The following is a 144,179-nucleotide window of genomic DNA, read 5'->3' on the forward strand; positions in this document are numbered from 1 at the left end:
GGACTTCACCACCGGATACTGTGGGCCATAGACAAACAGTTTTTAGTAAAACCGACCTGTGCCCTGGTGGTCTAGTGGGGTCCCTGTACTACCACAGTGTCCACGCCAGCACGCGGCCCGCCTCGCGATTTCCAGCGGGTCCTGCCTGGGGGACCCACTTACCTCCTCCCGAAGTGCGATCCTGGAGAGCTGCGGTGGTGTGTGTATGCCTGACTGAAGAAAAGCGGAGCCTCCGCTGTAAGTACCCGGCAACCAGGGCGCGGGAGTATACAGCACCGCTGGGAGAGGTGATGGAGCTGCAGCAGGAGATGTCTGACTGACATCTAACACTAACAGTGTCTCTGCTGCAGCCCTTGAAGTCTTAAAAATTCACTTAAAAAAGCTCTTCTGAGGGCTGCTGGAGCAGCCCTGCCCGTTGTCTGCCTGCACTGCATGGCACCAACTACAAAGCTGAGCTCCTGTGCACGGAGGCAGGGCTATGCATTCTGGGAACAGTCAAAGCTTTTAGCCTGTTGGTGCCTCGGATCAAAATCCTACTTTTACACCCCAATGTTATTCCCTGTGGAACCCCAGTGTACCCCGCAGCAGAAACACATTTATTCCTACATACACAACGTGACAACTCTGAATCAGGCACATTATCTGTTTCTTACATTTCGGTGATTCACTCATTTCTCCTCCATCATAATTACTGCAGGGCTTACTACTCACACAGTACACAAAGGGAGCTAGTATAATCACCATTGCTACATCCAGCCCCCAAGCATCTGATGTCACAAGCAATTATAGCTCCCGCACAGTATATATGTACGACGGCTTTCCTGAAAAATTTGAGAGTACTAAAACATAATGGGCGGTATCCTATTAGCAGCAGTACTTTACAGCTGCTAATAATAGGATCGACCTTGGTGATCCTATTATCCCCGATGCCAGAATTTATCAGGGAGTATGCTTCAGAGTGCCTCAGTCACCCGAATCATAATCCGCGATAAATGGCCACCAAAGCCACGATAACACATTGGATCAGGGACTTATCCCAGATCCCATGTGTTTTTGTGCGATCGCAGGTCTAATTTCGGCCGATCAAAACATCATCTAATTGAATACCGTGATAATGACCATTGGTCATACATAACGATATACGGCCATTTTGATCGCCCATAGTAACAAAATAGAAACACCCATAGAAGGAGAATATAACCTGTGGAGAGCACAGCAAGCCACTGTGCCCGCAAGGGGGTTTCTAGCGCTCGACCCGCTGCCGGCATACTGGTGGTCGGGATCATGACAGCTGGGATCCTGGCCGCTGGTAAAAAGTATGTATGTATTCCATTGTAAGCTTGCGAGCAGGGCCATCCTACCTCTATGACTGTTTATTACCCAGTTTGTCTTATCAGTGTGTCCAATTGTAAAGAACAATGGAATTTGCTGAGATATATAAATAAACTGTTACTAAATAAATATATAAATAAATAGTATGGGTAATAAAAGGAGATTTATGGTAGACTTACCACTGTTAAATCTCTTTCTGCGAGGTACATTGGTTCCACAGGGAAAATCCGGGGTGTAGAGATAGATCTTGATCCAGGCACCAACAGGCTAAAGCTTTAGACTGTCCCAGGATGCATTGGAGCCTCCTCTATAACCCCACCTCCAGGCACTGTGAGCTCAGTTTCGTTAACCAGTCCAATGCAGGAGTAGCTAAAAGCGTAGGCAGATGTTAGTCACATAGAACCACAGGAGAAGGGACTAGCAGCTAATGCCATACAAACCCATAGAAGCTAGGTGCGTCAGGATGGGCGCCCTGTGGAACCAATATACCTCGCAGAAAGATTTAACAATTGTAAGTCTACCATAAATCTCCTTTTCTGCAGCTGGGTACATTGGTCTCCACAGGGAAACATTGGGAATGTCCTAAAGCAGTTCCTCATGGGAGGGGATGCACCGTAGCGGGTATGAGAACCCGGCATCCAAAGGAAGGATCCCGGGAGGTGGAAGCATCGAAGGCATAGAACCTAATGAACGTGTTCACTGAGGACCACGTAACTGCCTTGCACAATTGTTCAGCGGACACGCCTCTGCGGGCCAACCATGAAGGTCCAACAGATCGAGTAGAATGGGCTTTAATAGCAGCAGGAGCTGGAAGACCAGCCTGCGCATAGGCTTGTGCAATCACCATTCTAATCCATCTGGCCAAGGTTTGCTTATTTGCAGGCCAGCCACGTTTGTGAAAACCAAAAGTACAAAAAGGGTATCTGACCTCCCGATAGAGGCAGTCCTCTCCACATATATACGGAGAGCCCGTACCAAAGACCGCTCTTTGGAGGACAAACCAGAGGAGATTAAAGCCGGAACCACAATCTCTTGGTTAAGGTGAAAAGATGACACCACCTTAGGTAAATAACCCGGGTGAGTTCTAAGAACTGCCCAGTCACGGTGAAATATCAGGAAGGGTGGACGACAGGACAAAGCACCTAGATCTGACACCCTCCTAGCAGAGGCGATAGCCAGTAGGAACAGGACCTTGACTCAAATAGAGACTCTTATAGGGCATTCAGGACAACAGACAATCCCATGGAGCCACAAGACGGACATAGGGAGGCAGAATCCATAACACACCCTGAGTGAAAGTATGAACGTCAGGAATAGATGCAATTTTTCTCTGAAACCACAGCAACATGGCAGAGATATGAACCTTGAGGGAGGCCAGACGAAGGCCTAAATCCAGGCCTTGTTGTAGAAAAGCCAGAAGTCTGGAAGTACTGAATTTGCATGCATCATAATTCTTAGCAGCACACCAGGTGAAGTAAAAATTCCAGACCCTGTCATAAATCCACGCAGATGCCGGTTTGCGGGCCTTCAGCATAGTTTGGATAACCGCCTCAGAGAATCCTTTGGCCCTCAGGAGTGAAGCTTCAAGAGCCACGCTGTCAAAGCTAGTCTGGCCAGGTCCGGGTAGACACAAGGGCCCTGAACCAATGCAGTCTTGGCCAAGCTGCAGCGATTAGAAGTAGTATTCCTCCTCCTCGTTTGAACTTCCGCAGTACCCTGGGCAGCAGCGACACTGGAGGGAACACATATGGCAGCCGAAAGATCCATGGAATTGCCAGTGCATCCACTAACGCTGCTTGAGGATCCCTGGTTCTTGATCTGAAGACCGGAACTTTGCTATTATGCCGAGACGCCAACAGGTCAACATCTGGTAGGCCCCACTTGTCCACTAGGAGTTGAAAGACTTCCTGATGAAGACTCCACTCTCCAGCGTGCACATCCTGACGACTGAGGAAATCCGCTTCCCAGTTGAGGACTCCCAGAATGAACACTGGCGATATTGCTGGCAGATAGCGTTCCGCCCAACGAAGGATTTTTGACACTTCCATCATTGCCATGCGGCTTCGAGTGCCACCTTGATGGTTTATGTACGCCACCGTGGAGTGGTTGTCTGACCGTACTTGAACAGGCCTGTTCTGTATCAGTGGCAGGGCGAGAGATAAAGCATTGAACACTGCCCGCAATTCCAGAATGTTTATCGGAAGGAGTGATTCCTCCATGGTCCACCGACCTTGGAAAGAGTGTTGCTCCAACATCGCGCCCCAACCCCTCAGACTAGCGTCCGTAATCAGTAGGACCCAGTTGGGGATCCAGAAGGGACGGCCCCAGCTCAACTGCTGGTCCTGTAGCAACCATGTCAGCGACAGACGAACCTCCGGAGTCCAGGAGATCATGCGAGACCTGATCCAATGAGGTAGGCCATCCCACTTGGTAAGGATTAACCTCTGCAGAGGGCGGAAATGAAATTGAGCGTACTCTACCATGTCGAACGTCGACACTATGAGGCCTAGTACTTGCATTGCAGAGTGTATCTACACTGTTGGGCGAGCGAGGAAGTATCTGATCCTGTACTGAAGCTTGTAGGAAGTTTACAGTCAGTTGTAGATGACTGAGGAGGACATCGTGGGAGTTCGCCAGAATCAGCAATCATCCAGATACGGCAGGATCCTGACCCCCTGGCGACGGAGATGAGACGTCATCACGGCCATAATCTTGGTGAAGATCCGAGGGGCCGTGGCCAGTACAAATGGCAGAGCTTGGAATTGATAGTGAAGGTCGCCAATAGCAAACCGCAGATATTGCTGATGGGATATGGCAGTAGGTATATGCAGGTAAGCATCTTGTATATCCAGGGATACCATATAGTCTCCGGGTTCCATGGCCAGAACAATTGAGCACAGTGTTTCCATACAGAACTTGGATACTCTCACAAACTTGTTCAGTGATTTGAGGTGGAGTATAGGCTGGAAAGACCCATTGTGTTTTGGGACTAGAAACAGGGTCAAGTAGTATTGTCTGCCCCTCTGGGAGAGAGGTACCGGCACTACCACTCCTGTATCCAGGAGGAAGCGCACAACCAGTTGTAGAGCTTGCACCTTCAATGGATCCGAAGGGATAACAGTTGTGCAGAACTGGCGAGGGGGACATCTCTTGAAAGAGACTGCGTACCCGTGAGAGACAACTTCTCGCACCCATGCATCTGAAGTGGTCTTCAACCAGACCTGGGTGAATCGCAGAAGTCTGCCTCCCACCCTGGGGTTCCCCAGGGGGAGGCCCGCCCCATCATGCAGCAGGCTTGTCGTGTTTAGAAGCAGGCTGACAGGTGGCCCAGGATTGTTTTGCCTTGGATTTGGTGGTTTTGGGAGCACAAGATTGTCTTGGGAATGTCTGACCATTGCTTTCCCTTGAGGCCAAAAGGAGCGAAAAGTGGTACCATTTGCCTTCTGTGCAGAATGATTAGTATTCGGGAGAAAAGCAGTCTTAGCAGCTGCTAAGTCAGTCACAATCTTACCGAGATCTTCCCCAAATAGGATGTCTCCCTTAAAAGGGAGTACCTCCAAGGGTCTTTTTGGAGTCCAGGTCCACCTTCCACGACCTCAACCACAGAATACGGGTGAGCCAGGATGGACGTAGTCGATGCCTTGGCCGCTAACACACCTGCCTCGGAGGATGCCTCCTGAATGTAATAGGTGGCGGTGGTCATGTGAGACAGGTACTGTCTGACAATGTCAGATATATCCTGAGGCAGCTCTTCCTCTAATGCCTGAACCCATGCTTCAATTCCTTTTGCAGCCCAAGAGGCTGCTATAGTGGGTCTATGTACAGCACCTGTAAGGGAGTAAATAGACTGCAGGCATCCCTCCACACGCATCTGTCGCTTCCTTCAATGAGGTGACAGTGGTGACAGGCATAGTAGATGACACCACGAGACGGGTGACATGGGAATTCACCGGCGGTGAATTTTCCCACTTTCTACACAACAAGCTACCATCTTTTTAGATAGGGAGAATTTCTTTCCTGGCAAAGACTAGGGTTCTTGACATACGTCTACTAAATGGTCAGAATGCGGTAATAATGTTTAGTGGAATCATCATCAGTGATCTGTAGGATCTGCTTAACAGCAACCACTAAATCAGGGACGTCAACCTGAATAGTAGATTCCTCGTCAGAAGCAGCTGTATCAGTGTCTGACGGGTCAGAATCTTCAGAGAAATTAGTGGATTGTGAGGAGGTATCCCGCTTAGATGACCCCTTGACACGAGAGTGGGTTGCGGTAGGTTTATGTCTAACCAAAGATTGATTCAGTTGCTGCAACTGGGTACAAATTATCCGCCCAAGGCGGATAAACCATAGAGACAATATGTGGCTGCAATGGCACAGGAGGTCCCATACGCGCAAAGCGTATCACAAGCGTATTGAGCATAGTTGAGAATGCCACCCAAGGTGGCACCCGATTGGTTATAGGAGCTGCGGACTGACTAGGAGATGTATGGCATACAGTACACAGACCTTCATACAAAGCTTCCCCCCTCAGGAAAATCCCTGGAGCATGCGCTGCATGACACAGGAGCATCCGTGGATTTCCCGCCCTTCGTGTTAGACATTTTAGTGAATGTAACCGCAAAGCGTATGAGTACGATACAGCCAGACAGAGTACAAAACCAGCGAATAAATCCCCTAGTATGCGACAGCGTACACAGTACACAACACCAGCGTCTAAATCCGGTACTCTGCGACTGCGTACACAGTACACAACACCAGCGAATAAATCCGGTATTATGTGACCGAGTACACACCTGACGGTAAATACTGTGAAGCACTACATATACACGACCCTGACGCACCTAGTCCCTTAGGGTACAGAATACAGTGATAACTAAAGCTGGGATACACTGAAAGTGAAATACACACAGCCGATACATGCACACACAGTCACAGTGACAATGCAGATAATAATTTAATTTGTTAGAAATGTCCCCACCATAGGGCGATTTAATCCCGACTTTTGTAGGAAATGGGTCGGGATCCTTAACAAATGCAGCCTTGACCTGATGCTGCTAGTGGTGGAGGAAGCAGGCAGGGAGTTAGGGACCACCCGTGAGAAGATCACCACCATTGAGACCCTACACAAGCATGTGCTGCAAAGTGATATAAACCAGGACTGGATACAGAAATTGCAGAACCAAGTTGACAAATACAAGGGTGATTTGATTAAATTCAAGCGCAACAAATTAACAATTGTCAAAGAGGATTACGACACCAACAGGGTCTATAGATGGCTTATGGGCGACAATGCGGCTACTTCTAAACCATATAACCATCGGAGCAAACATAGCTGGCGGAAAAGGAGAGAAGCCCAACAAAATGTGGCAGGTACATCTAACAGTGATAGTGATTTCGGGTTGATCGACTCTGAGGGACCTAGTCATCAACTAGCGACCCCTTTAGGGGCTACAGCGGCCACACCGGCAGAGAAAGGAAGAAGAGGTCGACCACCCGCAGGGGTGGCCAAAGCTCGAGGAACCAGAGGAGCCTCAACAAGCAAAAAACCCTAGTGTACAATCTATCCCATAGAGTCCTCTCAGATGTGGAACAATCCGTGTTAGAGAAAGGACTTTCATTTGGCCCCACCAGCCCTTTCAATGATTTTGTTTGGAACATTGAGTTACACCAGTTCTCTCGTAAATTGAGACGCCAAGAATTTTTTCAATCTAAGGCTATAGACGCTCTCCCAGCTCTATCACTGGATTGCAAGCACCAGAAATTTCTGAATCAACGCTCCCACTCCTCCTTCGACCCCACATCCACGAATGCTTCTATAAAATCTCTCTAGATTGGTGGGAGATTCCGTCACAAAGTACAATGCGGCCCCAGATTCACCTAAAGCGCATTGCAACCTCTCACGGGCAGAATGGACCGCGCTTAAACAATTGGGGGAATACAGGGACATTGTGATCCGTCCGGCGGATAAAGGGGGCGGAGTGGTGGTGCTTGATCTGGACTATTACATCATGGAAATTAATAGTCAACTTAATAACACGGACACATATGAGGAACTACAACAGGATCCAACCCTTCAATACCAGAAGGACCTACTCTCCATTTTAGATCGTGCAAAACTGGAAGGCACCTTAACACCGAAGCTATATAAAGCATTGAAACAGGAGCATCCTCTGGTACCTATCCTGTTTACTGTCCCCAAAGTCCATAAGAATCTTCTTGCACCTCCAGGTAGGCCCATAATAGCAGCACGTGACTCACTTTTCCAGCCGGTGTCTATATTCCTGGACAGCATTTTGCAGCCATTGATTCTTAAACATACGAATTTCATTAAAGATACCACATGCTTTATCAATCGCCTGATGGAAATTAAACAAATTCCAGCTGACACCTTGATCTGTGTCGTAGATGTAGTCAGCCTATACACAAGTATCCACCATGAGGCTGGTTTGGCAGCTATGGAGGAATTTTTAAGGAATGAGAAAATGGAGACGCTTGATCTTTCACTTTTTATGACTCTTTTACGTCTCACGCTTGAAAAGAATTACTTCCTCTTCAATGGTAAATTTTACCGACAGAGAACTGGGTGTGCGATGGGACGCAATGTCTCCCCTTCATTCGCCAACATTTTTATGTTTCAGGAGGAGTTTGAAGCGTTCTTTAGAGATGAATCCGTAGCTGCCCACATCCTCCTGTTCACACGGTTTATAGATGATTTGTTCATCTTGTGGACAGGAGGAGTGGATCGGTTTAATTCACTTATGTTGTCCATCAACTCCAGAGCCTCCAGCATCAAATATACATTTCAGACAAGCACAAGCACTTTGAATTACCTGGATGTCCAAGTAACGATTACCAATGGGGCACTACACACCAGCCTTTACTGCAAGCCCACGGACAGAAATACCCTCCTCAAAGCCAGCAGCCACCATCCAAGAGCCCTTAAAAAGGGCCTCCCACGGTCTCAAATGATTAGAGTGTCCTGTATCATTAGTGACCGCAGCACTTTAGAACAAGAACTGGACAATATGGTATCTAAATTTATGGAGAGAGGGTATGACAGGCGACTCCTCCTTAAGCACAAGGAGGAAGTGATGAAGATCCCCAGGGAGCAGCTTCTAACTTCCAAGCTTAAACAACAAGACTCCGTCATTCCATTTTCACAAGATACAATACCTCTAGTCCAGTGGTGCAAAGGGCAACTAGAGCCTTATGGCCCATAGTGGCCACCGATAAGTCGCTTCCCTCTCTGAATGGAAAAAGGCCCATGATGTGTTATCAAAGAGGTAGGAATCTTAAGGACACAATAGTCCATTCCGATGTCACGGGCTTTCAAGCCGAATTGGACCGACAAAATCGTCCTGAGTCAATATTTCTGGAGAAGAAGCCAGGTTGCTATAAATGCATTAAATGCACTACATGTGAGCATATGATCACAGGTTCAAGTTTCAAGCACCCCCATCGTGACAAAATCTACAGCATCAAACATGTTCTTACATGCACTACCACCCACATCATTTATATTATTAAATGTCCGTGTAACCTCCACTATGTGGGGAAGTCCATCAGAACGTGCCGAGAGAGGATGGCCCTCCATCGTTCAGCCATCAAACAAGCACTGCAGGGCAAGGCGTCTGAACAGCCGGTGGCCAGACACTTCGCATCTGCCGGCCATACTATGAAAGACTTAAAACATCTTATTATCGACCATGTCCCCAGACACATTAGAGGTGGGGATAGGGATGGTAAACTATTACGGCTGGAAGCCAGATGGATTTTTGAACTTGGAACCACTAGCCCTCATGGTCTCAATGAGAAATTGAGTCTGAATATTTTTAAATAGTGGCCCCTGTCTTCCTACTCTCCCTGTTTTGCCTATTTCAGCACTCCATCCCTGTTTTCTTTTCTAGGGGATGCCCCCTTAATCATTGCTGACACCCCAGTCAGAACCCCTATTCAATTTTCCTTAGGGGAACCATGTAGAAGTTTTACTTCATAAATTATTAATTGATCTGCACAGATATGTGGGGCCGTAGCGCTCCCATGCAGTTTAAGACACAGCTAGGGGGATTGTTTTAGTGTTCCTTAGTAACCTACAGTATTCGCTCCTTAATACATCAATTGTAACATAACACTTCTGCCTGATGTGTCAGTAGTGCCTGTATCCTCTTTTCTCTGTCTATTATGGTAGTAGGGTACTATATCTCAACAACACTTTTCTTTTCCTATGCAGCGCCGTTCCCGGACCGCAAGGCGTCTACGGTTACCACGGTAACCAGACGCGATACTGATGACGTCATCCAAAAGGGACCGGAAGTGAAGCAGCAGCCAGCACGGCCGGAACGGCGTCTGCACACTGAGCGGGATTCTAGTGTATTTAACGTATGTAATTGTCTTTACACACACTTTGTTCACTTTGACAAAGGGGTAATGTGATCCCGAAATGTTAGTCTTCTTTTGTGGAATACAATTTATCTGCACTTTAAGTCTCCGAGTGCCGCCTCTTTCTTGCTGTGTGTGGATTGCCCTTGGAGGGCACCGGAGCCTATTTATAGAAGAAAGTGGGAGTGCCGGTCCGTGTGGACTATACTAATTTATATATATATATATATATAATATATATATATATATATATATATATATATATATATATATATATATATATAACACAATGCGCGATCCAACCAAGACCGTATGTATATATCAGAATACTCGTACAATATATTCTCGTACTGGTACACTTGTTCTTAACTAATGCTTTCTTAATAACGACATGTAGAATACTTAAGTGTCTGTAAAATCACGGCACTGATGTGCAGTCCCGGAGACCAGTCGCAGCTATTCATAGAAGATGGCGCCCAGCATCTCAGTCAGGGAGTGAGGGAGAATGTGAGGCAGCTCCAGTGCGGAAACACCAGCAGTAGATGGCGCCCGGAGCTGGGGGAGGGCCTACAGGTCAAGCGCCTTCTCTATGCTGGTCCTCACCACCTGGTACTATGGAGTCTTAATAAAGAGGATATTGATATAGCTGACCTGTACTCTTCTGCCCTGGTGGATATAGTAGGGTCCCTGCTCTGTTACAGTGTCCACGCCAGCGCGCAGTCTGTCTCCTTAGACTGCGACCGGAACGCGTTTTAATGGCGGGTCCAGACCCTCTTACCTCCTCCCTTCAGTAGCAGCCACGCGAACCAGGAGAGTGTCTGCGACCATGTGCCTAAGCCAGAGCATCTCTGCCGCAAGTACCCGGGAACAGAGCCAGCGGGAGTATGCGACGGAGCCGCAGCACAGAATGTCACCCTGACATGTAAGTGCTGCGGCCCTTGAAGTCTTCTAAAAGCTTTTTCACGGCTGCCCAGTGCAGCCCCCGTTAAGTGATCTGCTTCTGCAGGCGCCAACTCGAAATGGTGCCAGGAGGAGGCCCCAATGCATCCTGGTACAGTCTAAAGCTTTAGCCTGTTGGTGCCCGGATCAAGATCCATCACTACACCCCGATGTTTCTCTGTGGAAACCAATGTACCCCGCTGCAGAAATGGGGATCTCTCCATGTTCAAAGGACTATCCTTTTACTTCATATGGCCTGCATATGAAAATGTACAGCAGGAAATTATAAATTTGGCTATAAGGTGAGTTCAGTGCTGGAGATACGCCATTGATTTTTTTCATCACTGTGTTCTTCAGGCATCAGGAGACCTTTGAATCTGAACGGGGACAGACTGCTAAGTAAAATGGATTTAATCTCTGGTGAGATGAGTATTCTACTAAGTGGCAGTGGCTCAACAAGATGAAACTCCATGGCTGTTTCATCTTCGAATTACTAAATTTCACATGCTATAACGGGGCAAATGTATCCAGTAGTGATTACCACTATTTTGCCTCAAAAAAGGGTTTTACTGTTTCTCCAAAGTGTATTAAAAAGCAGTCCATGGAAAAAGCCATCCGCGCTTTTGACTTCTCTTAAACCTCTAAAACTTTTAATTGTTTTTCTATTTACTTATAGCACCATGGAAGGCACTATGGTTACTTACATGTCCCACCGTTGCCTCCTGAATTCTTTGTGCAAACACTGTTTTCTTGCATTAAGAACTTGCATTTTTTTAAGATTCATGTCACCACCCAAGGGCCATTACAAATTGGGTCATCCTAGTTCTCACACTGATGGAACAGAGATTGCCAGAGGAGTTATTAGAATATCAGGCAAGTGACTTGCTGTTCAAACTATTGGTGTACTAAGACATCTTGCATTGCTGCGATAAGTGTAGATGCAGGATATCTGTTAAAGTAGAGATAAGTAACATATTAAAACATCTCCGCTATTTACTCAGGAAAACAGGTGCACGGTGGCAAGCATGAGAGTAAGAATAAGAAATACTGCCCAAAACTGGACTCATCTTCACAATAATACAGTGCATGCAGTGTTTTTTTTATCCAATTCAGAACACAAGCCAAAATACCACTTACATTTCCTTGGAAATATTTGGGGCAGATGAGAAGGAAGAAAATAAAGACAGCGCTGGTTTTATGTCTTCAGAAATTTTAATTGCAAAACATTTGACTAACCTCTCCCAAGTATAATGCACAGTACACACACACATATCAATGTATTCAACCTGCAAGAATGTAAAACTATATACAAAGGCATACTGCTATGTACAATGTAATTCACTTATCCAGCACAGAGGAAAGCCACCCAATATTCTCCAACTGATCAATGCACTGGATGTGGTAATGAAGATCCAGACTGGCATGACCTGTCCCATAAAAGCCATGTTTGTAGATATTTATTGACCTAACAGTTGTGCGAGTAGAAGAATGTTTTCAACCAACTAACCCTAATCAAGCAATGCAAGAAACCTTTCTTTTGAAACAGAACAGATGAATAGGAAACAGATCTGTGAAGTGTAATCACATAACGGGTGCCATATTATAACTATCCCCTACACATAGTGAAGGCAACCATTTTGAGGGAAACAAAACATTCACAAGACTGCAACCTTCACTAGGAATCAATGACCTCCCCTAAGTACCTCATGTGCACACAGTGGGAAAAGCTATATATACTCATTCACTCTCCAAAAACAGTCTATAAATTCACTAGAAACCAGTGATATCACTGAGGCACTGAATCTTAGCAGCTCCACTACTCTTTATACATAAATAGGCTGCATTCTCATACATTTTGTCCCAACCCACAAAGTGGCCACCTCTATTGTCTGTGTAGAGAACAGGGGCATCTTATGTAATTACATCACTTTGATGGCAGAACAGTCCTTGTTATTAACCTGAACATGTGACAAAATGAGGCAGACTGAGTAAAACAGAAAACCATCCACACTCACTACAACCTGAATCAGTGTTCATCAAAGAGGTTTGCAGGTTCAATCTGTGGATGGCTGCAATTCATAGTGAAGTATTGGCCACAAAAACAATGGGCAATGTCTGCCCAACACTGAAGGAGAGCAAAAAAAAAAAAAAAAAAAAAAGAAGAAGAGTCCCTCCCCGGCAAAAAAAAAAAAAAAAAAAACCCACACATAACAAAAACGATAAAACAAAGTAAATAAATCTGAATACGTAGACCAGTGTGTTCTAGAGCTGGCAGGAATATTAAACAAATTCCCACGTCAGCTAAGCATTTGTCACAATAATTTCTACCACGAAAGTATGGCTTTGGCTAAATCCGTTTCTATTCTGAGAACCTGTCGCTTCCCGGTTGGTAATAACACCTGCATCCAGCACAATAGGGCAAATCACTTGAAAGGGTGTGCCTATGTTTCATACATGATGCAATATTTAACTCCTTCAGGGATGAACTGGCAGGTCATGATGGTAGATGCATGGTATACTGTATGTTTGATTACAGTCTTTCTGAACTTTGCTTGATGTCTAGATTCAGTTACAAACATCACTGTCCTTTCAGTTTTATACTGCCAGAGAAGGTGGGTTTGTTTGTGGCATATTCAATAACAGTTACATGGCACTGTCGCATATACATACATACATACATACATACATACATACATACATACATACAGCCAGCAGGATTACAGAATATCTAGCCATTTATGGAACGGGAAAATAAGGATAATTTGAAGAGGGTTCTAACCAGCTAAAATGAAACATGCCTAGAATGATGAGGAGGGTTAGTTATAAAAGTAGAATCAACAAAAAAAAAAAATAAGTACTAAGTATTTCTATATGTTCTTCCATCTGTAGACACCTGCACTGACATTTTATAGCATAAACAAATCCTCATGAAAGTGCAGCCTAGTCATGCAGAAAAGGCAGCCCTTTTGTGAGGTAACAATAACTGAATGCAGCCTATACTCAATGGAAACCACGTGAGCTGAACTAATAATCGACTGCAGACAATCAATTGACTCAACGCCAGTGACATTACAGAAGCACACAATTTTATGCGCTAAACCAATATCCAAATACTGCTTAATCAATTGCCTTCACAAACAAAATGGTTGACTAGCCTCCCACAAACTGTCTTGCTAACCTGTGTTTAGCCAGAATATGCACCATTTTTCCTAACTTGTCACTGGAACACAGAAACAACATTGGGGATATTTCTGCATAACATTAGCTCAACCATAAATATAATTTTGGGACTGCTTTAAAATAAATTAAGTCAATAATTGTGGTGTAGAGTAAACCACAGAAAATATTACCAATACATAATTGTTTGCAATACAATTATTATTATTATTACTAATAATTATGAATCATCCTGTTCAAAAGACACCTGTTGTAGAAATGGGGATTAATAAATATATATTTAGCAGATTACAATAATATCTATTTCGTGGATTAAATATTTACTTGAGTGTAGTCATTTTTGGTAAATTACCCTACTTCTGTGGTACAATGCATAGACTACTTTTCTCCCTATTTCCCCTCTGATTGGTGGGACCTGCATCCAAAGCATTGACTGTAGTCCAGGTCAGAGAACGGTCCATGAGGATAACAGACCCAATAAACTTTATTATAACCTTTCAGCTTTGCTTCTTGGTTGGGCTCTTGTTCCTGTAAAGGGAGAGCCCTAAAGGAAATTGTCTAAGGGAACGAAGTGTCCAAAATGCGTGCTGGTAGAAAATGCTGCAGTCACAGACTGATAATGAATGAGGTCACACACATTCTGGGACAGTCTTTGTTACTTGGGCTCTTCTACTGTCCCTTTGCTGAGGTCAGCCATCTTGGGGTATTTGACCTTTTTCTGGTCTAGCTCATTCTGCGCCCACAGGAGCAGTTTCAGGAGCTTTGCCAGTTTGGGTGTTGACTCGCGGTTCTCATAGTCTAAGACTGCTTGGTTGACTTCACTCCAAACCTGTAATCACATAAATCATTCAATTAAGGCATTTGTATAGTGACTGTGGAACCAACCTTTGTTACATACAATCAGCGATCAGACAACATTGGACGTATGCCCAGTTGTTAACAGAAGTACAAGATGAAGCTGTAGTCTATACATTACCATGTGTCACAGTTTGCAAGATAACAAGGAAAGAAGAGTGACCTTGTACTCACCTAAACAGGATAGCAGGCACTCATAAGGAAACTATCAACACAAGGCTGTTTGTAGGATGTGCTGCACTCTGCTTAATTTTTTCACCTTTCTAAAGGTGACCATCACCTCTCCTCTAGGCAGCATAACCATAGGTATTCGCAAGTCACAAGTACAGGGATTTGTAGTGAGTTGGGCTGCATGCTAATAAACGGTAAGGTTAGGGCCACACATAGCGCCAAGCAGGACCCGCTTGGCAAGGAGGTGGGTTCTGTCTTTACATGGATCCTGTTCTGCTGGATGGCGCAGAACAGGATCCAGCCACTGCCACACAGGATTTCAATAGACCACAGCCGCACTGTGTGAAAACATACATTAAATAAGAATTTACTTACCGATAATTCTATTTCTCGGAGTCCGTAGTGGATGCTGGGGTTCCTGAAAGGACCATGGGGAATAGCGGCTCCGCAGGAGACAGGGCACAAAAGTAAAGCTTTTACAGGTCAGGTGGTGTGTACTGGCTCCTCCCCCCATGACCCTCCTCCAGACTCCAGTTAGGTACTGTGCCCGGACGAGCGTACACAATAAGGGAGGATTTTGAATCCCGGGTAAGACTCATACCAGCCACACCAATCACACCGTACAACTTGTGATCTAAACCCAGTTAACAGTATGATAACAGAGGAGCCTCTGAAAGATGGCTTCCTAAACAATAACCCGAATTAGTTAACAATAACTATGTACAAGTATTGCAGATAATCCGCACTTGGGATGGGCGCCCAGCATCCACTACGGACTCCGAGAAATAGAATTATCGGTAAGTAAATTCTTATTTTCTCTATCGTCCTAAGTGGATGCTGGGGTTCCTGAAAGGACCATGGGGATTATACCAAAGCTCCCAAACGGGCGGGAGAGTGCGGATGACTCTGCAGCACCGAATGAGAGAACTCCAGGTCCTCCTTTGCCAGGGTATCAAATTTGTAAAAATTTACAAACGTGTTCTCCCCTGACCACGTAGCTGCTCGGCAGAGTAGTAATGCCGAGACCCCTCGGGCAGCCGCCCAAGATGAGCCCACCTTCCTTGCGGAATGGGCCTTAACAGATTTAGGCTGTGGCAGGCCTGCCACAGAATGTACAAGTTGAATTTTGTTACAAATCCAACGAGCAATCGACTGCTTAGAAGCAGGTGCACCCAACTTGTTGGGTGCATACAGTATAAACAGCGAGTCAGATTTTCTGACTCCAGCCGTCCTTTAAATGTATATTTTTAAGGCTCTGACAACGTCCAACAACTTGGAGTCCTTCAAGTCGTCTGTAGCCGCAGGCACTACAATAGGCTGGTTCAGGTGAAACGCTGATACCACCTTAGGGAGAAAATGCGGACGCGTCCGCAGCTCTGCCCTATGTCGAATGGAAAATTAAATAAGGGTTTTTATAAAACAAAGCCGCCAGTTCAGATACTCTCCCGGCCGAAGCCAGGGCCAGTAACATAGTCACTTTCCATGTGAGATATTTCAAATCCACCTTCTTTAGTGGTTCAAACCAATTTGATTTGAGGAAATCTAAAACTACATTTAGATCCCACGGTGCCACCTTAGGCACCACAGGAGGCTGTATATGCAGTACTCCTGTGATAAAAATCTGGACCTCAGGGACTGAGGCCAATTCTTTTTGGAAGAATATTGATAGGGCCGAAATTTGAACCTTAATAGATCCCAATTTGAGACCCATAGACAATCCTGATTGCAGGAAATGTAGGAAAACGACCCAGTTGAAATTCCTCCATCGGAGCACTCCGCTGCTCGCACCACGCAACATATTTTCGCCAAATACGGCGATAAAGCTTCGCGGTGACTTCCTTCCTTACCTTGATCAAGGTAGGAATGACTTCTTCTGGAATGCCTTTTCCTTTTAGGATCTGGCATTCAAACGCCATGCCGTCAAACGCAGCCGCGGTAAGTCTTGAAAAAGACAAGTACCCTGCTGAAGCAGGTCCCTTCTCAGAAGTAGAGGCCACGGATCGTCCGTGACCATCTCTTGAAGTTCCGGGTACCAAGTCCTTCTTGGCCAATCCGGAGCCACTAGTCTTACTCCACTTTGCCGTATAATCCTCAATACCTTTGGTATGAGAGGCAGAGGAGGAAACACATATACCGACTGGTACACCCAAGGTGTTACCAGCGCGTCCACAGCTATTGCCTGCGGATCTCTTGACCTGGCGCAATACCTGTCCAGTGTTTTGTTGAGGCGAGACGCCATCATGTCCACCATTGGTTTTACCCAACGGTTTAATAGCATGTGGAAAACTTCTGGATGAAGTCTCCACTCTCCCGGGTGAAGGTCGTGTCTGCTGAGGAAGTCTGCTTCCCAGTTTTCCACGCCCGGGATGAATACTGCTGACAGTGCTATCACGTGATTCTCCGCCCAGCGAAGGATCCTGGCAGCTTCTGCCATTGCCCTCCTGCTTCTTGTGCCGCCCTGTCTGTTTACATGGGCGACTGCCGTGATGTTGTCCGACTGGATCAACACCGGTCTTCCTTGAAGCAGAGGTTCCGCCTGGCTTAGAGCATTGTAGATTGCTCTTAGTTCCAGAATGCTTATGTGAAGAGACTTTTTCAGGCTCGACCACACTCCCTGGAAATTTCTTCCCTGTGTGACTGCTCCCCAGCCTCTCTGGCTGGCACCCGTGGTCACCAGGATCCAATCCTGCATGCCGAATCTGCGGCCCTCCAATAGATGAGCCTCCTGCAACCACCACAGAAAAGATACCCTTGTCCTCGGCGACAGGGTTATCCGCAGGTGCATCTGAAGATGCGACCCTGACCATTTGTCCAACAGATCCCTTTGCATGGAATCTGCCGAAAGGGATTGCTTCGTAAGAAGCTACCATTTTTTCCCAGGACTCTTGTGCATTGATGTACAGACACCTTTCCTGGTTTTAGGAGGTTCCTGACCAGGTCAGATAACTCCTTGGCTTTTTCTTCGGGAAGAAAAACCTTTTCTGAACTGTGTCCAGAATCATCCCCAGGAACAGCAGACGAGTTGTCGGCATTAATTGGGATTTTGGAATATTCAGAATCCATCCGTGCTGCTTTAGCACCTCTTGAGATAGTGCTAAACCCATCTCTAGCTGTTCTCTGGACCTTGCCCTTATTAGGAGATCGTCCAAGTATGGGATAATTAATACGCCTTTTCTTCGAAGAAGAAATATTATCTCGGCCATTACCTTTGTAAAGACCCGAGGTGCCGTGGACAAACCAAACGGCAGCGTCTGAAACTGATAGTGACAGTTTTGTACAACGAACCTGAGGTACCCCTGGTGTGAGGGGTAATTGGAACGTGGAGATACGCATCCTTGATGTCCAAGGATACCATAAAGTCCCCTTCTTCCAGGTTCGCTTATCACTGCTCTGAGTGACTCCATCTTGAACTTGAACTTCTTTATGTACAGGTTCAAGGACTTCAGATTTAGAATAGGCCTTACCGAGCCATCCGGCTTCGGTACCACAAAAAGAGTGGAATAATACCCCTTCCCTTGTTGTAGAAGAGATACCTTGACTATCACCTGCTGAGAATACAGCTTGTGAATGGCTTCCAAAACCGTCTCCCTTTCTGAGGGGGACGTTGGTAAAGCAGACTTCAGGAAACGGCGAGGTGGCTCTGTCTCTAATTTCAACCTGTACCCCTGAGATATTATCTGCAGGATCCAGGGATTTACCTGCGAGTGAGCCCACTGCGCGCTGTAATTCTTGAGACGACCGCCTACCGCCCCCGAGTCCGCTTGCGAAGCCCCAGCGTCATGCTGAGGCTTTTGTAGAAGCCGGGGAGGGCTTCTGTTCCTGGGAAGGAGCTGCCTGTTGCTGTCTCTTCCCTCGTCCTCTGCCTCGTGGCAGATATGAATAGCCCTTTGCTCTCTTATTTTTAAAGGAACGAAAAGGCTGCGGTTGAAAGGTCGGTGCCTTTTTCTGTTGGGGAGTGACTTGAGGTAGAAAGGTGGATTTCCCGGCCGTAGCCGTGGCCACCAAATCCGATAGACCGACCCCAAATAACTCCTCTACGCATCGCCTGTCCACTGTCGTGTCCATAAAGCTCTTCTGGCCGAAATGGACATAGCACTTACCCGTGATGCCAGTGTGCAGATATCTCTCTGTGCATCACGCATATAAAGAAATGCATCCTTTATTTGTTCTAACGACAGTAAAATATTGTCCCTGTCCAGGGTATCAATATTTTCGATCAGGGACTCTGACCAAACTACCCCAGCACTGCACATCCAGGCAGTCGCAATAGCTGGTCGTAGTATAACACCTGCATGTGTGTATATACCTTTTTGGATATTTTCCATCCTCCTATCTGATGGATCTTTAAGTGCGGCCGTCTCAGGAGAGGGTAACGCCACTTGTTTTGATAAGCGTGTTAGCGCTTTGTCCACCCTAGGAGGTGTTTCCCAGCGCTCCCTAACCTCTGGCGGGAAAGGGTATAAAGCCAATAACTTCTTTGAAATTAGCAGTTTTTTATCGGGGCACCCCACGCTTCATCACACACGTCATTTAATTCTTCTGATTCGGTAAAAACTACTGGTAGTTTTTTCACACCCCACATAATACCCTGTTTAGTGGTACCTGTAGTATCAGCTAAATGTAACATCTCCTTTATTGCCAAAATCATATAACGTGTGGCCCTTTTGGAAAATACGGTTGATTCGTCACCTTCACTACCGGAATCAGTGCCTGTGTCTGGGTCTGTGTCGACCGACTGAGGCAAGGGGCGTTTTACAGCCCCTGACGGTGTTTGAGGCGCCTGGACAGGCACTAAGTGAGTGTCCGGCCGCCTCATGTCGGCAAACGACTGCTTAAGCGAGTTGACGCTATCCCGTAATTCCACAAATAAGGCATCCATTCTGGTGTCGACCCCCTAGAAGGTGACATCCTCATATTTGGCAATTGCTCCGCCTCCACACCAATAACGTCCTCATACATGTCGACACACACGTACCGACACACAGCAGACACACAGGGAATGCTCTATACGAAGACAGGACCCACTAGCCCTTTGGGGAGACAGAGGGAGAGTCTGCCAGCACACACCAAAAAGCGCTATATATGACAGGGATAGCCTTATGATTAAGTGCTCCCTTATAGCTGCTTTTATATTAATATATTGCCATTTATTTTGCCCCCCCTCTCTGTTATACCCTGTTTCTGTAGTGCAGTGCAGGGGAGAGACCTGGGAGCCTTCCTGACCAGCGGAGCTGTGACAGAAAATGGCGCCGTGTGCTGAGGAGATAGGCCCCGCCCCTTTTCCGGCGGGCTCGTCTCCCGCTATTTAGTACATTTAGGCAGGGGTAAATATCTCCATATAGCCTCTGGGGCTATATGTGAGGTATTTTTAGCCTTTTTAAAGGTTTACATTTGCCTCCCAGGGCGCCCCCCCCCAGCGCCCTGCACCCTCAGTGACTGCCGTGTGAAGTGTGCTGAGAGGAAAATGGCGCACAGCTGCAGTGCTGTGCGCTACCTTAAGAAGACTGCAGGAGTCTTCAGCCGCCGATTCTGGACCTCTTCTTGCTTCAGCATCTGTGAGGGGGCCGGCGGCGTGGCTCCGGTGACCATCCAGGCTGTACCTGTGATCGTCCCTCTGGAGCTTCATGTCCAGTAGCCAAGAAGCCAATCCATCCTGCACGCAGGTGAGTTCACTTCTTCTCCCCTCTGTCCCTCGTTGCAGTGATCCTGTTGCCAGCAGGAATCACTGTAAAATAAAAAACCTAAGCTAAACTCTCTAAGCAGCTCTTTATGAGAGCCACCTAGAATTGCACCCTTCTCGGCCGGGCACAAAAATCTAACTGGAGTCTGGAGGAGGGTCATGGGGGGAGGAGCCAGTACACACCACCTGACCTGTAAAAGCTTTACTTTTGTGCCCTGTCTCCTGCGGAGCCGCTATTCCCCATGGTCCTTTCAGGAACCCCAGCATCCACTTAGGACGATAGAGAAAAATGTATGTGTTCACACTGAAATCCTGCCGTCCTGTTATCTGGCCCAATTGCAGCACGTTGCGGTCGGATCCGGCGACAGCGGGTCTGCCGCACGTGTGGGCGCCCATGTGCAGTCTCCTTGCGGCCAAGCAGCTCCAGCTGAACGGGTCCTGCTTAGCTGCTATGTGTGGCCCTACCCTAATGCAACCAAGAAAATATCTGCCTGCACTGCATGTTTATGGAGGTACACTAAAAGTACCCCCCCAAAGATAAAAAAAAACCACTCCACCTTGATGTAAGGATGTTTCTTTCTTATATTTCACATGCTAGAGAAACCTATCTACCACGCAGTGTGAAATCACACTTTGCGCCAGATATAACGACAGCCGAGTTCGGCGGCCGTGCGGGATGCCGGCCGAACTCAGATGTTTTTTTAAAGGGGCAATCACTTTCAAGGAATGGTTCTGCCTTGTAAGTGATTGTTGCTTTAAAAAAACTTCTGAGTTCAGCCGACATCCCGCATGGTGGCCGAACTCGGGCGTCATTATATCCGGCCCATGATGTTAAAATATTTACAATGTACTGTCTACACCAAATCTCTTGCACTGCCTGGAACTGGTTGAGGAAACTTACCTTTTGCCGTTGCATCATGTTAAGCAAGTCCCCAAATGGGGATTCCTCTGGGTTGTCAAAGGCCAGTAGTGCCAATGTCCGCTCCATCTCTGTTAGGCACTCCCTACTTTCCTCCCCCTGCTCAGCCAGCTGGGTCTGCGCAAACTCCAGAGCAGCTTCTGTCTCCCGCTGTCTGATCAGCTCTATGAGATGTTGTTGCTGAATAAACAAAGAAAATGTGTCACTACATACAACTCCTTTCCTAATACCTAGAATACTTTGTGACAATCACTTTACAATGGAAAGCTTTTAGCCATTTTAACATTATCTTGTTACACCCCATTACATCTACATACACTACCTGTCACAACCCCAATTTTGACAGGTTTTTAAAAATGAAATTTATGCAGTTCAGTGTCTCAACGAACAATGAAATTAAAGCATAGGACAAACAAACAGATGAGATAAACAAAAGGATTCTAGGATTTCTTTTTAACAAAATTGTATCTACATTTTTGACTCCTTAAAGTAGACACACTTGTGGCATGCTTTTTTCAATGGAAATCAAATATCGTTTGGGAAGTTCTACCCAACACCACTGTACAAGTTCCCACAAATGTGCTGCACTTGTTACTTTGTTCACCCTTCTGTCCAGTTAATCACAAACCAGCTTGATTGAGACTATGCTGACCATTCCATCGTTTTCAATGTGTGTTATCGAGGCTTCATTCCCCTCCTCAAGACCACAACAAAAGTACATTCAAACATGAAATCAAACTTGCCCCACATTTGTATTCCCCCACACAATGAGCAGTCCAAACATCTCCAGACCACCGGATGCACTCCTCGGTAGCGCAGCCACCGTGTCCCAAGAGACAGACAGCTTGCATTGCACAAATACTGACAAGCAGTGCTGAGCCACCCATGGAAAGTGCCTACAAGTCATGGCTTTACAAAGAACAAATACACTCATGTATTTTTATGTGCAGTTCTCTCTTTTGTACAGCCGGGACTAATAGACACTATTCCTGGGTGATTCAGCACTGCCTATCAATTTCTTTCAAGAGCATAGGCCAGGTAAAATGTGTCATTAGGCCCTGTCCTCTTGCAGCATAATGCCACGATTAACGGGTGCATTACACCAAGATGGGTGGAGCTCCGTTTGTTGTCAGCCCAGGGTGAGGGGGTGGTAGAAGAGTGTTTCTAGGTACTCCCCCTGGCGTGCGCCAATGCTTTTAGTTCAGTGTGCTACTCTATGCGAGTCGTAAACCTGGGATCCAGCAAAAGAGCCTCAGACCACCACACTTCCTCCTCAGTTGGTGTCACATGGGTTAATTTACTTCCTGGCATGTTAAAGTCTGAAATGTACAAATGATTTTAATAGCAAAACATGGAGTATCTTGCTGATAAAAGCATTGCCCTTTTACATTTTTTGACTTCTACAGGCCAGGAAGTGCTGCTTAATAACTAAACTCCACACTGTGGAACCATCCATTTGCCCACTCGACAGAATACAAATCTCCTGTGTGATTAATCAAAGATTCATCGGTCCATAAGGCATTCTTCCAGTCTTCAGTAGTCTAATGGCAGTTCTTCATGGTCCAGGAAAGTCTCTTCAATAACTCTGAATTTTACATTTTTCTGTTTTAGCCAACAAGCTTTTTTTTCCTCTCTCTTTATAACATCAGCAATTTAGTGCTTACCTTTGTATCATTTCTGGTTATTCACTGGATTATGATTGCTTAAATTTCAATAAATAATGAAAAACAGAAGTGTTCCAAAACTTTTCCCTAGTAGTGCCTGTTATAAACTTTCTACAGTTACAAACACTACCAGCAGAAGTAATGTGTAAAAATGTACTGCATATACATTTAAGTTGGTATTCTGTAAAATGTACCACGTTTATAAACAAAGTGGTATTAAAGTTTATCACTTTCCAGATGTCATTTACAGACCTAGGGGCTGATTTTAAGTCAGATGGATCTCTGTGCACGAACGCAAAGGACGAGTTTTTGCACACCGTGCATATACAAAATGTATATGTTTTTGCATGTGTCCAGCCTATTCAGAGTTGGACAAAAATTGACCGGATCAGTCTTTCTTGGTGTTTCAGGGTGGGAACAGAATGACCAAAATGTGACTGCATGGAACTGCCCTGAATTGCGAGTGCGTCCTGGGCATGTGCTCTAAAGCTCCGTGCAGCGGCTGGCGTAAAAACAGTGGGCGGCACAGCTTCCTGCTTGCAGATGCAAAGATTCTCAAATTAGCTGAACGGAATTTCGCCTTACCATAATGTAATAAATCTGCCTTCTGTAGCTGCCCACATATACAGCCACTTTGCGCCTGACTCTGAATCAGTCCACTAGTTTAGAAGCTCTAATCTGTAATATGATGATCCAACAATCATGTGGTACTAGTTTATAAATTATATAGATTTTAAAGAAAATAAATGAACTGACAGAAAATTAAATATACGTTATGGTAAGAACTTACCGTTGATAACGGTATTTCTCCTAAGTCCACAGGATAACAATGGGATATGATGGAGCGACAACGGATTTGCACCAGTCAAAGCTTTCTGGCCTCCCAGCATGCAACGGGCCCGTCCATATATCCCCGCCCCCTGGCAAATCAGTTGTATTCCAAAGCTCAAGGCAGGAGCATTATGTACAACCCTAATCAGGCGAGAAGAACACACATACACACCCTTCCGTACAAGGAGGAAGAGGCTAGTGAGTAAAAAAGGATACTCAAATCAGGTGAGTCAGGGTGGGATCCCTGTGGACCTAGGAGAAATACTGTTATCAACGGTAAGTTCTTACCGTAACGTATATTTTTCCGGCAGGGTCCACAGGTTATCAACAGGATAACAAAGGGATTTCCCAAAGCAGTTTAGTGGTGGGGACGCTCCTGATGCTCCGGAGAATCCTTCACCCGAATTCAGCAGCGTGAGAGGAAAAGGTATCCATGGCATAATGTCTTAATGAATGTGTAAACGGAAGACCATATGGCTGACTTACATATCTGTTCTGTTTTAGCACCACATTGTGCTGCACATGACGGATCTACCTTACGAGTAGAGTGAACAGAGACATTAGCCGGAAACACGGAGATCAGCTTGAAAATATGCTTCGTCATTCGAAGTCATCTTGCCAGTGTCTGCCTACCAGCAGGTCATCCTCTCTTATGAAATCCATAGAGAATGAAAAGATAATATGCTATTCTGATGACACTGGTGCCATCCATGTAGATCCTTAATGCACGGATCACGTCCAGCGATGCATCTCCCGCAGAAAAGGTCCAGACCCTAAAAGGTCGGGACAATATTTCCTTTGTTAAGGTGGAACTTAGTCATCACCTTAGAAAGATACCCAGAACTACTTTATCTGGATAAACAATCAGAAATGGGGAACAATATGACAATCCCTAAGTGTGATATTCTTCTAGCTGACGACTTAGTCAGTAGAAAAGACACTTTAGTTGTCAACCATTTATAATCCATATTTTTAAGTGGTTCAAATGGGGCAACTTGAAGGACTTTCAAGACTAAACAAGTCCCACGTAGGAAAAACATCAAAAAGTTTAATGCGCAGCATACCCTGGAAAAAAGGTACGCACATCCTGTAAGTTGGTCATTTACTTTTGGAACTCTACAGTCGATGCCGACCCTTGCTTCTCTCAAGGAAGCCATCTCCTGTCTGAAAAAATGCTAAGACCCTGGAAACTCTGAATTTTTTTTTTTTTTTTAAGGGTCCCATTCACCTATAGCACCTGGTGTTTGCAGATGTTCCCCATCCAAGTACTCACCAGGCCCAACACTGCATAGCTTCCCAAATCTGGTGAGATTGGGCATATCCAGTGTGGTGTGGCTGTAGATTTTCTTTCACTGCACCAATGGATATGGGCTTGCCATATTTGGTGAAAAATGCGAGCTAAGGAAGGTTTCCTTGCTCTGAAACTGTTTGAAAGTATCCTCCTGACCTGAGGATAGAGGTTTCAATGGCCACGCTGTCAAAGACAGTCGATCCACATGTCTGTGATAACCAGGACCCTGCATTAATAGGTCTGGACGTTGAGGGAGCAGGAGTAGAACATCCATTGCCATTCTCTGCTGGTCTTCCTGTTTAAACTTTCTCACCACCCTGGGTAATTAGAGGAAAACCCATCCGCCAGATGAAGACTGTCCCGTACCTGTATATGGCCCGAGGTTTCAACCTTTATTGGTAGACAGCACTTTGGGAACACAACCTCCCTGACACTAATCCTAGTGTCAGAATCTCCAGTCTGATATTAAAAGGATTTTACGTTGTCCCGCTGGGATGTCTGTAGCCACCAGGCTAATGACCTTCTTACTTTTATCTTAAGTACCATAGTCGGTCTTTATTATCTGATGCAATCCATTAATACTTACCACACCTTGTATTCCCAGCTGGTCTCTCCAGGTACCAACCAGGCACACACTGCTGATCTTCCATGATCCAATGAAGTCTGGGCATATCCAGTGTGGTGCGGTTGTAGATTCTACTATGTAAGAATCAGACGCAGCAGAGACCTAGAGTGGAATTGTGCATACTCCCTCCTGTCGATGCAGATACCCTCAAACCCATTCCCGCATTGCTGCGTGAATGGATACCGTTTTACTGTGTGCCGATTCTTGAATCTTATAGTGAATCCTGTATTTATTGTTGAGAGGTAAAAAATTACTCTACTCTGGGGACTGTGGCTAACCCAAAGGGTAAAGCCTAAACTGAAAAATGCTTTTCTGGAGTATAGCAGAATCTTGGATAATAGTGATGGACAATGGTATAGGAACCTGTAGGTAAGCCTCCTGTATCTCCAGGGATCCATAAAAACCCCTGGCTCCATGCCACACATAAGGAACGTATGATTCCATTTTTCCAAATGTATTTGCTCAGCATTTTTCGGATTGAGCATGAGTCAAAATGACTACTTTGGCTTTCGACTAAACCAGGTTGAAGTAAAACCTTGTCCTTATTTGCCAGAGGAACTAGAATGTCTATTCCTGACCGAAGCAAATTTCTGACCTGCTTCTTGCAAAGCCAGGCCTTCGACTATAGCCGAGATATGTTTTCGCCTTCAAGACAGCCTAACTAGAGATACCATGCCAGGTCTGTGTGACCTGAGGAAGTCGGCCTCCAACCTGGGGTCTCCCAGGCAGAGCCCACACCCAGAGCTGATGGTTTAATTTTTCTACAGCACCTAGTATTCCCCGACAGCCATCCGAGTACTAACCAGACCCACACTGCAGATCTTCTGGTAGTTCAATGGTTTCCTAGTCTCAAATCACACTGATGTGGGATTCAACATATGACAGGCTTCTATTGATAGTGTAATACCAACACGTGAACTGTATGTGGAAGGAACCTGACTTTCTTGGAGTCTGCTTCTGACTCCAGAATATCTGTCAATTCTTACCAAAAAGGAATATTTTCAGAACAAGACAATGATTCCACCTACAGCACCTAGTATTAGTCAGATGTTTCTCAGCAGGCCCCACACTGCATAGCTTCCAAGATCTGGTGAGATTGGGCATATTCAGTGTGGTGTGGCTGTAGATCTTCCACTTACCCAGCTAAACTGCTCTATAAGCAGGTACAGTTAGGTCTGATGCCCTGGAGTAAATATTTTGCCAATATCCAATGCTTCCAGGAACATTGCAGTTTTTTATATGAGCCATATGAGATTGTTGCTCTACTGAAAAATCTCCTTCCATTGCACCAGCCCAGGCAACCACTGCCTTTGCCATTTAAGCCGAAGCCAAGGCTTGGCCTCATGACTGCCCTAGAAAGGAAAATTAAAAGCAAAGCTATTGTAGATTCTCCTTATCTACTTTAGGAACCATCTCCCCTTTTTTTAAACAATCCCCAGCTGGAAGCAGATCATAGGAATTCCATTTCTTAGGAATTCAAACTTTTTATTGGGCGTAACCCAAACCTCTTCCATGATTTCCGTCAGCTGATCTTGGAACTGAAGTATTGGGATGTTTAAACACAGGTGCCTTGGTTTTTAACACAGGCTTTGCTGTATCCTCTAAGGATAAGATGGCTTCATTGCTTTCAATTATCTCAGCTATATTCAAGAGCTGAGACCTACCTCTTTTTCATATGATGAAGTAGAATATTTGGGCTTTCATCTTCTGATGACTCTAAACAATGTGTAGTCTGCAAGGGTGAAGGTTTACTTACCACTGGTTCTGAGAAGCTGCTGCTGTATGTGAGGGCTTGTAACCCGATTCCTGGTACAGGATTTTGGGGGATTATCCATCTAACTTACTGGATAAAGCTTGTGTAGATATAGCCCAAGGTGGATACTGGATAAAGCTTGTGTAGATATAGCCCAAGGTGGATACACTTGTACCTGCATCCGCCTTGCCTGCTGAGCTAAAACATTATGCATACAAGCCATCCCGAACCAGATCGTAAGAGGATAATACAGCTTCAAAACATGGTATGAGTGTCCTCACCACTGCCGCTTAATTACATGATAAATAATCAGCACTTCCACAGTGTACTACTTTTTCTTTAAAATGATATCCATTTGATCCTACTCATGCACCAGCATTGAGGATCTGCAAAACAAACTGACAAACATGTAGCAAAGTTAGCATCATACTAGCAGTCAGTCACGTTATACATTAGTATATTAAGCAATATGAGCACATCGTCAACTACAATATTATTTTAAGTATGTAGGAGAATACATTTACTGAATCATGTTTAACATATCTAACATATTCAGACGCAATGCGACAGAAACAGTAATGGTATACAGACTCATCTGCAATAGGCACTTAGCTAACTATTCATACTCAAAACAGTAGAGATTTAGTGCTGTATAGCCCATACTCAGTAGAGTGGGATACAGGGAGACTCACCTTGTTTCCAGGATCGTTCAATACGCTAGCGAACGCTGAGTGGATACAGACGCTACCAGTGTACACTGCCGCTCCATGAACCTATAGTGAACTCAGACGCACCGGTCACGCAGCCGCCTATGCTGTGACCAGGTCCCCTCGTGGTAGCAAATAGTGAAAACAGACGCCCCGGTCACACAGCTGTCTACGCGTCTGAGATGGAAGCGAGGAAACAGTTAATGGCGGGAGACTCGGCGGAAACTGGTCACGAACCGGGGGAAGGGGCGACCAGGAGAGCGTCTGACTTCCAACTGCTGACATCAACCCTAGGGATCGTGGCCTCATGCTATTCCTGGTGCCTATGATCCCTTAGGCCTAGCGCTGGAGCACCCGTGGTGGCGGCGCGTCAGCTACTGTTTGGTAGTCTCCTCCCAAAACAGTGCGGCTGTGTCCGTATTCCATGCATGCTATGCGGAACCGATACCTTACCTTCTCCTCGTGCTCCAGCCACAGCCTGGTAACGTCTGATGGACCTGCTAGTATATCAGACACAGACGCCCACCGAAACAGCACTGTACTCGTGGGTAAGTGTTGTCGCGACCCGGCGGAGAGTTGTTGGAGAGACTCTTTCCAATATGCGTAGAAGACGCTGTTTAGAAAGATCACTCAAAAAACAGTAAGACTATAAAAATAAAATAAGAAAGCTTGGGGTTGCTAACAAACCAGCAGCCCTCTGACCATGGTCCGGCTCCTGCAGCACCAAACAAAAATAAGATTTTACACTTACCGGTAAATCTATTTCTCGTAGTCCGTAGAGGATGCTGGGACTCCGTAAGGACCATGGGGAATAGACGGGCTCCGCAGGAGGCATGGGCACTTTAAGAAAGACTTTGGACTCTGGGTGTGCACTGGCTCCTCCCTCTATGCCCCTCCTCCAGACCCCAGTTAGAGAAACTGTGCCCAGAGGAGATGAACAGTACGAAGAAAGGATTTTTGGGAATCCCAGGGCAAGATTCATACCAGCCACACCGTATAACTTGTGATAACTACCCAGTTAATAGTATGAACAAACAACATAGTCTCGGTCTAAACCGATGAAACTATAACATAACCCTTATGTAAGCAAAAACTATATACAAGTCTTGCAGAAGAAGTCCGCACTTGGGACAGGCGCCCAGCATCCTCTACGGACTACGAGAAATAGATATACTGGTAAGTGTAAAATCTTATTTTCTCTTACGTCCTAGAGGATGCTGGGACTCCGTAAGGACCATGGGGATTATACCAAAGCTCCCAAACGGGCGGGAGAGTGCGGATGACTCTGCAGCACCGATTGAGCAAACAGGAGGTCCTCCCCAGCCAGGGTATCAAATTTATAGAACTTTGCAAAGGTGTTTGACCCCGACCAAGTAGCTGCTCGGCACAACTGTAATGCCGAGACCCCTCGGGCAGCCGCCCAAGACGAGCCCACCTTCTTAGTGGAATGGGCCTTAACCGATTTAGGCAATGGCAATCCTGCCATAGAATGCACCTGCTAAATCGTGTTACAGATCTAGCGAGCAATAGTCTGCTTTGAAGCAGGCGCGCCAACTTTGTTGGCTGCATACAGAACAAACAGCGCTTCAGTTTTCCTAACCCTCGCTGTTCTGGTCACATAAATCTTCAAAGCCCTGACCACATCAAGGGACTCGGAATCCTCCAAGTCCCGTGTAGCCACAGGCACGACAATAGGTTGATTCATATGAAAAGAAGAGACCACTTTAGGCAGAAATTGAGGACGAGTCCTCAATTCTGCCCTATCCACGTGGAAAACCAGATTGGGGCTTTTATGTGACAAAGCCACTAATTCCGAAACACACCTCGCAGAAGCCAAGGCCAACAACATGACCACTTTCCAAGTGAGATATTTCAACTCCACTGTTGTGAGTGGTTCAAACCAAGGTGACTTGAGGAAACTTAATACCACATTAAGATCCCACGGCGCCACCGGAGGTACAAAAGGAGGCTGAATATGCAGCAGCCCCTTCACGAATGTCTGTACTTCAGGAAGAGAAGCCAATTCCTTTTGAAAGAAAATGGATAAGGCCGAAATTTGGACCTTTATGGACCCTAATTTTAGGCCCAAAGTCACTTCTGTTTGCAGGAAGTGAAGCAGACGATCCAAATGGAACTCCTCCGTAGGAGCAGTCCTGGCCTCACACCAAGAAACATATTTTCGCTATATACGGTGATAATGTTTCAATGTCACGTCCTTCCTAGCCTTGATCAGGGTAGGAATGACCTCCTCGGGAATACCTTTTTTCGCTAGGATCCGGCGTTACACCGCCATGCCGTCAAACGCAGCCGCGGTAAGTCTTGGATCAGACAGGGCCCCTGCTGCAGCAGGTCCTGTCTTAGAGGAAGAGGCCACGGATCTTCTGTGAGCAACTCTTGCAGATCCAGATACCAAGTCCTTCGTGGCCAATCTGGAACAATGAGGATTGTTCTTACTCTTCTTAGTCTTATTATTCTCAACACCTTAGAGGTAGAGGAGGGAACACATAGACCGATCTGAACACCCAAGGTGTCACTAGAGCTTCCACCGCTACCGCCTGAGGGTCCCTTGACCTGGCGCAATACCGCTTTAGCTTTTTGTTGTGACGGGACGCCATCATGTCTATCTGAGGCAGTCCCCACCGACCCACGATCTGTGCGAAGACTTCTTGATGAAGTCCCCACTCTCCCGGATGCAGGTCGTGCCTGCTGAGGAAGTCCGCTTCCCAGTTGTCCACCCCCGGGATGAATACAGCGGATAGGGCGCTTACATGGCCTTCCGCCCAGCGAAGAATCCTGGTCGCTTCTGCCATGGCCGCTCTGCTCCTTGTGCCGCCTTGGCGGTTTACATGAGCCACTGCTGTGACATTGTCTGACTGAATCAGAACCGGTTTGTCCCGAAGCAATGCCTCCGCCTGGCGTAGGGCGTTGTATATGGCCCTCAACTCCAGGACGTTGATGTGGAGACAAGTCTCTAGATTCGACCAGAGACCTTGGAAATTTCTTCCCAGTGTGACTGCTCCCCAACCTCGGAGGCTTGCGTCCGTGGTCACCAGGATCCAGTCCTGAATTCCGAACCTGCGGCCTTCTAGGAGGTGAGCACTGTGCAGCCACCACAGGAGAGATACCCTGGCTCTGGGAGACAGGGTGATCCTCTGATGCATTTGTAAATGGGACCCGGACCATTTGTCCAGTAGATCCCATTGAAAGGTCCTCGCATGGAACCTTCCGAAGGGGATGGCCTCGTACGATGCCACCATCTTCCCCAGGACACGCGTGCAGTGATGCACTGAAACCTTTTTTAGCTTTAATAGGTTCCTGACCAGGGCTATGAGCTCCTGAGCCTTTTCCATCGGAAGAAAAACCTTTTTCTGGTCTGTGTCTAGAATCAGCCCCAAAAGGTTAGGCGCGTTGTAGGGACTAGCTGGGACTTCGGTATATTGAGAATCCAGCCGTGCCCCTGCAACATCCTCACCGACAGCGACACGCTGTCCAGCAACTTCTCCCGAGATCTCGCCTTTATGAGGAGATCGTCCAAGTATGGGATAATTGTGACACCCTGCTTGCGCAGGAGCACCATAATTTCCGCCATTACCTTGGTGAAAATTCTCGGGGCTGTGGAAAGCCCAAACGGCAGCGTCTGAAATTGGTAATGACAGTCCTGTACTGCAAATCTCAGGAACGCCTGTTGAGGAGGGAAAATCGGAACATGAAGGTATGCATCCTTTATGTCCAGGGACACCATCCAATCCCCCCCTTCCAGGCTGGCGATGACCGCTCTGAGCGATTCCATCTTGAACTTGAACTTTTTCAAGTACAAGTTCAGGGATTTTAGATTCAAAATGGGCCTGACCGAACCATCCGGTTTCGGGACCACAAACAGGGTTGAGTAATACCCCTTTCCTTGCTGGAGAAAAGGAACTTTGACTATCACCTGTTGAAGATACAATTTTTGAATTGCAGTCAACACTAACTCCCTCTCTGACGGGGAAGCTGGCAGAGCCGATTTGAAAAACCGGCGAGGAGGCACGTCTTCGAATTCCAGCCTGTATCCCTGAGAAACAATCTCTATAGCCCAGGGATCCACCTGTGAGTGAACCCAGACCTGGCTGAAAAATCGAAGACGTCCCCCCGGGAAGCCCCAGCGTCATGCGGTGGACTTTGCAGATGTAGGGGAGGACTTCTGCTCCTGGGAACTAGCTGCATGCAGCTTTTTTCCCTTGCCTTTTCCTCTGGCAAGGAAGGACGATCCCCGTACCATCTTGCTTTTATTGGAACGAAAGGACTGCATTTGATAATGAGGTGCCTTTTTAGTATGCTGCGGGGGAACATAAGGTAAGAAATTCGATTTACCGGCCGTAGCAGTAGAGACAAGGTCCGAGAGGCCTTCTCCAAACAACTCCTCCCCCTTGTAAGGCAACGACTCCATATGCCGCTTTGAGTCGGCATCCCCCGTCCACTGTCTGGTCCACAGGAGTCGCCTAGCAGAAATAGACATAGCATTTATTCTGGATCTTAGTAAACAAATGTCTCTTTGAGCATCCCTCATATATAAAGCAGCATCTTTGATATGCTCTAGGGTCATTAGAATGGTATCCTTATCCAGGGTGTCAAGTTCCGTAGATAAGGAATCTGTCCATGCTGCGACAGCACTACACACCCAGGCCGATGCCATAGCCGGTCTAACGATAGTACCGGAATGTGTGTAAATGTGCTTCATGGTAACCTCCTGCTTACGATCAGCAGGATCCTTGAGGGAAGCTGTATCCTGAGAAGGCAGTGCCACCTTCTTGGATAAGCGTGTCAGCGCCTTGTCTACCTTCGGCGAAGATTACCATCGTATCCTGTCCTTTTGTGGAAAGGGATACGCCATAAGAATCCTTTTGGGAACTTGTAGTCTCCTATCTGGAGATTCCCAAGCCTTTTCGCACAAGTCACTTAGTTCAAATGAGGACGGAAAAGTGACCTCAGGCTTTTTCCCTTTATACATGTGTACCCTCGTGTCAGGGACAGGGGGTTCCTCAGTGATATGCAAAACCTCTTTAATGGCAATAATCATGTAACGAATACCTTTCGCCACCTTTGGCTGTAATTTTGCATCCTCAGTCGACACTAGAGTCAGTATCTGTGTCGGTATCTGTGTCAGTGATCTGGGATATGGTGCGTTTTTGAGATCCCGAAGGTCCTGGTGCCACAGGGACAGGCATGGTCTGACTACCTGACTGATCCCTAGCTTCAGCCTTGTCTAATCGTTTATGCAGTAAATTTACATTTGCATTCAAGACATTCCACATATCCACCCAGTCCGGTGTCTGCGTTGCCGACGGCGACCTGACCATCATGCACTCCCCTCCTCCTTAGGTGAGCTTCCTCGTCAAACATGTCGACACACACGTACCGACACACTCCACACACACAGGGAATCTCTTTTCTGAAGACAGGTTCCCCCTGAGGCCCCTTGGAGAGACAGAGAGAGAGTATGCCAGCACACACCCCAGCGCTATATAACCCTGGAGAAAAACACAGATTGTTTACCCAGTAGCGCTGCTTAATGTATAAACGCCAATAATGTGCCCCCCACTCTACATTAAAACCCCCTTTCACCGTGTGTCAAGCAGGGGAGAGTCCGGGGAGCTTCCTCTCAGCGGTGCTGTGGAGAGAAAATAAGAATATACTTACCGATAATTCTATTTCTCGTAGTCCGTAGTGGATGCTGGGAACTCCGTAAGGACCATGGGGAATAGCGGCTCCGCAGGAGACAGGGCACATCTAAAGAAAGCTTTAGGATCACCTGGTGTGCACTGGCTCCTCCCCCTATGACCCTCCTCCAAGCCTCAGTTAGGATACTGTGCCCGGACGAGCGTACACAATAAGGAAGGATTTTGAATCCCGGGTAAGACTCATACCAGCCACACCAATCACACTGTACAACTTGTGATCTGAACCCAGTTAACAGCATGATAATAGAGAAGCCTCTCGAAAAGATGGCTCACTACAACAATAACCCGAATTTTTTGGTAACAATAATTATGTACCAGTATTGCAGACAATCCGCACTTGGGATGGGCGCCCAGCATCCACTACGGACTACGAGAAATAGAATTATCGGTAAGTAAATTATTATTTTCTCTGACGTCCTAGTGGATGCTGGGAACTCCGTAAGGACCATGGGGATTATACCAAAGCTCCCAAACGGGCGGGAGAGTGCGGATGACTCTGCAGCCCCCAATGAGAGAACTCCCGGTCCTCCTCAGCCAGGGTAACAAATTTGTAGAATTTTACAAACGTATTTGCTCCTGACCAAGTAACTGCTCGGCAAAGTTGTAAAGCCGAGACCCCTCGGGCAGCTGCCCAAGATGAGCCCACCTTCCTTGTGGAGTGGGCATTTACAGATTTTTGGCTGTGGCAGGCCTGCCACAGAATGTGCAAGCTGAATTGTACTACAAATCCAACGAGCAATAGTCTGCTTAAAAGCAGGAGCACCCAGCTAGTTGGGTGCATAGAGGATAAACAGCGAGTCAGATTTCCTGACTCCAGCCGTCCTGGAAACATATATTTTCCGGGTCCTGACAACGTCTAGCAACTTGGAGTCCTCCAAGTCCCTAGTAGCCGCAGGCACCACAATAGGTTTGGTTCAGGTGAACGCTGAAACCACCCTAGGGAGAAACTGAGGACGAGTCCTCAATTCCGCCCTGTCCGAATGGAAAATCAGATAAGGGCTTTTACAGGATAAAGCCACCAATTCTGACACGCGCCTGGCCCAGGCCAGAGCCAACAGCATGACCACTTTTTCTGTGAGATATTTTAACTCCACAGATTTAAGTGTGTCAAACCAATGTGACTTTTGGAACCCAAAAACCACCTGGAGATCCCAAAAGTGCCACTAAAGGCACAAAAGGAGGCTGTATATGCAGTACCCCTTTAACAAATGTCTGAACTTCAGGGACTGAAGCTAGTTCTTTTTTGGAAGAAAATTGACAGAGCCGAAATTTGAACCTTAATGGACCCCAATTTCAGGCCCATAGATACTCCTGTTTGCAGGAAATGTAGGAATCGACCCAGTTGAATTTCCTCCGTCGAGCCTTACTGGCCTCGCACCACGCAACATATTTTCGCCAAATGCAGTGATAATGTTTTGCGGTTACAATTCCTTCTTGGCCAATCCGGAGCCACTAATATAGTGCTTACTCCTCTCCATCTTATCAATCTCAGTACCTTGGGTATGAGAGGCAGAGGAGGGAACCCATACACTGATTGGTACACCCACGGTGTTACCAGAGCATCTACAGCTATTGCCTGAGGGTCCCTTGACGTGGCGCAATACCTGTCGAGTTTTTCCCAACGGTTTATAATCATGTGGAAGACTTCTGGGTGAAGTCCTTACTCTCCCGGGTGGAGGTCGTGCTGAGGAAAACTGCTTCCCAGTTGTCCACTCCCGGAATGAAAACTGCTGACAGTGCTATCACATGGTTTTTCGCCCCGCGAAGAATCCTTGCAGCTTCTGCCATTGCCCTCCTGCTTCTTGTGGCACCCTGTCTGTTTACGTGGGTGACTGCCGTAATGTTGTCCGACTGGATCAACACCGGCTGACCTTGAAGCAGAGGTCTTGCTAAGCTTAGAGCATTGTAAATGGCCCTTAGCTTCAGGACATTTATGTGAAGTGATGTCTCCAGGCTTGACCATAAGCCCTGGATATTCCTTCCCTGTGTGACTGCTCCCCAGCCTCGCAGGCTGGCATCCGTGGCCACCAGGACCCAGTCCCGCATGCCGAATCTGCGGCCCTCTAGAAGATGAGCACTCTGCAACCACCACAGGAGGGATACCCTTGTCCCTGGTGACAGGGTTATCCGCTGAAGCATCTGAAGATGCGACCCGGACCATTTGTCCAGTAGGTTCCACTGGAAAGTCTTGCGTGGAATCTGCCGAATGGGATTGCTTCGTAGGAAGCCACCATTTTTACCCAGAACCCTTGTGCATTGATGCACTGAGACTTGGTTCGGTTTTAGGAGGTTCCTGACTAGCTCGGATAACTCCCTGGCTTTCTCCTCCGGGAGAAACACCTTCTTTCTGGACTGTGTCCAGGATCATCCCTAGGAACAGAAGACAAGTCGTCGGAACCAGCTGCGATTTTGGAATATTGAGAATCCAATCGTGCTGCCGCAACACTACCTGAGGTAGTGCTACACCGATCTCCAACTGTTCCCTGGATCTCACCCTTATCAGGGAATCGTCCAAGTAAAGGATAACTAAAATTCCCTTCCTTCGAAGGAATATCATCATTACGGTCATTACTTCAGTAAAGACCCGGGGTGCCGTGGACCATCCCTACGGCAGCGTCTGAACTGATAGTGACAGTTCTGTACCATAACCTGAGATACCCTTGGTGAGAAGGGTAAATTTTGACATGAAGGTAAGCATCCTTGATGTCCCGAGACATCATGTAGTCCCCTTCTTCCAGGTTTGCAATCACTGCTCTGAGTGACTCAATTTTGAATTTGAACCTCTGTATGTAAGTGTTCAAAGATTTTAGATTTTAGATTTTAAAATCGGTCTCACCGAGCCGTCTGGCTTCGGTACCACAATAGTGTGGAATAATACCCCGTTCCCTGTTGCAGGAGGGGTACCTTAATTATCACCTGCTGGGAATACAGCTTGTGAATGGCTTCCAAAACTGCCTCCCTGTCAGCGGGAGACGTCGGTAAAACAGACTTTTGGAAACGGCGAGGGGAATACGTCTCGAATTCCAATTTGTACCCCTGAAATATTACCTGAAGGATCCAGGGGTCTACTTGCGAGTGAGCCCACTGCGCACTGAAATTCATTGAGAACGGGCCCCCACCGTGCCTGAACTTGTAAAGCCCTAGCGTCATACTGAGAGCTTGGCAGAGGCGGAAAAGGGTTTCTGTTCCTGGGAACTGGCTGATCTCTGCAGCCATTTTCCTCTCCCTCTGTCACGAGCAGAAAAGAGGAACCCTTTTGTCCGCTTGCCAACCAGGACTGCGCCTGATAATACGGCGTCTTATTTTGAGAGGCGACCTGGGGTACATTCTTTTTTTTTAAGGCAATACTTCCAAATGCCGTTTGGAATCCGCATCACCTGACCACTTTACTGGTATAATTGGACAACGCACTTATACTTGATGCCAGTCGGCAAATATTCCGCTGTGCATCATGCATATATAGAAATGCATCTTTTAATTGCTCTATAGGCAATAATATACTGTCCTTATCTAGGATATCAAATTTCCAGTCAGGGAATCCGACCACGCCAACCCAGCACTGCACATCCAGGCTGAGGCGATTGCTGGTCGCAGTATAACACCAGTATGTGTGTAAATACATTTTAGGACACCCTCCTGCTTTCTATCAGCAGGATCCCTAAGGGCGGCCATCTCCAGAGAGGGTAGAGCCCTTGTTCTTACAAGCGTGTGAGCGCCTTATCCCCCCTAGGGGGTGTTTCCCAACGCACCCTAACCTCTGGCGGGAAAAGGTATACTGCCAATAACTTTTTAGAAATTATCAATTGTTATCGGGGGGAAACCCACGCATCATCACACACCTCATTTTATTTCTCAGATTCAGGAAAACTACAGGAAGTTTTTCCTCACCAAACATAATACCCCTTTTTTTGGTGGTATTTATATTATCAGAAGCGTGTAAACTTTTTCCATTGCCTCAATCATGCAATGTGTGGCCCTATTGGAAATCACGGTTGTCTCTTCACCGTCGACACAGGAGTCAGTATCCGTGTCGGCGTCTGTATCTGAGGTAACGGGCGCTTTAGAGCCCCTGTATGAGACGTCTGGACATGCACAAGCTGAGTAGCCGGCTGTCTCATGTCAACCACTGTCTTTATACAAAGCGGACACTGTCACGCAATTTCAACAGTACATCCACTCAGGTGTCGACCCCCCAGGGGGTGACAACACTATTACAGACACTCTACTCCGTCTCCTCATCATTTTTCTCCTCATACATGTCGACACAAACGTACCGACACACAGCACACACACAGGGAATGCTCTGATAGAGGACAGGACCCCACTAGCCCTTTGGGGAGACAGAGGGAGAGTTTGCCAGCACACACCAGAGCGCTATATATATATACAGGGATAACCTTATATAAGTGTTTTTCCCTTTATAGCTGCTGTATTGTTTATACTGCGCCTAATTTGTGCCCCCCTCTCTTTTTTAACCCCTTTCTGTAGTGTAGTGACTGCAGGGGAGAGCCAGGGAGCTTCCCTCCAACTGAGCTGTGAGGGAAAATGGCGCCAGTGTGCTGAGGAGATAAGGACGCCGAGAAAGGGGCGGAGCCTATCATCCGTTTTCTTGTATGTTTTGGCAGGGGTTAAATGCATCCATATAGCCCAGGAGTTATATGTGATGCATTTATTTTAGCCATAAAAGGTTTTCTATCGATTTATTGCGTCTCAGGGCGCTGCCCCCCCAGCGCCCTGCACCCTCAGTGACCGGAGTGTGAAGTGTGCTGAGAGCAATGGCGCACAGCTGCGGTGCTGTGCGCCTACCTTTATCTGAAGACAGGAAAGTCTTCTGCCGCCGATTTTTCCGGACCTCTTCGCTCTTCTGGCTCTGTAAGGGGGCCGGCGGCGCGGCTCCGGTGACCCATCCAGGCTGAACCTGTGATCGTCCCTCTGGAGCTAATGTCCAGTAGCCTAAGAAGCCCAATCCACTCTGCACGCAGGTGAGTTCGCTTCTTCTCCCCTTAGTCCCTCGATGCAGTGAGCCTGTTGCCAGCAGGTCTCACTGAAAATAATAAACCTAAACTAAAACTTTCACAAAGAGCTCAGGAGAGCCCCTAGTGTGCACCCTTCTCGTCGGGCACAGAAAATCTAACTGAGGCTTGGAAGAGGGTCATAGGGGGAGGAGCCAGTGCACACCAGGTGATCCTAAAGCTTTCTTTAGATGTGCCCTGTCTCCTGCGGAGCCGCTATTCCCCATGGTCCTTACGGAGTTCCCAGCATCCACTAGGACGTCAGAGAAAATGGCGCTGGTGAGTGCTGAGGGAGAAGCCCCACCCCCTCGGCGGCGGGCTTCTGTCCCGCTCAAACTTACTAAAAAATGGCGGGGGCTCTTTTATATACATGTACAGTGCCCACCTGTACATGTATATAGACTTTTGCCATAGGAGAGGTGTTTTATTGCTGCCCAGGGCGCCCCCCCTGCGCCGTGCACCCTTACAGTGACCGGAGTGTGTGAGGTGTATGGGAGCAATGACGCACAGCTGCGGTGCTGTGCGTTACCTCAGTGAAGCACCTAAGGCTTCTGCCGCCTGAGACGTCTTCTGTCTTCGTTTCTTCTGGCTCTGTGAGGAAAACGGCGGCGCAGCTCTGGGGTGAACGCCCAGGACGAACCTGTGTTCACTCCCTCTGGAGCGAATGGTGTCCAGTAGCCGAGGAAGCAGAGCCTATCATTTAAGTAGGTATGCTCCTCTCTCCTTAGTCCCTCGATGCAGGGAGCCTGTTGCCAGCAGTGCTCCCTGAAAAAGAGAAAAAATCCTAACAAAAATGCTTTCTAAGCAGGAAACTCAGGAGAGCTCCCTGCAGTGCACCCATTCTCCTCTGGGCACAGTCTAAAACTGGGGTCTGGAGGAGGGGCATAGAGGGAGGAGCCAGTGCACACTCAGTGTCCAAAGTCTTTCTTAAAGTGCCCATGCCTCCTGCGGAGCCCGTCTATTCCCCATGGTCCTTACGGAGTCCCAGCATCCTCTAGGACGTTAGAGAAAAACTGATTTGCCTGAGCCAGGGGGCGGGGATATATGGACGGGCCCGTTGCATGCTGGGAGGCTGGAAAGCTTTGACTGACTGGTGCAAATTAGGGAGGCCCCGGGATTGCAGTAGGGATCAGTGTAGGGAGCAGGAAGAGTATATGCGGAGGGCAGCAAGGGAGGATGGATGTAGGGAGCTAAGAAGGGTGGGTGTAGGGAGCATGTAAGGAGAAAGAAGGGAGGGTGGGTGTAGGGAGCATGTAAGGAACAGGAAGGGAAGGTGCCAGTGGGTGTAGCGAGCAGGGAGTATGTCTGGAGCAGAGAGGGAGGATATCTGGAGCAGTGAGGGAGTGTGGGTGTAGGTAGCGATATCACTTACTAATTAGGCGGGCCGCAGCCACGGACACACACATACACTGACCGCATTTCAAATGTAGCGCTGGCCGCCAGCCAGTCAGAACTGGCACTCCGGCAGCCAATCAGGAGACGCGGCTGCTGCCGCTACACTGATTCGCTGCCGGTCTGCCAGCTCTGACTGGCAGGCGGCCGGCGCTACATTCGAAATGCCGCCAGCGCGGTCAGTGTGTGTGTCCACAGCTGCTGTAACTACCTCGCTGACAGCTGGACAGCGCTGTGCTATAGTGCTCAGCGCTGTCCGACAAAACTGTGCATGCGCACTCTAATCCCGTGAATCCCGGGATTGGAGGCTCCAATCCTGGGATTCAAATCCCGGCATTTTTGGGCCCAAATCCCGGGATCCCACCGATCCCGATCCTGGGATTGGCCTCCCTAGTGCAAATCTGCTTTCGCTCCATCATATCCCATTTTTATCCTGTGGATAACCTGTGGACCCTGCTGGAGAAAAGCTTGTTTCCTCAAGTATAGTGGTTGTTATTACAACAAAGATTAGATCTGACATAAAATCAAATAAAGATCAAAGTGTAGTCATAGGCCTGACCTGCAGGTGGAAATAAAGGTAGCGGTGAGTGTCCAGCAACTCTGGGTGGAGGGAGTTTATCAGGGCAATGGCCTCCTGAATCTGTCCTTTAAGAATCATCTCCCGAATCTTTATCCTTTCATCTAGGCTCTCCAAGTCTACACTGGGCTCGATGCCAGATTCCATCCGAAACTTCTCAGCAGCCTCCTTGAATCCCTCTGAGGTGAGAGGGGAGAGATGAAAGAAAGCCCTACATTTAAAAATCTAAAACGAAAAATCTGAATCTAAAGGCCCATACAATCTAGAAGACTTGAAAGATGAACAATGTAGAAGATGAGCAATTTCCCTTGAACTCCCTGACAAACGATATTGAGTGTACACACTGAGCTTTTTACAAACAATCTGAACGACGAACGATCTGCTCTGCTGGGATTGAGGGGGTTGAGCTGCCTGCATAGAAGACTGATGACCTCTTTACTGAGGTGAAGCAGGAAGCAATAGCACAGAGATGTATGATCATCTCGGATGCTGAAGTGGGAGGAGTGATAACTACCCCCTCTGGCAATCCCTGCGCTGATGTGCTGTGTCTCACCCCCTGCTGGCTCACTGGACATGCGTATTATCTCGATATTATCTCAAGATCTCACATGCAGCCCAGAGTCGGCGGTGCTGCAGCAAGGGATAGTGCTGTCTCTGGCTGTGGTGTTTGAGCAACGACACCTGCCTGGCACATAGTCGTACTATCTTTTAGATAGCAGCGCCGATAACGACAGGGGTGCTATCACTGAGCATGCACCACCGCTGTAATACACGAGAAGCGGTATCAGTGCACATAACATGCGCTGATACCACTTCTCCCCTATATTGACGGTTCTTACATTTACCTTTTAGTGTGGAAAAGAAAACGAACTGTAATGGAAAATTGTCACAGCATACTTCTCACTTCAGGTTAGTACATAATTGGCATTGGATAGCAGTATAGTATTTGATCAGTCTAGCTGTAACATCCATTTGACTTTGAACAGCATACATGAGAGACCACTGGCCAATCAATCTGCACAATGACTTTTGTAATCCAGTTACCCGGATTTGTCACTAAACGAGATCTGTATAATTTCACTGGCCACAAATATGGCACTCAAATATATGGATATCTAAAGGGGAATATTCAATTAGGCGCAGGGTTTACAGCGCAGGGAAAAGCTCTGTTTCATGAGCGAAGCTATTCAATTATTTAGCAATTCTCCGCACATTAAGTCCCAAGGGTGCATTTTAACGCAAACTTGCATGCAGCTCTTGAGGCTGCGAGGAAAAGTGAACCCTCATGGCTTACACGCGGGTGATATAGGACCTGAGTGAATAAGTCTGAGAAATCAATTAGCTGTTAATTAGATATGCCAGTAAGGGTTGAATGTATAAAAATAAGAATTTACTCACCGGTAATTCTATTTCTCGTAGTCCGTAGTGGATGCTGGGGACTCCGTAAGGACCATGGGGAATAGACGGGCTCCGCAGGAGACTGGGCACTCTAAAGAAAGATTCAGTACTATCTGGTGTGCACTGGCTCCTCCCTCTATGCCCCTCCTCCAGACCTCAGTTAAGGAAACTGTGCCCGGAAGAGCTGACATTACAAGGAAAGGATTTTGGAATCCAGGGTAAGACTCATACCAGCCACACCAATCACACTGTACAACTTGTGATAAACTTACCCAGTTAACAGTATGAACAACAACTGAGCATCACTCAACCGATACTACATAACCATAACCCTTTGTTAAGCAATAACTATATACACGTATTGCAGAAAGTCCGCACTTGGGACGGGCGCCCAGCATCCACTACGGACTACGAGAAATAGAATTACCGGTGAGTAAATTCTTATTTTCTCTAACGTCCTAGTGGATGCTGGGGACTCCGTAAGGACCATGGGGATTATACCAAAGCTCCCAAACGGGCGGGAGAGTGCGGATGACTCTGCAGCACCGAATGGGCAAACACAAGGTCCTCCTCAGCCAGGGTATCAAACCTGTAAAATTTTGCAAAAGTGTTTGAACCCGACCAAGTAGCAGCTCGGCAAAGCTGTAATGCCGAGACCACTCGGGCAGCCGCCCAAGAAGAGCCAACTTTCCTTGTGGAATGGGCCTTCACTGATTTCGGCTGCGGCAATCCCGCCGCAGAATGAGTCTGCTGAATCGTGTTACAGATCCAGCGAGCAATAGTTTGCTTTGAAGCAGGAGCACCCAGCTTGTTGGATGCATACAGGATAAACAGCGAGTCAGTCTTCCTGACTCCAGCCGTTCTGGTTACATAAATCTTCAAAGCCCGACCTACGTCAGCAACTTGGAGTCCTCCAAGTCACGAGTAGCCGCAGGCACCACAATAGGTTGGTTCAAATGAAAAGAGGACACCACCTTTGGCAGAAACTGCGGACGAGTCCGCAATTCTGCCCTGTCCATATGGAAAACCAGATAGGGGCTTTTACATGACAAAGCCGCCAATTCTGACACACGCCTAGCAGAAGCTAAAGCCAACAGCATGACCACTTTCCACGTGAAATACTTTAGTTCCACGGTCTTAAGTGGCTCAAACCAGTGGGATTTCAGGAAATCCAACACCACGTTAAGATCCCAAGGTGCCACTGGTGGCACAAAAGTGGGCTGAATATGCAGCACTCCCTTAACAAACGTCTGAACCTCAGGCAGTGAAGCAAGTTCTTTTTGAAAGAAGATGGATAGGGCCGAAATCTGGACCTTTATGGACCCTAATTTTAGGCCCATAGTCACACCTGACTGTAGGAAGTGCAGGAATCGACCCAGCTGGAATTCCTCTGTAGGGGCCTTCCTGGCCTCACACCAAGCAACATATTTTCGCCATATACGGTGATAATGCTTTGCTGTCACGTCCTTCCTAGCCTTTATCAGCGTAGGAATAACTTCATCCGGAATGTCCTTTTCTGCTAGGATTCGGCGTTCAACCGCCATGCCGTCAAACGCAGCCGCGGTAAGTCTTGGAACAGACAGGGTCCCTGTTGCAACAGGTCCTGTCTGAGAGGCAGAGGCCATGGTTCCTCTGTGAGCATTTCTTGCAGTTCCGGGTACCAAGTCCTTCTTGGCCAGTCCGGAACAATGAGTATGGTTTTCACTCTTCTTTTCCTTACGATTCTCAGTACCTTGGGTATGAGAGGAAGAGGAGGAAACACATAGACCGACTGGAACACCCACGGTGTTACCAGTGCGTCCACAGCTATCGCCTGAGGGTCCCTTGACCTGGCGCAATACCTTTTTAGCTTTTTGTTGAGGCGGGACGCCATCATGTCCACCTGTGGCAGTTCCCACCGACTTGCAATCTGCGTGAAGACTTCTTGATGAAGTCCCCACTCTCCCGGGTGGAGGTTGTGCCTGCTGAGGAAGTCTGCTACCCAGTTGTCCACTCCCGGAATGAACACTGCTGACAGTGCTTGCACGTGATTCTCCGCCCAACGAAGAATCCTGGTGGCTTCCGCCATCGCCACTCTGCTTCTTGTGCCGCCCTGGCGGTTTACATGAGCCACTGCGGTGATGTTGTCTGACTCAGCACCGGTTGGTTGCGAAGCAGAGGCTTCGCTTGACTCAGGGCGTTTTATATGGCCCTTAGTTCCAGGATATTTATGTGCAGACAAGCCTCCTGACTTGACCACAACCCTTGGAAGTTTCTTCCCTGAGTGACTGCCCCCCATCCTCGGAGGCACGCATCCGTGGTCACCAGGACCTAGTCCTGTATGCCGAACCTGCGGCCCTCGAGAAGGTGAGCACTCTGCAGCCACCACAGAAGAGACAGCCTGGCCCTGGGGGACAGGGTGATCAGCCGATGCATCTGAAGATGCGATCCGGACCACTTGTCCAACAGATCCCACTGAAAGATCCTCGCATGGAACCTGCCGAAGGGAATGGCTTCATATGATGCCACCATCTTTCCCAGGACTCGCGTGCAGTGAAGCACCGACACCTGTTTCGGTTTTAAGAGGTCTCTGACTAGAGTCACGAGCTCCTGAGCCTTCTCCGCCGGGAGAAACACCTTCTTCTGGTCTGTGTCCAGAATCATGCCCAGAAAGGGCAGATGCGTCGTAGGAATCAGCTGCGATTTTGGGATATTCATAATCCAGCCGTGCTGTTGCAACACTTCCTGAGAGTGTGCTACGCTGATCAGCAACTGCTCTCTGGACCTCGCCTTTATGAGGAGATCGTCCAAGTATGGGATAATTGTGACTTTTTGCTTTCTCAGGAGCACCATCATTTCCGCCATTACCTTGGTAAATATTCTCGGTGCCGTGGAGAGCCCAAACGGCAACGTCTGGAATTGGTAATGACAGTCCTGTACCACAAATCTGAGGTACTCCTGATGAGGTGGATAAATAGAGACATGCAAGTAAGCATCCTTGAGGTCCAGAGACACCATAAAATCCCCCTCTTCCAGGCTTGCAATGACCGCTCTGAGCGATTCCATTTTGAACTTGAATTTCTTCAGATAAATGTTCAAGGATTTTAAATTCAAGATGGGTCTGACCGAACCGTCCGGTTTCGGTACTACAAACATAGTGGAATAGTAACCCCTTCCCTGTTGAAGGAGAGGAACCTTTACAACCACCTGCTGGAGGTATAACTTGTGAATTGCTGCCAGCACTACCTCCCTTTCCATGGGGGAAGCTGGCAAGGCCGATTTTAGGTAACGGTGAGGGGGCGTCACCTCGAATTCCAGTTTGTATCCCTGAGACAACTTGTATAGCCCAAGGATCCACCCGTGAGCGAACCCACTGGTGGCTGAAATGTCGGAGACGCGCCCCCACGGCTCCTGGCTCCGCCTGTGGAGCCCCAGCGTCATGCGGTGGATTTAGTGGAAGCCGGGGAGGACTTTTGTTCCTGGGAACTAGCTGCGTGGTGCAGCCTCTTTCCTCTACCCCTGCCTCTGGCAAGAAAGGATGCACCTCTGACTTTCTTGCTCTTTTGCGAACGAAAGGACTGCATTTGGTAATACGGTGCTTTCTTAAGCTGTGGCGGGACGTAAGGCAAGAAATTTGACTTCCCAGCCGTAGCTGTTAAACTAGGTCTGAGAGACCGTCCCCAAACAATTCCTCACCCTTATAAAGGTAAAACCTCCATGTGTTTTTTAGCAATGGTATCCCCTGTCCATTGCAGAGTCCATAAGACCCTTCTGGCAGAAATGGACATTGCGTTTACTCTAGAGCCCAGCAGGCAAATGTCCCTCTGGGCATCCCGCATATATAGGACCGCGTCCTTGATATGTGCCAGGGTCATTAGAACAGAGTCCCTGTCCAGGGTATCTAACTCCTCAGACAGAGTACCCGTCCATGCTGCTACCGCACTACACATCCAAGCCGAAGCAATTGCTGGCCTCAGCAGCGTACCAGAATGTGTGTAAACAGACTTCAGGATAGCTTCCTGCTTTCTATCCGCAGGATCCTTTAGGGCGGCCGTATCCTGAGACGGCAGGGCCACCTTCTTAGATAAGCGTGTTCACGCCTTGTCTACCCTGGGGGAGGATTCCCAGCGTAACCTGTCCGTTGGCGGGAAAGGATACGCCATCAGCAATCTCTTGGAAATTACTACCTTCCTATCAGGGGAATCCCACGCTTTTTCACATAATTCATTCAATTCATGTGACGGGGGAAAAGCCACTTCTTGCTTTTTCTCCCCATACATATAAATCCTCTTGTCAGGGACAGGATTTTCCTCAGAAATGTGTAACACATCCTTCATTGCCACAATCATGTAGCGGATGGCTTTAGTCATTCTAGGCTGCAACTTTGCATCATTGTCATCGACACTGGAATCAGATTCCGTGTCGACGTCTGTGTCAACTAACTGGGATATTGGGCGCTTTTGAGACCCTGACGGCCTCTGCGCTGTGGAGCAGGCATGGGTTGAGACCCCGACTGTCCCAAGGCTACAGCTTTATCCAATCTGTTATGTAAGGAGCTTACATTATCATTTAACACCTTCCACATATCCATCCAATCAGGTGTCGGCCCCGTCGGGGGCGACACCACATCTATTTGCACTTGTTCTGCCTCCACGTATCCTTCCTCATCAAACATGTCGACACAGGCGTACCGACACACCGCACACATACAGGGAACGCTCTGAGGACAGGACCCCACAAAGGCTTTTGGGGAGACAGAGAGAGAGTATGCCAGCACACACCCCAGCGCTATATAACCCAGGGATTACACTGTACCTTAGTGTCTAACCAGTAGCTGCTGTTTTATCTCTGCGTCTAAATTTATGTGCCCCCCCTCTCTTTTTTACCCTCTATTGCACCTGTATACTGCAGGGGAGAGCTTGGGGAGCGTCCTTCCAGCGGAGCTGTGAAGAGAAAATGGCGCTGGTGTGCTAAGGAAGAAGGCCCCGCCCCCTCAGCGGCGGGCTTCTGTCCCGCTTCTCATGTGTAAAAATGGCAGGGGCTTGCACATATATACAGTGCCTGACTGTATATATGTATACTTTTGCCATCAGGTATCTTAATTGCTGCCCAGGGCACCCCCCCCTGCGCCCTGCACCCTACAGTGACCGGAGTGTGTGGGTGTGCTGCGGGAGCAATGGCGCACAGCTGCAGTGCTGTGCGCTACCTTAAGTGAAGACAGGAGTCTTCTGCCGCCGATTTCGATGTCTTCTTGCTTCTGCTGCTTCTGGCTCTGCGAGGGGGACGGCGGCGCAGCTCCGGGAACGGACGATCAAGGTTAGGTACCTGTGTTCGATCCCTCTGGAGCTAATGGTGTCCAGTAGCCCAAGAAGCGCAACTTAGCTGCAGTGAGTAGGTTTGCTTCTCTCCCCTCAGTCCCACGTAGCAGAGAGTCTGTTGCCAGCAGAAGCTCTCTGAAAATAAAAAACCTGACAAAATACTTTTTCTAGCAAGCTCAGGAGAGCCCACTAGGAGCACCCAGCTCTGGCCGGGCACAGATTCTAACTGAGGTCTGGAGGAGGGGCATAGAGGGAGGAGCCAGTGCACACAAGATAGTACCGAATCTTTCTTTAGAGTGCCCAGTCTCCTGCGGAGCCCGTCTATTCCCCATGGTCCTTACAAAGTCCCCAGCATCCACTAGGACGTTAGAGAAATAAGATTTTAAACTTACCGGTAAATCTATTTCTCCTAGTCCGTAGAGGATGCTGGGGACTCCGTAAGGACCATGGGGTATAGACGGGCTCCGCAGGAGATAGGGCACCTAAAAAGAACTTTGACTATGGGTGTGCACTGGCTCCTCCCTCTATGCCCCTCCTCCAGACCTCAGTTAGAGAACGGTGCCCAGAGGAGATGGACAATACAAGGCAGGATTTAGCAATCCAAGAGCAAGATTCATACCAGCCCACACCAATCATACCATGTAACCTGGAACATACATAACCAGTTAACAGTATGAACAAACTACAGTAACGGTCCAAGACCGATGTCAACTGTAACATAACCCTTATGTAAGCAACTATATACAGGTCTTGCAGAGTTTCCGCACTGGGACGGGCGCCCAGCATCCTCTACGGACTAGGAGAAATAGATTTACCGGTAGGTTTAAAATCTTATTTTCTCTTACGTCCTAGAGGATGCTGGGGACTCCGTAAGGACCATGGGGTTTATACCAAAGCATCCAATCGGGCGGGAGAGTGCGTATGACTCTGCAGCACCGACTGAGCAAACGCTAGGTCCTCATCAGCCAGGGTATCAAACTTGTAGAATTTAGCAAAAGTGTTTGACCCCGACCAAGTCGCCGCTCGGCAAAGTTGTAAAGCCGAGACGCCTCGGGCAGCCGCCCAAGAAGAGCCCACCTTCCTAGTGGAATGGGCCTTAACCGAACTTGGTACCGGCAATCCAGCCGTAGAGTGAGCCTGCTGAATCGTATTACAGATCCAGCGAGCAATAGTCTGCTTCGAAGCAGGAGCGCCAATCTTATTGGCCGCATACAGGATAAACAGAGCCTCTGTTTTCCTAATTCTAGCCGTCCTGGCTACATAAATTTTTAAGGCCCTGACTACGTCCAGGGATCTGGAATCCTCCAGGTCACTTGTAGCCACAGGCACCACAATAGGTTGATTCATATGGAACGAAGAAACCACTTTAGGCAAAAATTGCGGACGTGTCCTCAATTTAGCTCGATCCACATGAAAAATCAAGTAGGGGCTCTTGTGTGACAAAGCCGCCAATTCTGACACTCGCCTTGCTGATGCTAAGGCCAACAACATGACCACCTTCCAGGTAAGAAATTTCAGCTCAACCTTGTTAAGCGGTTCAAACCAGTGTGATTTTAGGAACTGCAACACCACGTTCAGGTCCCATGGTGCCACTGGAGGCACAAAAGGGGGCTGGATGTGCAGCACTCCCTTTACAAACGTCTGGACTTCTGGAAGAGAAGCCAATTCCTTCTGAAAGAAAATCGAGAGGGCCGAAATCTGTACCTTAACAGAGCCTAATTTCAGGCCCATATCCACTCCTGTCTGTAGGAAGTGGAGAAGATGACCCAGATGAAAATCTTCCGTAGGTGCATTCTTGGTCTCACACCAAGACACATACTTTCGCCAGATACGGTGATAATGTTTTATCGTCACCTCCTTCCTAGCCTTTATTAACGTAGGGATGACCTCTTCCGGAATCCCCTTTTTCGCTAGGATTCGGCGTTCAACCGCCATGCCGTCAAACGTAACCGCGGTAAGTCTTGAAATACACAGGGCCCCTGCTGCAACAGGTCTTCCCTCAGAGGAAGAGGCCAGGGATCTCCTGTGAGCATCTCTTGTAGATCCGAGTACCAGGCCCTTCGAAGCCAGTCTGAGACAACGAGTATCGTTCGTACTCTTCTTCGTCTTATGATCCTCAACACTTTTGTGATGAGAGGGAGAGGAGGAAACACGTAGACCGATTTGAACACCCACGGTGTTATCAGAGCGTCCACTGCTATTGCCTGAGGGTCCAGAGACCTGGCGCAGTACCTCCGAAGTTTTTTGTTGAGGCGTGACGCCATCATGTCTATTTGAGGAGTTCCCCAAAGACGTGTTACGTCTGCAAAGACTTCTTGATGAAGTCCCCACTCTCCTGGATGGAGATCGTGTCTGCTGAGGAAGTCTGCTTCCCAGTTGTCCACTCCCGGAATGAAGACAGCTGACAGCGCTTACATGATTTTCCGCCCAGCGAAGGATCCTTGTGGCTTCCGCCATTGCGACTCTGCTTTTTGTCCCGCCTTGGCGGTTCACATGAGCCACTGCTGTGACATTGTCTGATTGAATCAGAACCGGTAGGTTTCGAAGAAAACTCTCCGCTTGTCGAAGGCCGTTGTAAATGGCCCCGAGTTCCAGCACATTGATGTGTAGACAGGACTCCTGGTCTGACCAAAGACCCTGAAAATGTTTTCCCTGTGTGACCGCTCCCCATCCTCGGAGGCTCGCGTCCGTGGTAACCGGGATCCAATCCTGAATTCCGAACCTGCGACCCTCCAGGAGGTGAGCACTTTGCAACCACCACAGGAGGGACACACTGGTCCCTGGGGACAGAGTTATTTTCCGATGTAAGTGCAGATGGGACCCGGACCACTTGTCCAGAAGGTCCCATTGAAAAGTCCTTGCATGGAACCTGCCGAAGGGAATGGCCTCGTAGGCCGCCACCATTTTCCCCAGAACTCGAGTGCATTGGTGAACTGACACCCTTTTCGGTTTTAGCAGGTCTCTGACCATGTTCTGTATGTCTTGGGCTTTCTCTATTGGGAGGAAGACCTTCATTTGTTCCGTATCCAGTATCATACCTAGGAACGGTAGTCGAGTTGTCGGAATCAACAGTGACTTCGGTAGATTTAGAATCCAACCGTGTTGCTGGAGCACTCTTAACGAGAGCGCCACACTGTTCAGCAATTTCTCCCTTGATCTCGCTTTTATCAGGAGATCGTCCAAGTATGGGATAATTGTGACTCCATGCTTGCGCAGGACCACCATCACTTCCGCCATTATCTTGGTGAAAATCCTCGGAGCCGTGGAGAGTCCAAACGGCAACGTCTGAAATTGGTAATGACAATCCTGTACAGCGAATCTCAGGTATTCCTGATGGGGGGCATATATGGGGACATGAAGGTACGCATCCTTTATGTCCAGAGACACCATAAACTCCCCCTCCTCCATGTTGGCTATTATCGCTCTGAGAGATTCCATTTTGAATTTGAATCTTCTTATGTACAGGTTTAGGGATTTCAGATTCAAAATAGGTCTGACCGAACCGTCCGGTTTCGGGACCACAAATAGGGTTGAATAGTAACCTCTTCCCTGCTGGTGCAGGGGAACCTTGATTATCACTTGCTGTATACACAGCGTTTGAATTGCAGCTAACACTACATCCCTTTCCGATGTGGAAGCTGGTAGGGCCGATTTGAAAAATCGGCACGGGGGCACCTCCTCGAATTCTAATTTGTAACCCTGGGAAACTATTTCCAACACCCAGGGATTCAGGTCTGATCTGACCCAGGCCTGACTGAAGAGTCGAAGACGTGCCCCCACCGGTGCGGACTCCCTTAGGGGAGCCCCAGCGTCATGCTGTGGGTTTTGGAGCAGCCGGGGAGGACTTTGGTTCCTGGGTACCTGCCGAAGCAGGTGCTCTCTTGCCTCTGCCCTTACTTCTGGCAAGGAAAGAGGATCCCCGACCTCTTTTGGACTTGTGCGACCGAAAGGACTGCATCTGATAGGGTGTTACTTTCTTTTGCTGTTGGGGAATATATGGTAAAAAAAATTTGATTTACCTGCTGTGGCTGTGGAAACCAGGTCCGTCAGCCCATCCCCAAATAATACATCACCCTTGTAGGGTAGTACTTCCATATGTTTCTTGGAATCCGCATCACCCGTCCATTGGCGAGTCTATAAGGATCTTCTCGCTGAGACAGACATGGCATTGGCCCTAGAAGCTAGCAATCCAATGTCCCTTTGAGCATCCCTCATAAATAAGACTGCGTCTTTAATATGGGCTAGAGTTAGGAATATAGTATCCTTATCTATATTATCAAATTGATCTGTCAGCTTATCTGTCCAAGCTGCAATTGCGCTACACACCCATGCCGACGCAATTATCGGTCTTAGCACAGCACCCGTATGAGAATAATTACACTTTAAGGCAGTTTCTTGCCTGCGATCTGCAGGGTCCTTAAGGGCTGCTGTGTCAGGAGACGGTAGCGCCACCTTCTTGGACAAGCGCGTCAGGGCTTTGTCCACAGTGGGGGGTGATTCCCAAATCTCCCTGTCCTGCTTAGGGAAAGGGTATGCCATATAAATTCTTTTGGGGATCTGCGGTCTCTTATCCGGAGTCTCCCAAGCTTTTCCAAAGAATTCATTTAATTCATGAGATGTGGGAAAGTTAATAATCTGTTTCTTTTCCTTAAACATGTGTACCCTTGTGTCGGGGACAGAGGGTTCATCCACAATATGCAACACATCCCTTATTGCCACAATCATACACTGAATGGCTTTAGTCACCCTAGGGTGCAATTTTATTTCGTCATAGTCGACACTGGAATCAGAATCCGTGTCGGTAGTAGTGTCTTGTGTTAAGGGACGCTTTTGAGACCCCGACGGGCCCTGTGAGTCGGTCCAATCTGAGGATTGACCCCCTGATGTCCCCCCTAAATCAGCCTTATCAAGCTTTTTATGTAAAGATGCCACACTTGCATTCAACATATGCCACATGTCCATCCAATCTGGAGTCGGCACAACCGACGGAGACACCACTCATTTGCTCCACCTCCTCCTTGGAAAAGCCTTCCGCTTCAGACATGTCGACACCACGTACCGACACCCCACACACACAGGGACTAACCTATAAGGGGACAAAACCCCAACCAGGCCCTTAGGAGAGACAGAGAGAAAGTATGCCAGCACACAACCAGCGCTTAATAACACTGGAAAAATATGACCAGATAGCGCTTGCATGTATATATGTATATATATATATATATATATATATATATATATATATATATATATATATATATATATATATATATATATATATATATATATATACACACACACACACACAGGTTGAGTATCCCATATCCAAATATTCCGAAATACGGAATATTCCGAAATACGGACTTTTTTGAGTGAGAGTGGCATAGTGAAACCTTTGTTTTTTGATGGCTCAATGTACACAAACTTTGTTTAATACACAAAGTTATTAAAAATATTGTATTAAATGACCTTCAGGCTGTGTGTATAAGGTGTATATGAAACATAAATTAATTGTGTGAATGTAGACACACTTTGTTTAATGCACAAAGTTATAAAAAATATTGGCTAAAATGACCTTCAGGCTGTGTGTATAAGGTGTATTATGTAACATAAATGCATTCTGTGCTTATATTTAGGTCCCATCACCATGATATCTCATTATAGTATGCAATTATTCCAAAATACGGAAAAATCCGATATCCAAAATACCTCCGGTCCCAAGCATTTTGGATAAGGGATACTCAACCTGTATATATATATAAATAAATAAAATGACCAGATTCCCACTCACTGCGCTCAAAATGCCCCCCTCCTCTTTTTTCCAGCCTGAATGTTCAGCAGGGGAGAGACCAGGGAGCCAGCGTTTTCCTCATGCAGCTTCTGTGGAGAAAATGGCGCTGGTTAGTGCTGGGGATCAAGCTCCGCCCAGCCGACGGCGGGCTTCGGTCCCGGTGATTTTTTTATAGAAAATGGCGGGGGATCGTAGAATTACTGCCCAGCAGCCTAATCTACCTTGTCAGTGCCCAAATGTGAGGTTTATTGCTGCCCAGGGCGCCCCCCCCTGCGCCCTGCACCCTTCAGTGCTGCTCTGTGTGTGTGAATGGGAGCAATGGCGCGCAGCTTACCGCTGCGCGCCTTACCTCATGAAGATCTGATGTCTTCTGCCGCCTATGATGTCTTCTGCCTTCTCATACTCACCCGGCTTCTATCTTCGGCATCTGTGAGGAGGACGGCGGCGCGGCTCCGGGACGAACCCCAGGTGTGACCTGTGTTCCGACTCCATCTGGAGCTAATGGTGTCCAGTAGCCTTAGAAACAGAGCCCAACTTGACAAGCCAGCTCTGCTTTTCTCTCCTCGGTCCCACGATGCAGGGAGCCTGTTGCCAACAGGACTCCCTGAAAATAAAAAACCTAACAAAATTCTTTTTCCACAGAAAACTCTGGAGAGCTCTCTGCAGTGCACCCATTCTCCTCTGGGCACAAGATCTAACTGAGGTCTGGAGGAGGGGCATAGAGGGAGGAGCCAGTGCACACCCATAGTCAAAGTTCTTTTTAGGTGACCTATCTCCTGCGGAGCCCGTATATACCCCATGGTCCTTACGGAGTCCCCAGCATCCTCTAGGACGTAAGAAAAATATATATGCTAATATACTTGTACTTTATCCAATTTATGACAATGCTAATAAAGCTGGGTACACACTAAATAATAAGATTTTACTTACCGATAAATCTATTTCTCGTAGTCCGTAGTGGATGCTGGGACTCCGTCAGGACCATGGGGATTAGCGGCTCCGCAGGAGACAGGGCACAAAAATAAAAGCTTTAGGACTAGGTGGTGTGCACTGGCTCCTCCCCCCATGACCCTCCTCCAAGCCTCAGTTAAGATACTGTGCCCGGACGAGCGTACACAATAAGGAAGGATTTTGAATCCCGGGTAAGACTCATACCAGCCACACCAATCACACCGTACAACTTGTGATCTGAACCCAGTTAACAGTATGACAAACGTAGGAGCCTCTGAACAGACGGCTCACAACAATAACAACCCGATTTTTTTGTAACAATAACTATGTACAAGTATTGCAGACAATCCGCACTTGGGATGGGCGCCCAGCATCCACTACGGACTACGAGAAATAGATTTATCGGTAAGTAAAATCTTATTTTCTCTGACGTCCTAGTGGATGCTGGGACTCCGTCAGGACCATGGGGATTATACCAAAGCTCCCAAACGGGCGGGAGAGTGCGGATGACTCTGCAGCACCGAATGAGAGAACTCCAGGTCCTCTTTAGCCAGGGTATCAAATTTGTAGAATTTTACAAACGTGTTCTCCCCCGACCACGTAGCTGCTCGGCAGAGTTGTAATGCCGAGACCCCTCGGGCAGCCGCCCAAGATGAGCCCACCTTCCTTGTGGAATGGCCTTGATAGATTTAGGCTGTGGCAGGCCTGCCACAGAATGTGCAAGTTGAATTGTGCTACAAATCCAACGAGCAATCGTCTGCTTAGAAGCAGGAGCACCCAGCTTGTTGGGTGCATACAGTATAAACAGCGAGTCAGATTTTCTGACTCCAGCCGTCCTTGAAATATATATTTTCAATGCCCTGACAACGTCCAGCAACTTGGAATCCTCCAAATCGCTAGTAGCCGCAGGCACCACAATAGGCTGGTTCAGGTGAAACGCTGAAACCACCTTAGGCAGAAACTGAGGACGCGTCCGCAGTTCTGCCCTGTCCGAATGGAAAATCAGATATGGGCTTTTATACGATAAAGCCGCCAATTCTGACACTCTCCTGGCTGAAGCCAGGGCCAGTAGCATGGTTACTTTCCATGTAAGACATTTCAAATCCACCGATTTGAGTGGCTCAAACCAATGGGATTTGAGAAAATCCAAAACTACATTAAGATCCCACGGAGCCACTGGGGGCACAACCGGGGCTGTATATGTAGTACTCCTTTTACAAAAGTCTGGACTTCAGGAACTGAAGCCAATTATTTCTGGAAGAAAATCGACAGGGCCGAAATTTGAACCTTAATGGACCCTAATTTGAGGCCCATAGACAATCCTGTTTGCAGGAAATGTAGGAATCGACCCAGTTGAAATTCCTCCGTCGGGGCCTTCCTGGCCTCACACCACGCAACATATTTTCTCCAAAGGCGGTGATAATGTTGTGCAGTCACCTCCTTCCTGGCTTTTACCAGGGTAGGGATGACCTCTTCCGGAATGCCTTTTTCCCTTAGAATTCGGCGTTCAACCGCCATGCCGTCAAACGCAGCCGCGGTAAGTCTTGGAATAGACACGGTCCCTGCTGAAGCAGGTCCCGTCTTAGAGGTAGAGGCCACGGATCTTCCGTGAGCATCTCCTGAAGTTCCGGGTACCAAGTTCTTCTTGGCCAATCCGGAGCCACGAGTATCGTTCTTACTCCCCTTTGCCGTATAATTCTCAGTACTTTTGGTATGAGAGGCAGAGGAGGAAACACATACCAGAGCGTCCACAGCTATTGCCTGAGGGTCTCTTGACCTGGCGCAATACCTGTCCAGTTTTTTGTTGAGGCGGGACGCCATCATATCCACCTTTGGTTTTTCCCAACGGTTCACAATCATGTGGAAGACTTCTGGATGAAGTCCCCACTCTCCCGGGTGTAGATCGTGTCTGCTGAGGAAGTCCGCTTCCCAGTTGTCCACTCCCGGAATGAACACTGCTGACAGTGCTATCACATGATCTTCCGCCCAGCGAAGAATCCTTGCAGCTTCTGCCATTGCCCTCCTGCTTCTTGTGCCGCCCTGTCTGTTTACGTGGGCGACTGCCGTGATGTTGTCCGACTGGATCAACACCGGCTGACCCTGAAGCAGGGGTTTTGCCAGGCTTAGAGCATTGTAAATCGCTCTTAGCTCCAGTATATTTATGTGAAGAGACATCTCCAGGCTTGACCACACTCCCTGGAAGTTTCTTCCCTGTGTGACCGCTCCCCAGCCTCTCAGACTGGCATCCGTGGTCACCAGGACCCAGTCCTGTATGCCGAATCTGCGGCCCTCTAACAGATGAGCACTCTGCAACCACCACAGAAGAGACACCCTTGTCCGTGGAGACAAAGTTATCCGCTGATGCATCTGCAGATGCGATCCGGACCATTTGTCCAGCAGATCCCACTGAAAAGTTCGTGCATGGAATCTGCCGAATGGAATCGCTTCGTAAGAAGCCACCATTTTTCCCAGGACTCTTGTGCATTGATGCACAGACACTTTTCCTGGTTTTAGGAGGTTCCTGACAAGTTCGGATAACTCCCTGGCTTTCTCCTCCGGAAGAAACACCTTTTTCTGAACCGTGTCCAGAATCATTCCCAGGAACAGCAGACGTGTCGTCGGGGTCAATTGAGATTTTGGAAAATTCAGAATCCACCCGTGCTGTTGCAGCACTACTTGGGTTAGTGCTACTACGTCCCCCAGCTGTTCTCTGGACCTTGCCCTTATCAGGAGATCGTCCAAGTAAGGGATAATTAATACGCCTTTTCTTCGCAGAAGAAACATCATTTCGGCCATTACCTTGGTAAAGACCCGAGGTGCCGTGGACAATCCAAACGGCAGCGTCTGAAACTGATGACAGTTTTGCACCACGAACCTGAGGTACCCTTGATGTGAAGGGCAAATTGGGACATGCAGGTAAGCATCCTTTATGTCCAGGGACACCATAAAGTCCCCTTCTTCCAGATTCGCTATCACTGCTCTGAGTGACTCCATCTTGAACTTGAATTTTTGTATGTACAGGTTCAAAGATTTCAGATTTAGAATAGGTCTTACCGAGCCGTCCGGCTTCGGTACCACAAATAGTGTGGAATAATACCCCTTTCCCTGTTGTAGGAGGGGTACCTTGACTATCACCTGCTGAGAATACAGCTTGTGAATGGCTTCCAATACCGTCGCCCTGTCTGAGGGAGACGTTGGCAGAGCAGACTTTAGGAACCGGCGAGGGGGAGACTTTTCGAATTCCAACCTGTAACCCTGAGATACTACCTGCAGGATCCAGGGGTCCACCTGTGAGTGAGCCCACTGTGCGCTGAAATTCTTGAGTCGACCCCCCACCGCCCCCGAGTCCGCTTGTAAAGCCCCAACGTCATGCTGAGGGCTTTGCAGAAGCCGGGGAGGGCTTCTGCTCCTGGGAGGGAGCTGCTCTTACCCTTTACTTTGCCTCGGGGCAGATATGACTGTCCTTTTGCCCGCTTGTTCTTATAGGAACGAAAGGACTGCGGCTGAAAAGACGGTGTCTTTTTCTGTTGGGAGGGGACCTGAGGTAAAAAGGTGGATTTCCCGGCTGTTGCCGTGGCCACCAAATCCGATAGACCGACCCCAAATAATTCCTCCCCTTTATACGGCAATACTTCCATATGCCGTTTGGAATCCGCATCACCTGACCACTGTCGCGTCCATAAACTTCTTCTGGCAGATATGGACATCGCACTTACTCTCGATGCCAGAGTGCAAATATCCATCTGAGCATCTCGCATATAAAGAAAAGCATCCTTTAATTGCTCTATAGTCAATAAAATACTGTCCCTATCCAGGGTATCAATATTTTCAGGCAGGGAATCCGACCAAACCACCCCAGCACTGCACATCCATGCAGAGGCGATGGCTGGTCGCAGTATAACACCAGTATGAGTGTATATACTTTTCAGGGTAGTTTCCAGCCTCCTATCAGCTGGATCCTTGAGGGCGGCCGTTTCAGGAGACGGTAACGCCACTTGTTTTGATAAGCGTGTGAGTGCCTTATCCACCCTAGGGGGTGTTTCCCAGCGCGCCCTAACCTCTGGCGGGAAAGGATATAATGCCAATAACTTCTTTGAAATTAGCAGTTTTCTATCGGGGTTAACCCACGCTTCATCACACACTTCATTCAATTCCTCTGATTCAGGAAAAACTACAGGTAGTTTTTTCAGACCCCACATAATACCCCTTTTTGTGGTACTTGCAGTATCAGAGATATGCAAAGCCTCCTTCATTGCCGTGATCATATAACGTGTGGCCCTACTGGAAAATACGTTTGTTTCTTCACCGTCGACACTAGATTCGGTGTCCGTGTCTGGGTCTGTGTCGACCGACTGAGGTAAAGGGCGTTTTACAGCCCCTGACGGTGTCTGAGACGCCTGGACAGGTACTAACTGGTTTGCCGGCCGTCTCATGTCGTCAACTGATTTTTGTAACGTGCTGACATTATCACGTAATTCCATAAACAAAGCCATCCATTCCGGTGTCGACTCCCTAGGGGGTGACATCACCATTACCGGCAATTGCTCCGCCTCCACACCAGCATCGTCCTCATACATGTCGACACACACGTACCGACACACAGCAGACACACAGGGAATGCTCTTATCGAAGACAGGACCCCACTAGCCCTTTGGGGAGACAGAGGGAGAGTTTGCCAGCACACACCCAAGCGCTATAAATATATAGGAACAACCCTACAGAAGTGTTGTTTCCTTTATAGCAGCTTAATATATCAATATCGCCCAAAAAGTGACCCCCCTCTCTGTTTTTTTACCCTGTTTCTGTAGTGCAGTGCAGGGGAGAGTCCTGGGAGCCTTCCTCGCAGCGGAGCTGTGCAGGAAAATGGCGCTGTGTGCTGAGGAGATAGGCCCCGCCCCCTATTTCGGCGGGCTCTTCTCCCGGTGTTTGTGAGACCTGGCAGGGGTTAAATACATCCATATAGCCCCAGGGGCTATATGTGATGTATTTTTAGCCAGAACAAGGTATTATCATTGCTGCCCAGGGCGCCCCCCCCCAGCGCCCTGCACCCTCAGTGACCGCTGGTGTGAAGTGTGCTGACAACAATGGCGCACAGCTGCAGTGCTGTGCGCTACCTCATGAAGACTGAAAAGTCTTCTGCCGCCGGTTTCTGGACCTCTTCACTTTTCGGCATCTGCAAGGGGGTCGGCGGCGCGGCTCCGGGACCGGACTCCATGGCTGGGCCTGTGTTCGATCCCTCTGGAGCTAATGGTGTCCAGTAGCCTAAGAAGCCAATCCATCCTGCACGCAGGTGAGTTCACTTCTTCTCCCCTAAGTCCCTCGTTGCAGTGAGCCTGTTGCCAGCAGGACTCACTGAAAATAAAAAACCTAATAACTTTTTCTAAGCAGCTCTTTAGGAGAGCCACCTAGATTGCACCCTGCTCGGACGGGCACAAAAACCTAACTGAGGCTTGGAGGAGGGTCATGGGGGGAGGAGCCAGTGCACACCACCTAGTCCTAAAGCTTTTATTTTTGTGCCCTGTCTCCTGCGGAGCCGCTAATCCCCATGGTCCTGACGGAGTCCCAGCATCCACTAGGACGTCAGAGAAAATGGGGTTAATTCAGAGTTGATCGCAGCAGGAATTTTGTTAGCAGTTGGGCAAAACCATGTGCACTGCAGGAGAGGCAGATATAACATGTGCAGAGAGAGTTAGATTTGGGTCGGGTGTGTTCAATCTGAAATCTAAATTGCAGTGTAAAAATAAAGCAGCCAGTATTTACCCTGCACAGAAACAAAATAACCCACCCAAATCTAACTCTCTCTGCACGTTATATCTACCTCCCCTGCAGTGCACATGGTTTTGCCCAAATGCTAACAAATTTGCTTCTGCGATCAACTCTGAATTACCCCCGATGTGTGTACTCCGCAACATCGCGTGCGACTAGACCCGGCGGGGGGGCGCCATCGTCAAAAGTGCATACACACTTGCCAATGGCTGCAGCGATGGAGCAACGTCGGGGGGCAATGAGGAATTCGGCAGGATGGCCCTCGCTAGCGATGTCTACAGTCGGCCCTGCACGGAAGATCTTGCTGATGATGCACATCATCAGCGACATAGCGAGTACACACTAAAAGATGTATCCAATATATCTGTCCGGTCTGCAGGATCAGACAACATATCTTGTAGTGTTCAGATTTCCCAAACAGTGGAGAGAGTATAGCTCTCTTCCAAGTTGGAGGGTAACCCGCACCAAGATATAATTATACAAGTAATTTGTATGCTAGGGATACCTTTACATAGAATAATGCCACTATAACTATTGAGTGAATAGGTCATGGAACATCAACAAGGTAATTATAGGTGCTACCAACTGATTTGGGTCAGGATATAAAGTCAAATCCCCAAAGGGAGGGGAAAGAAAGAAGAAATCAGTTATTTGTGCGGTGCACACAACCCAATATCTACTATATTAAAATTAATTTCTTTATTGATAATTCGTTAAAATCCCTATATTGTTCGCACATATAGGCAAAAAATGCCACATTCAATGTTTATTGTATATATATATATAATTGAAATAATTTTTACAGACTAGTATTGTCCTTAATTAAGAATCAAGCGAAGTAATAAAAGATAGTAAGGAAGGTGAAAAAGAATGAAAATAAGAATTTACTTACCGATAATTCTATTTCTCGGAGTCCGTAGTGGATGCTGGGGTTCCTGAAAGGACCATGGGGAATAGCGGCTCCGCAGGAGACAGGGCACAAAAAGTAAAGCTTTAGGATCAGGTGGTGTGCACTGGCTCCTCCCCCTATGACCCTCCTCCAAGCCTCAGTTAGGATACTGTGCCCGGACGAGCGTACACAATAAGGAAGGATTTTGAATCCCGGGTAAGACTCATACCAGCCACACCAATCACACTGTACAACCTGTGATCTGAACCCAGTTAACAGTATGATAACAGCGGAGCCTCTGAAAAGATGGCTCACAACAATAATAACCCGATTTTTGTAACTATGTACAAGTATTGCAGATAATCCGCACTTGGGATGGGCGCCCAGCATCCACTACGGACTCCGAGAAATAGAATTATCGGTAAGTAAATTCTTATTTTCTCTATCGTCCTAGTGGATGCTGGGGTTCCTGAAAGGACCATGGGGATAATACCAAAGCTCCCAAACGGGCGGGAGAGTGCGGATGACTCTGCAGCACCGAATGAGAGAACTCCAGGTCCTCCTTAGCCAGGGTATCAAATTTGTAGGATTTTACCAACGTGTTTGCCCCTGACTAAATAGCCGCTCGGCAAAGTTGTAAAGCCGAGACCCCTCGGGCAGCCGCCCAAGATAAGCCCACCTTCCTTGTGGAATGGGCATTTACATATTTTGGCTGTGGCAGGCCTGCCACAGAATGTGCAAGCTGAATTGTATTATACATCCAACTAGCAATAGTCTGCTTAGAAGCAAGAGCACCCAGTTTGTTGGGTGCATACAGGATAACAGCAAGTCAGTTTTCCTGACTCCAGCCGTCCTGGAACCTATATTTACAGGGCCCTGACAACATCTAGCAACCTGGAGTCCTCCAAGTCCCTAGTAGGCGCAAGGCACCAAAATAAGCTGGTTCAGGTGAAACACTGACACCACCTTAGGGAGAGAACTGGGGACGAGTCCGCAGCTCTGCCCTGTCCAAATGGACAACCAGATATGGGCTTTTTTTTAGAAAAAAACCACCAATTTGACACTCGCCTGGTCCAGGCCAGGGCCAAGAGCATGGTCACTTTTCATGTGAGATGCTTCAAATCCACAGATTTGACTGGTTTTAAACCAATGTGATTTGAGGAATCCCAGAACTACGTTGAGATCCCACAGTGCCACTGGAGGCACAAAAAGGGGGTTGTATATGCAATACTCCCTTGACAAACTTCTGGACTTCAGGAACTGAAGCCACTTCTTTCTGGAAGAAAATCGACAGGGCCGAAATTTGAACCTTAATGGACCCCAATTTGAGGCCCATAGACACTCCTGTTTGCAGGAAATGCAGGAATCGACCGAGTTGAAATTTCTTCGTGGGGCCTTTCTGGCCTCACACCACGCAACATTTTTGCCACATGTGGTGATAATGTTGTGCGGTCACCTCCTTTCTGGCTTTGACCAGGGTAGGAATGACCTCTTCCGGAATGCCTTTTTCCCTTAGGATCCGGCGTTCCACCGCCATGCCGTCAAACGCAGCCGCGGCAAGTCTTGGAACAGACATGGTACTTGCTGAAACAAGTCCCTTCTTAGCGGCAGAGGCCATAAGTCCTCTGTGAGCATCTCTTGAAGTTCCGGGTACCAAGTCCTTCTTGGCCAATCCGGAGCCATGAGTATAGTTCTTACTCCTCTACGTCTTATAATTCTCAGTACCTTAGGTATGAAAAGCAGAGGATGGAACACATACACCGACTGGTACATCCATGGTGTTACCAGAACGTCCACAGCTATTGCCTGAGGGTCTCTTAACCTGGCGCAATACCTGTCCCGTTTTTTTTTGTTCAGACGGGACGCCATCATGTCCACCTTTGGTATTTCCCAACGGTTTACAATCATGTGGAAAACTTCCCGATGAAGTTTCCATTCTGCCGGGTGGAGGTCGTGCCTGCTGAGGAAGTCTGCTTCCCAGTTTCCATTCCCGGAATGAAACACTGCTGACAGTGCTATCATATGATTTTCCGCCCAGCGAAAAGTCCTTGCAGTTTTTGCCATTGCCCTCCTGCTTCTTGTGCCGCCCTGTCTATTTACGTGGGCGACTGCCGTGATGTTTTTCCCACTGGATCAATACCGGCTGACCTTGAAGCAGAGGTCTTGCTAAGCTTAGAGTATTATAAATTTACCCTTAGCTCCAGTATATTTATGTGGAGAAAAGTCTCCAGACTTGATCACACTCCCTGGAAATTTTTTCCTTGTGTGACTGCTCCCCAGCCTCTCGGGCTGGCCTCCGTGGTCACCAGCATCCAATCCTGAATGCCGAATCTGCGGCCCTCTAGAAGATGAGCACTCTGTAACCACCACAGGAGAGACACCCTTGTCCTTGGATATAGGGTTATCCGCTGATGCATCTGAAGATGCGATCCGGACCATTTGTCCAGCAGATCCCACTGAAAAATTCTTGCGTGAAAACTGCCGAATGGAATTGCTTCGTAGGAAGTCACCATCTTTACCAGGACCCTTGTGCAATGATGCACTGATTTTAGGAGGTTCCTGACTAGCTCGGATAACTCCCTGGCTTTCTCTTCCGGGAGAAACACCTTTTTCTGGACTGTGTCCAGAATCATCCCTAGGCACAGCAGACTTGTCGTCGGGATCAGCTGCGATTTTGGAATATTTAGAATCCACCCGTGCTGTTGTAGCAGTATCCGAGATAGTGCTACTCCGACCTCCAACTGTTCCCTGGACTTTGCCCTTATCAGGAGATCGTCCAAGTAAGGGATAATTAAGACGCCTTTTCTTCGAAGAAGAATCATCATTTCGGCCATTACCTTGGTAAAGACCCGGGGTGCCGTGGACAATCCAAACGGCAGCGTCTGAAACTGATAGTGACAGTTCTGTACCACGAACCTGAGGTACCCTTAGTGAGAAGGGCAAATTTTGGACATGGAGGTAAGCATCCCTGATGTCTCGGGACACTATATAGTCCCCTTCTTCCTGGTTCGTTATCACTGCTCTGAGTGACTCCATCTTGATTTGAACCTTTGTAAGTGTTCAAAATTTTTTTTAGATTTAGAATAGGTCTCACCTAGCCTTCTGGCTTCAGTACCACAATATAATGTGGAATAATACCCCTTTTCTTGTTGTAGGAGGGGTAATTTGATTATCACCTGCTGGGAATACAGCTTGTGAATTGTTTCCCATACTGCCTCCTTGTCGGAGGGAGACCTTGGTAAACCAGACTTCAGGAGCCTGCGAAGGGGAAACGTCTCGACATTCCAATCTGTACCCCTGGGATACTACATGTAGGATCCAGGGGTCCTGTACGGTCCCAGCGTCATGCTGAGAGCTTGGCAGAAGCGGTGGAACGCTTCTGTTCCTGGGAATGGGCTGCCTGCTGCAGTCTTCTTCCCTTTCCTCTATCCCTGGGCAGATATGACTCTTATAGGGACGAAAGGACTGAGGCTGAAAAGACGGTGTCTTTTTCTGCAGAGATGTGACTTAGGGTAAAAACGGTGGATTTTCCAGCAGTTGCCGTGGCCACCAGGTCCGATGGACCGACCCCAAATAACTCCTCTTCCTTTATACGGCAATACACCTTTGTGCCGTTTGGAATCTGCATCACCTGACCACTGTCGTGTCCATAAACATCTTCTGGCAGATATGGACATCGCACTTACTCTTGATGCCAGAGTGCAAATATCCCTCTGTGCATCTCGCATATATAGAAAATGCATCCTTTAAATGCTCTATAGTCAATAAAATACTGTCCCTGTCAAGGGTATCAATATTTTTAGTCAGGGAATCCGACCAAGCCACCCCAGCTCTGCACATCCAGGCTGAGGCGATCGCTGGTCGCAGTAGAACACCAGTATGTGTGTATATACTTTTTATGATATTTTCCAGCCTCCTGTCAGCTGGCTCCTTGAGGACGGCCCTATCTATAGACGGTACCGCCACTTGTTTTGATAAGCGTGTGAGCGCCTTATCCACCCTAAGGGGTGTTTCCCAACGCGCCCTAACTTCTGGCGGGAAAGGGTATACCGCCCATAATTTTCTATCGGGGGGAACCCACGCATCATCACACACTTCATTTAATTTATCTGATTCAGGAAAAACTACGGTAGTTTTTTCACATCCCACATAATACCCTCTTTTGTGGTACTTGTAGTATCAGAAATATGTAACACCTCCTTCATTGCCCTTAACGTGTGGCCCTAATAAGGAATACGTTTGTTTATTCACCGTCGACACTGGATTCAGTGTCCGTGTCTGTGTCGACCGACTAAAGTAAACGGGCGTTTTAAAACCCCTGACGGTGTTTCTGAGACGTCTGGACCGGTACTAATTGTTTGTCGGCCGTCTCATGTCGTCAACCGACCTTGCAGCGTGTTGACATTATCACGTAATTCCCTAAATAAGCCATCCATCCCGGTGTCGACTCCCTAGAGAGTGACATCACCATTACAGGCAATTGCTCCGCCTCCTCACCAACATCGTCCTCATACATGTCGACACACACGTACCGACACACAGCACACACACAGGGAATGCTCTGATAGAGGACAGGACCCACTAGCCCTTTGGAGAGACAGAGGGAGAGTTTGCCAGCACACACCAAAAACGCTATAATTATATAGGGACAACCTTATATAAGTGTTTTCCCTTATAGCATCTTTTATATATTTCTAACGCCAAATTAGTGCCCCCCCTCTCTGTTTTAACCCTGTTTCTGTAGTGCAGTGCAGGGGAGAGCCTGGGAGCCTTCCCTCCAGCCTTTCTGTGAGGGAAAATGGCGCTGTGTGCTGAGGAGATAGGCCCCGCCCCTTTTTCGGCGGGCTCGTCTCCCGCTCTTTAATGGATTCTGGCAGGGGTTAAATATCTCCATATAGCCCCCGGAGGCTATATGTGAGGTATTTTTAGCCAAAAAAGGTTTTCATTTGCCTCCCAGGGCGCCCCCCTCCCAGCGCCCTGCACCCTCAGTGACTGCCGTGTGAAGTGTGCTGAGAGGAAATGGCGCACAGCTGCAGTGCTGTGCGCTACCTTAAGAAGACTGAGGAGTCTTCTGCCGCCGATTCTGGACCTCTTCTCGTTTCAGCATCTGCAAGGGGGCCGGCGGCGAGGCTCCGGTGACCATCCAGGCTGTACCTGTGATCGTCCCTCTGGAGCTAATGTCCAGTAGCCAAAGAAGCCAATCCATCCTGCACGCAGGTGAGTTCACTTCTTCTCCCCTAAGTCCCTCGTTGCAGTGATCCTGTTGCCAGCAGGACTCACTGTAAAATAAAAAACCTAAGCTAAACTTTTCTAAGCAGCTCTTTAGGAGAGCCAACTAGATTGCACCCTTCTCGGCCGGGCACAAAAATCTAACTGAGGCTTGGAGGAGGGTCATAGGGGGAGGAGCCAGTGCACACCACCTGATCCTAAAGCTTTACTTTTTGTGCCCTGTCTCCTGCGGAGCCGCTATTCCCCATGGTCCTTTCAGGAACCCCAGCATCCACTAGGACGATAGAGAAAATAAGTGAATAAAGATTAAAAACAAAGCTAGTGTGTCGAGTGCATTTTGTATTTGTATTGTAAAGTAATCCTAATATGCGTGGACCGTACTAATTCCTGCTATGTTATACTTAAAACAAACGTTCTCACTAGGAGATCTGTGGGTAATTGAATCCAATAAGATTCATTGATAAGTATACATAAATTTATAGATAACTATAGCAGAAAGTAAATGCTGTGTTTAAATAATTATTGGGGATTCCATAAGATCCTACCCTTGGGATATTGCATATTATGCCTGCATGGTTAAATTACTGAAAATAATTTATTATGTACTTTATTATTGTACAACAATTATATATGAGGTGAGATCCAAATCTTTTAATGTGACAACTGGAATTCTTACACTGCCCACATCTTGTGTTATATCGGCACAGTTGCCTAGAAAGTACTGGCAATATAGACTGTAAATCTGCTGAATGATATTATTGATATAATAATATCACAAGTTGTTAAACCACCATATTATGTTTTCCACAAGATCTGCAGCTCAAAAGAACCTAGGTATGGTCAATTAATTCAGTATTGAGATCTCTATTTAAATGAACCCATATATGCATTTAGCATTAGACATATAGGATTATTAATCACTGCAGCTGCACCGCATAATTCAGAGTATCATAACGGTTATTTCATATATGGTAACCTCATATGTTATAAAGCTGAGTAGGCATATTTAATATACCATTAGGTATCCACTCTAATGGTTCTTATTTAGTACAACACGTCAGTGGAATATCAGCAAGGAGAGTTCTTAATTTCTTTAGCTACTGCCATGAAATTGGCAGTGCCGTTATTGATTTCTTATTCCTAACAGTCACATGTGGTTTACAGCAAGACGGGCAGTTGCAGTAGGTGCCTTTGTAATCAAATTAATGCTTTCTACTGCTAATATTACGCAGTTAACAGTATCCTTATTAGGATCTCTATTCACATGAACCCATATGTTTATGTATTAAGCATAAAGCAAATAGAATTATTAACTACTGCAGCTGCTCCCGCTAATAGTATCTTCACGAATGTTTCGTATGTAGTAACCTCATATGTTATAGAGCTGAATCAGCATATTTAATATATTCACTCTAATGGTTCCTAACTAATACAACACGCCAGTGGGATGTCAGCAAAGGAAGTTATTAATTCCTATAGCTACTGCCGTGAGATTGGCAGTGCCGTCATAGATTTCTTATTGCTAACAATCACATATAATTTACAGCAAGACGGGCGGCTGCACCGCTCGTCTGGAACGCTGTCTAAGGCTAATTATAGCAATACCCCTAAATACGGTGCACACATATGTTAATAGGACATTTTTTCAAATATTTATACTTTGCACATCAGACACATTAGCTTAAGGCCAATGCACATTTCGCTCATAGGCTTCCTCAGGGCACTATAGTAATCAGCGCCCGCCGGACGTGACATATTTATAGGAGCCGCAAATGAAAACGGACCAATAGCTCCCTGGATTTGTGTTTTTTAAAAAGGGAAAACGTTACTTCTCATTAGCCATGTAGACTCCTCTTTGCATTGATCTTAAACGGCAGCACCTGCTATCTATCAGACGGAATAATAGGATTGCATTGTGAGTCCTATACTTTTAAAATAAACTGATCGTTCACCCTCCAAAAACGAAAGGACATGGAAATTAGATTAATTAAGATATAATAGTCTCCAAATGTGGATATATCGTTCTATGTATACTGTCATATATCCATCTATGTTCAAATACATAAACATATAGTTATCAATATATACAAATGTAATTTTAGGTATAAAATCTGAAACTCTGTGCATGTGATCTGTTTGCTTCAATTAAATAAACCTCTATATTGTCACACATACTGATGTTATGACATCGATTTTTTATTTTTATGTTAAATAAGCTCTTGATCCCTTAACATTTAAGCTGGGGATCACTACAAGATAGATCCAATAGTTACAATAGACCTTTAAATAATACGTTCCAGATCCCATATATAGTTCCTATACTGTGGGATCTCAAAATCTCATTTTCAAATAATGTGTCACACCTCAGGAAATAAAATATATCAAGTATATGAATTCGGACTATAGAAGCAAATCGTACAATCCCTACATATATGATCCATATAGGGCTTTATGTATAGGTTGACAGTGTTATAGTTAATTCTGTGAAACGTGCTAATGAGCAGCAAGAGTGAATACAAAGTGACCTAAATGTGATAAATCGTGAAAAAATCCAAATGCAATAATAACACCCACACAGTGATTATGAATGCCGCTCATAATTATTCCTGCCGTGATAATACATGTGATTTATATACATATATTGATGGCTTCAAATCATTATTGGTGATAACCTTCAAGACTTTACAGTTAAAACTAACCGTTATTAAGTGATCTTAACCTTTGTGATATTCACGTGAGTTAAATCCACGTATTATAATAGAAACTCAAGTGTCCTATGAATATAATGTGGTGTTCAGTGCGAGAGTGTATGTCTTCCTACATAACCAAATCCTATGTTTTATAAAAAGAAACCTTTTTGTGGTATATACATGTACTTTTAAACTGTAGTATACATATATACTTTTAGACCATAACATGTTTATAAAGGTCCAAGATGTCATTAATTGTTAACTGTAATTCTATGTGTATCAAATAAGATCAATTCAGTGATATTAGTGCTATACATAACTATTAGGGTTTCTACTTCACATGCAATCCGTACGATAGACCGTAAACATATATGGTCCGATATTGATCATAATCTGCTGCAAATGTACTGATTAGTGATATATTTATGGTTCATTCATGGTCATGTTCGTTAGTAGGGAATCAGACCCTACATCATATAGATAGAGTTCCTAAAGGGTAGGTAAACCTCATTATACCTCCTTGTGACTACATTTCATAATGATGTAATCCGTACTAGATATAAATAGTCAAGTCCGTCGACCTCCGTTCCTATATCATTCACTCATCTAGTTACAGTTTGCAAAATTAAATACCATAACTGATCATTCCCACATAAATGTGTATTTTCCAAATGCATAGTAATTATCATTTAAAGTGCATAAAGATAACACAGATTAATCCCCAAATATATGGTTCTTATTATATTATAGAGGTTCTGATTTATGACAGCTTAAATCATGTTATATTTCCCTTTATCATGATTGTAACATTCTATATGTATTTTGAGCAACGTATGGCTAGTTCGCATCTTGTAGATCCACCAAACGGTAAGTACCTGTAATCTATGAGTTAGTATGTTATATGATAGGGATCCAGATTTGGACAAATTATCCTTATTTGTAAGTAAATATATTACATGAACAGGATCTAAATTAGGAGAGGTAAGTATCATCAATAGTTTCATCAATTGCTCCACACAAGGAGTAATTTATTGCCTTACATGTCCATGTAAATACAAGTACATTGGAATGACGAAAAGATTGTTCAAAAAACGTATTCTAGAGCATGCATATAATATCAAGAATGCACAAAGAGATCTGAATAATTTAAAAAAACTTACTAGTGTAGCAAGACACTTCTTGCAATTCCATGAGAGTGACCATAAAAAGATGAAAATATACGGACTGGAGCATATTGAGTTAGGGATTAGAGGAGGAAACATCGTGAAAGAACTCCTAAAAAAAGAGTCCAGATATATTTTTCTGCTGGACACTCTAACTCCTTCGGGACTCAATGAGGAGATACATTACTCAGCATTTATATGATATCTCCTTTAGATGGCACAAAGGCCAGTATAGTTTAACGGATTCCTATACTGTGACCCTACTGTAAGATCATTGAATATCAAAAGACTGGGTCATAATAACAGACAAGGTATACTTACAGTGTAATCTGGAGTCCTGTTCTGATTGTGACCTAACTGTAAGATCATTGAATATCAAGAGACTGGGTCATAATAATAGGTAAGGTACATTTACAGTGTAGTCCGAAGTCCCGTCCAGATTGGATGCCTTCTCAATATTACTGTGAAAAGGGTGCTCTGGACATCCCACTCTCATATATCATCATGGATGAGAATTATTCTTACTGTAGTATATGAGCGAAATAATCCATAGCATCAATATAGATACATAAGAAGATATTTGTCCAGCTAGGAATGGGACATCGTATTTTAACTAAAATCAGATTTCCTCTGTGCAATGCACTACCGTATAAATTATGAATACTTACCTCTCCTAATTTAGATCCTGTTCATGTAATATATTTACTTACAAATAAGGATAATTTGTCCAAATCTGGATCCCTATCATATAACATACTAACTCATAGATTACAGGTACTTACCGTTTGGTGGATCTACAAGATGCGAACTAGCCATACGTTGCTCAAAATACATATAGAATGTTACAATCATGATAAAGGGAAATATAACATGATTTAAGCTGTCATAAATCAGAACCTCTATAATATAATAAGAACCATATATTTGGGGATTAATCTGTGTTATCTTTATGCACTTTAAATGATAATTACTATGCATTTGGAAAATACACATTTATGTGGGAATGATCAGTTATGGTATTTAATTTTGCAAACTAACTAGATGAGTGAATGATATAGGAACGGAGGTCGACGGACTTGACTATTTATATCTAGTACGGATTACATCATTATGAAATGTAGTCACGAGGAGGTATAATGAGGTTTACCTACCCTTTAGGAACTCTATCTATATGATGTAGGGTCTGATTCCCTACTAACGAACATGACCATGAATGAACCATAAATATATCACTAATCAGTACATTTGCAGCAGATTATGATCAATATCGGACCATATATGTTTACGGTCTATCGTACGGATTGCATGTGAAGTAGAAACCCTAATAGTTATGTATAGCACTAATATCACTGAATTGATCTTATTTGATACACATAGAATTACAGTTAACAATTAATGACCTCTTGGACCTTTATAAACATGTTATGGTCTAAAAGTATATATGTATACTACAGTTTAAAAGTACATGTATATACCACAAAAAGGTTTCTTTTTATAAAACATAGGATTTGGTTATGTAGGAAGACATACACTCTCGCACTGAACACCACATTATATTCATAGGACACTTGAGTTTCTATTATAATACGTGGATTTAACTCACGTGAATATCACAAAGGTTAAGATCACTTAATAACGGTTAGTTTTAACTGTAAAGTCTTGAAGGTTATCACCAATAATGATTTGAAGCCATCAATATATGTATATAAATCACATGTATTATCACGGCAGGAATAATTATGAGCGGCATTCATAATCACTGTGTGGGTGTTATTATTGCATTTGGATTTTTTCACGATTTATCACATTTAGGTCACTTTGTATTCACTCTTGCTGCTCATTAGCACGTTTCACAGAATTAACTATAACAGTCAACCTATACATAAAGCCCTATATGGATCATATATGTAGGGATTGTACGATTTGCTTCTATAGTCCGAATTCATATACTTGATATATTTTATTTCCTGAGGTGTGACACATTATTTGAAAATGAGATTTTGAGATCCCACAGTATAGGAACTATATATGGGATCTGGAACGTATTATTTAAAGGTCTATTGTAACTATTGGATCTATCTTGTAGTGATCCCCACATATAGGATCACCAGCTTAAATGTTAGGGGATCAAGAGCTTATTTAACATAAAAATAAAAAAATCGATGTCATAACATCAGTATGTGTGACAATATAGAGGTTTATTTAATTGAAGCAAACAGATCACATGCACAGAGTTTCAGATTTTATACCTAAAATTACATTTGTATATATTGATAACTATATGTTTATGTATTTGAACATAGATGGATATATGACAGTATACATAGAACGATATATCCACATTTGGAGACTATTATATCTTAATTAATCTAATTTCCATGTCCTTTCGTTTTTGGAGGGTGAACGATCAGTTTATTTTAAAAGTATAGGACTCACAATGCAATCCTATTATTCCGTCTGATAGATAGCAGGTGCTGCCGTTTAAGATCAATGCAAAGAGGAGTCTACATGGCTAATGAGAAGTAACGTTTTCCCTTTTTAAAAAACACAAATCCAGGGAGCTATTGGTCCGTTTTCATTTGCGGCTCCTATAAATATGTCACGTCCGGCGGGCGCTGATTACTATAGTGCCCTGAGGAAGCCTATGAGCGAAATGTGCATTGGCCTTAAGCTAATGTGTCTGATGTGCAAAGTATAAATATTTGAAAAAATGTCCTATTAACATATGTGTGCACCGTATTTAGGGGTATTGCTATAATTAGCCTTAGACAGCGTTCCAGACGAGCGGTGCAGCCGCCCGTCTTGCTGTAAATTATATGTGATTGTTAGCAATAAGAAATCTATGACGGCACTGCCAATCTCACGGCAGTAGCTATAGGAATTAATAACTTCCTTTGCTGACATCCCACTGGCGTGTTGTATTAGTTAGGAACCATTAGAGTGAATATATTAAATATGCTGATTCAGCTCTATAACATATGAGGTTACTACATACGAAACATTCGTGAAGATACTATTAGCGGGAGCAGCTGCAGTAGTTAATAATTCTATTTGCTTTATGCTTAATACATAAACATATGGGTTCATGTGAATAGAGATCCTAATAAGGATACTGTTAACTGCGTAATATTAGCAGTAGAAAGCATTAATTTGATTACAAAGGCACCTACTGCAACTGCCCGTCTTGCTGTAAACCACATGTGACTGTTAGGAATAAGAAATCAATAACGGCACTGCCAATTTCATGGCAGTAGCTAAAGAAATTAAGAACTCTCCTTGCTGATATTCCACTGACGTGTTGTACTAAATAAGAACCATTAGAGTGGATACCTAATGGTATATTAAATATGCCTACTCAACTTTATAACATATGAGGTTACCATATATGAAATAACCGTTATGATACTCTGAATTATGCGGTGCAGCTGCAGTGATTAATAATCCTATATGTCTAATGCTAAATGCATATATGGGTTCATTTAAATAGAGATCTCAATACTGAATTAATTGACCATACCTAGGTTCTTTTGAGCTGCAGATCTTGTGGAAAACATAATATGGTGGTTTAACAACTTGTGATATTATTATATCAATAATATCATTCAGCAGATTTACAGTCTATATTGCCAGTACTTTCTAGGCAACTGTGCCGATATAACACAAGATGTGGGCAGTGTAAGAATTCCAGTTGTCACATTAAAAGATTTGGATCTCACCTCATATATAATTGTTGTACAATAATAAAGTACATAATAAATTATTTTCAGTAATTTAACCATGCAGGCATAATATGCAATATCCCAAGGGTAGGATCTTATGGAATCCCCAATAATTATTTAAACACAGCATTTACTTTCTGCTATAGTTATCTATAAATTTATGTATACTTATCAATGAATCTTATTGGATTCAATTACCCACAGATCTCCTAGTGAGAACGTTTGTTTTAAGTATAACATAGCAGGAATTAGTACGGTCCACGCATATTAGGATTACCTTACAATACAAATACAAAATGCACTCGACACACTAGCTTTGTTTTTAATCTTTATTCACTTATTTTCATTCTTTTTCACCTTCCTTACTATCTTTTATTACTTCGCTTGATTCTTAATTAAGGACAATACTAGTCTGTAAAAATTATTTCAATTATATATATATACAATAAAACATTGAATGTGGCATTTTTTGCCTATATGTGCGAACAATATAGGGATTTTAACGAATTATCAATAAAGAAATTAATTTTAATATAGTAGATATTGGGTTGTGTGCACCGCACAAATAACTGATTTCTTCTTTCTTTCCCCTCCCTTTGGGGATTTGACTTTATATCTTGTAGCGTGTACACTTCTTAAGACAGCTTGCAGTGTTCATCTTCTAGTACTATAAGGAGTGTCTGTACTTTTTCTTTCCCAGAATCCTTCCGACTCCTCTCAGATCCTTTCTGGCAATCTAACAGAGGTGTACTATTGCTGTGATAATACACTAGTTCTGGTTATGACTCAGTGACAAACTGCATGAGAAACAGGACATAATTGGAGTTTTGGCTAATTTAAGAATGGATAAAACAGAGGACATAGCAGGTAGGTAACAAGATCCCAACTTACTGTAAGTCACGCAGCTTGGAATAAAGGATAACAAAACTATGTCTAACAAATGTATAATTCACTATAGTATGCACAAATAATCAAAGTAAATAAGTGAGGTCTGTGGCCAATCAAAGCAATTAAAGGAGGCGTTGCTATAGCAAGCACAGCTTGAGTATGTTTCGCAGGACACAAATGAAAAAAAGATATGCTACATGCGTGTAGCACGAACCTGTTACCAAGTAGTTCATGATGAGACGATTCATGTCTGCCCTCTGGATGTGTAAGTTGTTTAACTTTTCCATCCATTCGTCCTTGGTGATCTCCTCAGGCTTCTCTGCATAACTCATGGTAACTGTGAAAGGAAAAACACAATTGTTTCCTTATTAACATCATTAAACTATACAGTAAAATATTATACCAACTCAAAAAACCTAAAGTCACCCAAATTTATACTCAAAAGTATTTAAAGGATAAGTAAACTAATTTTCACACTATGAACAATCACTTTGTAAATTCTAGCCCCTGCCTATACGCAACTATTTTGCTCATTTTACCATACACCAGAGGGTAAACTTGCAGAACGATTATTGTTATTATCCTTTATTTATATGGTGCCACAAGGGTTCCGCAGCACCCAATTACAGAGTACATAAACAAATAATCAAAACAGGAAAACAGCAACTTACAGTTGAAGACAATAGTGTGTATCCAATTCTTGTCGGTAACTGCCATCTTGTCAGAAAGAAGGCAGTTTCCGACTTTTTTAGGTCGGAAGGGGTTCCAAACCATTCAATGCCCTCTCAGATTTTCGGACAAGTCGGAAATTCTGACTTGTCGGAAAACACGTGGATCGGCGGAATAACCGCCAATTCACTTGTTTTGTCAGAAGCGGCGGCCAAATCCGATAGATTTTGGCCCCGTTTCCGACATTGTCAATCCGACTTTAATAAAAGTCGGATTAGCATTGTCGTGAGCGGCCAAATCCGGTCTGATTTGGCCGCTCTTTGAATACTCAGATGTCGGATCCTTTCCATCGGAAAGGATCCGACATCAATTTAATATACTCCAATATAGGACAAGTACAGGGAAGATAAACATAACTACATCAGCAGATGACACTGACATAAGTATAAGGTGGCAGAAGACCACGGAATTTGGTGCAGTTGAAGATTATGAAAGTAAAAAAAGGATAAGCACATAAGGGAAGAGGGCCCTACTCCTGAGAGCTTACATTCTAAAGGGGAGGGGTAGACAAACGGGGCGACACAGACGGGGTACACAGGGTTAGGATGAGATTTGACTGGGTTTGGTGAAGAAGTGGGTCTTGAGAGCCCGTTTGAAGTTTTGTAGAGAGGTAGAGAATTCCAGAGAAAGGGAGCAGCGCGTGAAAATCTTGGAGGTAGGAGTGGTAGGAAGTGATCAGTAGGGAGGAGAGTCGGCGTGCATTAGCAGAGCGAAGAGGACGGGTGGGACTGTAAAGGGAGATGAGGTCAAAGATGTAAATGAGAGAGGAGTGGGTGAGGGCTTTGTGAGTGTGAGAAGCTTGAAATTGATTCTGAAAGGGAAAGGGAGCCAGTTAAGGGCTTGTAGGAGAGGGGAAGTGGACGACTTCCACACGACAAGAACGAGCTTACCTTCTAAAGAGAATTTTTTTACATGGCAGGTAATGTATGGCACACTCTTCAGCAAGCGTATAAAAAATAAAATAAGGTAGGTAGGAGGTATAGTTTATAATAGATGTATTGATTTAAAAAATATATATACAAAGTTGACAAATTGAGTGATGAGTAAAACAGCCATATGAAACAGTGTGACATGTATTGGCCTTCAGCAAATGGATTGGTCAAACAAAACAAGTACCAAACACAGACTTTGCCATATATTATAGTCCAATAGTGGGTTTATTTCAAAGAACAACCGCGTCTGTGTCAGTATAAGATTTAAACTGTGAAAATAACACAGGATTGTGTAGCCAAGCTCATATTTGGTTGGGAAATTATAGGGGTAATTCAGATCAGATCGCTGGGATGCATTTTTTGTAGCCCTGCGAACAGATAGTCACCGCCTACAACGGGAGGGGGGAAAGCGATGTGCAAGTGTGCGATCGCTTCTTTAGCAGAATCGCACAAAAATCAGTTTGTGCAGTCTCTGCGCAGCCCAGGACTTACTCTTCATGTTCGATGGAATCCTGCTGATCGGGGCCGGAGCCGACATCAGACACCCTCCTTGAAAAAGTCTGATCTTGCCTGCGTTTTTCCGGACACTCCTGGAAAACTGTCAGTTACAATCCAGAATGGCCTCTTCCTGTCAATCTCCTTGGAACGCCGGTGCGTTTGATTTTTCGCACCATCCCGTGGCTAGGCGCTGAAGTCTGTCGCTGTTGTGCGATGCGTGGGTGCATAGCGGGTGCATGTGCAGTTCAGCTCTGATCGCCCGCTGTGCGAAAACACACAGCAGCGATCAGACCTGAATTACCCCCTATGTATCCTACACTAAATCATGCTGTACAAGAAAAAACTGAACTAAACACTGCGTTAACTACTTCTCACAGGATTCAATGCAGGGGGGGGGCGGGGGGTTACGACACTGGACCCTGGGACCCTATATTGACTCTTAAGACTTTTGCACTTTAAATAGATTCATACTTCTTAAACTCCTCCCCACTCTGTATCCCTATCGTGTGAGGCGGCTATTTATTCATCTATCCATTCTCCATAGTACAGAACCAGACAACCACAAGACTAATGGAAAAAAAAAACATCACCACCCTCAGAAACATTTAACTTTCTTACGGTTTACAGAAAATTTAGAGAATGCAATGGATGAGAGAAACTCCACATTTGCCATAGTTTTAAAGCCAGCCACACGAAGCCCTGATAAAATGGTCACTCAGATAACAGATCCTCAGAGGAATATGCCACAACAGACCTACCTACATTTTGAAGTCTGTGTACCATGACCATCTTGGCCAGTCTGGTGCCACCAACTGCACCAAGAACCCTTTTCCCTTCATGGTTTTTAGAATGCGCAGAAGAAACTGATAAATCGGGTGGAACCTATAAGTGTTCCAGGCAGCCTTTGGCTCCCAGGCCCTTGAGCAAAACCACTCCACCTTTTGGCTCAACTGGGATGTCATCATTTGGCTATCTGATTACTCCATTTCTCCACAATCTATTGGAAGATGTCTGGTTGAAGGGACTATTCACCAGGGTGCATAATGTGCCTACTGAGTAGTCAGACTTACAGTTTTCCAAAGCTGGAATGAGTGCAGGATCATGTCCAGTACATAACCCTGCTTATTTCTTTAACTGCAAGGCAGCTTTTTGTGTAGCCTTAATGGAGTGGATGTGGAGTGTATACCACTGGGAGTCATTGTAACACTGAACCCTTAAAAAGGTTTACTCCACAACAGAAGGTGTCCCTGAACATTTAAGCACCACCCTTAATTCCAGAATGGTGTTTGGAAGTTCTGCTGGAGTCCAGAGATACTGGAAACATTAATGAATATCAACAGACATGGACCCTGGTGCCAATGGCAAATGGACAGACCTTACTAAGATTGTCAACCTTCAACAAACGTGTTCTTAGAGGCAAGTATTAGTTGTGTAGCCAGAGGATAGTGTGACTGGCCACATTTCAAAAAAGAGTTTGAGCTCAACGTCCTTGAATGAAGCAGTGGAAACTGCATGGCCTCGAATGCCGAAACCATCTTTCCCAGGACATCTCTCTCAGAGTCAAAAGACAGCTTACTAGATTGTTTAACAAGTCTAGCTTTTCCCTAAGAAGAAAGTCTCATCTCTTGTGTGTCACACAGCAAACCCAGAAAATCAATCCTGCTTTCCTTTGTGCTGTCCTCCAAGGGGGGCAGATGACTGCATTTCCAAATATATATTACACAAACCATTTTTTCTGTAACGTCTTTAAAAAAAATAAAAATCAGTTGTACTGTACACAATTTACTGTTGTTACATGCAGTGGATGCAACAGTGTCCGAGACAATCACTTACAAGGCAGAACCATAGATCAGTCAGCATCCCACACCTCCGGCGATCCCGAACGCCATTACATCCCGCCTGTGGATGAGGTTGTTACAGGTTGCTAAGTGTCACATTTAGCCGTGTAAAGCAGCTAAAGGCAACTAAACTTTTGAGCACAAGACAAAAGTGCAGTTTGAGCACTCAAACGGATCACTTTTTTCGCACATTTCAGCTCTCCACCTGCGGGGTGTGCGAGCTGAAATGCCGGCGCTGGCATCTGTTCGCGACCAAACGGAGCAACAACTGAACTGCTCTGTCGGGCTCCCGGCAATGACAGCTGCCTGCAAAAACAATTGAATTCCCCCCAGATAGTCGAGATTGACTTGCCTACACAGTTTATCTAGCCTTACGATACCGACCCCACGGGAGTGTGCATGGAGATCGAATCTGTACCACAAGCTGCCAACACCTTGAGATATGCACTAACTTTCCTTAAGATTTTGACTATGTAGTCAAAATCTTACAGATTTATCTCACCGTGTGTACACGCCATTATGGTGTGTACACACGGTGAGATTTTTTCTTACGATTTTAACTATATAGTCAAAATCGTAAGAAAAGTTAGTGCAGATCGCAAGGTGAAAGTCACCTTGCGATCCCGATTCGATGCCAATGCGCGGTCGGGATACCGCAAGAATAGATGGACTGTGCAGGCAAGTCAATTTTGACTATCTCTATAAAATAGATAGTCAAAATTGACAGCCAAAACCGCACATAGTCAGTATCGCAAGCACATAATGAGTGTGCTTGCGATACTGACTATGTGCCGACCTAGCCCCTGTAGCATAGTGAGAATCGGGCATAGCCCGAATCTCACCGTGTGTATAGGCCATTAGAGTCAAAATCTTACACATTTGTCTGTGTGTACACAAGAAACCACCAAGATAAAAACAACTATAAAGACCAAAATACTTTATTTGAGGAAATAATCTAAACAGCACTTGTGTGGCACTCTATCAGAGCTGCCACAGACATTTAAGTGACTTATGTGCTCTTCCCCCACCCGACCTTACAAAATGCAGCCTGGCTGAATGCTCTGTGACTTGCAGCAGGGAAACGGTTAAGGACATATGTGCTGTAGCTGGCATGCGCTGGGGACAGTTAACAGCCGGGTGCCGAGACTGTTCTCAGTTGGACGGCAGCCATCTTAGGAGGACACAGCGCAAGGGGTGAAGCAGCGCTATTATCTGCACTGTGTGGCGGTGTTCCCGCTGACTGAACGGAAGGAAGATCGATAGCAGCAATTGCAGAGATGGTGGAGAATGTGTTGAGAGCCATCTACCAGCATCCAAAGGGCAGTGACCAAGCTACTTTCCTCCCAGTATAGGAGGGTCATGAACCACTTTCTCCGTTCAGAGCAGGAGCCGGTGAGCAAAAAGGAGAACAGATCACACTGTCCTAAGGCAGTAATTGTGAATGGCAGACTAAAGGCTGCTGAAATTACGGCAAAAGTAATTAGGCAGCACTTTGGGGTCAATTCAATGCAACGCAAATTAAATAGCGCAGGGAGGAAGCTCCCGGAGCTATTCAATTCAGTATGATGTTATGCCGGAGGATTTCTTCTCGCACCCTTTCTGGGGTGCATGCAGAAATCCGACAAAACTCATGGCACAATGCTGTTTTCTGCCCCTAGCGCACCAGAAACAGCATCGGCCTGGCAGATAAGGTGGAGAATGACAGTTCTCGCGACTAAAACACCATGTTGAAGGCATGAGAACTGGCATTCTCAGACTTAACATTGTGTTTAATAGAATAGCTCCAGGTACTCTCTCCCAGCGTTATTCCATTTGAGAGTTAAGCCCCATACACACTAGAAGATATTGTACAGAAACCCCTTTCTAAACGATATCTTTCAAAATATCTTCTAGTGTGTATGCTCAATATCGTTAACAATGCACGCTCCCGCACATCATTAACGACAATCGTGATCATACAAACATGCAGCTCAATCCAGTCAATATTGCTCATGTCGTTTGCCCACTCGTTCCGTGTGTATGGGCTACAGACGACATGACAGATATTGACTGAATTGCCACTCCCCGGACACTTCCCACACCTCACTGCCCCGCCGCTCTGTCCAGCCTGCCTCTCCCGCTCCACTCCGTTCAGCCAGCCATTCCATCCAGCCTGCCTCTCCTGCCCCACTCCGTTCCATCCAGCCTGCCTCTCCTGCCCCACTCTGTTCCATCCAGCCTGCCTCTCCCGCCCTGCTCCATCCAGCCAGCTGCACCTGCCCCGCTCCGTCCAGCCAGCGAGAGAGCAGCGTGACAGGTGCGCTCCTCACACACTAATCACTGGCTAGCTCTATATTTATATATATATATATATATATATATATATATATATATATATATATATATATATATCTATCTCTCTCCACTGGCCACCAATGTACAATATTAATTTTATGTACCCACCCCACTGCCCACCAATGTTGTGCATGCATGTTTAAAAACATGCATGCACCCGCTGCCCAGCAATTTTAAAAAAAAGCATGCACCTACTGCCCAGCAATGTAAAAACATGCATGCACCCACTACCAGCAATGTTGTGCATGCATGTTTGGGCTGTACACACTTGCCGATTTGCCGCCAAGGTGCCCAGTGGCCTACCCGGCTGTAAGGGAAGGGGGAGTGACGAGGGCAACTTCACTCTCTGACGTCACCCCATAGCCCTGCCTGCTAATATGGACAATATTGTCCCTATTGGCTTGCAGGCACAAACGACCCATAACTAACGTTGAACGACTGCGGGCTGCGCATCGGTCATCGTTGGTGCCTACACACTGAGCAATATGAACAATTTCTCGTTCATTACTGAACGAGATTGTTCATATTGGTCGCACACATCGGCAAGTGTGTAGGGCCCTTAATACATGCGCCCACTGCCCAGCAATGTTGTGCATGCATGTTTTAATGCCAACACTTTATTTAAATGAGGTGTAGATTTAACCAATATATTTTGTCTTTCATAAAATAGTTCAGTGTGTACGCACAATATATTTTATGATCTATACCTGGGAGCTCAAGGGAAATTGTTCACTAATATCTTTCATCTTTCATATCTTCTAGTGTGTATGGGCCTTTAAATAAAAAGAAACAATCCTGTCTGACTGCAAACTGAAAGCAGTAAACATACTGTGCACAGGAAAGGAAACCCCCAGTATTTGGAATAGAGGGCCTAATTCAGGTTGGATCGCAGTAAGCAATCCAACCGCAATTTTTGAGAAAAATATGCGGGCACATGTGCAGCGCCCATCCTGCGCATGCGCCCGCATTTCATGCAGGGGGCGCATAAAATGCGATCACCTCTGCCTGTCAATCAGGCAGAGGTGGTCGTGGGCTGGCGGGGGCGAGCAACACTCCGTTTCAAGGGAGGAGACGGAGGGTTGCAGGGGCGTTGCGGCGCGAAAAGGGGGGCGGAGGTGGCCAAAGGTGGCGTGATCACAGCAATTGCGTGATGTCACACTCAGCCGCCACAATCAGGAAGATGGCGACTGGCCTCCTGCAGGCGCAGCTAAGCTGCACCGGTAGGAGAATTCCTTAGGTTCTGCTAACAAGCAGAAATTGTGATGCATTCACAATTTCTGCTTGTTCAACGGGGGGAGGCTCCGGTCAGCATGTTGGGCGGCCTTGCCCAGCGATGGGCGGCCCTCAGCATGCGCTCCAAAGGATTGCAAATTCACTAATTAGCAGAATTTGCAATCCTTCCTGAATTAGGCCCAGAAACAGCATGTTCCTGCAAATTTAGCATAAGCCTCTGACGTGGCACAAATAGATAAGAAAAAATAGTGATCCCAACTGAGTACTCCAACGAGAACTGCTTAATAGACATAGGAGTCTGTTCATGAAGCAGTGAAAAAGAGGGGAAAAGTCTGCCAGCGGAGAACTTGCCCATGGCAATTAATCAGCTGCTACAAATAATTTTATAGCATGCACTTGATAAATAATACTTGAAAGCCGATTGTTTGCCATGGGCAACTTCTCCACTCTTAACTGCTTCATGAATAGACTCCTTAAACTTGAATATGGGGCCCCAGAACTGAAATTATTGGTATCCAGTGATCGCGCTGAGACCAAAAAAAAGTGGGTCCCAGGGACCCCTCACTTTTAAAAATTGGGGTCCTACCTGTCCTTTTCTGGGTCCCATCGGAATGAAGGTTTTAATTAGTCTTATTAATGATTCAAATATAAAAACACAAACTTGATTTGGACACTACAAAAGGGGTGCAAGGGGGAGGATGGGGTGACGATGCTGCTGGGCTGTGTAGCATACAGGACACCCCGCACTTTAGATGTAATTAGACATTTTGGTGACCTTGTGGCAGAAAGAGAATTGGTTCTCCTGCATCGACACTGAAAACTGCGACAGTGCGCGCCGAAGGCGCGCTGGAATTTTTTAGGGGCGTAGCTTTGTGGGGAAGGGGCGTGGTCACATAACAGTACCAATTCACATTATTCCACACAGTAGTGCCGCTTATACACATTGCACCAGGTAGAACCTCCTATACACACTGAGCCAAGGAGAGCACGTTATACACATTGCGCCAGGCAGAGCACGTTATACACATTGCGCCACACGTTGCACCAGGTAGAGCACGTTATACACATTGCACCAGGTAGAGCACGTTATACACATTGCGCCACACATTGCACCAGGTAGAGCACGTTATACATATTGCGCCAGGTAGAGCACGTTATACACATTGCGCCAGGCAGAGCACGTTATTCACATTGCGCCAGGCAGAGCACGTTATGCACATTGCGCCAGGTAGAGCACTTAACAATTATATGATTAAAAAACAGGACAACATTATTAAATAATACATTTTCTATATGTAATGGGTTTATGGTGCCGCTATAATAGAGCCCCAGACTGGATTTAGACACTACAAAAGTGTTGTGGGGGAGGGAGGGTGACAATGCTGCTGGGCTGTTATCATATCGGAAGTATGCATTCAGGATCCTGGCTGTCGGGATCCCAGCAACAGTAATACCGATGCCGGAATCCTGACAGCCGCCACAATACCAACGCTGGCATCCCGAGGAGATCAGGATCCCGGCAACGATATCCTGACAGTCAGGATCCTGAAGGGAAGTATGCACTGCCGCCACTGGTTTAGCGTGCGGGTGGGAAGGGGGGGGGGGGGGTTAGGATATGGTGTTGGGGAGGATAGGTTAGGCTGCAGAGAGGGGGTATAAGTGTTAGGCACTAAGGGGGTGGGTTAGGTTTAGGCTGCGGGAAACGGAGGGTTAGGGGTGGGAGGTTAGGGTACCCTCTGCACTCGTCACTCTTGTCGGCTTTGCTGCGATCGGGATGCTGGTGTCGGTATACTAAATGCCAACATCCTGACCGACGACTTCGGACACTTGGTACAACCAATGGATTTGAGTCATGCTGCCTGTAATTTATGTGCTGACTGATCAACTTCAGTGACACTGTGCTGGCTGCCTTTACAGTAACCAGCGGCAACCAGCAGTAACCAACAGCAACCAGCAGTAACCAACAAAGGCAGCCAGAACAGTGAGTGTCACTGAAGTTGATCAGTCAGCACATAAATTACAGGCAGCATGACTCGAATCCAGTGGTTGTATCAAGGGTCCTGTATGCTGCAGAGACCAGCAGCACTGTCACCCTCTCGCCTCACCCCCACTCCATACCACAAAAATGTTGCGTTTAACACCTGTTTGCCGGCGCCATGCAGCCCCCATCCCACCGATATGAACAACCCCCCAGCCGCCACCGCAAGTCCAGCTCACCCTTCCGCACAGCACGCACAGTCCGCGGTCACCGGCGTTCAACTTCCCCACAGCACAGTGTGTAGCGCGCCGCAGAGCCGTCCTTGCTCTCTGTCCGGCTCCCGTGAAGCTGCAGCGGGTGATCGGCGGGAAGGAGGGGGGGGGGGGCCGTCCTCACTCTCTGTCCGGCTCCCTTGAAGCTGCAGCAGGTGATCGGGGGGGGGGGGGGGGGAAGAAGCAGTCCTCACTCTCTGTCCGGGGGGAAGGGGGGGGGAAGAGGACTTAAACAAGATACAGGAAGCTTAAACAAGATGAACAGCTTCAGCGGAGCGGACCCACACAGTTTAGAAAAGTGAGTCCCCGGACCACAGATCAGGGTAAAATACGCGCTATAGCGCGTATTTGCGAACACTGGTATCTTAATGTATAGTTATATGAAAATAGGATTTTAATACCTACAGGTAAATCCTTTTCTCTTAGCCCGTAGAGGATGCTGGGGACACTTCAAGAACCATGGGGTATAGACGGGATCCGCAGGAGACATGGGCACTTTAAGTCTTTTAAGGGGCGTGAACTGGCTCCTCCCTCTATGCCCCTCCTCCAGACTCCAGTTATAGGAACTGTGCCCAGGGAGACGGACATTTCGAGGAAAAGGATTTACTGTTAAACTAAGGTGAGATACATACCAGCTCACACCACAAACACGCCGTACAACATGGCATTTAACAGAATTCCAGTTAACGGCATGAACCATGTCAGCAACAGGCTGACTATAACAGAAACACAACCTCTGTGTAAACATAACTAATAACAAATAACTGCAGATAGAGTCCGCACTGGGACGGGCGCCCAGCATCCTCTACGGACTAAGAGAAAATTATTTACCGGTAGGTAATAAAATCCTATTTTCTCATACGTCCTAGAGGATGCTGGGGACACTTCAAGAACCATGGGGTTTATACCAAAGCTCTAGAATGGGCGGGAGAGTGCGGATGACTCTGCAGCACCGATTGACCAAACATGAGGTGCTCCTCGGCCAGGGTATTAAACTTGTAAAATTTCGCAAAAAAGTGTTTGAACCCGACCAAGTAGCTGCTCGGCAGAGTTGTAATGCCGAGACCCCCCGGGCAGCCACCCAGGATGAGCCCACCTTTCTGGTAGAGTGGGCATTCACCGATTTCGGTAACGGCAATCCAGCCGTAGAATGAGCATGCTGAATCGTATTACAGATCCAGCGCGCAAAAGTCTGCTTGGAAGCAGGCATCCCAATCTTGTTGGCAGCATACAGGACAAACAGAGCTTCCGTTTTCCTAAGTTGAGCCGTTCTGGTGACATAAATCTTTAAGGCCCTGACAACATCAAGAGATTTTGACTCCACGAAGGCGTCAGTAGTCACCGGTACCACAATAGGCTAGTTCACGTGGAACGATGAAACCACCTTCGGCAGAAATTGTTGACGAGTCCTCAACTCCGCTCTATCTTCATGGAAGATTAAAATAAGAATTTACTTACCGATAATTCTATTTCTCATAGTCCGTAGTGGATGCTGGGGACTCCGAAAGGACCATGGGGAATAGCGGCTCCGCAGGAGACTGGGCACAAAGTAAAAGCTTTAGGACTAGCTGGTGTGCACTGGCTCCTCCCCCTATGACCCTCCTCCAAGCCTCAGTTAGGATACTGTGCCCGGACGAGCGTACACAATAAGGAAGGATTTTGAATCCCGGGTAAGACTCATTACCAGCCACACCAATCACACCGTACAACTTGTGATCTGAACCCAGTTAACAGCATGACAACAGAAGGAGCCTCTGAAAAGATGGCTCACAACAACAATAACCCGATTTTTGTAACAATAACTATGTACAAGTAATGCAGACAATCCGCACTTGGGATGGGCGCCCAGCATCCACTACGGACTATGAGAAATAGAATTATCGGTAAGTAAATTCTTATTTTCTCTAACGTCCTAGTGGATGCTGGGAACTCCGGTTTATAATCATGTGGAAGACTTCTGGGTGAAGTCCCCACTCTCCCGGGTGGAGGTCGTGCTGAGGAAGTCTGCTTCCCAGTTGTCCACTCCCGGAATGAATACTGCTGACAGTGCTATCCCATGATTTTCCGCCCAGCGAAGAATCCTTGCAGCTTCTGTCATTGCCCTTCTGCTTCTTGTGCCACCCTGTCTGTTTACGTGGGTGACTGCCGTGATGTTGTCCGACTGGATCAACACCGGCTGTCCTTGAAGCAGAGGTCTTGCTAAGCTTAGAGCATTGTAAATGTCCCTTAGCTTCAGGATATTTATGTGAAGTGATGTCTCCAGGCTTGACCATAAGTCCTGGATATTCCTTCCCTGTGTGACTGCTCCCCAGCCTCGCAGGCTGGCATCCGTGGTTACCAGGACCAAGTCCTGAATGCCGAATCTGCGGCCCTCTAGAAGATGAGCACTCTGCAACCACCACAGGAGGGACACCCTTGTCCTTGGTGACAGGGTTATCCGCTGATGCATCTGAAGATGCGACCCGGACCATTTGTCCAGCAGGTCCCACTGGAAAGTTCTTGCGTGGAATCTGCCGAATGGAATTGCTTCGTAGGAAGCCACCATTTTACCCAGAACCCTTGTGCAATGATGCACTGAGACTTGGCTCGGTTTGAGGAGGTTCCCGACTAGCTCGGATAACTCCCTGGCTTTCTCCTCCGGGAGAAACACCTTTTTCTGGACTGTGTCCAGGATCATCCCTAGGAACAGAAGACACGTCGTCGGAACCAGCTGCGATTTTGGAATATTGAGAATCCAATCGTGCTGCTGCAACACTACCTGAGATAGTGCTACTCCAACTGTTCCCTGGATCTTACCCTTATCAGGGAATCGTCCAAGTAAGGGATAACTAAAATTCCCTCCCTTCGAAGGAATATCATCATTTCGGCCATTACCTTGGTAAAGACCCGGGGTGCCGTGGACCATCCCTACGGCAGCGTCTGAACTGATAGTGACAGTTCTGTACCATAAACCTGAGGTACCCTTGGTGAGAAGGGTAAATTTTGACATGAAGGTAAGCATCCTTGATGTCCCGAGACATCATGTAGTCCCCTTCTTCCAGGTTCGCAATCACTGCTCTGAGTGACTCAATCTTGAATTTGAACCTCTGTATGTAAGTGTTCAAAGATTTTAGAATCGGTCTCACCGAGCCGTCTGGCTTCGGTACCACAACAGTGTGGAATAATACCCCGTTCCCTGTTGCAGGAGGGGTACCTTGATTATCACCTGCTGGGAATACAGCTTGTGAATGGCTTCCAAAACTGCCTCCCTGTCAGAGGGAGACGTCGGTAAAGTCGACTTTTGGAAACGGCGAGGGGGAGACGTCTCGAATTCCAATATGTACCCCTGAGATATTACCTGAAGGATCCAGGGGTCTACTTGCGAGTGAGCCCACTGCGCACTGAAATTCATTGAGAACGGGCCCCCACCGTGCCTGAGCTTGTAAAGCCCTAGCGTCATACTGAGGGCTTGGCAGAGGCGGGAAAGGGTTTCTGTTCCTGGGAACTGGCTGATCTCTGCAGCCTTTTCTCTCTCCCTCTGTCACGAGCAGAAAAGAGGAACCTTTTGTCCGCTTGCCAACAAAGGACTGCGCCTGATAATACGGCGTCTTATTTTGAGAGGCGACCTGGGGTACAAACGTGGATTTCCCAGCTGTTGCCGTGGCCACCAGGTCTAAAAGACCGACCCCAAATGTCCCCTTTCAAAGGCAATACTTCCAAATGCCGTTTGGAATCCGCATCACCTGACCATTTTACTGGTAGAATTGGACAACGCACTTATACTTGATGCCAGTCGGCAATTATTCCGCTGTGCATCATGCATATATAGAAATGCATCTTTTAAATGCTCTATAGGCAATAATATACTATCCTTATCTAGGATATCAATATTTCCAGTCAGGGAATCCGACCAAGCCAACCCAGCACTGCACCTCCAGGCTGAGGCGATAGCTGGTCGCAGTATAACACCAGTATGTGTGTAAATACCTTTTTTTGGATACCCTCCTGCTTTCTATCAGCAGGATCCTTAAGGGCGGCCATCTCATGAGAGGGTAGAGCCCTTGTTCTTACAAGCGTGTGAGCGCCTTATCCCCCCTAGGGGGTGTTTCCCAATGCATCCTAACCTCTGGCGGGAAAGGGTATGCAGCCAATACTTTTTAAGAAATTATTAATTGTTATCGGGGGGAAACCCACGCATCATCACACACCTCATTTTATTTCTCAGATTCAGGAAAACTACAGGTAGTTTTTCCCTCACCGAACATAATACCCCTTTTTTGGTGGTACTCGTATTATCAGAAATGTATAAAACATTTTCCATTGTCTCAATCATGTAACGTGTGGCCCTACTGGAAATCACGGTTGTCTCTTCACCGTCGACACAGGAGTCAGTATCCGTGTCGGCGTCTGTATCTGCCATCTGCCTGACGGCCTATGAGACGTCTGGACAGGCACAAGCTGAGTAGCCGGCTGTCTCATGTCAACCACTGTTTTTTTTTTTTTTTATATATAGAGCTGACACTGTCACGTAATTTTCAACAGTACATCCACTCAGGTGTCGACCCCCTAGGGGGTGACATCACTGTTACAGACACTCTGCTCCGTCTCCACATCATTTTTCTCCTCATACATGTCGACACAAACGTACCGACACACAGCACACACACAGGGAATGCTCTGATAGAGGACAGGACCCACTTAGCCCCTTGGGGAGACAGAGGGAGAGTTTGCCAGCACACACCAGAGCGCTATATATGTATAGGGACAACCTTACAATAAGTGTCTATCCCTTATAGCTGCTTATATCTGTTATTTTGCCAAATAAGTGCCCCCCTCTCTTTTTTACCCTGTTTCTGTAGTTGCAGGATGCAGGGGAGATTCTGGGAGCCTTCCTACCAGCGTAGCTGTGTGGGAAAAATGGCGCTGTGTGCTGAGGAGATAGGCCCCGCCCCCTTCACGGCGGGCTCTTCTCCCGCTTTTTTCTGGAAAACTGGCAGGGGTTAAATACATCCATATAGCCCAGGAGCTATATGTGATGTATTTTTTGCCAAATAAGGTAAATTCATTGCTTCCCAGGACGCCCCCCCCCAGCGTCCTGCACCCTCAGTGACCGGAGTGTGAAGTGTGCTGAGAGCAATGGCGCACAGCTGCAGTGCTGTGCGCTACCTTATGAAGACAGGAAAGTCTTCTGCCGCCGATTTATGGACCTCTTCTTGCTTCAGCATCTGTAAGGGGGCCGGCGGCGCGGCTCCGGGACCCATCCATGGCTGGGCCTGTGATCGTCCCTCTGGAGCTAATGTCCAGTAGCCTAAGAAACCCAATCCACTCTGCACGCAGGCGAGTTCGTTTCTCTCCCCTTAGTCCCTCGATGCAGTGAGCCTGTTGCCAGCAGGTCTCACTGAAAATAAAAAACCTATTTAAACTTTTACTCTAAGCAGCTCAGGAGAGCCACCTAGATTGCACCCTTCTCGTTCGGGCACAAAATCTTAACTGAGGCTTGGAGGAGGGTCATAGGGGGAGGAGCCAGTGCACACCAGCTAGTCCTAAAGCTTTTACTTTGTGCCCAGTCTCCTGCGGAGCCGCTATTCCCCATGGTCCTTTCGGAGTCCCCAGCATCCACTAGGACGTTAGAGAAATAAGGACTTTTGTGAGATAAAACCGCTAACTCAGACACCCACCTTGCGGAAGCTAAGGCCAATAGCATGACCACTTTCCAAGTGAGAAATTTCAACTCTACCTTCTGTAAAGGTTCAAACCAATGTGACTGAAGGAAATGCAACACCACATTAAGATCCCATGGTGCCACTGGGGGCACAAATGGAGGTTGGATGTGCAAAACTCCTTTCACGAAAGTCTGAACTTCTGGAAGGGAGGCCAATTGTTTTTAAAAGAAAACCGATAAGGCCGAAATTTGTACTTTAAATCGAGCCTAACTTTAGGCCCGCATCCACACCTGCTTGCAGGAAATGGAGAAAACGCCCTAGCTGAAATTCTTCCGTAGGAGCCTTCTTGGATTCACACCAATGGGCTAATTCCAAGTTGATCGCAGCAGGATTTTTGTTAGCAATTGGGCAAAACCATGTGCACTGCAGGGGAGGCAGATATAACATGTGCAGAGAGAGTTAGATTTGGGTGGGGTGTGTTCAATCTGCAATCTAATTTGCAGTGTAAAAATAAAGCAGCCAGTATTTACCCTGCACAGAAACAAAATAACCCACCCAAATCTAACTCTTTCTGCACATGTTATATCTGCCTCCCCTGCAGTGCACATGGTTTTGTCCAATTGCTAAAAAAAAATCCTGCTGCGATCAACTTGGAATTACCCCCCAAGACACATTTTCTCCAAATACGGTGATAATGTTTAGACGTTACTCCTTTTCTAGCCTGAAGAAGTGTGGGAATGACTTCACTGGGAATACCCTTTCGGGCTAGGATCCAGCGTTCAACCGCCAAGCGTGGCCGCGGTAAGTCGTGGTACACGCACGGCCCCTGCTGTAACAGATCCTCTCGTAAAGGAAGAGGCCAGGGATCTCTTATGAGTAATACCTGAAGATCTGGATACCAAGCCCTCCTTGGCCAGTCCGGAACAATGAGGATCGCCTGAACCTTTGCTCTACTTATGATCTTTAGCACCTTTGGAATGAGTGGAAGCGGAGGGAACACTTACACCGACTGAAACACCCATGGTGTCACCAATGCGTCCACTGCTATTGTTTGAGGGTCCCTCAACCTGGAACAATATCTCTGAAGTTTCTTGTTGAGGCGAGACACCATCATGTCTATTTGAGGAATTCCCCGAAGACTTGTCACTTCTGTGAAGATCTCTTGATGAAGACCCCACTCTCCTGGATGGAGATCGTGTCTGCTGAGGAAGTCTGCTTCCCAGTTGTCCACCACCGGAATGAAGATTGCTGACAGAGCGCTTGTATGTTTTTCCGCCCAGCTGAGAACTTTTGTGGCCTCCGCCATTGCCGCCCTGCTCTTTGTTCCGCCCTGGCAGTTTATGTGCGCTACTGCTGTTATGTTGTCCGATTGTATTAGGACGGGCAGGTTGCGAAGAAGACGTTCCGCTTGAAGAAGGCCATTGTAAATGGCCCTTAACTCTAGAACGTTTATGTGTAAACAAACTTCCTGGCTTGACCATTTTCCCTGGAAGGTTTCCCCCTGTGTGACTGCTCCCCAGCCTCGGAGACTCGCATCCGTGGTTACTAGGATCCAGTACTGGATCCCGAACCTGTCCCCCTCTAGGAGGTGAGAGCTGTGCAGCATCACAGGCGCGAGATTCTGGTCTTGGAGGATTATTTTCCGGTGCATGTGCAGATGGGATCCGGACCACTTGTCCAATAGGTCCCACTGAAACACTCTGGAATGGAATCTGCCAAATTGAATGGCATCATAGGCCGCCACTATCTTCCCCAGCAATCGAGTGCATTGATGGACTGATACTCTCGCTGGTTTCATAATTTGTTTGACCAAACTCTGAATTTCCAGAGCCTTCTCTTCTGGAAGAAAAACTCTCTGTAATTCTGTGTCCAGAATCATTCCCAAAAACGACAGCCGTTTCGTCGGATTCAACTGTGACTTCGGCAAGTTTAGGAGCCAATCATGTTGCTGTAGAACTGTCAGGGAGAGCGCAATGTTCTGCTCCAGCTTGTCTTTGGATCTCACTTGTATCAGGAGATCGTCCAAGTACGGGATAATTGTGACTCCTTGTTTGCGAAGGAGAACCATCATTTCCGCCATTACCTTGGTGAAAATCCTCGGAGCCGTGGACAGACCAAACGGCAACGTCTGAAACTGGTAATGACAATCCTGAATAGCAAGCCTCAGGTAAGCCTGATGTGGAGGATATATGGGGACGTGTAAGTAGGCATCCTTTATGTCGACCGACACCATGAAATCCCCTTCCTCCAGACTGGAGATCACTGCTCGGAGAGATTCCATCTTGAATTTGAATTTTCTTAGGTAAAGATTGAGGGACTTTAGGTTCAGAATTGGTCTGACCGAGCCATCCGGTTTCGGGACCACAAACAGGCTTGAATAAAAGCCTTCTCCCTGTTGTGACGGGGGAACCCTGATAATGACTTGATTTAGACACAACTTTTGTATTGCATCACTTACAACCTTCCTGTCCGGAAAAGAAGCTGGTAAGGCCGATTTGAAAAATCGGTGAGGGGGCACGTCTTGAAACTCCAGTTTGTACCCCTGGGACACTATTTCTAAAACCCATGGGTCCAGGGCCGAACGAGCCCAGAATTGACTGAAGAGCTTGAGACATGCCCACCGGTGCAGACTCCCGCAGAGGAGCCCCAGCGTCATGCGGTGGATTTGGCAGAAGCCGGGGAGGACTTCTGCTCCTGGGAACCTGCCACGGCAGGAGATCTTTTACCTTTTCCTCTTCCTCTATTGGCAAGGAAGGAATAACCTCTGCCTTTTTTGCATTTATTTGGCCGAAAGGACTGCATCTGAAAGTGGTGAGCTTTCTTGTGTTGTGGAGGAACATAAGGCAAAAATGACGACTTACCCGCGGTAGCCGTAGATACCAAATCAGTGAGACCCTCACCAAACAAGACACTACCTTTATATGGGAGAGACTCCATAGCTTTCTTAGAGTCAGCATCAGCATTCCATTGATGAATCCACAATGCTCGTCTAGCTGAAATTGCCATGGCATTGGCTCTTGATCCCAAAATGCCAACCTCTCTCGCCGACTCCTTTAGGTAGGCCGCAGCGTCCCTGATATAACCCAGAGTTAACAGGATGCTATCCCTATCTAGGGTATCTATATCAGATGACAAGTTATCTGCCCATTTTTCAATATCAGTACTCACCCACGCAATGGTTGGTTTGAGCAGCGTACCTGTGGCGACGTAAATGGATTTTAACGTAGTCTCCTGTCTACGATCCGCAGGATCCTTAAGGGCTGCCGTGTCAGGAGACGGTAAAGCCACCTTTTTAGACAACCGTGATAGAGACTTGTCCACAATGGGGGATGATTCCCACTTATCTCTATCCCCAGAGGGGAACGGATACGCCACCTGAATCCTTTTGGGAATCAGAAACTTTTTGTCAGGACTTTCCCACATTTTTTTCAAAAAAGGTATTCAGTTCATGAGAGGGCGGAAATGTTACCTCAGGTTTCTTTCCCTTAAACATACAGACCCTAGTATCAGGAACAGCAGGGTCCTCCGTGATATGTAACACGTCTTTTATTGCCACAATCATGTACTGAATGTTCTTGGACTCCAGTGTCGACTATAGTGATGCCAAATTAGACCCAAAATTGTCAGTGTCCGTGTCGGTATATGTGTCTGCCAACTGAGGAAATGAACGTTTATGTGACCCCGAAGGGGTCTGGACCTGTGATAACACATCCTCCACAGATTTCTTCCATGCCTGGTTCTAAGATTCAGATTTATCTATTCTCTTATTAATAAGAGCCACATTAGCATTCAAGGCATTCAACACATTTACCCAATCAGGAGTCAGTGGTGCCGACAGGGTCACTCCCACAGTCGTTTCTGTCCCTACCACAGTCTCCTCCTAGGAAGAGCACTCAGCCTCAGACATGCCGACACACGTGTACCGACACCCACAGACACACTGGGCAAATAGGGGACAGACACACAATAAAGCCTGTCAGAGAAACACAGAGGCAGTTTGCCAGCTCACAACCCAGCGCTCAATCCCAGATCTGAAACTCTAATATAAAGCCCCAGACCAGTAGCACTTTTATATTTGCACCAAATTATGTGCCCCCCCTTTTGCACCCTGTTACTTGTACAGCAGTGTTTGGAGGAGAGGACCAGCGTCTCTGCAGCTTCTGTGAAGAGAAAATGGCGCTGATGAGAGCTGTGAGGGCTAAGCCCCGCCCCCTTAATGGTGCGCTTTAGCCCCGATATTTTCTTAATATATAATACTGGCGGGGGTTCGGATCTTGTGCCCAGGCACTCCAATCCACTCTTGCCAGCCTGAAAATTAGGATTTTATGCTGCCCAGGGCCGCCCCCCCCGCACCCTGTAGTGCCTCTGTGTGTGTGGGAGCATGGCGCGCAGCACGATCGCTGTGTGGTACCTCAGAAAGCCGTCACTGAAGTCTTCTGATCTTCTTCTACCCACCTGTCTTCTGACTCTGCAAGGGGGGTGATGGCGGGCTCTGGGAGTGAACCCCTAGTGTTCCAAACCCTCAGGAGCTAATGGTGTCCTGTAGCCAAGAAGCAGAGCCTTTAAACTCATTAGAAGTAGGTCTGACTTCTCTCCCCTCAGTCCCACGATGCAGGGAGACCGTTGCCAGCAGCCTCCCTGAAAATAAAAAACCTAACAAAGTCTTTTCAGAGAAACTCAGTAGAGCTCCCCTATGTGTGACCAGTCTCCCTGGGCATAATTCTAAAACTGGAGTCTGGAGGAGGGGTATAGAGGGAGGAGCCAGTTCACGCCCCTTAAAAGTCTTAAAGTGCCCATGTCTCCTGCGGATCTCGTCTATACCCCATGGTTCTTAAAGTGTCCCCAGCATCCTCTAAGACGTATGAGAAACAGTGTTTATGGTATGTTAATCAATTAACCTCTAAACTGTCTTAAAACCATAGGTGTTTGGTTTTGCTTTGGAATTAAAATAAGAATTTACTCACCGGTAATTCTATTTCTCGTAGTCCGTAGTGGATGCTGGGAACTCCGTAAGGACCATGGGGAATAGCGGGCTCCGAAGGAGGCTGGGCACTCTAGAAAGATTTAGGACTACCTGGTGTGCACTGGCTCCTCCCACTATGACCCTCCTCCAAGCCTCAGTTAGGACACCGTGCCCGGACGAGCAGACATAATAAGGAAGGATTTAGAATCCCGGGTAAGACTCTTACCAGCCACACCAATCACACCGTACAACTCGTGATACAATATCCAGTTTGACAGTATGAAAACAACTGAGCCTCTCAACAGATGGCTCAACAATAACCCTTTTGTTAACAATAACTATTTACAAGTATTGCAGACAATCCGCACTTGGGATGGGCGCCCAGCATCCACTACGGACTACGAGAAATAGAATTACCGGTGAGTAAATTCTTATTTTCTCTAACGTCCTAGTGGATGTTGGGAACTCCGTAAGGACCATGGGGATTATACCAAAGCTCCCAAACGGGCGGGAGAGTGCGGATGACTCTGTAGCACCGAATGAGAGAACTCCAGGTCCTCCTCAGCCAGGGTATCAAATTTGTAGAATTTTGCAAACGTATTTGCCCCTGACCAAGTAGCTGCTCGGCAAAGTTGTAAAGCCGAGACCCCTCGGGCAGCCGCCCAAGATGAGCCCACCTTCCTTGTGGAATGGGCCTTTACAGATTTTGGCTGTGGCATGCCTGCCACAGAATGTGCAAGCTGAATTGTACTACAAATCCAGCGAGCAATAGACTGCTTAGAAGCAGGAGCACCCAACTTGTTGGGTGCATACAGGATAAACAGCGAGTCAGATTTTCTGACTCCAGCCGTCCTGGAAACCTATATTTTCAGGGCCCTGACAACGTCTAGCAACTTGGAGTCCTCCAATTCACTAGTAGCCGCCGGCACCACAATAGGCTGGTTCAGGTGAAACGCTGACACCACCTTAGGGAGAAATTGGGGACGAGTCCTCAACTCTGCCCTATCCATATGGAAAATCAGATAAGGGCTTTTACATGATAAAGCCGCCAATTCTGACACTCGCCTGGCTGAAGCCAAGGCTAATAACATGACCACTTTCCACGTGAGATTTCAGATCCACGGTTTTTAGTGGCTCAAACCAATGTGATTTTAAGAAACTCAACATCATGTTGAGATCCCAAGGTGCCACTGGAGGCACAAACGGGGGCTGAATATGCAGAACTCCTTTTACAAAAGTCTGAACTTCAGGTACTGAAGCTAGTTCTTTTTGAAAAAAAATCGACAGAGCCGAGATCTGTACTTTAATGGAGCCTAGTTTTAGGCCCATATCCACTCCTGCTTGCAGGAAATGCAGAAATCGACCTAGTTGAAATTCCTCTGTTGGGGCCTTATTGGCCTCGCACCATGCAACATATTTTCGCCATATGCGGTGATAATGCGTTGCCGTAACATCTTTCCTGGCCTTAATAAGCGTAGGAATGACTTCTTCCGGAATACCCTTTTCCTTTAGGATCCGGTGTTCAACCGCCATGCCGTCAAACGCAGCCGCGGTAAGTCTTGGAACAGACAGGGCCCCTGCTGTAGCAGGTCCTGTCTGAGCGGTAGAGGCCACGGGTCCTCTGAGAGCATCTCTTGAAGTTCCGAGTACCACGTCTGCTGAGGAAGTCTGCTTCCCAGTTGTCCACTCCCGGAATGAACACTGCTGACAGTGCTAGTACATGATTCTCCGCCCATCGGAGAATTTTTGTGGCTTCTGCCATCGCCATCCTGCTTCTTGTGCCGCCCTGTCGATTTACATGGGCGACTGCCGTGATGTTGTCTGACTGGATCAGCACCGGCTGGTGTAGGAGCAGGGATTTTGCTTGACTTAGGGCATTGTAGATGGCCCTTAGTTCCAGAATATTTATGTGAAGAGAAGTCTCCTGACTCGACCATAGTCCTTGGAAGTTTCTTCCCTGTGTGACTGCCCCCCAGCCTCGAAGGCTGGCATCCGTGGTCACCAGGACCCAGTCCTGTATGCCGAACCTGCGGCCCTCTAGAAGATGAGCACTCTGCAGCCACCACAGTAGAGACACCCTGGTTCTTGGAGACAGGGTTATTAAGCGATGCATCTGAAGATGCGATCCGGACCACTGGTCCAACAGGTCCCACTGAAAGATTCTGGCATGGAACCTGCCGAAGGGAATTGCTTCGTAAGAAGCCACCATCTTTCCCAAGACCCGCGTGCAGTGATGCACTGATACCTGTTTTGGTTTCAGGAGGTCTCTGACTAGAGATGACAACTCCCTGGCTTTCTCCTCCGGGAGAAACACTTTTCTCTGGACTGTATCCAGAATCATACCCAGGAACAGTAGCCGTGTCATCTGAACCAGCTGTGACTTTGGGATATTCAGAATCCAGCCGTGCTGGTGCAGCACTTCCTGGGATAGTGCTACTCCCACCAACAACTGTTCCTTGGACCTCGCTTTTATTAGGAGATCGTCCAAGTACGGGATAATTAAAACTCCCTTTCTTCGAAGGAGTATCATCATTTCCGCCATAACCTTGGTAAATACCCTCGGTGCCGTGGACAGTCCAAACGGCAGCGTCTGGAATTGGTAATGGCAATCCTGTACCACAAATCTGAGGTACTCCTGGTGAGGATGGTAAATGGGGACATGCAAGTAAGCATCCTTGATGTCCAGGGATACCATGTAATCCCCCTCGTCCAGGCTTGCAATAACCGCCCTGAGCGACTCCATCTTGAACTTGAATTTCTTTATGTATGTGTTCAAGGATTTCAAATTTAGAATGGGTCTCACCGAACCGTCCGGTTTCGGTACCACAAATAGTGTGGAATAATAACCCCGGCCTTGTTGAAGTAGGGGTACCTTGATTATCACCTGCTGAGAATACAGCTTGTGAATTGCCGTTAGCACCGCCTCCCTGTCTGAGGGAGCAATTGGCAAGGCAGATTTTAGGAACCGGTGGGGTGGGGACGCCTCGAATTCCAGCTTGTACCCCTGAGATACTATTTGCAGGATCCAGGGATCCACCTGTGAGCGAACCCACTGATCGCTGAAATTTTTGAGGCGACCCCCCACCGTACCTGGCTCCGCCTGTGGAGCCCCACCGTCATGCGGCGGACTTGGAAGAGGAAGCGGGGAGGACTTTTGCTCCTGGGAACCTGCTGTTTTGTTGCAGCCTTTTTCCCCTACCTCTGCCTCTGGACAGAAAAGACCCGCCTTTTCCACGCCTGTTTTTCTGGGTCCGAAAGGACTGAACCTGATAAAACGGCGCCTTCTTAGGCTGTGAGGGGACATGGGGTAAAAATGCTGACTTCCCAGACGTTGCTGTGGAAACTAGGTCCGAGAGACCATCCCCAAATAATTCCTCACCCTTATATGGCAACACTTCCATGTGCTTTTTAGAATCTGCATCTCCTGTCCACTGGCGAGTCCATAAGCCTCTCCTAGCAGAAATGGACAATGCACTTACTTTAGATGCCAGTCGGCAGATTTCCCTCTGTGCATCTCTCATATATAAGACTGAGTCTTTTATATGGTCTATGGTTAACAGGATCGTGTCTCTGTCTAATGTGTCAATAGTTTCTGACAGTTTATCTGACCAAGCAGCGGCAGCACTGCACATCCAAGCTGACGCAATAGCTGGCCTAAGTATAATGCCTGTGTGTATATACAGACTTCAGGATCGCCTCCTGCTTTCTATCAGCAGGTTCCTTGAGGGCGGCCGTATCCGGAGACGGTAGTGCCACCTTTTTAGACAAACGTGTGAGCGCTTTATCCACTCTAGGGGGTGTTTCCCAACGTGACCTATCCTCTGGCGGGAAAGGGAACGCCATTAGTACCTTCTTAGGAATTACCAATTTTTTATCAGGGAAAGCCCACGCTTCTTCACACACTTCATTTAATTCATCTGATGGGGGGAAAAATAAGAATTTACTTACCGATAATTCTATTTCTCGTAGTCCGTAGTGGATGCTGGGAACTCCGTAAGGACCATGGGGAATAGCGGCTCCGCAGGAGACTGGGCACAAAAAGTAAAAGCTTTAGACTAGCTGGTGTGCACTGGCTCCTCCCCCTATGACCCTCCTCCAAGCCTCAGTTAAGATACTGTGCCCGGACGAGCGTACATAATAAGGAAGGATCTTGAATCCCGGGTAAGACTCATACCAGCCACACCAATCACACCGTACAACTCGTGATCTGAACCCAGTTAACAGTATGATAACCGTAGGAGCCTCTGAAAAGATGGCTTCCAACAATAAACAACCCGATTTGTTTGTAACAATAACTATATACAAGTATTGCAGACAATCCGCACTTGGGATGGGCGCCCAGCATCCACTACGGACTACGAGAAATAGAATTATCGGTAAGTAAATTCTTATTTTCTCTGACGTCCTAGTGGATGCTGGGAACTCCGTAAGGACCATGGGGATTATACCAAAGCTCCCAAACGGGCGGGAGAGTGCGGATGACTCTGCAGCACCGAATGAGAGAACTCCAGGTCCTCCTCAGCCAGGGTATCAAATTTGTAGAATTTAGCAAACGTGTTTGCCCCTGACCAAGTAGCTGCTCGGCAAAGTTGTAAAGCCGAGACCCCTCGGGCAGCCGCCCAAGATGAGCCCACCTTCCTTGTGGAATGGGTTTTAACAGATTTTGGCTGTGGCAGGCCTGCCACAGAATGTGCAAGTTGAATTGTACTACAAATCCAACGAGCAATCGTCTGCTTAGAAGCAGGAGCACCCAGCTTGTTGGGTGCATACAGTATAAACAGCGAGTCAGATTTTCTGACTCCAGCCGTCCTGGAAACATATATTTTCAGGGCCCTGACTACGTCCAGCAACTTGGAGTCCTCCAAGTCCCTAGAAGCCACAGGTACCACAATAGGTTGATTCATGTGAAACGCTGAAACCACCTTAGGGAGAAATTGAGGACGAGTCCTCAATTCCGCCCTATCCGAATGAAATATCAGGTAAGGGCTTTTATAGGATAAAGCCGCCAATTCTGATACGTGCCTGGCTGAAGCCAGGGCCAACAGCATTACCACTTTCCATGTGAGATATTTCAAATCCACTGTGGCAAGTGGTTCAAACCAATGTGATTTTAGGAACCCTAAAACTACATTGAGATCCCAAGGTGCCACTGGAGGCACAAAAGGAGGCTGTATATGCAGTACCCCTTTGACAAACGTCTGAACTTCAGGCACTGAAGCCAGTTCTTTTTGGAAGAAGATTGACAGGGCCGAAATTTGAACCTTAATGGATCCTAATTTTAGGCCCATAGACAATCCTGCTTGCAGGAAATGTAGGAAACGACCCAGTTGAAATTCCTCCGTAGGGGCCTTCTTGGCCTCACACCACGCAACATATTTTCGCCAAATGCGATGATAATGTTTTGCAGTTACATCCTTCCTGGCCTTGATCAGGGTAGGGATGACTTCATCTGGAATGCCTTTTTCCTTCAGGATCCGGCGTTCAACCGCCATGCCGTCAAACGCAGCCGCGGTAAGTCTTGGAATAGACAAGGTCCCTGCTGGAGCAGGTCCTTCCTTAGAGGTAGAGGCCACGGGTCCTCCGTGAGCATCTCTTGCAGCTCCGGGTACCAAGTTCTTCTTGGCCAATCCGGAGCCACGAGTATCGTTCTTACTCCTCTCCTTCTTATGATTCTCAGTACTTTTGGTATGAGAGGAAGAGGAGGGAACACATATACCGACTGGAAAACCCACGGAGTTACCAGAGCGTCCACCGCTATTGCCTGAGGGTCCCTTGACCTGGCGCAATATCTGTCCAGTTTCTTGTTGAGACGGGACGCCATCATGTCCACCTTTGGTTTTTCCCAACGGTTTACAATCACTTGGAAGACTTCTGGATGAAGTCCCCACTCCCCCGGGTGGAGGTCGTGTCTGCTGAGGAAGTCTGCTTCCCAGTTGTCCACTCCCGGAATGAACACTGCTGACAGTGCTATCACATGATTTTCCGCCCAGCGGAGAATCCTTGCAGCTTCTGCCATTGCCCTCCTACTTCTTGTGCCGCCCTGTCTGTTTACGTGGGCGACAGCCGTGATGTTGTCCGACTGGATCAATACCGGTTGACCCTGAAGCAGAGGCCTTGCTTGACTTAGGGCATTGTAAATGGCCCTTAGCTCTAGGATATTTATGTGAAGAGACGTTTCCATGCTTGACCACAAGCCCTGGAAATTTCTTCCCTGTGTGACTGCTCCCCAGCCTCTCAGGCTGGCATCCGTGGTTACCAGCATCCAATCCTGAATGCCGAATCTGCGGCCCTCTAGAAGATGAGCCTTCTGTAACCACCACAGGAGAGATACCCTTGTCCTTGGAGATAGGGTTATCCGCTGATGCATCTGCAGATGCGATCCGGACCATTTGTCCAGCAGATCCCACTGAAAAGTTCTTGCATGGAATCTTCCGAATGGAATCGCTTCGTAAGAAGCCACCATTTTTCCCAGGACTCTCGTGCACTGATGCACTGACACTTGTCCTGGTTTTAGGAGGTTCCTGACTAGCTCGGATAACTCCCTGGCCTTCTCCTCCGGGAGAAACACCTTTTTCTGGACTGTGTCCAGAATCATCCCTAGGAACAGTAGACGTGTTGTTGGAATCAGCTGTGATTTTGGGATATTTAGAATCCACCCGTGCTGACGTAGCACTACCTGAGATAGTGCTACTCCGACCTCTAACTGTCCCCTGGACCTTGCCCTTATCAGGAGATCGTCCAAGTAAGGGATAATTAATACGCCTTTTCTTCGAAGAAGAATCATCATTTCGGCCATTACCTTGGTAAAGACCCGTGGTGCCGTGGACAATCCAAACGGCAGCGTCTGAAACTGATAATGACAGTTTTGTATCACAAACCTGAGGTACCCTTGGTGAGAAGGGTAGATTGGGACATGGAGATAAGCATCCTTGATGTCTAGAGATACCATATAGTCCCCTTCTTCCAGGTTCGCTATCACTGCTCTGAGTGACTCCATCTTGAATTTGAACCTTTTTATGTAAGTGTTCAAAGATTTTAGATTTAAAATTGGTCTCACCGAGCCGTCCGGCTTCGGTACCACAAACAGCATGGAATAATACCCCTTTCCCTGTTGTAGGAGGGGTACCTTGATTATCACCTGCTGGGAATACAGCTTGTGAATAGCTTCCAATACTGCCTCCCTGTCGGAGGGAGACGTTGGTAGAGCAGACTTCAGGAACCGGCGAGGGGGAGACGTCTCGAATTCCAATTTGTACCCCTGTGATACTACCTGCAGGATCCAGGGGTCCACTTGCGAGTGAGCCCACTGCGCGCTGAAATTCTTGAGACGGCCCCCCACCGTGCCCGAGTCTGCTTGCAGAGCCCCAGCGTCATGCTGAGGACTTGGCAGAAGCGGGGGAGGGCTTCTGCTCTTGGGAAGAGGCTGCATGGTGCAGTCTTTTTCCCCTTCCTCTGCCCCGGGGCAGGAATGAGCGGCCTTTTTCCCTCTTGCCCTTATAGGGACGAAAGGACTGGATTTGAAAAGACGGTGTCTTTTTCTGCTGAGAGGTGACCTGGGGTAAAAAGGTGGATTTTCCAGCCGTTGCCGTGGCCACCAGGTCCGATAGACCGACCCCAAATAACTCTACCCCTTTATACGGCAATACTTCCATATGTCGTTTGGAATCCGCATCACCTGACCACTGTCGCGTCCATAACGTTCTTCTGGCAGAAATGGACATCGCACTTACTCTAGATGCCAGGGTGCAAATATCCCTCTGTGCATCTCGCATATATAGTAATGCATCCTTTAAATGCTCTATAGTTAATAATATACTGTCCCTATCCAGGGTATCAATATTTTCAGTCAGGGAATCCTACCAAGCCACTCCAGCGCTGCACATCCAGGCTGAGGCGATCGCTGGTCGCAGTATAACACCGGTATGTGTGTATATACCTTTTAAGATATTTTCCAGCCTTCTATCAGCTGGTTCCTTGAGAGCGGCCGTATCAGGAGACGGTAACGCCACTTGTTTTGATAAGCGTGTGAGCGCCTTATCTACCCTAGGGGGTGTTTCCCAACGTGCCCTAACATCTGGCGGGAAAGGGTATAGTGCCAATAATTTATTAGAAATCAGCAGTTTTTTATCGGGGGAAACCCACGCTTTATCACACACCTCATTTAATTCATCTGACTCAGGAAAAACTACTGGTAGTTTTTTCACACCCCACATAATACCCTTTTTTGTGGTACTTGTAGTGTCAAATGTTCAATGCCTCCTTCATTTGATCATGTAACGTGTGGCCCTACTGGACATTACGTTTGTCTCGTCACCGTCGACACTGGATTCAGTATCCGTGTCAGGGTCTGTGTCGACCATCTGAGGTAACGGGCGTTTTAGCGCCCCTGACGGTGTCTGAGACGCCTGAACAGGCACTAATTGATTTGTCGGCTGTCTCATGTCGTCAGTTTTTTTCAAAGTGCTGACATTGTCACGTAATTCTTTAATTACTACCATCCAGTCAGGTGTCGACTCCCTAGGGGGTGACATCACTAACACAGGCAATTGCTCTGCTTCCACATCATTTTCCTCCTCATACATGTCGACACAATCGTACCGACACCTAGCACACACACAGGGAATGCTCTGATAGAGGACAGGACCCCACTAGCCCTTTGGGGAGACAGAGGGAGAGTTTGCCAGCACGCACCAGAGCGCTATATATATACAGGGATAACCTTATATAAGTGTTACTCCCTTTATAGCTGCTGTATTATATATTAGCTGCCAATAGTGCCCCCCCTCTCTTGTTTTACCCTGTTTCTGTAGTGTAGTCTGCAGGGGAGAGTCAGGGAGCCGTCCTTCCAGCGGAGCTGTGAAAGAAAATGGCGCTTGTGTGCTGAGGAGAAAGGCTCCGCCCCCTTCACGGCGGCCTTTTCTCCCGCTTTTTTCAGGAAACTGGCAGGGGATAAATGCATCCATATAGCCCAGGAGCTATATGTGATGCATTTTTTTTAGCCATATAAGGTTTTTATATCGTTTTTATTGCGTCTCAGGGCGCTCCCCCCCAGCGCCCTGCACCCTCAGTGACCGGAGTGTGAAGTGTGCTGAGAGCAATGGCGCACAGCTGTAGTGCTGTGCGCTACCTTATTTGAAGACAGGAACGTCTTCTGCCGCCGCTTTCTCCGGACCTCTTCGCTCTTCTGGCTCTGTAAGGGGGCCGGCGGTGCGGCTCCGGGACCCATCCAGGCTGAACCTGTGATCGTCCCTCTGGAGCTAATGTCCAGTAGCCAAGAAGCCCAATCCACTCTGCAGTCAGGTGAGTTCGCTTCTTCTCCCCTTAGTCCCACGATGCAGTGAGCCTGTTGCCAGCAGGACTCACTGAAAATAAAAAACCTATTTAAACTTTTACTTCTAAGCAGCTCAGGAGAGCCACCTAGCTTGCACCCTTCTCATTCGGGCACAAAAATCTAACTGAGGCTTGGAGGAGGGTCATAGGGGGAGGAGCCAGTGCACACCAGCTAGTCTAAAGCTTTTACTTTTGGTGCCCAGTCTCCTGCGAAGCCGCTATTCCCCATGGTCCTTACGGAGTTCCCAGCATCCACTAGGACGTCAGAGAAACTACGGGTAGTTTTTTCTCTCCAAACATAATACCCTTTTTAGTGGTACCAGTAGTTATATCAGAAATGTTTAACACCTCTTTCATTGCCTCAATCATACAGTGAATGGCCTTAGTGGGATCAGGTTTGACTCATCGTCGTCGACACTGGTGTCAGTATCAGTGTCGACATCTGGGTCTGCTTGTGGTAGCGGGCGTTTTAGAGCCCCTGACGACCCATGCGACGCCTGGGCAGGCACGAGCTGAGAAGTCGGCTGTCCCACATTTGGCATGTCGTCGATTTTCTTATATAAGGAGTCTATACGTGCACTCATTACTTTCCATAAGCCCATCCACTCAGGTGTCTGCCCCGCAGGGGGTGACATCCCTTCTAAAGGCATCTGCTCCGCCTCCACATCATTATCCTCATCAAACATGTCGACACAGCCATACCGACACACCGCACACACACAAGGAATGCTCCGAATGAGGACAGGACCCACAAAAGCCCTTTGGGGGGACAGAGTGAGAGTATGCCAGCACACACCAGAGCGCTATAAAATGCAGGGACTAACTGAGTTATGTCCCCTATAGCTGCTTTTTATATTATATATGTATTGCGCCCAATTTTAGTGCCCCCCCTCTCTGTTTTTACCCTGTTCTGAAGTGTAGACTGCATGGGAGAGCCAGGGAGCTTCCTTCCAGCGGATCTGTGAAGGAGAAATGGCGCCAGTGTGTCTGAGGGAGATAGCTCCGCCCCTTTTCCGCAGCCTATTCTCCCGCTTTTTTCTGGATTCTGGCAGGGGAATTTACCACATATATAGCCTCTAGGGCTATATATTGTGGTATTTTTGCTAGCCAAGATGTTTTTATTGCAGCTCAGGGCGCCCCCCCCACCCCAAGCGCCCTGCACCCTCAGTGACCGGAGTGTGAAGTGTGCATGAGGAGCAATGGCGCACAGCTGCAGTGCTGTGCGCTACCTTGGTGAAGACTGATGTCTTCTGCCGCCGTTTTTCCGGACCTCTTCTTGCTTCTGGCTCTGTAAGGGGGACGGCGGCGCGGCTCCGGGACCGAACACCAAGGACTGGGAGCTAATGGTGTCCAGTAGCCTAAGAAGCCCAATCCGGCTGCAAGCAGGCGAGTTCGCTTCTTCTCCCCTTAGTCCCTCGCTGCAGTGAGCCTGTTGCCAGCAGGTCTCACTGAAAATAAAAAAACCTAAAACTATACTTTCTTTCTAAGGGCTCAGGAGAGCCCCTAGTGTGCATCCAACCTCGGCCGGGCACGAAATCTAACTGAGGCTTGGAGGAGGGTCATAGTGGGAGGAGCCAGTGCACACCAGGTAGTCCTAAATCTTTCTAGAGTGCCCAGCCTCCTTCGGAGCCCGCTATTCCCCATGGTCCTTACGGAGTTCCCAGCATCCACTAGGACGTTAGAGAAATATACTTACTGTAGTGAACATTTTTGCCTATTTTACTGCTTAGTATTCATTGGGGTCGATTCTATTCGGCAACTAATGAATAGCGCCGGGAATTAGCTCCCGACGCTATTCAATTCAGCAACTAGTTACGTCGGCGATGGCCCGTTCTCGCCGACAAAACAGGTTGAATTGTCGGGAGAACGGGCATTCTCCGACTTAACTCCCCGGCGCGAGGCTGATTCCCGACAGAATCAGCCTCGCGCCGGCCGCGAGGCAGCACTTTTGTCGGGTTTCTCTTCTCATCCCCCGGGGATGAGAGAAGAATTCCCGACAATTGCAGGTAATTAGTTGCTGGATTGAATAGCGTCGGGAGCTAATTCCCGGCGCTATTCATTAGTTGCCGAATAGAATCGACCCCATTGTATGTTATATCTATCTGTGCTGTCTGAGACTGTTTTCAGCTGACCGTCGAGCTGAGCCCAGCAGAAAAAATATTCTGCCATTGTATTGAGTGAGTTAGTAATGCAAAACTTATTTTCTGTATGTATATGATGAACTGTGGTGTTCACTGAAAAGGCTGTTGCAACACTTGTGAACGCTTTAGTCGTGACAATAAACAAATTCTAGTAATTAAATTGATGTGAAAATCTTAAAGGACCGTGAAGACTGGTCTTCTAGTGAAAGCATAGTGCCTAATTCAGACTTGATCGTAGATGTCAGGGGCAAACGCAGGATTTACTGAGGGGGGTTTCCATATTGCACACATATACTGTACATACCACACCACACACATTCAAAATGCATACACATGCATACTGTAGCACACTGCACACACATACATACTGTGTACATAGCACACCACACAAACATACTGTAGCTCACCACACACACACACATATACATAATATGGCACACCACACACACATCAAGTCCGCCCCACATGCCTGATCAAGCCCCCCCCCATGCAGACATGCAAGAGCATCGCACGAGGGAGATTCTTTCGCATGTTTAGAGTAGCCCTCTGCCTGGCAGACGGCTACCCGCCATGTAAAGGATCGCAGCGGCTACATGTGACGTCACGCAGCCGCCGTGGCCTGCATTGTTTGGCCAGGCCCCTAAAACAGAGCATCGGCGCCCACAAATCGAGGTGTCGACGCCTCGTTCCGGCCCCCTCCAGGATTTAAAATGCTTTCTGAAGAGAACGCAGTTTAGGACCTTGCACATGCGCGTACCGGCGCATGCGCAGATGTGCAGAAATCGCTTCATTAAGATTTTTGCACATCAGCGTCAGGGTCTGAATCAGCCCCATAGTTCTTCATTCCCTACGATACACAAGAGTTTCCCATACTTACCTGAAGCCCGGAGACTTCGTGTAAACTCACCTAGAAGCTGTTAAATTCCGTAAAACTTACCTCAATAACACACTTGTGTCTAGAAACTGTGTTATTGCAATCAGATTACGATCAGTCTAATGATTTTCAGCCTAGTTGGTCAAGATGGTTACTGTACAGTAGCAGCCCCAAAATGACAGTTATATGACCTGACTGAAAAACGATGTGAGCTATAAAATTTAGCTTTCCTAGTTTGTGGCCAAACTGTACACAGATATATGGTTTACCCTGATCCCAATAATGAATATGGCCAGCTAGATACCAGAAACAAAGAGTGTGGGCCCCCTAAACACAAATTCTCACCATTAGCACAAATTTGCAAGACTCACATCAGGAGCCCCAGCAAACAGACAGAATGGGGGAGATTCAAATGTTTGAAAAGTCGGTTTGGTGTCTGTTTTTTCCTGTCTATTAGATAGGAAAAAACAGACTCCCAACTGACTTTTCAATCATTTGAATCTCCCCCAGTATCTTGTCACAGGCTGCATGAAACAGGTGTAAGTGCTTACAGTTCAACAAACAAAATATCAGGATCTGTAACTGATCAAAATCAGGAATCTTTTCTGATCCAAACTATCCACATGATCTGTGCAACTCAATGTGAGAGGACTCAACAACCCAGTTACCAGGAACAAATAGCAATAACCACCCCAGATGCAGATTCATGTGTGATGATACAAAGGTGCAAGATGCAACAGCAAGGCCATCCGACGTGCAAGACGCAATGACTAAACACAGTCTATGGTAAGATTTCGACAACAGTTGAAAACGCAGTCTGGGACCACCAGGACAGAGTATGACAGGCGGCTGGGGCCACAGTACGACACCTGAGACTGAATGTATGACTACGGGGACGGAAAGTGCGACAGTAGTCCGGGGAGATGGGAATAGACAGAAGGGCAGGGGTCCGTGGCCACTGGGACTGAGAGAGTGACAAGAGATGCCACGGGGACAAAGAAAGTTACAGGAGTCCATGGCCACGGGAACAGAGAGTGTGAGAGGAGTCCGTGGCCACAGGAACAGAGAGCAGGACAGGAGTCTGTGGCCATGGGGACAGAAAGCAGGACAGGAGTCCAAGGCCACAGAGACATAGAGAATGTCAGGAGTCCGGTGACAGGGGGGACAGAAAGCAGGACAGGATGCTGGGGAGGACTACAGGGACAGAGAGAGTGACACGAGTCCGTGGCCACGGGGACAGAGAGAGTGACACGAGTCCGTGGCCACGGGGACAGAGAGAGTGACACGAGTCCGTGGCCACGGGGACAGAGAGAGTGACACGAGTCCGTGGCCACGGGGACATAAAGAGTGACACGAGTCCGGGCCACAGGAGTCCGTGGCCACGGGGAGAGAGTGACAGGAGTCCGTGGCCACGGGGAGAGAGTGACAGGAGTCCGTGGCCACGGGGAGAGAGTGACAGGAGTCCGTGGCCACGGGGAGAGAAAGCAGGACAGGAGTCTGGGCCACAGGGACATACAGAATGACAGGAGTCCGGTGACAGGGAACAGAAAGCAGGACAGGATGCTGGGGAGGACTACAGGGACAGAGTTTCAGCAGTCCGTGGCCACGGGGACAGAGAGAGTGACAGGAGTCCGGGGACAGAAAGCAGGACAGCAGGCTGGGGCCACCGGGACAGAAAATATGTCACTAGTCTGAGGCCACACGGACAGACAGTAAGAGCAGACTAGGCGGCTGAGAACAGTACAGAGATGAAAACAATTGAAGCGACAGCTTAATTTATGCCAGTTACGGTGTACCTGTCCCTCGCTCCCATACAATGGCCGGTGATGGACCAACAGAGGAAGTGGCAGTGTAAGAAAACCGGGCTAACAATCACTCCGGTAACAAACACTTACCGAACTTCCGGCGCCTACGTCACCGCCGTACCGAGATCTCAGCGCTGGTCACGTGACGGTGGCTCGCGAGGATTGCACACATGACCTGCTCGAGAGGCCGCGCCGCCTCAATGACGCAACCCTCTTTTCGCGCATGCGCAGAAGATGTTACAAGCGAGCTTTGCTTAGCAACAGTGAGTGACGTATAGCTCATGATAATATTAAATGCTAGTGTAATCTTATAGATGACTGCTATGGAACTAGAATTCTCGGCATACAGTCTTCTAATGCGCTACCTGCTTGCATATTGTCCCCTTCTGCTGTGTAGTATAGGTGCAAACTGGCTTTCTCTATCCACCTTATCCCTCTTTGTTGTCTGATTTGTAGACTTATTCAGAAACCCATCCACACTCTAAAGCTGGGTACGCATTAGACAAATTATATTGTGCTTACACATTGAGCGATTTTGCAAATGACCAAACGATATACATGAGGCGTCAGACACTACCTAATTGTTGGATTTCAGCCTAATTTCGTTCATCGTTGGTAGTGCACACATTGCATACCTCCCAACATGACCGTTTCCAGGTGGAACAAATGCTTTGCTTCTGGCAGGGGCGCTTTAAGAGAGGTGAAGGCCTGTGTTTAGGGTTGATTCTATATCGGAGTGGGAGAAGGGACCTTCTGACGTATCTAGGGTAGGAGACACGTCACCAGGGGGAGGAGCTACGGCCGAACAAGGTACCCGAAAAGTACCCTCGCGGGCTCGCTTTGCTCGCCACGCTCCGCTTCGCTCACCACCTGATTACTAAAGGTAATAGTTGGTGGCGTGGATAGTAGAGGAACTATCCCGCTGGCCTTGCTCCTCCCCCTTGTGTTGTGACTCCTCCCCCAGACGGAAAAGGTCCCTTAGCCCACTTGATTCTAGCATCTACCCTGTGTTTAGCCTCCTCCGTTTGGCCCCCTCCTCTCTACCGGCAGCACTGAGAGTCTGAGCACTAGAGGGCTCAGACTCTACTGCGCATGCGCAGATCTCCGGGAAAATGGTGCGGCGGCTATTTTCCATGAGATTTCTCTGCTGCGCATGCGCAGAACTCCGTGAAAATGGCCGCTGAGCCATTTTCACTGTGTTTTAACAGCGCTGCGGATGCCAGCGCTGGACTACGGAGGGGTGAGTATTTTAAAAATGTGTGCAGTGTGGGCACCCTCTGGACTCAGGGGCCCGTGTGCACCGCGCACACTGCACCCATTATAGAAACGTCAGTGGCTTTTGGACTTTTGTCTTAATGTAAGATTGCAGGCACCTATTTTGAACAGGTTAATGGATAAGAAAGGTGTTTCAACACAAGTGATGGCAATCATATTTCTCTAACGTCCTTGAGGATGCTGGGACTCCGTAAGGACCATGGGGAATAGACGGGCTCCGCAGGAGATAGGGCACTTTAAGAAAGCTTTGGATTCTGGGTGTGTACTGGCTCCTCCCTCTATGACCCTCCTCCAGACCTCAGTTTTACACTGTGCCCAGAGCAAGATGGGTGCACTGCAGAGAGCTCTCCAGAGTTCTCTGCCTTAAAGCATTTTTGTTTGGATTTTTCTTTCTACTTTTTACTGCTTTTTCACAGGGAGCACTGCTGGCAACAGGCTCCCTGCATCGAGGGACTGAGGAGAGAGGAGCAGACCTTCATGTCAAAGATAGGCTCTGCTTCCTCGGCTACTGGACACCATTAGCTCCAGAGGGGGTGAACGCAGGTTCTTACTGAGCGTCCACCCCCGGAGCCGCGCCGCCGTTCTCCTCACAGAGCCAGAAGTACAGAAGTCAGAAGACGTCTCAGGCGGCAGAAGCCTTTAGCTTCACTGAGGTAACGCACAGCACTGCAGCTGTGCGTCATTGCTCCCATACACCTCACACACTCCGGTCACTGTCAGGGTGCAGGGCGCAGGGGGGGGGCGCCCTGGGCAGCAATATAAACCTCTACATGGCAAAAAGACTATATACATGTACAGGTGGGCTCTTAACATGTATATAAAAGAGCCCCCGCCATATTTTACTAAGTTTGAGCGGGACAGAAGCCCGCCGCCGAGGGGGCGGGGCTTCTCCCTCAGCACTCACCAGCGCCATTTTCTCTCCACAGCACTGCTGAGAGGAAGCTCCCCGGACTCTCCCCTGCTTACACACAGTGAAAGGGTGCTTAAAAGAGAGGGGGGAGGGGCACATAATTGGCGGTTTACATATTACACAGCGCTGCTGGGGAAAAACATTTTGTGTTGGTCTCCAGGGTTATTGCGCTGGGGTGTGTGCTGGCATACTCTCTCTGTCTCTCCAAAGGGCCTTGACAGGGATACTGTCTTCAGAAAAGGGGTTCCCTGTGTGTGTGAAGTGTGTCGGTACGCGTGTGTCGACATGTTTGACGAGGAAGGCTCGCTTACGGTGGAGGGGGAGTGTTTGAATGTCAGGTCGCCGTCGGCAACGCCGACACCGGAATGGGTGGATATGCTGAATGTCTTGAATGCAAATGTAAATCTATTGCATAAAAGGTTAGACAAGTCAGAAGCTAGGGATCAGTCAGGTACCCAGTCCATGCCTGTCCCTATAGCACCAGGCCCGTTGGGGTCTCAGAAGCGCACCATATCCCAGATCGATGACACAGATACCGACACAGATTCTGACTCTAGTGTCGACTATGAAGATGCAAAATTACAGCCGAAGGTGGCTAAGGGTATACGGTACATGATTATGGCCATTAAAGAGGTTTTGCATATTACTGAGGAGCCCCCTGTCCCTGACACGAGGGTACACATGTATAAAGAGAAAAAGCCTGAAGTCACTTTTCCATCATCATTTGAGTTAAGTGAATTGTGTGAAAAGGCTTGGGACTCTCCAGATAGGAGACCACAAGTTCCCAAAAGGATTCTTATGGCGTATCCTTTTCCACAAACTGATAGGATACGCTGGGAATCTTCACCAAAAGTGGACAAGGCGCTGACACGCTTGTCCAAAAAGGTGGCACTGCCTTCTCAGGATACGGCTTCCCTCAAGGAACCGGCCGATCGCAGGCAGGAAATTACCTTGAAGCACATTTACACTCACTCCGATACTATTGCTAGACCGGCTATGGCGTCGGCCTGGGTTTGTAGTGCAGTTGTGGCATGGGCAGATTCCTTATCTGCGGAGATTGACACCTTAGATAGGGATGCCATTCAAATGACCATAGAGCATATTAGAGATGCTGCCTTGTATATGAGAGATGCTCAGAGAGACATTTGTTTATTAAGCTCCAGAATAAATGCTATGTCTATTTCTGCTAGGCGACTCCTGTGGACCCGGCAGTGGACGGGAGATGCCGATTCTAAGCGGCACATGGAGTCCTTGCCGTACAAGGGGGAGGAGTTGTTTGGAGACGGCCTCTCGGACCTTGTCTCTACGGCTATGGCTGGTAAGTCGAATTTCTTACCTTATGTCCCCCCACAGCATACTAAGAAGGCACCTCATTATCAAATGCAGTCCTTTCGTTCCAATAAAAACAAGAAGGTGCGGGGATCGTCCTTTGTTACCAGAGAAAAAGGCAGGGGAAAGAAGCTGCACACAGCTAGTTCCCAAGAGCAGAAGTCCTCCCCTGCGTCTGCAAAGTCCACCGCATGACGCTGGGGCTTCCCGGGGGGAGGCAGATCTGGTGGGTGCTCGTCTTCGGTTTTTCAGCCACGTCTGGGTTCAATCGCAGGTGGATCCCTGGGCAATAGAGATTGTTGCTCAGGGATACAGGCTGGAATTCGAAGACTTGCCTCCTCGCCGGTTTTTCAAATCGGCTCTGCCGACTTCCCCGTCAGAGAGGGAGTCAGTGTTGACAGCAATCCAAAAATTGTATGTTCAACAGGTGATTGTCATAGTTCCTCATCTCCAGGAGGGATAGGGATATTATTCAACCCTGTTTGTGGTCCCGAAACCGGACGGTTCGGTCAGGCCCATTTTAAACCTGAAATCTCTGAACTTGTACTTGAAAAGGTTCAAGTTCAAAATGGAATCACTCCGGGCGGTCATCGCCAGACTGGAGGGGGGGGATTGGATGGTGTCCCTGGACATAAAGGATGCATACATTCATGTTCCAATATTCCCCCCTCATCAGGCATTCCTGAGATTTGCAGTGCAGGACTGTCACTACCAATTTCAGACGTTGCCGTTTGGGCTTTCCACGGCCCCGAGGATTTTCACCAAGGTAATGGCAGAAATGATGGTGCTCCTGCGCAGGTAGGGGGTCACAATTATCCCATACTTGGACGATCTCCTAATAAAGGCGAGATCTCGGGAGAAGTTGCTAGACAGCGTGTCTCTGTCCATGAAGACGTTGCAGCTACACGGCTGGATTCTCAATATACCGAAGTCCCAGCTAGTTCCTACAATGCGTCTGACCTTTCTGGGCCTGATCCTAGACACAGACCAGAAAAAGGTTTTTCTTCCGATCAAAAAGGTTCAGGAACTCCTGACCATGGTCAGGAACCTATTGAAACCAAAGAAGGTTTCAGTGCATCAGTGCACGTGGGTCCTGGGGAAGGGGTGTGGTTCATAAAATCAACAGTATCTAGGTCGACAATGTTTAGGTCGACCACTATAGGTCGACAGTCACTAGGTCGACATGGATGGAAGGTCGACAGGGTTTCTAGGTCGACATGTGCTAGGTCGACAGGTCTAAAGGTCGACATGAGGATTTTTTTATTTTTTTTGGTGTCGTTTTCTTCGTAGAGTGACCGGGATCCCAAATTAGTGCACCGCGTCCCCTCGCATGGCTCGCTTCGCTCGCCATGCTTCGGGCATGGTGCCTTTGCTTCGCTCGGCACAGATTACCGTTCCAATCGTAGTCCACGTGGATCGTTAAGTATGAAAAAATTCAAAAAAAGAAAAAAAATGTGAAAAACTCATGTCGACCTTCAGACCTGTCGACCTAGCACATGTCGACCTAGAAACCCTGTCGACCTTCCATCCATGTCGACCTAGTGACTGTCGACCTATAGTGGTCGACCTAAACATTGTCGACCTAGATACTGTCGATCTTCATACCAGATCTCCTGGGGAAGATGGTGGCTTCATATGAGGCCATCCCTTTCGGCAGATTCAATGTGAGGACTTTTCAATGGGACCTCTTGGACAAGTGGTCCGGGTCCCATTTACAAATGCATCAAAGGATCACCCTGTCTCCCAGGACCAGGGTATCTCTCCTGTGGTGGCTGAACAGTGCTCACCTTCTAGAGGGTCGCAGGTTCGGTATTCAGGACTGGGTCCTGGTAACCACGGACGCAAGCCTCCGAGGCTGGGGAGCAGTGACACTGGGAAGAAATTTCCAAGGTCTCTGGTCAAGCCTGGAGACTTGTCTCCACATCAACGTCCTGGAGTTGAGGGCCATATACAACGCCCTGCGTCAAGCGGAGAACTTACTTCGGAGAAGACCGGTTCTGATTCAGTCAGACAATGTCACGGCAGTGGCTCATATAAACCGCCAAGGCGGAACAAGGAGCAGAGTGGCCATGGCAGAAGCAACCAGGATTCTACGCTGGGCGGAAGGCCATGTAAGCGCGCTGTCAGCGGTGTTCATCCCGGGGGTGGACAACTGGGAGGCGGACTTCCTCAGCAGGCACGACCTGCATCCGGGGGAGTGGGGACTTCATCAAGAAGTCTTTGCACAGATCGCGGATCGGTGGGGCCTGCCTCAAATAGACATGATGGCGTCCTGTCTCAGCAAACAGCTAAAGCGGTATTGCGCCAGGTCAAGGGACCCTCAGGCGGTAGCGGTAGACGCTCTGGTGACACCTTGGGTGTTCAGATCGGTCTATGTGTTTCCTCCTCTTCCTCTCATACCCAAGGTGTTGAGAATTGTAAGAATAAGCAGGGTCAGAACAATCCTCATTGTTCCAGATTGGCCACGGAGGACTTGGTATCCGGAACTACAAGAGTTGCTCACAGAAGATCCGTGGTCTCTTCCTCTAAGGCAGGACCTGCTGCAGCAGGGGCCCTGTCTGTTCCAAGACTTACCGCGGCTGCGTTTGACGGCATGGCGGTTGAACGCCGGATCCTAGCGGAAAAAGGAATTCCGGAGGAAGTCATTCCTACCCTGATCAAGGCTAGGAAAGACGTGACGTTGAAACATTATCACCGTATATGGCGGAAATATGTTTCTTGGTGTGAGGCCAGAGCTGCTCCTACGGAGGAGTTCCATTTGGGCCGTTTACTTCACTTCCTTCAAACAGGAGTGACCTTGGGCCTAAAATTAGGGTCCATAAAGGTCCAGATTTCGGCCTTATCCATTTTCTTTCAAAGTGAATTAGCCTCTCTTCCTGAGGTACAGACTTTTGTGAAGGGGGTGCTGCATATTCAGCCTCCCTTTGTGCCTCCGGTGGCGCCTTGGGATCTTAACGTGGTGTTACGTTTCCTCAAGTCACCTTGGTTTGAACCACTTAAAACTGTGGAGTTGAAATACCTCACGTGGAAAGTGGTCATGTTGTTGGTGTTAGCTTCGGCGAGACGTGTTTCAGAATTGTCGGCTTTATCGCATAAAAGCCCATACTTGGTTTTTCACGTGGATAGGGCAGAGTTGAGGACTCGTCCTCACTTTCTGCCAAAAGTGGTCTCATCTTTTCATGTGAACCAACCTATTGTCGTGCCTGTGGCTACAAGGGACTTGGAGGATTCTGAGTCCCTGGATGTAGTCAGGGCTTTGAAGATTTATGTGACCAGAACGGCTCGGATCAGGAAGACTGAAGCTTTGTTTGTTCTGTATGCGGCCAACAAGGTTGGCGCCCCTGCTTCAAAGCAGACTATTGCTCGCTGGATCTGTAACACGATTCAGCAGGCGCATTCTACGGCAGGATTGCCGTTACCGAAATCGGTTAAGGCCCACTCCACTAGGAAAGTGGGCTCTTCTTGGGCGGCTGCCCGAGGGGTCTCTGCATTACAGTTGTGCCGAGCAGCTACTTGGTCGGGGACAAACACCTTTGCAAAGTTCTATAAGTTTGATACCCTGGCTGAGGAGGACCTCCTGTTTGCTCAATCGGTGCTGCAGAGTCATCCGCACTCTCCCGCCCGTTTGGGAGCTTTGGTATAATCCCCATGGTCCTTACGGAGTCCCAGCATCCACTAGGACGTTAGAGAAAATAAGATTTTACTTACCGTTAAATCTATTTCTTGTAGTCCGTAGAGGATGCTGGGCGCCCGTCCCAAGTGCGGACTTCTTCTGCAAGACTTGTATATACTTATTGCTTACATAAGGGTTATGTTATAGTTTTCGGTGAAACCGTGGCTATGTTGTTGTTCATACTGTTAACTGGGTAAGTTTATCACAGATTATACGGTGTGATTGGTGTGGCTGGTATGAATCTCGCCCTTAGATTTACAAAAATCCTTCCTCGTACTGTCCATCTCCTCTGGGCACAGTTTCCCTAACTGAGGTCTGGAGGAGGGTCATAGAGGGAGGAGCCAGTGCACACCCAGAATCCAAAGCTTTCTTAAAGTGCCCTATCTCCTGCGGAGCCCGTCTATTCCCCATGGTCCTTACGGAGTCCCAGCATCCTCTACGGACTACGAGAAATAGATTTACCGGTAAGTAAAATCTTATTATTAAGAGGGAAGTCCAGGAGCATAGCATTCTGGGAGGTATGACATTGGACGATTTGCATCTAGGCCCTCATTCCGAGTTGTTCGCTCGCAAGCTGCTTTTAGCAGCTTTACACACGCTAAGCTGCCGCCTACTGGGAGTGAATCTTAGCTTCTTAAAATTGCGAACGAAAGATTCTCAAAATTGCGACCACACACCTCTTAGCAGTTTCTGAGTAGCTCCAGACTTACTCGGCATCTGCGATCAGTTCAGTGCTTGTCGTTCCTGGTTTGACGTCACAAACACACCCAGCGTTCGCCCAGCCACTCCTCCGTTTCTTCAGCCACTCCCACGTTTTTCCCAGAAACGGTAGCGTTTTTTCGCACACACCCATAAAACGGCCAGTTTCCGCCCAGAAACACCCACTTCCTGTCAATCACATTACGATCACCAGTCCGAAGAAAAAACCGTGAGTAAAATACCTAACTGCATAGCAAATTTACTTGGCGCAGTCGCAGTGCGGACATTGCGCATGCGCACTAAGCGGAAAATCGCTGCGATGCGAAAAAATTTACCGAGCGAACAACTCGGAATGACCACCCTAGTCATTAACGACACTTTCTCTATCGTCCTAGTGGATGCTGGGGTTCCTGAAAGGACCATGGGGAATAGCGGCTCCGCAGGAGACAGGGCACAAAAAGTAAAGCTTTAGGATCAGGTGGTGTGCACTGGCTCCTCCCCCTATGACCCTCCTCCAAGCCTCAGTTAGATTTTTGTGCCCGGCCGAGAAGGGTGCAATCTAGGTGGCTCTCCTGAGCTGCTTAGAATAAAAGTTTAGTTAGGTTTTTTTATTTTCAGTGAGTCCTGCTGGCAACAGGCTCACTGCATCGTGGGACTAAGGGGAGAAGAAACGGACTCACCTGAGTGCAGAGTGGATCGGGTTTCTTAGGCTACTGGACACTAGCTCCAGAGGGACGATCACAGGTTCAGCCTGGATGGGTCACCGGAGCCGCGCCGCCGTCCCCCTTACAGAGCCAGAAGAGACGAAGAGGTCCGGTGAAATCGGCGGCAGAAGACATCCTGTCTTCAGACTAAGGTAGCGCACAGCACCGCAGCTGTGCGCCATTGCTCTCAGCACACTTCACACTCCGGTCACTGAGGGTGCAGGGCGCTGGGGGGGGAGCGCCCTGAGACGCAATATAACGGAATACCTTAGGTGGCAAAACAGAATACATCACATATAGCTCCTGGGCTATATGGATGTATTTTAATCCCCTGCCATTTTACACAGAAAAGCGGGAGATAAGGACGTCGTGAAGGGGCGGAGCCTATCTCCTCAGCACACAAGCGCCATTTTCCCTCACAGCTCCGCTGGAAGGATGGCTCCCTGACTCTCCCCTGCAGTCCTGCTTCAGAATCAGGGTAAAAAAGAGAAGGGGGGGCATTTTTGGCAGCAAATAACGATAATAACAGCAGCTATAAGGGAATAACACTTATATAAGGTTATCCCTGTATATATATATATAGCGCTGGGTGTGTGCTGGCAGACTCTCCCTCTGTCTCTCCAAAGGGCTAAGTGGGGTCCTGTCCTCTATCAGAGCATTCCCGGTGTGTGTGCTGTGTGTCGGTACGCGTGTGTCGACATGTATGAGGAGGAAAATTATGTGGAGGCGGAGCAGTTGCCTGTGTTGCCCTAGGGAGTCGACACCTGACTGGATGATTGTATTTAAACAATTAAGTGATAATGTCAGCAATTTGCAGAAAACTGTTGACGACATGAGACAGCCGGCAAATCAATTAGTGCCTGTCCAGGCGTCTCAGACACCGTCAGGGGCGCTAAAACGCCCGTTACCTCAGTGGGTCGACACAGACCCTGACACAGATACTGAGTCTAGTGTCGACGGTGACGAGACAAACGTAATGTCCAGTAGGGCCACACGTTACATGATCACGGCAATGAAAGAGGCATTGAACCTTTCTGACACTACAAGTACCACAAAGAAGGGTATTATGTGGGGAGAGAAAAAACTACCAATAGTCAGAGGAAATAAATGAGGTGTGTGAAAAAGCGTGGGTTTCCCCCGATAAAAAACAGCTAATTTCTAAAAAATTATTAGCATTATATCCTTTCCCGCCAGAGGTTAGGGCGCGTTGGGAAACACCCCCTAGGGTAGATAAGGCGCTCACACGTTTATCAAAACAAGTAGCGTTACCGTCTCCTGATACGGCTACCCTCAAAGAACCAGCTGATAGAAGGCTGGAAAATATCCTAAAAAGTATATACACACATACTGGTGTTATACTGCGACCAGCAATCGCCTCAGCCTGGATGTGCAGTGCTGGAGTCGCATGGTCGGATTCCCTGACCGAGAATATTGATACCCTGGATAGGGACAATATTTTGTTAACTATAGAACATTTAAAGGATGCACTACTATATATGCGTGATGCACAGAGGGATATTTGCACCCTGGCATCAAGAATAAGTGCTATGTCCATCTCTGCCAGAAGAGCGTTATGGACGCGACAGTGGTCAGGGGATGCGGATTCCAAACGGCACATGGAAGTATTGCCGTATAAAGGGGAGGAGTTATTTGGGGCTGGTCTATCGGACCTGGTGGCCACGGCAACGGCTGGAAAATCCACCTTTTTACCCCAGGTCACTCCACATCAGCAGAAAAAGACACCGTCTTTTCAAACTCAGTCCTTTCGTTCCCATAAGTACAAGCGAGCAAAAGGCCACTCTTTTCTGCCCCGGGGCAGAGGAAGAGGAAAAAGACTGCACCATGCAGCCGCTTCACAGGAGCAGAAGCCCTCCCCTGCTTCTGCCAAGTCTTCAGCATGACGCTGGGGCTTTACAAGCAGACTCAGATATGGTGGGGGCCCGTCTCAAGAATTTCAACGCGCAGTGGGCTCACTCGCAAGTGGATCCCTGGATTCTACAGGTAGTATCGCAGGGGTACAAACTGGAATTCGAGGCGTTTCCCCCTCGTCGTTTCCTGAAGTCTGCTTTACCAAAGTCTCCCTCCGACAGGGAGGCAGTTTTGGCAGCCATTCACAAGCTGTATTCCCAGCAGGTGATAATCAAGGTACCCCTCCTGCAACAAGGAAAGGGGTATTATTCCACGCTGTTTGTGGTACCGAAGCCGGACGGCTCGGTGAGACCAATTTTAAATCTGAAATCCTTGAACACTTACATAAAAAGGTTCAAATTCAAGATGGAGTCACTCAGAGCAGTGATAGCAAACCTGGAAGAAGGGGACTATATGGTGTCTCTGGACATCAAGGATGCTTATCTCCACGTCCCGATATACCCTTCTCACCAAGGGTACCTCAGGTTTGTAGTACAAAACTGTCATTATCAGTTTCAGACGCTGCCGTTTGGATTGTCCACGGCACCTCGGGTCTTTACCAAGGTAATGGCCGAAATGATGATTCTTCTAAGAAGAAAAGACATTTTAATTATCCCTTACTTGGACGATCTCCTGATAAGGGCAAGATCCAGGGAACAGTTAGAAGTCGGAGTAGCACTATCTCAGGTAGTGTTACGTCAGCACGGGTGGATTCTAAATATTCCAAAATCGCAGCTGATTCCAACGACACGTCTACTGTTCCTAGGAATGATTCTGGACACAGTCCAGAAGAAGGTGTTTCTCCCGGAGGAGAAGGCCAGGGAGTTATCCGAGCTAGTCAGGAACCTCCTAAAACCAGGACAGGTCTCAGTGCATCAGTGCACGAGGGTCCTGGGGAAAATGGTGGCTTCTTACGAAGCGATTCCATTCGGAAGATTCCATGCAAGAACATTTCAGTGGGATCTACTGGACAAATGGTCCGGATCGCATCTGCAGATGCATCAGCGGATAACCCTGTCGCCAAGGACAAGGGTGTCTCTCCTGTGGTTGCTGCAGAGTGCTCATCTACTAGAGGGCCGCAGATTTGGCATTCAGGATTGGATCCTGGTAACCACGGATGCCAGCCTGAGAGGCTGGGGAGCAGTCACACAGGGAAGGAATTTCCAGGGCCTGTGGTCAAGCCTGGAAACGTCTCTTCATATAAACATTCTGGAACTAAGGGCCATTTACAATGCCCTAAGTCAAGCAAAACCTCTGCTTCAGGGTCAGGCGGTGTTGATCCAATCGGACAACATCACGTCAGTCGCCCACGTAAACAGACAGGGCGGCACGAGAAGCAGGAGGGCAATGGCAGAAGCTGCAAGGATTCTTCGCTGGGCGGAAAATCATGTGATAGCACTGTCAGCAGTATTCATTCCGGGAGTGGACAACTGGGAAGCAGACTTCCTCAGCAGACACGACCTTCACCCGGGAGAGTGGGGACTTCACCCAGAAGTCTTCCACCTGATTGTAAACCGTTGGGAAAAACCAAAGGTGGACATGATGGCGTCCCGCCTCAACAAAAAACTGGACAGATATTGCGCCAGGTCAAGGGACCCTCAGGCAATAGCAGTGGACGCTCTGGTAACGCCGTGGGTGTACCAGTCAGTGTATGTGTTCCCTCCTCTGCCTCTCATACCAAAAGTACTGAGAATCATAAGAAGGAGAGGAGTAAGAACTATACTCGTGGTTCCGGATTGACCAAGACGGACTTGGTACCCGGAACTTCAAGAGATGCTCACGGACGAACCGTGGCCTCTACCTCTAAGAAAGGACCTGCTACTGCAGGAGCCTTGTCTGTTCCAAGACTTACCGCGGCTGCGTTTGACGGCATGGCGGTTGAACGCCGGATCCTGAGGGAAAAAGGCATTCCAGAAGAAGTCATCCCTACTCTGGTCAAAGCCAGGAAGGACGTAACCGCAAAACATTATCACCGCATTTGGCGTAAATATGTTGCGTGGTGTGAGGCCAAGAAGGCCCCTACAGAGGAATTTCAACTGGGTCGTTTCCTTCATTTCCTGCAAACAGGACTGTCTATGGGCCTAAAATTAGGGTCCATTAAGGTTCAAATTTCGGCCCTGTCGATTTTCTTCCAGAAAGAACTGGCTTCAGTACCTGAAGTTCAGACATTTGTAAAAGGGGTCCTGCACATACAGCCTCCTTTTGTGCCTCCAGTGGCACCTTGGGATCTCAATGTGGTGTTGAGTTTTCTAAAGTCACATTGGTTTGAACCACTTTCCACTGTGGACTTAAAATATCTCACATGGAAGGTGTCGATGCTGTTAGCCTTGGCTTCAGCCAGGCGTGTGTCAGAATTGGCGGCTTTATCATATAAAAGCCCTTACTTAATTTTTCATTCTGACAGGGCGGAATTGAGGACTCGTCCTCAATTTCTACCTAAGGTGGTTTCTGCATTTCACATGAACCAACCTATTGTGGTACCTGCGGCTACCAGGGACTTAGAGGACTCTAAGTTGCTTGACGTTGTCAGGGCCTTGAAAATATATGTTTCCAGGACGGCTGGAGTCAGAAAATCTGACTCGCTGTTTATCCTGTATGCACCCAACAAGCTGGGTGCTCCTGCTTCTAAGCAGACGATTGCTCGTTGGATTTGTAGTACAATTCAGCTTGCACATTCTGTGGCAGGATTGCCACAGCCAAAATCAGTAAAAGCCCATTCCACAAGGAAAGTGGGCTCATCTTGGGCGGCTGCAGCACCGAATGAGAGAACTCCAGGTCCTCCTCAGCCAGGGTATCAAATTTGTAGAATTTAGCAAACGTGTTTGCCCCTGACCAAGTAGCTGCTCGGCTTTACAACTTTGCCGAGCAGCTACTTGGTCAGGGGCAAACACGTTTGCTAAATTCTACAAATTTGATACCCTGGCTGAGGAGGACCTGGAGTTCTCTCATTCGGTGCTGCAGAGTCATCCGCACTCTCCCGCCCGTTTGGGAGCTTTGGTATAATCCCCATGGTCCTTTCAGGAACCCCAGCATCCACTAGGACGATAGAGAAAATAAGAATTTACTTACCGATAATTCTATTTCTCGGAGTCCGTAGTGGATGCTGGGCGCCCATCCCAAGTGCGGATTATCTGCAATACTTGTACATAGTTACAAAAATCGGGTTATTATTGTTGTGAGCCATCTTTTCAGAGGCTCCGCTGTTATCATACTGTTAACTGGGTTCAGATCACAGGTTGTACAGTGTGATTGGTGTGGCTGGTATGAGTCTTACCCGGGATTCAAAATCCTTCCTTATTGTGTACGCTCGTCCGGGCACAGTATCCTAACTGAGGCTTGGAGGAGGGTCATAGGGGGAGGAGCCAGTGCACACCACCTGATCCTAAAGCTTTACTTTTTGTGCCCTGTCTCCTGCGGAGCCGCTATTCCCCATGGTCCTTTCAGGAACCCCAGCATCCACTACGGACTCCGAGAAATAGAATTATCGGTAAGTAAATTCTTATTTTTTTTAAAATTGAGCTGCATTTACCGACGACAGAGGACGTCACTAGCGACCTACAGGAGTGCGCATTGCTAGGACGATAAAACAAATTTGTCATAACGATGTGTCGCTATTGGAAAATTCATTTAAAATTTAATCTAGTGTGTACCCAACTGTCCCTAGTTTCCAAGAAAATATTTGATTTTGGAAATTTATATTTGGTTCACTTTATGTGGCTGATGCAGATTTGGGAAATATGAAAACCCATTTCTCTTACGTCCTAGAGGATGCTGGGGACTCCGTAAGGACCATGGGGTATAGACGGGCTCCGCAGGAGACATGGGCACTCTGAAGACTTTAGATGGGTGTGCACTGGCTCATCCCTCTATGCCCCTCCTCCAGACCTCAGTTAGATCCTGTGCCTAGAGGTGACTGGATGCACTGCAGGGGAGCTCTACTGAGTTTCTCTGAAAATACTTTTGTTAGGTTTTTTATTTTCAGGGAGCACTGCTGGCAACAGGCTCCCTGCATCGTGGGACTGAGGGGAGAGAAGCAGACCTACTTAACTGATAGGCTCTGCTTCTTAGGCTACTGGACACCATTAGCTCCAGAGGGTCGGAACACAGGTCTCATCCTCGCTGTTCGTCCCGGAGCCGCGCCGTCGTCCTCCTCACAGAGCCGGAAGATAGAAGCCGGGTGAGTATAAGAAGAAAGAAGACATCACAGGCGGCAGAAGACTTCAGAACTTCACTTTCACACATACTGACGGCACTGTAAGGGTGCAGGCCGCAGGGGGGGGGGGCGCCCTGGGCAGCAAGAATAACCTCAAGGGACACTGGCTGACATATTATATACTGCGGAGGCAGTATATAAAAAAAAAAACCGCCACTATAAAGAATTTGAGCGGGCCCGAAGCTCGCCGTTGAGGGGGCGGAACTTGATCCTCCAGCACTAACCAGCGCCATTTTCTCCACAGCACGCTGCAGAGAAGCTGCTCCCCGGACTCTCCCCTGCTGAGCAAGTACAGAGGGCAAAAACGAGGGGGGGGGGGAGGGCACATTTAATTGGCGCAGTGAGTGTATTATTGATCTATAAAAGCGCTGTACAGACTGGGATTTTGTTCCAGTGTTCCAGTGGCGCTGGGTGTGTGCTGGCATACTCTCTCTCTGTCTCTCCAAAGGGCCTTATTAGGGGACTGTCCCCATATTTATTTATCCCAGAGTGTGTGGGGGTGTCAGTACATGCGTGTCGGCATGTCTGAAGCGGAAGGCTCGTCTAGGGAGGAGGTGGAGCAGATGATTGTGGTGTCTCCGTCGGCGCCGCCGACACCTGATTGGTTGGATATGTGGAATGTTTTAAATGCAAATGTGACTTTATTACATAAAAGATTGGACAAAGCAGAGTCCAGGGAAAAAGCAGGGAGTCAATCCATGGCTTTGACTGTGTCACAAGGCCCTTCGGGGTCTCAAAAACGTCCCCTTTCCCAGGTAGCAGACACTGATACCGACACGGATTCTGACTCCAGTGTCGACTATGATGATGCACGGTTACACCCACGGGTGGCCAAGAGTATTCATTATATGATTATGGCTATAAAAGATGTTTTGCATATCACAGAGGACCCCTCTGTGCCTGACACGAGGGTATGCATGTTTAAGGAAAAGAAACCTGAGGTAAAGTTTCCCCCATCTCATGAGCTGAACGCCTTATTTGAAAAAGCTTGGGAAACTCCAGACAAGAAACTGCAGATTCCCAAGTGAATTATGATGGCGTATCCTTTCCCCTCACAGGACAGGTTACGGTGGGAATCCTCTTCGCGACCTACCCGTTCTGATTCAATCAGACAAAGTCACAGCCGTGGCTCATGTAAACCGCCAGGGAGGGACAAGGAGCAGAGTGGCAATGGCGGAAGCCACCAGGATTCTACGCTGGGCGGAAAATCACGTAAGCGCTCTGTCAGCAGTCTTCTTTCCGGGAGTGGACAACTGGGAAGCAGACTTCCTCAGCAGACACGATCTCCATCCGGGAGAGTGGGGTTTTCATCAAGAAGTTTTTGCAGAGATAACAAGTCGTTGGGGACTTCCTCAAATAGACATGATGGCATCACGCCTCAACAAGAAGCTTCGGATGTATTGTTCCAGGTCAAGGGATCCTCAGGCAGTAGCGGTGGACGCCCTGGTGACACCATGGGTGTTTCAGTCGGTCTATGTGTTCCCTCCTTTGCCGCTCATCTCAAAAATATTGAGAATCATAAGGCGAAAAAGAGTACAGACAATACTCATTGTTCCGTATTGGCCTCGAAGGGCCTGGTATTCAGATCTTCATGAAATGCTCACAGAAGATCCGTGGCCTCTTCCTCCCAGGGAGGACCTGTTGCAGCAGGGGCCCTGCGTGTTCCAAGACTTACCGCGGTTACGTTTGACGGCATGGCGGTTGAACACCAAATCCTAGCTAGGAAAGGTATTCCGGGGGCAGTCATCCCTACTTTAATCAAAGCTAGGAAGGAGGTAACGGTGAAACATTATCACCGTATCTGGAGGAAATATGTATCTTGGTGTTGATGGTGTAGGAGCTTCCTTTAAATGGCAAATATATATTGATTCAAGCTTTTTCACATTAACTAAGATATTTACTGCTCCTCACTTCTTTAGGTTCGTGTTTCCTTAAAAGCTTCACAGATATATTATAAGCAACATTGTATTTCAAAGCATGAATTACTCATTGTTATAACGCCAGATGTATCCAAGGCCAGTCAAGCATATCGCCAAAAGTTCTGAACATCGAGGAGGATTTTGACCTGTCCTGACCTCCAGAAAGGATGTTCCGGGAAAGCTGATAATCGCAAAGCAATAAATATATTTTAATTGCAAATTATAATCTTGTTTGACAAATGACGTGTTTCAGTTTTCCAGACATACATGGTGTATTCTGATTGGCTAATTGTATTGGCACACATGAATCCTTTGTTTCTTTCACTATAAAATAAAGCTTATATGGCCCCTAAGACAGATCAACTATGAACTGCTTAGGTTACACAATGATCCTGTGTCACCTATTCATTCACTGATCTCCAACCGGTTGCTAAGGGGAACAGCATTCTGACTGATGACTGAAGAGAGTTTATAATCAGACCTGAATAGGTTAACATACCCTATCATTTTGGGGGTCTCGTCCGGCATATTCCAGCATCTCCTCCACTGGCAATAAATCCTCTGATCTTTCAGGAACCGCTGATAACAAAAAAAAAACCGGTAAGTGAGATTTATTGTGTAGATTTCTACCTGCTCACTTGAACTCAGCGTTTCTTGTGTAAATCAAGGGGAAGTCCAGTCGGGAAGGTCAGAGAATATCTTAAAGAGCCCAGCGTCAGTCAGAAGAAATTTTTTTTAAGGTATCATACATGTATGTTATATTGTTGAAGTATGTTATATTGTTGAATTATGTTATATTGTTGAAGTATGTTATATTGTTGAATTATGTTATATTGTTGAATTGTGGGTAAATAATTTCAGATAATTTGTCACAAGTGCTCAGGGGGAATTAATCAAGTATGCAGAAAACTTTTAAATTGTGCAAGTACTAATGCATGTTTATTAAGAAAATAGAGCCGTTTTATAAAGGTGGCGCATGGCCAAGATATGTTCTAATGCTGATAACCAGTTTGAATTGATAAATAACCAAAGAGGTGTATGCAAATCTTGTACCTGTGTTGTTGTGTTAAGAAAATACAAAGGGTCTGTAGCACCGAGATTGGTGGCAATTACAAGCACTGAAGTCTCATTTGGTTATGTGGAAAATGATGATGAATTTTATTGTACAAAAGGTTGTCATTTTAAAAAGAGAATTGTTGGAACATTACATTAAGAATGATTGATCTAACATCATAACCTATTGCCTAGGAACCACATAATCCCAGGTCTAAGACCCATGTGCCCGTGCAGCCTCAAACAGCTGCCGTGCACGCAGATAACAGATATAGGATTTACTGTCATCTTTGTTTTTGTATCCTTGCACTGTTATATGTACTCTGTCAATACGTTTTGAAAAGGTGGGGGGGAGTCGGGTTGTCTGCTGAATAATGAAACCAGTATAACTAGATTCTCCTACACACACTGATAGGTATTTCTCACATCCAAGCAGTCCCCGGAGTTAGCTGTTACTTTCTGAAGAGAAACAAACTAAATGGTAGACCCGATAGCAAGGAGTTTACCGAGAACAACAGGGATACTGATACAAGCAGGAGTCCATATAGGCAGGGGGATAGACCCTTGGAGTAACTTAACAATAATATTAGGGACGCATCTCAGTGATCCAGAAGAAATAATCTATTATGCAGGTCTCACTTGGGGAGCAGTACTAACAGATCTTCCACAAAAGCAGGGAGGAAGGGGCAACACTACAACCCCAGTCATTTGTCCACAGACGGATTGAAGAAGCTCTTTAGGTAGAGATTCTTTAAAAGGAGATTTTAAGTCCCTCAAAAGGAGTTATTAAAATACCACATCAGGAGGGGTTCCGCGCACGTTCACCCAGGCATGGGAGCGCGGTCTGAAAAGATGTCAGGGCCCGACAAACCCGTGGATATTGTTAATGACAGGGAGGGTAATAAATCTCTGAAAGGAATTTCAAAAGAGCAGGCTTCCCGTCAGAAGGGACACTTGACCTAGAGAAATGGGAAAAATTTGCCTCCTGTAACAAAAGTTGGATAATTAAGCATAATAGTAGAGATCAAGCATCCATCTGGATCACTGTAGCAAAAGAATTAGGAGCAGAGAATAGAAGAAGAGATGAGGAAAATGATTTCCCCATTGTACCAGAGTACTCAATAGCACCACAACCAGCGTTAAACTCACTGCCTGTAATTGCAGCAACAGCACCTGCACACTATACCCCACCCCTATACCCAGACATGCATGCACACCAAGGTACCCATAGTATGAACAGAATGAAATCATCTGCAAGCTCACTAACAGTGAAATTGAAAAGAGAAGAACAGGAAAATAGAACAACGTTTGAAAGCGGAAAGATGTACATGACAAGACTTAAGAGATGGTGTCATGCACAGACACTCAGGGCACCAGCAGCCCCAGATTTGAAACAGGAAAAGACTGAGTCCATCAGAACTTACTATGATAAAGTCACTATACGACACACAAGATGATAGAATATGAAGGTGTGCAACTCCTGTGTCGGCAACAGTGTACTCAGTCACCACTGGCAGTTCGATAAAAGTGACTTTACCCACAGGAGACCCAAGGGTTTCAAGAGCTGTTTTTATGCACAACCAGATTCCTCTACGTTTACTTACAGATCAAGCCATTGCAACGACTGGATTGGGAGGTTAAGCCCTACCCTTGCAAGAAAGCAAAGATGTAACCTGAAATACAAGCTGCTATACAAGACTATCTCTCACAGGAAAAGTAAGACAAAGAGGAACAACAACTCCCAGCATAAACATCATTATGTTAAACACCAGCCTGGGTGGACTTGGACTAAGAAAATTACATGCCAGCAGCAGTGAGAAAGAATATGCAAGTGAAGAAAGGACAAAGTATGAAGAATAATGAATGAATCATAAAGAGAGGTGATTGGAAAAAGAAAAGTTGAGAAACAATATGAAGGTTGCATGAAAGTTTGGAGACTAAAGGAAGTCTGCTTTAAGAAGGACAAAGAAAGACATCTGACAAGTGGTCAGTACTACCTGGCAAGATTACAGAGATAATGCCATGATTTAAAGCAACAGAAGCTCCGGGGTTTAAAGCAAATAATAAGGAACAAGACAGAAAAAGTTCCAGAAAACAAATGAATGATGCTTCTTCTGCCAATATGAAGTACAAGCTTCTTTAGGTACTCCCCAGTGAACATAATGTCTCCAGAGGAAACAGCAGAAGGTATGATTACAGTCACCTTGCCCACTGGAGAAATACGTTTGTGCCTAATGAATGCTGGAGCCGGCACACGCAGAAGACAGCAGAGGGAGATACCACAAGAACTGGTGATATCAGAAATTCTTAAAGGGACAGGAGATGAGAGAAATGCAGTCACCGATACCAGCCCAATTCTTGACCTTGGAGTACATGTCCAGTGACTTTGCTGAAGCACAATGTACTAAAGCTTATCCAAGGAGAATACAGTACACACCAGCAGAAGTTTAACTTTCCAGCAACTTATCAAAGGAAAGAACAAAAAGCCATTTAGACGCAAGTTAAAACAGAAGTTCAGTATTGGCTCATTCCCGCAGTACTAGTTGTAGAAGAAAGGAAGCAATACTACTGGACCAGGATAGCTTTGTGGAGGGGCTATATCACTAAGTGATATATCCACAAAACACACAGCTAAATACAGGATGTGAATGAACTGCTGATTGCCACCACTACTAAAAGAAGCACCAAGAAGGGGCAGTGTCCTTAGTGAAGTTTCTGGAAGACCAAGACTGCAGAGCCTCAGAAGGAGAAATTGCAGCTAGTCAAGCAAGAGTTAATCTTCCTAGGACACTCAAGGTACCAGACATCTAACAAAAGTGAAAAGGAAAAGATTCAGACTGCAAGCTAAGATGCCAACTAGTGTCAAGCAAGTCAGATGATCATTCCTGGGCCTAGTAGGACACTACAGAACACGGATACCTCTAGCACCAGTCTACATGCAAGCATTGTATGACAACACTGAAAGGGAGGAGGGTCCGCATCCTACATACAGCAACAGATGAATTAGGCTATTGAACAGTTGGAAACAGCAGTTGCCTCATCTCAAGCCCTAGAACTACCTGACTATTAAAGAAGGAGGCCATATATAGAAGTCCTTATGCAAAATCATGGACTGAGGTGAAGACCAGTGGCCTACAACTTAAGCAAACTTGACAGCGGTAATCAAGGAGCACCTACCGGCATCAGAGCAGTAATAGCAGCAACAGTCCTAGAAGAGTATAAGAGCACAGGCATAGTGCTGAATCATGAACTTATCATCCAGGGTCCACATGCAGGTACAGAGAAGCTTCAACAAGCAAGAACCAAACACCTGTCAGTGGCAAGGCTGACCATGTATGAAGTAGCACTGCCAAAATGCGACAAGTAACCATCAGAAGATGTATTACCCTCAACGCAGCAACCCTTTTCCAACATTAATCAATAAAGGTGTTGAATCTCAAGATTCAAAAGGAGGGAAAAACAGATTATCTACTGATGAATGGGAAAGCCAGAAGTTTCTAATATTCACTCACGAAGGTAAACAATATGGTTGGACACGATTACCCGAAGGGGGAGCCACCAGTCCATCAGATTTCTTAGAGGCAATGGCATTAATCCTGCAGAAATGGAGACCACACTTTACAGACACCCAGTTAGTTCAATATGTCGATGATCTGCTTATTGCTGCACAGACAGAAGAGAAGTGCAAAAAGGAAACAGTATCACTACTCATCTTTTTGGCAGAAGAAGATTGCAGAGTGTCAAAGGACAAGCTTCAGCTAGTACAGAAAAAAGTTGTCTTCTTAGGACACTGCATATCTCAAGGAACAAGGCATCTTACTGATAAAAGAACAAAAGCAATAACTTAAGCAAAAACCCCAAGAACATTAAATGAAATCAGAGCTTTTCTGGGCCTTATTGGTTATTGCAGAGAATGGATACCCTCAGCCTCATTACTGATGCAACCCCTATATGAATTAATAAAAAAGGAGGCGTCAGCAGAAAACAGGGACACCATTGAAGAAGCAGTAAGACAACTAAAGCAAGCCATAATAACAGCCCCAGCATTGGGATTGCCTGATTACAAAAAGCCTTTTAACCTATTCTGCCATGAAAACAGAGGGCATTCTTTAGGGGTGCTCACCCAGAAATACGGACCAAAACAAAGACCAGTGGCATACTATTAAGCCCAGCTGGATTCGATTATCAGAGGAGCACCATCCTGTGTCCAAGCAGTGGCAGCAGCAGCAATAATGAAGGAAAAGGTGACAGACATCATTGTGCTTGATCATCCACTGTGTATACAAGTACCTCACGCTGTAACAGAAATATTAAGTCAAGAAAATAGCAAGCATCTTTCTGCAGCCAGACTTACCAAATATGAAGTGATTGCCTAGCCCTCATGGAATTAGAGACTTTACCTCTTCCTAAATGTCCAAGATACTCCACTGGACAATCCAGACATGAACCTGTTCGTCGATGGATCAAGATATTATGATAATGGATCCCCAAAGACAGGATATGCAGTAACAACTGAAACTGAAGTCATAGACTCTGGACCATTGCTACCAAGAATGACAGCACAAGAAGCAGAACTCATAGCAATGACCAAAGCCTGCATACATGCTGAAAACATGACAGCTAACATCTAGTCCCAGGATTACGCTGTTATATGGAAAAGTAGGGACTTCAAAAGTGCAAACGGAAAACCCATCAAACATGCCAGTTTGATTATGGAACTCTTCAGAGCATTGGAACTACCTAAAAGAATTGGAATAATCAAGGTACAAGCACATACTAAGAGCCAAACCATGGAAGCTAAAGGAAATGCATTTGCAGATGCAGAAGCCAAGAGAATTGCCTTACAATCAAAAGAACTTGAGCAAGTCTTAGTAGCTCAAGATGTGAAGCAAATGCCTAGTGAACAGGAGCTGATCAAAATTCAACAACAAGCATCACAAGGAGAAAAAGAAAAATGGACACGACTGGGGGCAGAAGAAGATGAACATGGACTTTGGAAGTCAAGAGAATTGAAGTACTGTCTACCAGCAGCTCTATTTCCACCTATGTTACAAGTAGCTCATGGACAAGTACACCATTCAAAGGAAGCCATGGTGAATAGAGTACAAGAGCATTGGATAGCTCCAGGCTTCAATAAAGCTGCAACAAACTTTGTAGCAGGATGCTGGATCTGTGGAATCAGCAATCCAGGACAAAGAACCAAGACACCTCTAGGAACTATACCCAAAGCCTCTTACCCATTTGAAAGACTACAAATTGACTATATACAGTGGCCACGAAGCGGTCCATATGAATATGTACTAGTAGCAACGGACATGTTTAGTCACTGGGCCGAAGCCTGGCCAGTAAGCAAAGCCACAGCAAAAACCACTGCAAAGAAACTGATAGCAGAAGTAGTATGTAGATTTGGGATACCTGAGGTTATAGAATCAGATAGAGGTACACATTTCACGGGAGAAGTAATGCAGCATATAATGAAAGATTTGGGGGTACAGCAGGCCTTCCATGTGCCTTACCAGCCCCAGGCAAGTGGGAGGGGGGACATCTGAACTTTGGCCTTAAGCTAAAACTACAGAAAATGACAGAAACCAAAAGAACTTGTCCAGAATGCCTACCTATAGTCTTGTTTAATATTAGGACCACACCCATGAAACCTAGTAAACTGACTCCATATGAAATATTGTTTGGGTCAGCTCTAAGAACAGGTTGTTATTATCCACAACAATTACAACATAATCATGATGATTTTTACAGGTTATGTACAGGAGGTCTGTAAAACATTGACTAACCTCCATTGCCGAGTGTTTTCTTCCATTCCAGACCCAGAAGGATCAGCTACGCATAAGCTAAATCCAGGAGATTGGGTCTATTTAAAGAGACATGTGAGAAAGACCTTTGAACCAAGATATGATGGTCCATATCAAGTGCTGCTAACCATGTCTATCTTAAATTAAGGTGAAAGGTCGTGATACTTGATTACATGCATCCCACTTGAAGAAGTTGACAGTGACTCTCCAGCCAGAAGAATGAAGTTGCTTATCCTTTGATTGTTGTTAGGGGTAATCCCCAAGGTTTGGACTATAAGTCCAGGGGACTGGTTTACTGAAAGAGAATAGTTCAGGCCTAGATAGTGTAGGTAGAATAGGGAGAAAAAGTGGAATAAAAAAGAGGGGAAATGATGGTGTAGGAGCTTCCTTTAAATGGCAAATATATATTGATTCAAGCTTTTTCACATTAACTAAGATATTTACTGCTCCTCACTTCTTTAGGTTCGTGTTTCCTTAAAAGCTTCACAGATATATTATAAGCAACATTGTATTTCAAAGCATGAATTACTCATTGTTATAACGCCAGATGTATCCAAGGCCAGTCAAGCATATCGCCAAAAGTTCTGAACATCGAGGAGGATTTTGACCTGTCCTGACCTCCAGAAAGGATGTTCCGGGAAAGCTGATAATCGCAAAGCAATAAATATATTTTAATTGCAAATTATAATCTTGTTTGACAAATGACGTGTTTCAGTTTTCCAGACATACATGGTGTATTCTGATTGGCTAATTGTATTGGCACACATGAATCCTTTGTTTCTTTCACTATAAAATAAAGCTTATATGGCCCCTAAGACAGATCAACTATGAACTGCTTAGGTTACACAATGATCCTGTGTCACCTATTCATTCACTGATCTCCAACCGGTTGCTAAGGGGAACAGCATTCTGACTGATGACTGAAGAGAGTTTATAATCAGACCTGAATAGGTTAACATACCCTATCAGTGTGAAGCCAAGAATGCTCCTACGGAAGATTTCCACCTGGGCCATTTTCTCCACTTTCTACAGACAGGAGTGGATATGGGCCTAAAGTTAGGCTCCATTAAGGTGCAGATTTCGGCCCTATCAATATTCTTTCAGAAGGAATTGGCTTCTCTCCCAGAAGTCCAGACTTTTGTGAAGGGAGTGCTCAGGGGCGGATCCAGAAGAAAATGATAGGGAGGGGCACCATGGAAGGGGAAGTACATTTGCGTGCGGCTTCGGTGCATGTGAGGTGGCGCTTCTTATACAATGCCCACAGTTGTAGCGCTCATTATGCAATGTCCACTGTACTGGTAGTGCCCCTTATATAGACCCCATAGTAGTGGTGCCCCTTATGCAATGCCCGTATTGCCCCCAGTAGTAATGTTGCCTGTAGTAATGCCTGCAGTCATTTAGTGAGTGTGGCCAATTAAAATGAGACGTGATACACAGACATATGCCCCCAATAGTGCAGTGCCAAATCCACAATTGCACCCACAGTGCCAGATCCACAAATGCCCCCACAGTGCCAGATCCACAAATGCCCCCACAGTGCCAGATCCACAAATGCCCCCACAGTGCCAGATCCAAAAATGCCCCCACAGTGCCAGATCCAAAAATGCCCCTACAGTGCCAGATCCAAAAATGCCCCTACAGTGCCAGATCCAAAAATGCCCCCACAGTGTCAGGTATACAAATGCCCCCACAGTGCCAGGTAAACAATTGCCCCCACAGTGCCAGGTATACAATTGCCCTCACAGTGCCAGGTATACAAATGCCCCCACAGCAGGTATACTATACAAATGCCCCCACAGCAGTTCTGCAGCTGCTTACCGCTGCTGCTGCTTCTCTGCCGGCTCTGAGGGTGTCAGGAGGAGAGCGCGGCTATGTCTGGCGGCTTGTAGGACTTCAAACTAGACGCCAGTTCGTGAGCCAATCAGAGCTCGCGGACCGGCGTCTCCTGATTGGCTGCCGGTCCGCGAGCTCTGATTGGCTCACAAACCGGCGGCTGGTTTGAAGTCCGCAACACGCCGCCAGATAGCCGCGCTCTCCTCCTGACAGCTGAGACACACTGCCGCTGGACTGAGCGGCAGCGTGTCTCAGTGACACAAGCGGGGGGGGGGGGGGGGGCGGATGGGGCCACAAATGACAGGGGGGGCACGGGCCCGAGTGCCCCCTTCCCCCCCTGGATCCGCCACTGGGAGTGCTGCACATCCAGCCTCCTTTTGTGCCCCCAGTGGCACCATGGGACCTTAACGTGGTGTTACAGTTCCTTAAATCACACTGGTTTGAACCTCTTCAGACGGTTGAATTAAAGTTTCTCACTTGGAAAGTAGTCATGTTGCTGGCCTTGGCATCTGCAAGGCGGGTGTCCGAATTTGGCGGCTTTGTCTCACAAAAGCCCCTATCTGATTTTCCAAGTGGATCGAGTAGAGTTGAGAACTCGTCCTCAATTTCTGCCTAAGGTGGTTTCGTCGTTTCATATGAACCAACCTATTGTGGTACCGGTGGCTACGGGGGACTTGGAGCTCCTGCTTCTAAGCAGACTATTGCTCGCTGGATCTGTAACACAATTCAGCAGGCTCATTCTACGACTGGATTGCCGTTACCTAATTTGGTAAAGGCACATTCCACTAGGAAGGTGGGCTCTTCTTGGGCGGCTGCCCGAGGCGTCTCGGCTTTACAGCTTTGCCGAGCTGCTACTTGGTCGGGTTCAAACACTTTTGCAAAATTCTACAAGTTTGATACCCTGGCTGATGAGGACCTCATGTTTGCTCAATCGGTGCTGCAGAGTCATCCGCACTCTCCCGCCCGATTTGGAGCTTTGGTATAATCCCCATGGTCCTTACGGAGTCCCCAGCATCCTCTAGGACGTAAGAGAAAATAAGATTTTAAACCTACCAGTAAATCTTTTTCTCCTAGTCCGTAGAGGATGCTGGGCGCCCGTCCCAGTGCGGACTAAATTTCTGCAAGGATTGTATATAGTTGTTGCTTACATAAGGGTTATGTTACAGCTTAGATCAGCTTAGATCAGTCTTTGGCTGATGCTGTTTTGTTCATACTGTTAACTGGTTCGTATATTCCATGTTGTACGGTGTGGATGGTGTGGGCTGGTATGTATCTCGCCCTTAGATTAACAAAAATCCTTTCCTCGTACTGTCCGTCTCCTCTGGGCACAGTTCTTTAACTGAGGTCTAGAGGAGGGGCATAGAGGGAGGAGCCAGTGCACACCCATCTAAAGTCTTTAGAGTGCCCATGTCTCCTGTGGAGCCCGTCTATACCCCATTGTCCTTACGGAGTCCCCAGCATCCTCTACGGACTATGAGAAAAAGATTTACCGGTAGGTTTAAAATCTTATTATTTGCAGGCACATCTTGTGCTGTATAGATTGGTGAAAATCATGCAACAAAAATAAATTTCCCAAATCCAACGCGCAGTTGAAATGAGAGACAGATTTGGGGCTCCCAATATCTGATGCGCAGTGGGAACATATCTTTATTTCATTTTATTGTATGTCGAGGTGCCTGAATCATACAGAGATGCATTTTAAGCTTCTGCATAGATTATATCTAACGCCTGATAGGTTACATCCATTTTGGCAATCCTGTTCAAAATATTGTTGGCGAAACTGTGGAAAAGTAAGTCACAGTGATGTGCGCTGGGGTAAGACAGGTGAGGCAGAGCCTTTCCTATCATACTAACGTTTGTGCCAGAGTTTTGACTGTATGAAATATGTGAAAAATACAAATAATTTGTTTGAAATATCTTCTATGCATTATTCTAATCATTTTTATAGCCAAAACTCTGGAGTAAAAAGTCTATGGCAGGTGAGGCACCCTATCTTTTCCACACGTCTCTGATCAAAACTCACAAAATTTCCAGGAGTTTATACTGCTGCATCTGTGTATAATGCCCAGATGTATGCTTTGGCTCATATATTGTGTGTACTTCTGGCTCTGGTGCTAGCCACTGCCTTCTGAGCCATTTAGCTCACTGCACGTCCCTGGTGAGTCACATATTCCATATTTCTCTTACGTCCTAGAGGATGCTGGGGACTCCGTAAGGACCATGGGGTATAGACGGGCCCCGCAGGAGATAGGGCACCTAAAAAGAACTTTGACTATGGGTGTGCACTGGCTCCTCCCTCTATGCCCTTCCTCCAGACCTCAGTTAGATCTTGTGCCCAGAGGAGAATGGGTGCACTGCAGTGAGCTCTCCAGAGTTTTCTGTTGAAGAAGAATTTTGTTAGGTTTTTTATTTTCAGGGAGTCCTGTTGGCAACAGGCTCCCTGCATCGTGGGACCGAGGAGAGAGAAGCAGAGCTGGCTTGTCAAATTGGGCACTGCTTCTAAGGCTACTGGACACCATTAGCTCCAGAGGGAGTCGGAACACAGGTCTCACCTGGGGTTCGTCCCGGAGCCGCGCCGCCGTCCTCCTCACAGATGCCGAAGATAGACGCCGGATAGAGAAGGCAGAAGACATCTTAGGCGGCAGAAGACATCAGATCTTCATAAGGCGCGCAGCGGTAAACTGCGCGCCATTGCTCCCAGTCACACACACACAGAGCAGCACTGAAGGGTGCAGGGCGCAGGGGGGGCGCCCTGGGCAGCAATAAACCTCACATTTGGGAAAATACAGTTTGATTAGGCTGCGGAGGCAGTAAATCTATGATCCCCCCGCCATTTTTATTGAAAAATCACTGGGACCGAAGCCCGCCGTCGGGTGGGCGGGGCTTGATCCTCAGCACTAACCAGCGCCATTTTCTCCACAGAAGCTGCATGAGGAAAACGCTGGCTCCCTGGTCTCTCCCCTGCTGAACTTCACAGGCTGGAAAAAAAGAGGAGGGGGGCACATTAGCGACGCAGTGAGTGGGAATTGGCATATTATATATAGAAAAGCGCTATCTGGACATATTTTTTTCCAATGTTTTTAAGCGCTGGTGTGTGCTGGCATACTCTCTCTCTGTCTCTCCTTAGGGCCTGGTTGGGGTTTTGTCCCCTTATAGGTTAATCCCTGTGTGTGGGGGGGTGTCGGTACGTGTGTGTCGACATGTCTGAGGCGGAAGGCTTCTCCAAGGAGGAGGTGGAGCAAATGAGTGGTGTGTCCCCGTCGGTTGTGCCGACTCCAGATTGGATGGACATGTGGCATATGTTGAATGCAAGTGTGGCATCTTTACATAAAAGGCTTGATAAGGCTGAATTAGGGGGGACATCAGGGGGTCAATCCTCGGATTGGACCGACTCACAGGGCCCGTAGGGGTCTCAAAAGCGTCCCTTAACACAAGACACTACTACCGACACGGATTCTGATTCCAGTGTCGACTATGACGAAGTAAAATTGCACCCTAGGGTTACTAAAACCATTCAGTGTATGATTGTGGCAATAAGGGATGTGTTGCATATTGTGGATGAACCCTCGGTCCCCGACACAAGGGTACACATGTTTAAGGAAAAGAAACAGATTATTAACTTTCCCACATCTCATGAATTAAATGAATTCTTTGGAAAAGCTTGGGAGACTCCGGATAAGAGACCGCAGATCCCCAAAAGAATTTATATGGCATACCCCTTCCCTAAGCAGGACAGGGAGATTTGGGAATCACCCCCCACTGTGGACAAGGCCCTGACGCGCTTGTCCAAGAAAGTGGCGCTACCGTCTCCTGACACAGCAGCCCTTAAGGACCCTGCAGATCGCAGGCAAGAAACTACCTCAAAGTGTATTTATTGTCATACGGGTGCTGTGCTAAGACCGACAATTGCGTCGGCATGGGTGTGTAGCGCAATTGCAGCTTGGACAGATGAGCTGACAGATCAATTTGATAATATGGATAAGGATACTATATTCCTAACTCTAGCCCATATTAAAGACGCAGTCTTATTTATGAGGGATGCTCAAAGGGACATTGGATTGCTAGCTTCTAGGGCCAATGCCAAGTCTGTCTCAGCGAGAAGATCCTTACGGACTCGCCAATGGACGGGTGATGCAGATTCCAAAAAACATATGGAAGTACTGATGTATTGTTTGGGGATGGGCTGACGGACCTGGTTTCCACAGCTACAGCAGGTAAATCAAATTTCTCTGACGTCCTAGTGGATGCTGGGGACTCCGTCAGGACCATGGGGAATAGCGGCTCCGCAGGAGACAGGGCACAAAAGTAAAAGCTTTAGGATCAGGTGGTGTGCACTGGCTCCTCCCCCTATGACCCTCCTCCAAGCCTCAGTTAGATTTTTGTGCCCGGCCGAGAAGGGTGCAATCTAGGTGGCTCTCCTAAAGAGCTGCTTAGAGTAAAAGTTTTGTTAGGTTTTTTATTTTCAGTGAGTCCTGCTGGCAACAGGCTCACTGCATCGAGGGACTTAGGGGAGAGAAGTGAACTCACCTGCGTGCAGGATGGATTGGCTTCTTAGGCTACTGGACACCATTAGCTCCAGAGGGAGTCGGAACACAGGTCTCACCCTGGGGTTCGTCCCGGAGCCGCGCCGCCGACCCCCTTGCAGATGCCGAAAAGTGAAGAGGTCCAGAAACCGGCGGCAGAAGACTTTTCAGTCTTCATAAGGTAGCGCACAGCACTGCAGCTGTGCGCCATTGTTGTCAGCACACTTCATAGCAGCGGTCACTGAGGGTGCAGGGCGCTGGGGGGGGCGCCCTGGGCAGCAATGATAGTACCTTATTCTGGCTAAAAATACATCACATATAGCCCCTGGGGGCTATATGGATGTATTTAACCCCTGCCAGGTCTCAGAAAAACGGGAGAAGAAGCCCGCCGAAAAGGGGGCGGGGCCTATTCTCCTCAGCACACAGCGCCATTTTCCCTCACAGAAATGCTGGTGGGAAGGCTCCCAGGCTCTCCCCTGCACTGCACTACAGAAACAGGGTTAAAACAGAGAGGGGGGGCACTTATTTGGCGATATGACTATATATATTAAAATGCTATAAGGGAAAAACACTTATATAAAGGTTGTCCCTGTATAATTATAGCGTTTTTGGTGTGTGCTGGCAAACTCTCCCTCTGTCTCCCCAAAGGGCTAGTGGGGTCCTGTCCTCTATCAGAGCATTCCCTGTGTGTGTGCTGTGTGTCGGTACGTGTGTGTCGACATGTATGAGGACGATGTTGGTGAGGAGGCGGAGCAATTGCCTGTAATGGTGATGTCACTCTCTAGGGAGTCGACACCGGAATGGATGGCTTATTTAAGGAATTACGTGATAATGTCAACACGCTGCAAAGGTCGGTTGACGACATGAGACGGCCGGCAAACCAATTAGTACCTGTCCAGGCGTCTCAAACACCGTCAGGGGCGTTAAAACGTCCTTTTACCTCAGTCGGTCGACACAGACAGACACGAACACTGACTCCAGTGTCGACGGTGAAGAAACAAACGTATTTTCTCTATCGTCCTAGTGGATGCTGGGGTTCCTGAAAGGACCATGGGGAATAGCGGCTCCGCAGGAGACAGGGCACAAAAAGTAAAGCTTTTCCAGATCAGGTGGTGTGCACTGGCTCCTCCCCCTATGACCCTCCTCCAGACTCCAGTTAGATTTTTGTGCCCGGCCGAGAAGGGTGCAATTCTAGGTGGCTCTCATAAAGAGCTGCTCAGAGAAAGTTTAGCTTAGGTTTTTTATTTTACAGTGATTCCTGCTGGCAACAGGATCACTGCAACGAGGGACAGAGGGGAGAAGAAGTGAACTCACCTGCGTGCAGGATGGATTGGCTTCTTGGCTACTGGACATCAGCTCCAGAGGGACGATCACAGGTACAGCCTGGATGGTCACCGGAGCCGCGCCGCCGGCCCCCTTGCAGATGCTGAAGTAAGAAGAGGTCCAGAATCGGCGGCTGAAGACTCCTGCAGTCTTCTAAAGGTAGCGCACAGCACTGCAGCTGTGCGCCATTTTCCTCTCAGCACACTTCACACGCAGTCACTGAGGGTGCAGGGCGCTGGGGGGGGGCGCCCTGGGAGGCAAATGTAAACCTATATAAAGGCTAAAAATACCTCACATATAGCCCCCAGAGGCTATATGGAGATATTTAACCCCTGCCTGTATTCACAAAATAGCGGGAGACGAGCCCGCCGAAAAAGGGGCGGGGCCTATCTCCTCAGCACACGGCGCCATTTCCTCTCACAGCTCCGCTGGTCAGGACGGCTCCCAGGTCTCTCCCCTGCACTGCACTACAGAAACAGGGTAAAACAGAGAGGGGGGGCAAATTTAATGGCAATATCTTGATATATATAAAGCAGCTATAAGGGAGCACTTATTATAAGGCTATCCCTGTCATATATAGCGCTTTTTGGTGTGTGCTGGCAGACTCTCCCTCTGTCTCCCCAAAGGGCTAGTGGGTCCTGTCTTCGTTTAGAGCATTCCCTGTGTGTCTGCTGTGTGTCGGTACGTGTGTGTCGACATGTATGAGGACGATATTGGTGTGGAGGCGGAGCAATTGCCAAATATGGGGATGTCACCTCCTAGGGGGTCGACACCAGAATGGATGCCTTTATTTATGGAATTACGGGATAGTGTCAACACGCTAAAGCAGTCGTTTGACGACATGAGGCGGCCGGACAATCAATTAGTGCCTGTCCAGGCGCCTCAAACACCGTCAGGGGCTGTAAAACGCCCTTTGCCTCAGTCGGTCGACACAGACCCAGACACAGGCACTGATTCCAGTGGTGACGGTGACGAATCAACCGTATTTTCCAGTAGGGCCACACGTTATATGATTTTGGCAATGAAGGAGGCGTTACATTTAGCTGATACTACAGGTACCACTAAACAGGGTATTATGTGGGGTGTGAAAAAACTACCTATAGTTTTTCCTGAATCAGAAGAATTAAATGACGTGTGTGATGAAGCGTGGGTTGCCCCTGATAAAAAGCTGATAATTTCAAAGAAATTATTGGCATTATACCCTTTCCCGCCAGAGGTTAGGGAGCGCTGGGAAACACCTCCTAGGGTGGACAAGGCGCTAACACGCTTATCAAAACAAGTGGCGTTACCTTCTCCTGAGACGGCCGCACTTAAAGATCCATCAGATAGGAGGATGGAAAATATCCAAAAAAGTATATACACACATGCAGGTGTTATACTACGACCAGCTATAGCGACTGCCTGGATGTGCAGTGCTGGGGTAGTTTGGTCAGAGTCCCTGATTGAAAATATTGATACCCTGGACAGGGACAATATTTTACTGTCGTTAGAACAAATAAAGGATGCATTTCTTTATATGCGTGATGCACAGAGGGATATCTGCACACTGGCATCACGGGTAAGTGCTATGTCCATTTCGGCCAGAAGAGCTTTATGGACGCGACAGTGGACAGGCGATGCGGATTCAAAACGGCATATGGAAGTTTTGCCGTATAAAGGGGAGGAGTTATTTGGAGTCGGTCTATCAGATTTGGTGGCCACGGCTACAGCCGGGAAATCCACCTTTCTACCTCAAGTCACTCCCCAACAGAAAAAGGCACCGACTTTTCAACCGCAGCCCTTTCGTTCCTTTAAAAATAAGAGAGCAAAGGGCTATTCATATCTGCCACGAGGCAGAGGTCGAGGGAAGAAACAGCAACAGGCAGCTCCTTCCCAGGAACAGAAGCCCTCCCCGGCTTCTACAAAAGCCTCAGCATGACGCTGGGGCTTCTCAAGCGGACTCGGGGACGGTGGGAGGTCGTCTCAAAAATTACAGCGCGCAGTGGGCTCACTCGCAGGTAGATCCCTGGATCCTGCAGATAATATCTCAGGGGTACAGGTTGGAATTAGAGACAGATCCACCTCGCCGTTTCCTGAAGTCTGCTTTACCAACGTCCCCTTCCGAAAGGGAGACGGTTTTGGAAGCCATTCACAAGCTGTACTCTCAGCAGGTGATAGTCAAGGTACCTCTTCTCCAACAAGGGAAGGGGTATTATTCCACTCTATTTGTGGTACCGAAGCCGGATGGCTCGGTAAGGCCTATTCTAAATCTGAAGTCCTTGAACCTGTACATAAAGAAGTTCAAGTTCAAGATGGAGTCACTCAGAGCAGTGATAGCGAACCTGGAAGAAGGGGACTTTATGGTATCCTTGGACATCAAGGATGCGTATCTCCACGTTCCAATTTACCCCTCACACCAGGGGTACCTCAGGTTCGTTGTACAAAACTGTCACTATCAGTTTCAGACGCTGCCGTTTGGTTTGTCCACGGCACCTCGGGTCTTTACAAAGGTAATGGCCGAGATGATGATTCTTCTTCGAAGAAAAGGCGTATTAATTATCCCATACTTGGACGATCTCCTAATAAGGGCAAGGTCCAGAGAACAGCTAGAGATGGGATTAGCAATATCTCAAGAGGTGCTAAAGCAGCACGGATGGATTCTGAATATTCCAAAATCCCAATTAATGCCGACAACTCGTCTGCTGTTCCTAGGGATGATTCTGGACACGGTTCAGAAAAAGGTTTTTCTTCCCGAGGAAAAAGCCAAGGAGTTATCCGACCTGGTCAGGAATCTCCTAAAACCAGGAAAGGTGTCTGTACATCAATGCACGCATCTTCAGATGCACCTGCGGATAACCCTGTCTCCAAGGACAAGGGTATCTCTTCTGTGGTGGTTGCAGAGGGCTCATCTATTGGAGGGCCGCAGATTCGGCATACAGGATTGGATCCTGGTGACCACGGACGCCAGCCTGAGAGGCTGGGGAGCAGTCACACAAGGAAGAAACTTCCAGGGAGTGTGGTCGAGCCTGGAAAAGTCTCTTCACATAAACATTCTGGAACTAAGAGCAATCTACAATGCTCTAAGCCAGGCGGAACCTCTGTTTCAAGGAAGACCGGTGTTGATCCAGTCGGACAACATCACGGCAGTCGCCCATGTAAACAGACAGGGCGGCACAAGAAGCAGGAGTGCAATGGCAGAAGCTGCCAGGATCCTTCGCTGAGCGGAGAATCACGTGATAGCACTGTCAGCAGTGTTCATCCCGGGAGTGGACAACTGGGAAGCAGACTTCCTCAGCAGACACGATCTTCACCCGGGAGAGTGGGGACTTCATCCAGAAGTTTTCCACATGCTAATAAACCGTTGGGAAAGACCAATGGTGGACATGATGGCGTCTCGCCTCAACAAAAAACTGGACAGGTATTGCGCCAGGTCAAGAGATCCGCAGGCAATAGCTGTGGACGCGCTGGTAACACCTTGGGTGTACCAGTCGGTGTATGTGTTTCCTCCTCTGCCTCTCATACCAAAGGTATTGAGAATCATACGGCAAAGCGGAGTAAGAACGATACTAGTGGCTCCGGATTGGCCAAGAAGGTCTTGGTACCCGGAACTTCAAGAGATGGTCACGGACGATCCGTGGCCTCTACCTCTAAGACAGG

The 144,179-nt window shown here is 47.2% G+C and overlaps 1 protein-coding gene across 7 annotated transcripts; it reads right to left on the bottom strand.

Moving 5' to 3' along the window:
* Positions 1 to 11,846: 11,846 nt before the first annotated feature.
* GID8 (GID complex subunit 8 homolog) lies at positions 11,847 to 110,108 on the bottom strand. Of its 7 annotated transcripts, none has more exons than XM_063959262.1 (5): positions 110,010 to 110,108; positions 75,020 to 75,142; positions 41,007 to 41,203; positions 21,438 to 21,635; positions 11,847 to 14,659 (listed from the first exon to the last, which is right to left on the bottom strand). In XM_063959262.1, the coding sequence occupies exons 1-5, from the start codon at positions 110,017 to 110,019 to the stop codon at positions 14,486 to 14,488; spliced, it is 702 nt and encodes a 233-aa protein (XP_063815332.1). In that variant the 5' UTR covers positions 110,020 to 110,108; the 3' UTR covers positions 11,847 to 14,485. The 7 variants fall into 7 exon arrangements, with proteins under 7 accessions (XP_063815332.1, XP_063815337.1, XP_063815338.1 ...); XM_063959267.1 differs by having other exon boundaries at positions 75,027 to 75,142; positions 110,010 to 110,106; XM_063959268.1 differs by lacking the exon at positions 110,010 to 110,108 and adding an exon at positions 109,952 to 109,973 and having other exon boundaries at positions 75,027 to 75,142.
* Between the last annotated feature and the right edge of the window lie 34,071 nt (positions 110,109 to 144,179).

The sequence above is a fragment of the Pseudophryne corroboree genome, chromosome 3, assembly GCF_028390025.1.
Source record: "Pseudophryne corroboree isolate aPseCor3 chromosome 3, aPseCor3.hap2, whole genome shotgun sequence".
In the NCBI taxonomy this organism is placed as follows: domain Eukaryota; kingdom Metazoa; phylum Chordata; class Amphibia; order Anura; family Myobatrachidae; genus Pseudophryne; species Pseudophryne corroboree.

Coding starts and splice junctions, on each gene's coding strand:
- GID8 (XM_063959262.1), bottom strand. Junction 21,636..41,006: donor ACCTTTATTTCCACCTGCAG/GTCAGGCCTATG, acceptor TTGTTTATTCAG/CAACAACATCTCATAGAGCT. Junction 14,660..21,437: donor ACATGATGCAACGGCAAAAG/GTAAGTTTCCTC, acceptor ATGTGATTACAG/GTTTGGAGTGAAGTCAACCA.